The sequence below is a fragment of the Pelobates fuscus genome, chromosome 6 (genome assembly GCF_036172605.1).
Source record: "Pelobates fuscus isolate aPelFus1 chromosome 6, aPelFus1.pri, whole genome shotgun sequence".
NCBI classification, from domain to species: Eukaryota; Metazoa; Chordata; class Amphibia; order Anura; family Pelobatidae; genus Pelobates; species Pelobates fuscus.
Window position 1 is genome coordinate 24,973,007 of NC_086322.1, and position 144,179 is coordinate 25,117,185.

A 144,179-nucleotide genomic window follows, 5' to 3' on the forward strand; every position below is an offset into this window, starting at 1 on the left:
CTATAGTACACATCAGCCAAAATACATATAGGAAAAACCAAAGGAAAAAAGTTATCTGCGCTCTTTCCACATCCCTATGTATATTTACCAAATGGAGGTTTTTAGTTGCCTCCAAAGGCCATTAGAGGGTATGCCCACCTGCCACGTCAAGGCAGACCTCATAGGTGGGTCCTAACTCTAACCATTTGCCTTGCTTCCTTGAGCTTCTGGCATGGATATCTCCAATGAGACAGAGAGGGGTATTTTTTATATACATCCCTACATGCTTATTAACCCTTAATAGGGAACACATGGGATGGGCAGCAGCATTGCAACCTAGCTGTGTGATACAAAAGTGAATACAATTACAAAGAAACTAGTCCCACATAGTGAGTGGAATTAACGCTATGTATAACAGAGTGAATGCAACATGGAGATTAGCACTAGAGCATTTGAAAGACCGGGAGCATCGAGTGCTGGGACCTGGGAGATATATATATATATGTGTGTGTGTACATATGATATATAGAAAGAAGTAGTTAATTTTATGTGAAATTACATGATAGCCTTTGACTTTGTTTCTTTGATGAAAGTATAGATGTGCTCTTGCTTAATATAGTCTATAGGCATGCAAAATACCAAGCTAAACATCTTGATAGTTTGACAGAACAAAACGAATGACGTCCTGGTTGAGAAGCCAAATACCCTGATCCAAAAACATCTTCCTCGCCCTAAAATATAAACAATCTTTGAGAAGCCCTAATAACAGTGAGCCCGGTATAATTATTACTTTCACCTTGATCCTAAAGGTATAATGTATGCATTTATTGAGAGAAGACAATAATTCAGCCAGTGCTTTTGTACAGAATATCATTTAGATGAAGAAATACAAGTGGTATTGACCATATTTGACCTAGACGAATTACAAACCATGACTTGATTTTCCTTCTGGGATCAAAAGAGTTAAGTAAAATTGATACAGTTGCTGATGTTTCCAAATATTAGATCACTTCCTAAACTCCTTCCCCATTTACAGGTTCTGTTTCCAAGTAACTAATCCAATGTAATGAAATTGGATTCATCACATCCATTGGATGGTGTGCGGTTACTTTTTGGGTGTAAAACATTCATCCTTCTCACAATGTGGTCCTTTATTTTGGATGTTCAGAATTCGTACCTCTGAGTACCTTACCCATTTGTATGATTGTATGATTCTCTGACAAACGTCTGTTGCACAAAAACTGTAAGAACATATTCTAGAAGGTAGTCGTAATAGGCTAGTAACACCGAATAACTAATAATCAGTGAGAAAAAGTACTTATTAGATTATATCTTTGGTGGGTGGTTTAGATCTTCAAAACCATGCCCTTTAATTATAGCCTCATTTTACAGCCCACCACATCTGTACTCCTTGATGTGGACTGGTTTAAATCTGATTTTATATTTTAGCAGGCCTTTTTTTTATTTCAGCATGGGTTGCTTCAAACAGTTGAGAGGGGTTTGAGGCAGATATCTTTTAGTCTTACAAATCAAGCTGAAATATTCTTAGTTCATCAAACCAATTTAAAGTTTCTGCGATTGTATATGGGGAAGGATGGAGCAAAATCAAGTGATATCCACCTAAAGTTTCAAGCCTTAGCAAAGAAAATAGGGCAATTGGTGTCAAGGCAGGTGAGGAGGTATCTTAGGGTATAAGAACTTTAAGGGAAATGAGATCACGAGTCATGATCATGTTCTTTCTTGGTTCTAATTCTATCTCATTCTCTTCTCAATATTCATTTAGTGTCTCTTTTTCTAATAACACCTCCTCCCCTCATCCTTTCTGGGTTGGAGTCCCCCAATGCTCTGTTCTTTGTCCACTTTTGTTTTCTCTACATATTGACTCTTTGGCAAACTATTTAATTCCTTTGGATTTTGCTACCATCTGAATGCTGATGACACCCAGACACCCTGACTCTCCTCCTCTGAACTCTCCCATGCTGCCTTGCTGCCCTAGAACATGTCACCTGTTGCCTTTCTTCAATCGCTGATTGGATGTTTTCTGAAATTCAAGTTCTCTAAACCTAGCTTTTTTTTTTTTCCTTCTTATAATACTAATCATCCTCTTTCTCTCTCTCTCTCTCTCTCTCTCTGCAAGTTGATGATATCTGGAATGGCCCATACTTGCAAGCTTGCTGTATTGATGTGATCTTTAATTCTAGTCTCCCCATTCACCCCATGTACAGTTTGTTGCAAAATTTAGCCGATTTCACCTCGAAAACATTGCCCGCATCCTTTCCTTACACAAGATGCTGCTAAGGAGTTTGTTCATGCTCTAGTAATTTCTCACATCAATTACTGCCATTTTCTCCTAATTGGTCTCCCGAGAAAACGTACTGCCTCTCTAGAGTATAAAATGAATGCTGCCACCAGGTTGATTTTATTCTCCTGTAGCTACTCTCATACCCACCCCCCCCGTCGATGCTTACATTTGCTTTCTGTATCCTATAGGTGTCAATTCAAAATACTCACCCTTACCTATAAAGCTCTAAACAACTCTAGCCCTAGTTATATTTCTATTTTAACTCACAAGTATGCCGCTTCTCAGTCTCTCTGCTCTGCCGGTGACGTTCTTTTTGTACCCTTACTACAAACTCACATTAACTGGACTTCACGTAGGCAATTCCTTTCCTCTGGAAAAGTCTAGACTCACATTACAAGCCTGCAGGGTTCCTGAAAAAAGTTACTGTGGCCTTACATACCAAATCTAACCATATTGGTCTATTTGTCCGTTTTGAAATTGTTCAGGATACAGAAGTACAGTGACCTCATCCACATGCCAGCAGATACCACAATATTCCTCAAAACTTTCTAAGTACTGGACCTCTTCATCCTGTATTGAATATTTTTCTCTATATTGGAAACTGGATAGAAGTCTTCTATCACACACACATCTTCCATCAGTGTAGAGGATCCACAAGTGGCCTAGAGCACATATCTCTTCCTATACATCACTTACCTATAGTAGGAGAGAAGGGACCTGGCTGATGTTGAGCGTATCTTGGCCTCACTCTAACCTTATATTCTTACAAAACACAAATGTTCTTCTTATTCGACACTAAATAGAACAGTCAGATTACTGCGCTTTACATATGATAGGCTGTAGAAATGTTACATACCTTTATTTATCCTTCATTAAAAACATATAAATTGTCTGTTTTATAGGACTATACCGAGTCTCTTCCAAGCTATGGGAGAGGTAAACCTTTTCCTTTTTAAATATATTTTTGATATCTGGTGCAATGAACGCTGCTATTTCGTATGCCCGTTCATTTGGTTCCTCCTGAACTGCTTGGTACTTAGTGATTATAGCTTACAGTTCGGGCACTGATTCGTATGTTCTCCAAGAACCCAAGTGTAGCATATAAGTAAATCCCGCTGTTTCAGCAATCACATCCCCAAACATCAGTCAAGACAAGATGAAGGGTACAACGCTTTACTATGTCACACACGGCTTTTATGCATAACCCTGTGCAAGGGGTCTTCCACCCAACTAACCAGGGGTTTCTACCCAGGATCCTCTGTACCTGCGCGTAGAAAAGGGGATATAGTCTCTTTGTCTCCCAGGTACAGAAAGCCCGCCCCACATACCAAGGAGGCCTCCCACACCCAACGACAGGGGTCTTCATCCCAGGATCTTCTGTATCTGTGAGCCCGTGCACGGGAAAGAGGACTAGTCTTTTTGTCTCCAAAGTACAGAAAGCCAGCCCCACATACAAAGAAGGTCTCCCACACCCAACAACAATCCCAGGATCCTCCTGGCCTGTGAGCCCAGGCTTGTGAAAAGGGACCCAGACACAGAAAGCCCGCCAAACTGGTCTGTGACCCAAAAGTGTCCCCACTAACCTCCAGAACCCCCCCTCTGTTCGTGCGGCTCACCCCGGGCGAGGGAAGTGTCTCCTTTCAGGATACGAATGCTCCCCCCTGGATGGCGTTTGTCGACACGAAATGGCGGCCACCCAGGGGGAGCACTCATTAATTACTTCCCTTGCGGTTTTACCCTTGTGTTGCAGAGGCGAATGTTTCTGATTAATTGGTATGAACATTCTAATTTTCAATAAGCTTATTAATATTTAATAAGCTTTATGATTCAATACTTTCCACATGATTTATCTACACAAATTCCTATAAATCATTTGAAAAGTTTTTCTAACAATATTGAACCATTTGGAATATTGAATCCGATTGGAATAATTTGAAACAATCATTAAATTGAGACCTCTGTTTCGAGGAGCAAGCAGCTGGTTAATCTGGCATAATATTATTGTGGTTTTTCAATAGCTTAAATATCAATAATGTTCGGTCACCCGTGGTGGACTGATCTATGTTTTGTCTGATACAGGACAAATGCCCTATGTATTACCAATAGCAGATTATCATTGGATTTGTTGTTGGTTTTTTTTCCAATGCGACCATTTAACTCCTTAAGGACGAGTGACGGACGAGGTCCGTCACTCAGGGGAAACCCTTAATGACGAGTGACGGACCTTGTCCGTCACGAGGTAAAATTAACCCCAGATCGACGCAATCGCGGCGATCGTGGGGTTGATGGTGCTCCGGTCTGCCTCTGTATTAGAGGCAGACCGGGAGCACCGGATCGGGCTGTCCCAGCACATGTGCCCTCTCTGACAGCATGTCAGAGCGAGCACATGTGCAGTGGATACTTACCTTCCGCCTCCCTGTACTTCCGGGTTCAGTGTGAAGTGCAGGGAGACAGATCAGTGCTGATCCTGCCCCCTGGTGAAAAAAAAATAAAGTACAATTAAAATCCCACCCCCCTTTACCCATTTTAATAAAAAAAATAACCCCTTCCCTGACAATTGATCACTGACTACAGTGATCAATTGGCAGGGATTACATTTTACTATGATCTGATTTTTTTTTTTTTTAACCGCTGAGGGTTAATTCTTTTTTTTTTAACCCTCAGGGGTTACATTTATTTTATTAGTGGGGAATTGGGGGATTTGGTGTTAGGCTAACTAGGGGTTAACATTAAAAAAAGTTTTAAAATAAGCTTTAAAAAGTTAAAAATTAAGTTTAAAAAAGTTTTAATAACGTTTAAGTAAAAAAAAAAAAAAAACACCCCCCTTTACCCAGTCCAAATAAAAATTAACCCCTTCCCTGCCACTCGATCACTGCCTACAGTGATCAAAACACAGATCACAGTATTATACTGTGATCTAATTTTTTTAACCCCTGACGATTAACTTTTATTTATTTTTTAATCCTCAGGGGTCAATTTATTTAATTAACTAATTTAAATATTGTATAATTAAAAAAAAATTCTAGGTGGGGTGGGGGGAGTTATGGGAAAATGGGGAATTTACGGTTAGTGCTGCTTACTGCTAGTTAGGGGTTAACGGTAAAAAAAAAGCTTAGAAAAATGTTAAATCTGTAAAAAAAAAAAAGTTTTAAGAAAGTTTAGGAAAGTTTAAAAAAATGAATAAGCAAAACAAAAGTTAAAAAAATTGTTTTAAAAAGTAAAAAAAGTTAAAAAAGTTAAAATATACATTTAAAAACGCTCATTACCCCTACACCTAGAACAAACTAGAGAAAAAATGATCCCACGCTAAGGTTCAAAATATGCCTTTTGAATTACCCCAGGGTGTATTCTTTAATAAATAGTATGTGTTTGTGGGGAAGTTTCAATAACCAACCATCTAAACTACTCTAAATTGGAACATGGACACAGCGTAAAACTTCAAAGTTAGAAAAAAACGGAATGGCTGCGTCTCAAATGTGCCCCTTCAACATCCACATATACCTGGCAAAGGTACATACGGGGGTATTGCTGTACTCAGCCCACATAGCTGAGCAACATATAAGGTATTATACAGTCGTAGCACACATAAGGTTTGCAAAATATACTGTGCAAACTCACTTTGTGTGACAAAAAGGCAGAAAAAACGCTTATTACCACTACACTTGGTACAAGCTAGCGGAAAAATGATTCCACGCTAAGGTTCAAAATATGCCTTTTGAAATACCCTGTGATGTCTTCTTTAAGAAATGGTATGGCTTTATGGGGTATTTGGATCATATAGCCTGGTAAAATACTCTAAAATGGGACATGGGCACAGCGTAAAAAAATTTAAAGTTTGAAAAAAAACTGGAATGGCTGTGTCCCAAATGTGCCCCTCCGATGTCCACATATACCTGGCAAAGGTACATACGGGGGTATTTTTGTACTCAGCCGACATAGCTGAGCAACATATAAAGTATTATAGAGTGGTGGCACACATAAGGTTTGCAAAATATACTGTGCAAACTCACTTTGTGTGTCAAAAAGGCAGAAAACGCTTATTACCACTACACCTGGTACAAGCTAGCGGAAAAATGATCCCACGTTAAGGTTCAAAATATGCCTTTTGAAACACCGTGGGGTGTCTACTTTAAAAAATGGTAGGCCATTGTGGGGTAGTTTGAATTTAAAACCTGCGAAGATGCTTGGAAATTGCACATAGGCCCAGCGTCAAAATTCAAAGTTCTGTAAAAACTGATATGGCTTGGTCTCCTATATGGCACTGTAGCTTCACAAAATAGTGCCAAAGACATTCATTGGGAATGTCTTTCTACTCATAAGACTTAGCTGAGCATAATTTCGGGGTTTTGAACTTAGTGGCACATATGAAATATACAAAATGCCCAGCAAAATTGCAATCAGTATGTAAAAAAATGCCCCAAATTATTTTTTACCACATACTTTGGCATATATTGGTGAAAAAATGGGGGCATGCTAAGGCACAATATGCAACTTATGATATACCCTGGAGTGTCTACTTTTACAAATGGTAGGCCTTTGTGGGGTTTTTTGAACAGTCAAATTGTTATAATACCCCAAATGGAAGCATGGGCTCATTAAATCCGTCTCTCAAAACTCTACTGTGAGTACTGAAAAGGACAGGTCTCCTGTATGGCACTGTAGCTTCACGAAATAGTGTTATAGACATACAATGGGGTGTCCTTTTACTCAGAAGACTTAGCTGAGCATAATTTGGGGGTTTGAACTTAGTGGCACATATGAAATATACAAAATGCCCAGCAAAAATGCAATCTGTATGTAAAAGATGCACAAAGTTATTTTTTACCACATACTTTGGCATGTAATGGTAAAAAAATGGGGGCATGTTAAGGCACAATATGCACCTTATGAGATACCCTGGAGTGTCTACTTTTACAAATTGTAGGCTTTTGTGGGGGTTTTATGAACAGTCAAACTGTTATAATACCCCAAATGGAAGCATAGGCTAATTAAATCCGTCTCTCAAAATTCTACTGTGAATACTGAAAAGGACAGGTCTCCTATATGGCACTGTAGCTTCACAAAATAGTGCCAAAGACATACAATGGGGGTGTCATTTTACTCAGCAGATGTAACTGAACACAAAATAAAACTCTGTACAGGAATAGCACACACCAACTTTACAAAATACACATGAGAAGTTCTTTGTTATAAGTTTGTGTGCCAAAACCCAAAAAAACACAATTTGACTCCAATATTTAGCAGAGGTTGGCGGTGAAATGGCTACGTAGAAAGTGTCAAAACAACCTTAGGTAAATAGCCTGTGGTGTCTACTTTATATAAATATATACTTTTGTGTGGCAATTTTGTTTTCTTTTATGGCTATTAAGCTTACAAGACAAACATACCAAATTCTAAATTTGCTCCACATTAAAAGTTTATTTTACTCCTTGTGCTTTGTGACCTGTAACTACCAAAAAAAACTTAAAATCCCAGACACATTATATATTCTGTAAATCAGAACAACTAAATTAATTTATTTTTAATTGCTTTCTTTAACCTGTACTAATTGTGCACACATTATTATTGCAAAAACAGTAAAAAAAACACAAAATTTTTCATTTTTTTTGCATTTTTCTGTATTTTTTAATAATAAATAAGCATTTATGTATATAAATGTTACATCAAATTAAAGCCCTTTCTGTCCTTTAAAAAACGGTATATACTATGCGTCGGTGCAATAAATTAGTCAAATGCAAATCGCAGTTGAACGCAAACAGCAAAAAATACAAAAAATGCATTTGTCATTAAGTGAAAGACAAGCTTCCGAAGCTCTGTCCTTAAGGGGTTAATAAGCTGTACATGAGAAAACATTGAAGGGAAACTTTGGCAGAGTACGCGTCCAAGTAGGATTAATACTAATTAGAACATGCATAGAAAAATTGCATTCCGTCATCTCTTGTCAGACACCAATTGCTACCAGTCTCATCAAGCCAATGAATGAGAGTTTGAGAATAAGTAGATTACAAAATAGATAATTTGCCCCAAAAAAGGGCATAAGAGTCCAAAAACAGAGATCCCTCCAATAGATAAACTAATGTTAGAACAATTTTATTAGAATATGCAACAATTAGAAAAATGTGAATAAGTGTTGGACTTATATGCCCTTTTTGGGGCCCATTTGTCTATTTGATAATCAAATTGAATTGTTGTGGGTTACCCGCACTTGGAGCCTCTCGGGTAAGGTTATTTGGTTTCCTAGTGGTACTTTTCAGAGTTTTGAGAACAGCATTGTGATAAGTACAGTACAAAATATCTGAGAAAGAATTGCAGATATAACATAAAGTTTAAAAAAAATACTAAATCAAAAATCACACACACACACACTACAGCAAGGATCTTACAAGCCTTTTTTGTGTTCACCGGTACTCCACGAGGGTAACCAGGCAAATCTACAAGTACAAATCGTCTTTGCATTTTTACCATGTAGACTGACTGCACTGAACAAACACCAAAACTTTTATGAAGTTTCCACAATCTACAGTCTTGTTTTTTTTTGACATTTGTAGCTAGTTTTAGAGTGTCCAGAGTTAATTTCCTCATTACAGAGAAGCAAGCAATGTATATTGCCAACATATCGATGTCACATCTCATCGGGGAGTGCAGTAAGTCTTTAAACAATGCATTGAACACAGTAGGTCTTAACCAGTAGCCTCCAGCATGTTGATCTAACAGCCCCGAACCTCACAATTACAGTTGCCCTACAACCTGCAATTATCTGAAGTCCAAGGCCTGTGAGACAATAAATTTAAGGTAAGAAACTGCTGAAGGTTCATTCCCTTTCTTGACACTCCAGCACTTCAGGAAGCCAGCTAATTGCTTCTTGAATTACCCCACTGTTACAGACCTAGTCAATGTAGTTACAAGGCCTTTATACACATTTATGGTTCTCTGTGCTTCCTGCCATCTGGTTCCAATTTGCCTTCATTTCAATTCCCCTGCATGTCCCTGTGACCTCTTACCTGGTTGGAGGTGAAAATAATAATAAACTTTGACACATCTCTGTGTCCCACCGGTGTTACTTGTTGCTACCAATCAATCTTTTTAGTTTCCATATTGAATTATCTTTGACACCGTTTTCTTTGATGCCCAACACAGATGATAGAACTGTAACATTGTCTACTAGTTACCGTAACAAAGTAATCTGATTTGGAAGAAATATTCAGGTCCATCAAGTTCAATCTTTCACACATCCTCAATGCAACTGTTGATCCATACAATGCTCAAAACCACCTTAGCTGGTGTGCTTTACCATTGTTCCCCCAAATTTTAGACTCAGCTGTGAAATAGATTTTTTTGTTAATCTCTTAACCTGTGGGTGCATTAGTAAATGATTAGCCCTAAAAATTAGTAGCAGTTGCTGAGTGTGATAGACGTGTCCCCTGCTTAATGGTCTTTCACATACAGATTAAAGGAACACTATAGTCACCTAAATTACTTTAGCTAAATAAAGCAGTTTTAGTGTATAGATCATTCCCCTGCAATTTCACTGCTCAATTCACTGTCATTTAGGAGTTAAATCACTTTGTTTCTGTTTATGCAGCCCTAGCCACACCTCCCCTGGCTATGATTGACAGAGCCTGCATGGAAAAAAAACTGGTTTTACTTTCAAACAGATATAATTTACCTTAAATAATTGTATCTCAATCTCTAAATTGAACTTTAATCACATACAGGAGGCTCTTGCAGGGTCTAGCAAGCTATTAACATAGCAGGGGATAAGAAAATCTTAATTAAACAGAACTTGCAATAAAGAAAGCCTAAATAGAGCTCTCTTTACAGGAAGTGTTTATAGAAGGCTGTGCAAGTCACATGCAGGGAGGTGTAACTAGGGTTCATAAACAAAGGGATTTAACTCCTAAATGGCAGAGGATTGAGCAGCGAGGCTGCAGGGGCATGTTCTATACACCAAAACTGCTTCATTAAGCTAAAATTGTTCAGGTGACTATAGTGTCCCTTTAATGCATAAGAGAGTATATCAAAATGACACAAACAGTGTAAACCAAAATCAGAAACTATTAGTGGACAAATCCCACCCAACACAGAAAAAAAATCTAAATGGACTTTATCAGAAAAATAAAAAATGTACTGGGGTCCCTGTGACCCACTATTCAGTAAGCATGTCTTCTTTCATCACCCTGTGTGTGGGAGAGATAAAGGGTTATTGTATTGGAAACAGGCCAACAACTGCGTAAGTGAAAAATCTTTGTGTTTTCAAGTGACTAGGAGTGTAAGGCAGATTAGCACGGACACGCGCAAAGGACAGAATTGTATGTAGCACTTAGCAACACTAGAGCATTTTATCTCGTATTTGAGAAAAAAACATGAAGTATAATTTTTGCCACAAGATTTATAAGTGAAACCACGAAGAGCTGGCAGGTATTTTTACCAGGCGTTTTGGTAACTTAATTGATATCTTACCATTTACTCCACCAGAAGACCCTGCACCATAACCACTGCAACATGTTTCAGTGGTTATGGTGTTTACTTTTAAACTGATGTATAAGTCTTTAACTGATTTAACCCATTCTAAGCATTTGCCTGCTGATTCTTCTGTTGCGTGATATGTTTGAGTTCATTGTTGAAAATGCATCATAATAATAATAATTAAATAAAACAGACACTTAAAATTAAAAAGAACTCAATGCTAATGTGAACCTAATGTCTTCAAAATAACATGTGGACCTTGAAGTGGTTAAGCAATATAATTAGTATTGCTCGGCAGAAAATTTGCCTGTAAACCCTTGACATCCATCATTTTAAAAAAAGTGGCATTTTCTGTGTTTCTTAGAGAACAAAAAAATTTTTTAGAATACTTTCATTTGCCCAAAATTAAAACAAATCTAAACAAATAAATGCAGTGCTGGGGTCACAAATTACATAGGGTATGACCCATACAGTCTGTATTTTAAGCAAACACTGCATTTAAGAGAAACACAGGACCCACAGCTGCGTTTTAAAATATAGAAGTTAAAGTTCACGACCTAGAGCGAGGTTTTAAAACTAGAGGCATTTCTTAGCGAGCACCGGAATCATGAAAGCGACTAGCGCTGTGTCTGTGGCTGCTTTATGTGGGCTTGCAAGGAGCAAGATTCCTTTAATCCTGAGACAAATAGCTAAGTGAGGATTAGCATTAACTGCAAGAGATTTATAATCCAATATGTGTTTTTTGAGTGTGTGTGTGTGTGCGCGTGTTTTTGTGTGTGTTTTTTTTTTTCATTGATGAGGCCTGTCAGTTACTTTTGATTTGAGTTCCAATGCGGATTTTAATAATTCTCTTTAATGTTATTATTTTGACACTTCAGGTCACGGTCTTATTTCATCTCTCCATTAAATCTAATAGGGGGCTTCTATGTCAAGTTCAGATTTAGCCACTTCATGTTTGGCAAGTAAGGCAAGTATGACGATGAAATAGGAAAGTGGGGCGAGTGTTAAGGGATGCCAGTGATATAAATCGGAAAAACAAGGCATGTTTAACGTGTATTTTTGCAGCAAATTGTAATTATGCATCACAGCGATCATTGTCTTAGCTTTTTCTCAAGTCTTGAGAAAGGCTAATGAGGCTTACGTTAAGCCGAAACGTTGCTTGTGTTTATGACACATAAATACTATTCCACCTACAAAACACAAGTATCTAGTCTTTTTGTATAGGCAGCAGTGCTACATTGGCAGCCCAGAACGTGTGGCACTGCAGGGCATTATAAGGGGGCAGACCTAGGCTCGAACCCTGAAGGGGCTTCTGAAAAGTCCTTGGTCCAATTGTTTTACCCTTAATTGTAAGCTATGAATCTCCTGATGCTTTTCAAAACTATTTAAAACTCTTCCTCTTGTAAATCATTATATGATTATATAATTTGTGATAGTACCACTTTAATGTACCATATGTGGAGTTATTCTCATAAGAGCAGGCATTAGGTGCTAGAGTAAGACCTTACAAAAATTAGGACATTGACATTGTGGCAGGCTTATGCAGTTTCTGATCATACACTGTAACTAAACCTCAATTTTTTTCCGTATGTGAGGTGTTTTAAAAAGAAAAAAAGAGTGTTACATGTTGTGAGCTTTGAAGTTGGAGTTTAGTGAGTAGTGTGTTGGATCCTGTATGGTGCGTAGAGTTAATACAGCACACTAGGGGTATTGGTGTGGGTGAATTGTAATGCAGTTGGTGCTGATTAATTATTGCTGCGAGTACAATATTGCCGTATAATGTGTTCATTTTATGGCATGAAGTCCCTGGTCTTTATGCTAGACCGTGCCCCAGCTTGTTCATTACAGCAATCGTCATCTCTTTTCTATACGTCCACTTTGTGTCACAAGAAACTTCCACAGCCATTACAAGTGTTTGTCATTCCTGTAGCAATGAATCAACAAGTGCACCTACAAGCACTTTTGATCATAGATTGTCACAGCATTTCTTTCTGGTGTTCAAAATCAAGATCCCAGCAAAAACAGACAGGGTCCCAAATGAAAGACAGCCATGCAGGACTAACTTAATAATAGTAAATAGTACATAATGGTAGACGTAGCTTTAAAAATACCAGAAAGTTGGCAAAAATGGAAGTCTAGTCCCATCTCCAGTATTACAGCGCAGGATCAAGATTTTTCCGATATGGACCCAATGAGACACTCTGCTTCTTTATCACATGGTTACGTACAATGTAATTATATTGTTAATAATTTAGTAAATGACTACAATCACTGTCAGCCAGTAACTGACTGGCTGACTATGATAGGAGTTGAAGTTGGGCAGCAACTGCGGGATGGACAGGTTTCTCTTGAACAATGCAAGATTTGTACTCAGAGTTAAAAGTAAAATAAAGTTGCAACATGCATTGATCTGACAAGGGTAATTGGGTGTCTTGTTAAAGGGACACTATAGTCATCAGAACAACCACAGCTTATTGTATTTGTTCCGGTGAGTATAATGATTGCCTTCAGGCAATTTGCAGTAAACACTGTATTTTCAGAGAAAAGGCAGTGTTTACATTACAGCCTAGGAATACCTCCACTGACCACTCCTCAAATGGCTGCTAGAGGTACTTCATGGGGCAGTACTGCATGCATTGTTTGAATGCAAGCATGCATCTATGTGTAGTTTTTTTTTTTTGCTTGTTTTTTTAAATGCTGGGGTGTGTTTATATATATTTTTGGTGTTTATGTATTGTTGACGTTTCAATGCAGGAGTGTGTTTGTATGTAGTGTTGAAGGATGAATGCAGGGGTGCACTTGTGTGTAGTGTTGGCGATTTGAATGATGAGATTTATGCACATGTACACAGAGATTGTCACACACTGAAACACATGCAGATACACAGACATAAACACTGATACTCACACTAACACACATGCAGATACAGACTGACACAGATACACACACTAACACATACAGACACACAGACACACAACCTGACACACATACATAGACATATATACAAACACTGACACATATGGATACTCAGACACACTGATGCATATACTGACACACATGCATACACAGATAAAAACACTGACTATATACAGATGCACACACAGATATACACACGCAGGTACATACACTGACAACATACAAATACATACAATGATAACGTAAAGATACACACACTGACACACATACAGACATGCAGATACACACAGACCACATAGAGAAACATAGATATACTAAATACAGATACACCGATATACATGTGTATAAGGGGAATTAACCCTAAACGTACCAGGAGATCTTCTAACTATAAAGAGAAAAACAGCAGTACTAGCCCAGAATGAATCCAATACGTAAAAAACACACTGGTAAATATAAAATATCTAAACGTCTCCCAATTTAAAAATTGTAGTCTCTGTAATTAGTAGATAGGTCCAAAAAAAAAAATAGCTAAAAATCCTTAAAATATAAAGGTGAAGTTTATATAGATAGATGTAATAGGTACAGACTGCCCGTATCCAAATGGACAAAAAATCCTTTGAAAGGTGAGATAAAATCGGTATAAATAAATGTAACAGTAGATACAGACTGCCAGTAACGAAATATAAATACGTCCCAGCTACACTGTATCACTATCTGTAATAATATATCTGTATGATAACAGACAAACACAAAAATGCAATCATATGTCATGCAGCAAGGGCTTCTGATCACACACTAGGTCACTGGCATAGATCTAGAATGATAAAAAATGAATGTCCTCTACACCCGAGATCAACCTTCTATCCTCAACAAGTGAAGAACGACTATATTAAGGTGTTTGAAAAACAGATGGTTAAAGATCTGAGAGCTCTAAAAGAGAAACCGAACATTAAAGATAACTTGACAAAAAAAAGAGAGAAAAGTTATGAAGATCCTCATGGAGGATGATCTAATAATAATTACACCAGCGGACAAAGGCGGGGGCCTAGTAGTCATGAATTTATGTGACTATAAAACTGAGAGTGAAAGACTACTGAGCGATTCCACTACCTATTCAATCTTACCAGAGGATCTCTGAGAGGATTACAAGAAGGAATTATTTATCTTGTTAGAAGATGGTAGATCTAGGGGTATTCTGGATAAAAAAGAATTTGAATACGTCAAATGTGAACATCCGAGGTTGGCTGTATATTACCACCTCCCAAAAATCCACAAGAGGCTAGACAACCCTCCGGGAAGACCCATCATTTCGGGTATAGGGTCTTTGACATCTAACCTCTCCGAGTATGTCGATCAATTCCTTCACAAGCCGGTAACCATGTTGAAGTCATATCTAAGAGACATCACACAAATTATCAACATTCTTTCGCAGACAATATGGCAGGATGGATATACCCTCGTCACAGCGGATGTGACATCACTATACACTGTGATTGAGCATCTACAGGGCTGTGAGGCAATCCAATATTCCTTAGCAACTTACACCGAATTACAAAATGATCAGATTGACTTCCTGGTTAGATGTGTGGCCTTCATTCTTAGCCATAACTTCTTTTGGGCAAACGACAAATTCTACCTTCAAATTGAAGGTACAGCTATGGGGACCAGATTTGCGCCAAGCTATGCCAACCTATTCATGGGAAAATGGGAGGACGAATTCATCTGGTCCTCATCCCAGTTTGGCGCAAGTCTGGTCCTCTGGCAAAGGTATATAGATGACGTCATCTTTATATGGAAGGGGGATACAGCCTCCTTGAATTCATTCAAGACATATCTGAATCACAATCCGTACCATCTCCAATTTACTTTCAATCAGTCCCAAGATCACGTCGAATTTCTTGACCTTGACATTTACATAAAAGAGAATACGATTCACACTAAAACCTTCAAAAAAACAGTCGACTGTAATATCTTTATTCCGGCTAACAGCTATCACAAAAAAACATGGCTGGATAACATACCCTTCAATCAATATAGAAGAATCAGACGAAACTGTTCAGAACAAAATATAGCTAAGATACAGATGGAAGATATGACAAAAAGATTTTTAGCCAAGGGGTATTCACTGGACTTACTCGACAAAGCATCCCAACAAGCTCTTGATCTACCAAGAGAAGTTATCCTGGAAACTAAGAAAAAAGACTCAGCAGACTCCTTCACACAACCTGCATTCATCACGAATTATAGCAACCAAGCATCTCAAATCAAAAATATCTTTAACAAGAATTGGACCATTTTGAAAGGTGACCCAAGTCTGGAGAAGATTCTAGGAGAGAAACCAAGAATGATATATTCCAAGGCTCCTAACCTCAGGACTTTGTTAGCCCCTACAGTTAAGAGTAAGAAGAAGAGCTTTAAAGGCCCAGAATGTGGATTCACTTACTGCGGCAAATGTATAGGCTGCAAACTTAACACTAACACAAGACAAACTACAAAGGAATTCCAACATAAAGAAACAAAAGAGACGTTCAAGATAAAGACAATGCTTAATTGTGACTCTGTAGGGGTTATCTACCTGCTCAGTTGTCCATGTAATAAACAATATGTGGGCAGGACAAAAAGAAAATGTAAGATCCGTCTAAACGAACATATTAGAAATATCAAAAGAGGATTCCAGAACCACAATCTATCACGGCATTTCAGTGAACACCACCACAGCAATCCTATCGGCCTTAAATTCCTAGCAATTGAGAAAGTCGAGGTACATTGGAGAGGAGGCAACTTAGAAAAAGAACTGGACAAAGTAGAAGCTAAATGGATATTTAACTTAGATACACTAGAACCGAAAGGCCTAAACAAAGATTTCGAGCTCAATGCTTTTCTATAAGTAACCCCTATGAGTCCACTGTCTTTCCCATTTACAAATCACCCTACTATATACCTGAATATGAACTACCTATCTTTAGGTGCCATTAAGATTGATTATCTCTCAGATTTTATCTATTCATCTATTCATCTATTTATTTATTTTTTATTATTTTTTATTTATGTATTTATTATTTTCTTTATTTATTAATTTATTTTTATTTATTTTTATTTTTTATTTATTTTTATTTTATATTTATTTTTATTTTTATTTTATTTTTAATTTTAATTTTATTGATTTTTTTCATTTATTTTTACTCCACTTTATTTATTGTTATTTTTATTTTTATATTTACATTTATATTTAGTTATATTTATTTAATTTCACCACTATTCATCCCAACGAAATCACATTTCATCCCTATCTGTCTACCCTATCTATATTTTTTTACATTCTTTTTTCTGTATTGCTGTCTCCATGTTCGTCTGTTTCAATGATGTTTTATCTGTTATCTATTGTCATGTCTTACCACTAAAATTATAGTATTATATTATGTTGGGATCAATTTTAAGTGTTTCAATCTGTACAAATGCATTATGGACTGATACTCAAAACTTACTTCGCGATATTTTTGATCTCTAGATTAAGGTTTGTTTCTCATCTTGGTCGCATTTTGATAGCAACCCAGCAACTTGTAATGTCTCTATATGAATCTGTAATCTTACAAAAGAGATTTTCTCTGCGCAATGTTCTGTGCCTACATGAACATTTAGACAAAGTTCAAGTTACATCTATTTATTTATTTATTTATTTATTCATGTAGACTTAAAATCATATAAATTAACCTCATGTAACTAGTAGATGCAGCCGTTTTTATGAATGAATATATGCTATATCCTGATTCACCCTGTTTTTTAAACAATGTTGTTTTCATTATCACAGCTTCAAAGTTATACATTTGCACACAAATTGATATTCTGGAAAGTGCATTGTAGATGTGTGTTTCTTACTTGTGTATTTTTCGTTTTTTTTTCACTTTTGTTTATTATCCTAAAATTATAAGATCACGGATAAGGTGACTAACTGGATTAGTACTGTCCGCAGCTGTCCGGGATATTCTTGATAATGTGAGCTATAAAAGTACACTGATTGCTCCCTTAGGATTACGAGCCTCTGAAGAAGTGACACCATTCAGTCACGAAACGCGTAAGGCAATTTACGGCAGGAGCCGCAATTTCACCGAGATCCAGTGGAACGCAGATCGAGACTAAGTGAGACGCACGCGAAGACTTTGACAACTAACTTCCCGGCTTTTCTTTTAACTGCTACCTCTTGACCGGCCAGAGGTTTAGTGAGTAACCGCTTAACCTGGACTCTGCTTATTCCAAAGGACTTTGTAAATATATCCACTTGACTTTTTGATTTTTCATACTATTTATTACGTTTTCATTTTTTATTATTGATGATGCTGTGCAAATAAATTTAATATATATTTTTTATTCAAAAGATGGGTGTTTGCTGTTTTTACCAAGTACTAGAGGACATTCATTTTTTATCACTCTAGATCTATGCCAGTGACCTAGTGTGTGATCAGAAGCCCTTGCTGCATGACATATGATTGCATTTTTGTGTTTGTCTGTTATCATACAGATATATTATTACAGATAGTGATACAGTGTAGCTGGGACGTATTTATATTTCGTTACTGGCAGTCTGTATCCACTGTTACATTTATTTATACCGATTTTATCTCACCTTTCAAAGGATTTTTTATCCATTTGGATACGGGCAGTCTGTACCTATGACATCTATCTATATAAACTTCACCTTTATATTTTAAGGATTTTTAGCTATTTTTTTTTTTTGGACCTATCTACTAATTACAGAGACTACAATTTTTAAATTGGGAGACGTTTAGATATTTTATATTTACCAGTGTGTTTTTTACGTATTGGATTCATTCTGGGCTAGTACTGCTGTTTTTCTCTTTATAGTTAGAAGATCTCCTGGTACGTTTAGGGTTAATTCCCCTTATACACAGTTTCATTGTTCCAGAGCTTTAATGGGAAGCTCTTTTACCAGTTGAGAACTTCTTCCTACTATATATTATTTTTATTTATTCTGTCTTTTAAGACACCAATTCACTTTACCATTTTCTCCACTCATCCAGGGTAGATTTTTCCACCCATATATACACCGATATACATACTGACAACAGAGATACACACTGACAGACATCCTGACACACACAGAGACATACTGACACACACAAATGCCCTGACAGACATACTGACACACGCACAGACATACTGACACACGCACAGACATAGTGACACACAGACATAGTGACACACACACAGACACCCTGACAGACATACTGACACACATAGACATACTAAGACACACATACTGACACATACAGACACCCTGACAGACATACTCACACACATACTAAGACACACACAGATATACTGACACACACAGACAGACATACTAAGACACACACACACACCGAAATGGTGACACACACACACAGACACCCTGACAGACATACTCACAAACATACACACATACTAAGACACACAGACATACTGACAAACACAGACACCCTAACACACTGAAAGACATACTGACAGACATACTGACACACTGACAGACATACTGACACACACAGAAATGGTGACACACACACAGACACCCTGACAGACATACTCACAAACATACACACATAGTAAGACACACACACACACATGCAACATTTACATTTATAAAGCCACCCTCCAGCCTACCTTATGGGTTCCCTGGGGTCCAGTGGCAGGCTGAGGTTGTTGGGAGTGTGAGACTCCTGCACTCCAGCTCCCTCCTGACGGCCTCCTCCTCCTCCATCCCGCGAGGCTTCGTTCTATCTGGGAGGAAGTGACTCACAGCAGTCACTTCCTCCCAGCCTGCTGCGGTAAAACAAGGGGGCCCGGTCGCGCTGTTAAAGGGCCACAGCGCACGACCGGGCCCTTTTAGTGTGTGGGCTCCCGGTGCCGCCGCAGCACCGCCGGGCCCAGGGGGCAAATAAAAAAATAAAAATTGGCGGACAGCGGGGCCCACGGGGTAGCTGCTTTGGGCCCCCCAGGAGTGAGTGGGCCCGGGGCAGCTGCCCCGTTTGCCCCGCTTTAAAGACGGCCGTGGAGATGCATTGATTCAATACATCTCTATGAGGAGATGCTGATTGGCCAAGACTGTGTTTTGCTTGTGCTGGCTCTGTCCCTGATCTGCCTCCTTGATAGTCTCAGCCAATCCTAAGGGGAAGTCTTGTGATTGTTTGAGAGAATCACTTCTGATGATGTCAGACAAGCAGGCAGAACAGGGGCAGAGCCAGCAGCTGCATACTTGAATAAAAGTAAGATTGTGCTATATAAAGGAGGTAAAGGGAGATCGGGGAGGGGGGACTTGATTGTGTTTTTAACACTATAGGGTCAGGAATACGTGTTTGTATTAAATGAACTATAGTGTTCCTTTAATGTTTTGAGGTGACACATTTTCAGCTAGCATATCAGAGTTTCTGAATAGATTCACTAGACTCTTAGTGTCTATGGATGAATGGGCAGATTTTCATGGTGCACTATAGCCTCTGGTTCATTGGCTATCCAGTCTCATATAGGGCTATATAATAAGATACACATTTGCAAGTACCTTGCAAAATTCTGGTAAAATAGTCAGATTTGATTAAAAAATATATATTTTCCAACACAGGTGTTTGCATGCAAATGTAGCTTGCGTCCCAGAATTAGCCAATTAACTGTGTGTCTGTTTGGGAAATGTAAGACCTCTGTACCTGTAAGAGAATCTCAAACCAAGAGTGCTCAAAAACAGTCAACAGTAGGCTCTGCAAATAGTTCTTCCTCAAACACACAAAATATTCGATGAATTGTGGTAACGGGACTCCTTAATTAAACACGCAGTGTTTACAGAAGAAACTGGACAGAACCACGATAACTGGAGGTGGGTACTGTAGCAGATGGTACCAGGACTGTCCTAAAAGACTGTATTAATATTGCAATTCGTGTGTTGTTTCTGTTTTTATGGTTAAAATGTATGTGGGATTCGTGTGATTGTTCGGTAGTTTCCATCCGTACTCGATACGAATGTAAACTACCGAACCAATAGACCACCCCAGAGAGAAGTATGTACCTTATTAAGTGTTTACACTTCTCTAACCGCAGGTTAATCGGTACTTTAGTGCTGTATCTTGGTGGCCGCCGTTCGGTATACGAACACGTGGCGGCGGCCATCTTACGCACGAAAATCTCAGCGGTGTTTGGTCGTCGAGTGTCTGGAACTCAAATCGGACACTCGATTACCCGAACACCGCTGAGACCTCCATGGCTCCGTAACTCACGAATGGGAAGGCTAAACAGCCTCTCGTTCGGTAGGTTCAAAGTACCGAACAAGGGGATTCATACGAATCCAAGATTAATCGTGGATGGCAGTATTTGATGTGTGTTTTACCTCCTGAACGAAGACCGACCGCAGGGCCAAAACCCATGGAACTCTTTTCGGATACCACCTCGTGTGCGGTCGGTCAAATTGCACCCTCCACCTAACTCCTGAACCCCTGGTCTGATCTGGGTGATTTTTGGATATGTTAGTCACCCAGATCAGGGCTACCAGGGGGTACCCCCAGGATTATTGTAACTGCTTGTTTTGGGGTACATTCAGAACTCGGGGAAAACTACAGTATGTATAATGGGATTAAGTGTCATACTGAGGGGAGGAGATGTGTGGGAGGTAACGGTTACACTATTGGATACTGTACTGATTAAGGTGAATCCCTCCTTTGCATGGGAGAATGCTTTATAAGGAGACTGTGTGGATTAAAAGTCAGTTCTTCTCCTGATGCTGTGTGTCGTCCAGTCATTGGGATCTGTATGGGGATATTCGTGGATTATTTTATTTGCTGGAATTACTGCTTCATGGTGTTTTTACTACTTGTTCCTGAGCCTCACTGGGATCTATAGTGGAGTTAACCTGTGGAATATCAGGCCTCCGCTACAGGTACTCTGAGATGTCTTCTCACATTCATAAACCTTGCATGTAATGAGATGGAACCATTACAAATAAGTGGCAGATATTCTCAGAATACTGTAAAATACTGTGATTCCCTTCTTTTCCAGTGTTCCGTAGGCTGTAGATGTTACTTTGCAGATTACACATTATCCTTGATTTAAAAATACTATATTATCCAGTAATCATCTCTGCAATGTCTAAGGAGTCTGGGATAGCTAGAGTTAACTGGCTTAATAGTTGTCTTCAGAACCTATCGAAGACCTAGATCCCAGGCTCAATATAGAACCCATTAACCCAAATAGACTATAACCTTTAGCCTACCTTGCGTGAGAAAGTTGATGCAGACCCAGCAGTTCCTGTGTCTATAGCCTGAGGCCGGAGTGAATCTTCCTATTAGCAATTACAGTGAGCAGGTTTGCACTTTATTCCCTTTCGTGTTACCTCTGAATGCCCTGTCTGATTCTGTATACACAGATATATATATTAAGAAAACAGGTAGAATGGCCATTTCGAGTACTTTCGGGTAGCCTGTGAAATCTATGAAAACGCAAGCTTTGTTTTGTTCTTGCCCTAAAGAGCTTGATTATACCCTACCAAGTCACGCCATCGCATTGCAGTCATTGGTGGGCTGAGATCACTCAACTGATGCCTATCACTGCCCGCTATTGCTGATATAATTTGGTATGGCGTAAATTGTACTTGGCAGAACCACATGAACTGAAGTGGTTGGTGTGCCTGGAATGTCCCTTTAAGGGTTTCCAAGGGTTGTTTTAAGTTTAATTTTGACTACGCCAAGGGTAGGCTCCAGTGGGTGAACAGCTCCCGCAGATCCTCTCCTAGTTATAAAACATCACGCTCTGCCAAGGAAAGAAAAATATTCCATCTCCCAAAGATTCTCAGAGGGAATTGTGTTCTTTACAATTCAGACAATTCTCGCGCAACTCTGCAACGTGTTGATATGCTTTCCAAATAAATGAGCTTAAAATAACAGAGGCTGTTATGTTAATAACCCCCAATGTCATCTTTATTCTTTGTGCTTGGGATCTGGAATAGACCTGACACTTAATGATATTTTGAGTTAGGAGTATTTGCAGATAAATTTACAGCAACCTGCCCTATTTCATTACAAAGGATACATTAATGACAGATAATGGTGTGCTTTACGGGAGCCTGGAAATCCCCGAGCTTTACATAATGCTCTGTTACTGCTCTTTAATGCAAAATGCTAGCTAGGCAGCTGCTACATTGTATCACAAAGTCATTTTAGAAGAATACATGGAACGGACAAGATTGATGGCTGTATAGAACCATGACCAGGAAGATCCACCCAGATTCCCAGAATAAATAACAACAAACAACGTCCAACTCCGCAAAGCGCGTAGGTCGCAAATTTATTACCCATTACTCTTAATCTGCCAGCATGCGGGAAACATGTAACCACTGACTGCTCTGATTTGGCAGCAGGATGATACCCCTGTTAGTAAACTAAGAGGTATCTTCCCAGTTTCTATTTTCCCGACCTGGAAGTTTCCCCCCAGTTCCTGCTTCATGAGTAGCTTGCTTCTCTACACCTACACTAAAAAGGCACCTTACGGAGCTGTGACAACAAACAGACCAAAAGAAAAACATGACTGTGTCATATCATTTAACAATATTACACTATATGTACTGTATTTATATATATACATATATGTTCATTGGTATGAACAAAGCAATAGGATGATGTCTGGATGTTGGCCATAAGAGCCAGCCATTGCTTCATGAGATATGGTAAAGCTGAATAGCCAATCCAATGATCCTCATAGATAAGCTTTGGAATCTGATATCTCATGTACAGTGAGGAAGACTTAACCCTGCAATATGTACAATGTCCCTAAAACTACAATGTATTACCTTGCAGGATTAAAACAACAGGACCACTGCCCCCAGACAACATCATTCAGATAAAGTGGTTTGGGTGACTTTATTAATCCTTTAAACTCTGTATGTGCCGTATTGCGAAGTGCGGTGGTCATGGTGCTTGAAGTAATCCTTTAATTTAGATATAAATCAATGTCCCTTTTGCTACATGTATATATCGGAATTTCTGTTGAAACATGCGACATAGTTTTATAGAGCATAATTTATAAATAGATTTTGGCATTTGTATTGTTGATGGTTCTGTATTGTATCCTAGATACTGCTTAGTCTTATACAGTCCCTGTGCGTCAGAATGCTGACCCTTTTGTTCTCAATATTAAACCTCTCGTAGTCCAATCACATCAACTAATATATCCCAGGGGTGCAAAAAAATGAGATCATATATTCAGTGCGATTTCTCATTGGAAATAACGTCTCAAGGTATTTCCTGACAACAACAAAAATTAAAAGCGTTATCAAAATAATAGCAAATTATTCAGCTTAATTTTTGTTTTAGAAAGAGGATATTTAAGAGTTGGATGGAAGCTTAGGTGCAGCTAAGTGCATCTAACATCTAACAGGCTGTGCATCCAGTATATCTGTGATGTTCCTCGATGGTGGCTGCAGTGATGGGAATGAATGGGTCCAATGGCATAACCCATGGCACTCGTGGACTTAGAGCAGGTTAGCTCTGTAGAGCTAGCTGGATTCTCCTGAGGAAGAAGAATTGAAACAAGGGCTGTGGTTGCAGGTACTTTGTTAGACCCAGTTAAGTTGTCATACTGCACTAAAACAGCCTGATTACTTATCATAGGCCAGCGTCAATGCAGTCCTGTCACCATAATCCTTACAGTGGGTTGTAAGGGCTATGGCACTTGGAGTGTTCCTTTAGTGTGGCCACCTACAGTCCAAGGGTTTGACAGGGCTTCGCACCATGAAAATACTTGACTTACCATGGTCCCATAAACCCCATTTACCGTTCCTATGCAAAGAGGATCTAAACTGGTAACCTGTCTGTGGCTAATTGTGCTTAGCAAACTGTTGCTTTTAATAGGTATTACATCATCGGTTGTGACCTCTTCCACTATGTAGGATCTTAATCCTTCTCTGAATTCAATAGGCAAAATAATCTATGCACTCTCTTAAACTGGAAATATGATCAAAAATATGTCATATATCATGGTGTATGAGATCTGTCCAGAAAGTATCCAGCCATGTAATATGTAAAATAGAGACATTTTTTCGAAGAAGATACAAGATGCAAGATATTGTACATAAGACAATGACGCCTCAGTCCCCTTCACAGTAGGGACCTTGGGACCTCACACAGTTCCCAAATGTGTGATACAGTTATAAAATGACCTATAACTTGTGTTATTTTTTTTGTATTATGCTCTGTGCCCTTTTAAATCTACATCCTAGTTTAATGAATTATTCTTTGATCACAGAGATGCTCTGTATCTTCTGAAATCTACCACTTTTACATGGCGGAGCCTGATGGGTCAGCAATCTGGGTAAATAATATAAAAATTTGGAAAACACACCATTGGATAAAACATTAGAAATTACCTCTAACAATGCATGTGTTTCTTCATAAAGGTAATTAACTCACACAAAACTAACAAAAGAAAAAGAGAAAAAAATGAGAGACACTATAGAGATAGAGAGAGGGAGGGTATTGTTCACGAACGTGCAGGGGATCCCACTTCCATTACACTATATTTTAGTTAATTCACCAATGGTGTTTAGGAAAATAGAGAACTGTTCTGTACTCGATGGGAAACTCTACACTAGATTTGTGCAATATTCGTTTTGGTCGACTCGTCTGAATCAAAATCCTTTTAATCCACACTTTAATTAATCGATTCATCCCAGGTTTACCTGTGGAGTCTTATTCATTAAAATGGTGTGAAGAGTATTTAGGTGAAACATTCACATTTTATAACTAGCAGGTACAGTGACCAGAGTTTAGGTGTCATATAAGCTTCCTTTTTTTTGTCAATCTAATAAAGGGTTTAACAAAAGGTAAGCTGCCCCCAAATCTCATTTCACTATAACCCTTTGACAATCCATTCTATTTAAATTTTATGTTAAAGATTTAGCATATAATGTCACAATCCAATTTAATGTGCACATAGCAAATGGAAGATAAATAGAAATTATTGGCAAGATTTATCCTTGGTTTCTGCTTGAAAAAGTAGTGCACGAACGTAAAACAATAGTTTATCCCAATGGAATGCACCTACGGGTTCCATTGGTGTTTGCCCCCATTTTAGTACATCGTTACTGTTAGAACAGAGCACTTTGTTCAATCTCGTCCATTATTTAATTTATTCTCTTCTCGTTATGCTTCCACTTCTCTTTATATGTCAATCGAATCATTCAATCTATTCATTTCCTTTCTTGGTTTTGTTTCCTGCTCGGAAGTGCAGTATGTCTATCTGAAGTGTTAGGTGCATTCACCAAAGCTGCAGGCAATAACCAAAACAAAAAGTACTGTATTACTGTATTGTAGGAAGTCGAAAAAAATACTGGTGTATGAAGAAACTTTATTGAGACACGTACAGTGAACACAAACAGCAGTCCTAGCTTGAATCACCCTAATAATAGGAGGTCCCCTCCAGATCTTTATAGTTCTTTCTTTGTAAGTATAATGCAGTGTATTTGCTTAACGTATTCAAGCCTGGAACACGACACACTCCATTCTAGACCACAAGGCTACACCCAACAAGAAATCCATTGATAATAAGGAAATTCCTTCAGTAATATTCATGTTTTTTTTTAACTACTTTTAGAAGTGAAACCTCGATTTGTCAGTGGGAGCAGTTGAGCACTCCCGATGAATCAGGGATAAGTAGTGCAAAAACTTGGCATCAGTATAGGTATATTTGTGTCTGGGCGGCAAACGGCAAGAAAACTCGATATTAAAACAGAATGTGTTTTTCTTCCTGTCTGTTTTACATTTCATTGAATTTAGGTACCTTACTGGAGATCTGGCTTCATTTCTCAGTCACCTTAACAAATGAGTTTACGTTTTTTTTCACTATTTAGAGATAATTGGTGACGCACGTCCCAGTGACCCACTGTGCCTCGTAGTTGTGTTATTTTTGGAAATAATTGCAAACTGGAGGAAAACTGTATTTTGTTTTTCAAGGTTTACAGATTAAGTATTCTGTTTTCTTAGATTATTTTGGTACCATGAAATATACCTAGAACACCAAAATATGATACTTACTGTGTTGGGTTTCTGCAGGAAAAGGTGTAATTCTAATTTCGATTGAAAATCATCAAGGTTAACAAAAGTCCAAGAATAGCATGCAAAGGAGAACACCTGCTGGGTTTTCTGTTTCTCCTGGACTGCACCCCAGACATGGCTTCTTTTCAGTATCTGTTCAACTTGAAAAATGTGAAGTGGATTCGTAGTCTGCGGTCAGGCAACAGAGAGCTTCTACTCAACAGTTCCTCCGCCTGCTGTGTCAGCCAGGGCAATATCTACAACAACAGTCACTTTGTGTTCTCTCCATCAGAAATCATTGGAAAATTGCTGTTGCAGTAATTAAAATGCAAGATGTAAGAGGGTAAATAGCAGTCTGTTTGCACAAGGATTGAAAAGGAGGTTTGGGCAAGGTTCAAATTGCACTTTCTGTCTTTGAGATTAAGGGGTGAGAGGTAGAACACATGAGAGAGAGGTTTGGAAACCTTCTAAAGTAGAACTCAAAGGATTGTCTAATAAGCTGCCATTGACAATATCTTTTCTATTTCAGTATTTATATTTAATCTAATGAATGCAAATATACTTTAACTTATAGGTATGAAGGCATATTAAAACTGAGTAATAATAACCAGCTAAATATGGACATAGACAGTGACTTTTGGCTTCATAGTTCACCAGTGTAATGATACAAATGGCTAATAAAAGGACATGAGAGAAAGTTTGCATATATATATATTTTTTTTAAATGACACATATTTGATCCATGATTAAGAAAAGTAACCTCACTGGTATCTGTATTGGACATGTTAGAATATGGTTTGTAAGCCCCGTAAAATTATGGTACAAGTAATTTAATGTTGGAGGCCAAGTTCTTAAAATGGGAATTTGACTTTGTCAAATTGGTGAATCACTACTCCAGACACTCTCTGTTCAGGACACAGGGATCACTGATCATAGGTAAAATCCATACCCCTGAATCTCCTTTCTATGGGGTTGACCTGTCGTGCTTGTTTTTTATACTGTCTAATGGTTTCACCCTAGTGCACTCTAATATACTTGAGTCCTTCTCTTAGATTCTGGATCACACTAGATACTAAACCTATATAGTAAGGATTCAAACATCTAGAATCAAGCCATAAAGCATGGAATCTTCTCCAGAAGCTGTTGCTATGATTATATTTTGTTGTATTCATGTACCTCTAGATGGAGATACTCATAGAGTAATTTGCCTTTTGGTTGAGGCAAACCTCAAGTGTTGAGGAGGCCAGTTCTTAACTAGATGGCCATTTCACCATGCCAGGTCCTGAATCCTGCCAAATATTTATGCACTTGCACAAGTCCCTAAAACACCTTCACCTCCAATCTACATAATTCCATTAACATGCGGGCTACCCATGAGACAGTTCCCCGAAGAACTGACTCTTAAACAGTAACTACAACATGAAAGCCACTTTATCAAGAGCACCTAGGCCTCACATTAGCACAAAACAGGCTGAATGTTGCACACAGAATATTATACCTTTCTTTTTTCATGTTGGAGCACTGACAGGCACTTGTGACAGCAGTTCCTGCCACTGACATGAGGAGTAATGAATTGCACAAAACTGACATTGATATAAATGGGTAATACAATTAAAGATTTATTGGAAACCCGACATAGACATGGTAAAATGAAAAGGGTGGTATGTGAACATGGGATAAGAAAGGGTAAACAGGAGATTGAATGAAGAAAGTTCAAATTGATGGTAGAATGAGCAAAACTGGAGGAATTCTTCTTTTTAGGGAGGTGAATTAAGAGGGGATGAGGAATGAGGAGATAAATGAACAAATAAAAAAGGGAAAAAGCATGCATGGGAAATATGTTTTGGAGATGAAATAATTAAAAGAGGTAATGGTATAAGGAAGGGGAAGAAAGAGAGAGATAATTAATAGAGGAAGAATAAAATAAAAAAGAAATGGAATGAGAAGGGAATGGCAGAATACGATTAGATGAATAGAGATTACATTAAAATAGAATGAATGAAAATGACAGATGAGGAAATAAAATTGGCAGGTGATACTACGAAGTGAAGGAAATGGAGACATGGAATGAGAACATGGTGATACTGAATTAAATGGGGAGATTAGTGGTTGAGAGAGATGGATTTGAGAAGACACTGCATAGTTGTTAACCTTTGGAAAAAAAATCTATAGGAACACTTTCAGTGAGATATATCTAAGGGTGAATATATGTCAGTTTTTTTGTATCTATTTCTTTTGTGGCCTAACCATCATTTTTGAATGTACACAATTTTTTTTTCAGCCGCACATCATTCTTTATGACACTTTTTAACCCCAGTACATATCTCCCCACAGCCACACTATATACCTAATACATCCCTCACCATAGCCACACTATCACCCCAATACATCCCCCCACAGCCACATTATATCCCTAACACATCCCTCACACTATCACCCAGTAGTGATGTCGCGAACATAAAATTTTCCATTCGCGAACGGCGAACGCGAACTTCCGCAAATGTTCGCGAACAGGTGAACCGGGCGAACCGCCATAAACTTCAATAGGCAGGCGAATTTTAAAACCCACAGGGACTCTTTCTGGCCACAATAGTGATGGAAAAGTTGTTTCAAGGGGAATAACATCTGGACTGTTGCATGCCTGAGGGGGATCTATGGCAAAACTCCCATGGAAAATTACATAGTTGATGCAGAGTCTGGTTTTAATCCATAAAGGGCATAAATCACCTAACATTCTTAAATTGTTTGGAATAACGTGCTTTAAAACATCAGGTATGATGTTGTATCGATCAGGTAGTGTAAGGGTTACGCCTGCTTCACAGTGACAGACCAAACTCCCCGTTTAAGGCACCGCAAACAACCGCAAACAGTCCCTTTGCACAACCGCAAACTCCCCATTTGCACAAGATTGGATACCAAGCTAGCCATGTCCCGTTCCTTGTCCTCACTGATGTCATTGATGGTCTCTTCCTCCACCCAGCCACGTACAACACCAAGGGTCCCCGAAAGGTGACAACAAGCCCCCTGTATTTTTTTTTTTTTAAATGTACACTACTGTTACACCAGATATGAGTTGCACTGATGTGACACTGTGCCCTGGCAGGTCCTGAAACGCACACGTATGAAGGAAACTGACTGCTATTATTTCACAGTCAAATTTCTAGTTTTTTTTTTATGTACACTACTGTTACACCAGTGATTAGCACACGTCATGCCTACGCCCCCAAAAAGTTTGTGTGTGGGGGTGCTGGAATGACGTGGGCCAATGGGAGCCTGAATCAACTTTTGGCTCCCACTGCCCCTTTAAGAGCGAGCTCGTGACTCGAGCCGTGCTCCTAGTGCCAGGCGGGCCACGTGACCGATCACTGCGGTCAGTGCACGCGGCTAAGTCAGAAGAGGAGATCAAGCCGCATGCGGCTCGTGTGGAGGCAGGAGTGATCCAGCCACGCGCGGCTCAAGCTTAGGAGCTAGGTCGGTCCCAGGATAAGGTAAATACAGCCACAACCACTTATCCCAATCACACACCTTTCCTAACATCCTATCCCATTAAAAGCATATTACCGCGTATTCAATAAAACAGATAGACCCCCTACTTCATCCAGGTTACCGATCGATGGTTCGATATTCTGAGCCCTCTCTGATTTACTGTACACGACTATTCAATATTCCCACAAATTTTATATAGCATTTTATGTTTGTTTAAGACCACCTTAAAAATATTGGATATCGCTAAAAATCATGATCACTATATACTTTCTCTACAAACCTCTAAAACGAACCAAACTACTCATCCATCCGCTATACCACTTTATCCCACCTAGAACTAGTGCCCAGTTAAAATACTTGACTCTTACTTACCCACACTCAGTCATGCCACACACATTTCACCACTACTCTCACTGAATCCCTCTGACTACGGCTAAATTCATCTTCTACATCAGAACACTACTCCTAAGATTGGGTTGTATCCATGTCTCGGGTCTTTCATTTAGAATATGGGCAGCTTTGGTCTCCTTCAACACTGACACTCCAGTGCATATTATTAAAAGATTGGGCAGATGGAAATCCTCAGTCTACAACCGATATATTCCTCATCCCGAGAAAGAAATGATGCAATAAGTGTGTATTTCTTTAATACCTTTTCACCCTCTTTGCATGAACCCGATTTACATATATTACTAATATGTTTCTGAACATATATATTATATTATTCACTCACTCACTCATTCACTCTCTGGGCCGGCCTAAGACATCATGCTGCCTAGGTCCAACGATAAATGACTATGGGGGATAATGTATAATAAACACAGGTTACTGGCTATGGGGGGATAATGTATAATAAACACAGGTTACTGGCTATGGGGGGGGGATGTATAATAAACACAGGTTACTGGCTATGGGGAGGATAATGTATAATAAACACAGGTTACTGGCTATGGGGGGATAATGTATAATAAACACAGGTTACTGGCTATGGGGGGATAATGTATAATAAACACAGGCTACTGGCTATGGGAGGATAATGTATAATAAACACAGGTTACTGGCTATGGGAGGGATAATGTATAATAAACACAGGTTACTGGCTAAGGGAGGGATAATGTATAATAAACACAGGTTACTGGCTATGGGAGGGATAATGTATAATAAACACAGATTACTGGCTATGGGGGATAATGTATAATAAACACAGGTTACTGGCTATGGGGAGGATAATGTATAATAAACACAGGTTACTGACTATGGAGGGGATAATGTATAATAAACACAGGTTACTGGCTATGGAGGGATAATGTATAATAAACACAGGTTACTGGCTATGGGAGGCTAATGTATAATAAACACAGGTTACTGGCTATGGGGCGGATAATGTATAATAAACACAGGTTACTGGCTATGGAGAGGATAATGTATAATAAAAAACGGTTACTGGCTATGGGGGGATAATGTATAATAAACACAGGTTACTGGTTGTGGGGGGATAATGTATAATAAACACAGGTTACTGGCTATGGGGGAGATAATGTATAATAAGCACTGGTTACTGGCTATTGGGGGATAATGTATAATAAACACAGGTTACTGGCTATGGGAGGATAAAGTATAATAAACACAGGTTACTGGCTATGGGGGATAATGTATAATAAACACAGGTTACTGGCTATGGGGGGATAATGTATAATAAACACAGGTTCCTGGCTATGGGGGATAATGTATAATAAACACAGGTTAATGGCTATGGAGGATAATGTATAGTAAACACAAACACACCAAAAAAAATAATACAAAAAAAAAATAATAATGCAGCTTCAGAATTAATTTAAATTGTATGCTGTCTAGGAGGTGGGAGGGTCTGGGAGGGAGGGTCTGCTGCTGATTGGCTGTAATGTGTCTGCTGACTGTGAGGTACAGGGTCAAAGTTTACTCAATGATGACGAATAGGGGCGGACCGAACATCGCATATGTTCGCCATCCGTGGCGAACGCGAACAAGCTATGTTCGCCGGGAACTATTCGCCGGCGAACCTTTCGGGACATCACTATCACCCAGTACATCCCCACCACAGCCACATTATATCCCTAATACATCCCTCACCATAGCCACACTATCACCAAGTACATCCCCACCACAGCCACACTATATGCCTAATACATCCCTCACCATAGCCACACTATCACCCAGTACATCCCCACCACAGCCACATTATATCCCTAATACATCTCTTACCATAGCCACACTATCACCCCAATACATCCCCCCACAGCCACATTATATCCCTAATACATCCCTCACCATAGCCACACTATCACCCCAATACATCCCCCCACAGCCACATTATATCCCTAATACATCTCTCACCATGGCCACACTATCACCCAGTTCATCCCCCCACAGCCACATTATATACCTAATACATCCCTCACCATAGCCACATTATATCCCTAATACATCCCTCACCATAGCCACACTATCACTCAGTACAGCCCCCACCACAGCCACATTATATCCCTAATACATCCCTCACCATAGCCACACTATAACCCAGTACATCCCCACCACAGCCCCATTATATCTCTAATAAATCCCTCACCATAGCCACATTATCACCCAGTACACACCCCCCCACAGCCACATTATATCCCTAATACATCCCTCACCATAGCCACATTATATCCCTAATACATCCCTCACCATAGCCACACTATCACCCAGTACATCCCCACCAAAGCCCCATTATATCTCTAATAAATCCCTCACCATAGCCACATTATCACCCAGTACACACACCCCGACAGCCACATTATATCACTAATACATCCCTCACCATAGCCACACTATCACCCACACGTCCCCACCACAGCCACATTATACCCCTAATACATCTCTTACCATAGCCACACTATCACCCCAGTACATCCCCACCACAGCCCCATTATATCCCTAATGCATCCCTCCCAATAGCCACATTATATCCCTAATACATCCCTCCCAAAAGCCACACTATCACCCCAATACATCCCCCCACAGCCACACTATCACCCCAGTACATCCCCCCACAGTCACACTATTATCCAGTACATCCCCCCCACAGCCACACTATCACCCCAGTACATCCCCCCACAGCCACACTATCACCCCAGTACAACCCCCCACAGTCACATTATTCTCCAGTACATCCCGCCCACAGCCACACTATCACCCCAGTACATCCCCCCACAGTCACACTATCCCCCCAGTACATCCCCCCCACAGCCACACTATCACCCCAGTACATCCCCCCCACAGCCACACTATCACCCCAGTACATCCCCCCACAGTCACATTATTCTCCAGTACATCCCCCCCACAGCCACACTATCACCCCAGTACATCCCCCCACAGTCACATTATTCTCCAGTACATCCCCCCCACAGCCACACTATCACCCCAGTACATCCCCCCCACAGCCACATTATTCTCCAGTACATCCCCCAAGAACATCCCTCCTGATAGCCACATTCTTCTATTTGTGTGGTTTGCAGGAGACAGAGACGGATTGTTACTGTAATTATCTATAGGCACTTCTATTCATTGGAAGAACTAATGAAGAGTGGGTGCTAGCGGATTATGGGGACCCATAGAGCAGGAGTAGCCACAAGGTAGATTTTGTGGGTTGGACATGTCCCATAATGCCTTTCAAGCTGGGGGTCAAACATTTGCCCATCTGTGTAGAGTTGCATCTGTGTGTAGTGAATGTGTCTTTGGAAATAAGAGGGGTTTCATATAGGTGTATATTTTTGTAGTGTTGCTGTATGGATGTAGGCGTGTATTCACTGTGGACACACAGATGCCCACTGACACACATACTCTCTCAACCACACACACACACACCCACACACACACACACACACGCACACACACACACACACACACACACACACACACACTCAGTGACACAGATAAATAAATGGAACATATAAAAACACATACTTATACCCACCTTCCTGTTTCCATAACATTTGGGAGAAGGAGGCTTGCTTCCCTGGAGCCAATGTTAAGTAAGTCAAATTAAGAGAACCTTGTTCAATGTACAATATTAAGGAGTTTGTTCTATTAACATCCAGACTGAATACAGTATAAAATACAAGCAAACCCTGCACTGTGCATCATGTGCAAAAACAATGTGTTTAATGAAGAACTTCCGGTTTCATTAGCAATCTTGATGCGCATGTGGATATCTGTATATTTAACAATGCAAAGTTACTGGAATATCTAAAAGAGACGGGTAGGACTTGCTATCTCTCTCTCTTACATCAGCAAGTTCCAAGGTTCTCTTTAGTTCTGAAGACTCATTCCTTAAAGCGGCACTCCCGCAAAATGACTATTTTATAAAGATAAAATCTTTATGAAGAACTCACATTGACTGTTTTAGAATTCCACTGAAATTCCAACCCAGTCAAGAGGTGTGCTGAGACAAAGAAGAGACTACTTTGTCTCTGTAAATTTCTACGCCTGACACTTCTAGACACAAGGCAGAGCTACTGCTGTTTAGAAATGTCGATCTCCAAGCCGTCACTGGTAGACATATTTACATATGGAGTATCTATGGAGTATCTCATGGGATCTCACAGGATCCTCCGTAGTCTTCAATGCTGTACTCTTGAGAACAGCAGTAATGTTGGCATGCGTCAGACAGAAGAGGACCGGCCGTAAGAAGATGGTGGTGCTCATGAGTAACAGTTTCAGGCAAGTAAATCTTACCTTTTCTTTCCCCACGCCGGCCACTGGACTACCAGAGGAGATGTCACTATCGCAAACTCCCCAGGTGGTGACAGTGCCGCTTTAAGATGTTGATATTAGCAGGAATTGTAAAAATTGGTAAAAAATAAATAAAAGTATCCTTATCTCAGACAACTAATTCATAGCTCTGACAAAAGGATATACTGATGAAAAAAAGAGGGTCAGCCTAACCATGCTCATCACCAAAGGCCAATGATCACTCTGTGCTCCGCTGTGACAAAGTATACTTATACATTTTATGTAAGAGATGTGGCTGGGGCGATGCAGCTAGATATTATAGAATTTATCAACACAATGGCAGCATTTCTAAAATACAGGGCTTTGGTGTTACAGTACCATTCTTTGTAGGTCTATTCTGGTTTAACCAAAAAGGGCATAAGGTCATTGTGATTTGTGAAATATATTTGTCTTCTACATTCAAGAATTGCAGAGAAAAAGTGACTGTTCCTATAGGAGAGATATAAAGCAGCTCTAGTGAAGCTGATTTGGACTGTCTAATATCCACAACCTTGATTGGCATTCTCAGCCACTTCAGTTTTATAGACTGTTTGATTATGTTTTTTATGCATTTTTTACATAATGCAGCAAAAAATTGTAATTTAAAAATCAGGGGTAACCAACAGCGTGTAGGCACTAGAAGCTTAGCTAACTTAGAGATTTTTTTTAAGTTTGAGTATGGTGGCCTTGAATTTTAAATTCACTTAGAATTCACTTAGAATTCTTTCTTTAGTGAGCAACTTTGATAGCTGACTCCAATAATTGTTTTAGGCATTGTGGCCGAAAATTAGAAAATCCCTTGGAATTCACTCTTTAGTTCACATTTTAGGGATTAAAGGGTTATTCTAACTACCGTGGTCACTTCTGCCTTTTGAAGTGGTCATGGTGGCAGGAGCCTGTTTAGCAGTTTTTCTGCTTCAAACAATCCACGTGCAAAGTTATTTTTAATGATGTTCTTTTACCGGCTGCCAGTGTCAAATCTGTGAACATTTTACATCCGTGTAAAAATCTTTCCCTTGCAGCCAGAGCTTAGAAGGGGAAGATCCCACCGTGTAGGCAGTCCCTCCTGCCTCCCTTTATTACTTAAATAGGGTATGTTTGTTTGTTTAATTGTAATTAAAATAGCTCTCCGCACACACCCCATCACCTTCTCCCCTCGCCGGCACAGAGCGCACGCATGCGCTTTAAACCTGCTAAATGGTCCCATCGTGGCGTTTTCAATAAGAAGCCCGTGATTAGACTGTGGGAGTCCCGGGATGAGCGGACATGGAAAAGCTTATCCCGGTACCGGATTAAGGCAAGCAAAACTTTTCACAGGTTTAATGGGGGTGGGGACACCTAATAGTAATGCTCTAATATGGCATTGTTAATGAAAGAACTTTGTTTTTTGTAAAGATTTGGAGTAACCCTTTTATCCTGTAAGTCATTCTGTAAGTCATTCACAGTCTGTCCTAAAAGTAAAACCTTGATAATTGAGGATGCTTCATCAGTCACCTGTCCAATGACCAACATTAGAGTTTCATAATCAGAAAGCCAAATATAGTCTAAATAATATTTACCAACCAGACACAAAGTTAAAATAACACAGTCCATTTTTTGTAACACTTTTTTTTTATTATTGAAGTCTATAAAATTGCTGTACTGATTATTTTTAAGATCACAAAATACACAACATTTATTTTAATATATGACACAATATTATATACATCATAAAACCACATTACTGGAAAAAAAAAAAAGAAAGAAAAAAAAAATACGCTGCACCAGTTCATGAAAATAAAATAAAAATACAAGTGCTTCTCTTAATATTAAAAATGACGGCGATATAAACATATTATTTGAACAAAGTTTACAAATAGAGGGCAATTCATAGTTTACTAAATAACAAAATATTTAACAGCAAAGAAAAAAAAAACTTTATACTAAATATCTATTTGAAATATAACAAAAATAGCACTTCTAATAGTTTATAAAGTCAGACGAAAAAAAATAACAAAATTAATTTCAGCCACTGTGTATAAAATATAGTGAATTAGTCCATACTGGGACTGTGATCGAAGTTCTGACATTCAAAAGTGCATATTCTGCAAATCCACTGCAGGATATATTTATTTTATTTTTTTTCTTATTTCTATTTGTTGTCAAGGGTTAACACATGCATTGCCCCTCCGATGGCACTGAAAGCCTTAAGGAATGGTAATTGAAGAAGCATCATGATTGTAATAGACACTTAAACACTGTGCTTTAGACAGCTCCCCCCAATATGTAACTCTTCACAGAAGCAAGTATACCACTGCTCAGTGTGATACGGGATTGAACTGTACGAAGGATGTAAAGGAATGCTAATTTGTAACCACCTTTCCTACAATAAACACGTGACACATCATTACAGTCAGAGGATGGGTGTTTAAATATGCAGACGTTGACCAGCTGGCTGGGTAACAAGACGGTGACTTCAAATTTGGGAGACTGATGAAGATGCATCCCATAGGGCAGTATATAACTATAGTAATTAGAGCCAAAATAATGCATAAAGATGTGATGGCTGATCTTAGCTTAGCATCATGGGCAATATCTTTCACCGAATCGGAGAATTTCTTCCCAATACAATTGCTTTATGATCAGACATGGGCATTAAACGCAAAGTCTTAGCCAGAATTGTATGCAAATGTCTTCATAAATCATGTATAAAATATAATGTATGTATAATGTCAAAGTCAAATGTTTGTTTTAGATTATAGCAGGTTTGGTCAGAAATCTAAGCCGAATTAAGTACGGGAGAAACTGCTTATAATATGTTTGCATAGGCTCTGAGGTTGTTTTCACTTGTAAACATGATTTTGCATAATTCTCCCTTGCCTCAGTGTAGATTGTGCACACCAGTCGGGTAAGTAATTGCATTATATAAATAGTTATAAAATATACACAGGACGCAGCCTACAACTTGTATCCAAGGGCCATACACTTTACTGATATCTATACACACTTGTATGTGTGTCTATAAATATACACATTTAAATATTTATGTTTGACCCTGTCTGGGCACAGTATATACCATTTATTGTCCTTAAACCCCTTTCTAAAGAAAAACACCAACATTTTGCATGGTATACCCCCACCCACCCCTTGCTTTGCCATCCAACTCATAAATAAATTGTAAAGTTGATATAGCTATTTACCATTTTTAAGTCTAGCGGGGAATCACTATGTAGTTGTTTTGTAGCTGAGAAAATAATTAAATCTCTCACCTCTTATTTAAGCTTTTTTCCCTCTATTGTGTAAATAAATAGAATATAAATAATGTAATGGATACACAAACCTCACATTCCAGTGACTACTTGCTTTATCAAATACTGTTTTAGCTTACATATTGTTGTGTATGGTTAGCTAAAAAAATATACACAAGTTAGGGCATCTGAGCCAATTCCAACCATAAGTGACAAGAGAATTATTTTAAGTGAATCATTGTCATAATGAATTTAAGAAAGGAATGCAACAGGTAATTTGACAATATATATGGTAAATTGTATAGGGGCAACTAGTGCGATTCTGGATTATATAAACCAATTCAATGTAGCCTATCAGGTCTGGATGCATTAAAGTCAATAGTAAGAATTGTTTGGCAGTTTGTAAACGCAAAAAGAAACAGTACAAAGTGGACTAATACAATATACTGACAGTTACGTGTTAATCTATGGTACAGTCTTACCTCTTGTACACATCCTTTAAGGAGTTTGGGTGTACCAAGGAGCTTGGTTACCCCAAGCACTAAGAAAACTTGCGTGACTTGAAGTTGTTATGGTGCTAGAATCATCATCAGTCATTGGCTGAATGAATGGCAACAACTGCAGCTTCTGGCTTCTGCAGCATTGTAGGAGGTGGAAGAGAGTCACCGGACCACGAGGGAGCCTCAAAGTCTGGCAAGGTCAGAGCTAACGGGGCAATCCACTTATTAATAGTTAGCATCATTACTGTGGAACTGAGCCAGGGTTCTTCTGGCATCATAACCATTATTGTGCCGCAGTGGTTGTGATAACTGGAGTAACCTTTTCAATTCCTTGTGGTACTTAGAAGCCTTACTATGAGTGTCAGGAGAACTCCACGTAAGTGTAATGTTTGCCAAGACGAACTTGCCTACCTTAGTCATTGGGTAAGGGATTAACTAGGCACTTTCAACAAGATGAACTAAATTCCAGCTTAATCTAGCTTCCGTGCAACAACGTTATCTGCACAAAAGTATAACTGAAGACTGAGCTTAAAATTGTGGTTAGGACAGGGAATCCTAACTGCTGCTTAGTCAACGACAAAATATGACAAACTAAATAACTGTAGGTTGCGCCTATGACATTTTCTAAAAGGGTCTGGTGTCAAGCCATTGTTGTTGCAATGCTCGAATGAATCTATACTGTCTGGTCTCAATATCACATGATGTTGATGTTCAGACCAATGTGTAAAAAGAAGAGGATTTACAAACGAGCATAAACAAATGCAATGAAATGGTCTTTCCCTTACATAAGAACAGATGACACCATGTGATATCTGTGATGGAGCAGTATATGAATACACAGACCAAAAAAAAAAATCGTACTGGTGGCTCTATACTGCCTTGTAATGTTTCAGCATAGAAGGAGTAAATAAAAAGTGTTGTAACCATGCCATAAAGATTATCAGCTGTATCAAGTTTTTACTCACTAAGATCCATTACAGAGCAGCTCACAAGATTTAAGGCACTTGGTTACTCACAATGTTACGCAGATGAGCAAACCAAAACTTTGTTAATGGAAAGCGTCTACTGACATCCCTTACTTGTCACAATGCACACTTCCTCGCCCATGGATCTTCCAATCAAAGCAATTAGAAAACAGTGTAAATAGAAAACTGTTGTACAGTGTGGAGCATGGAGATACCAAGAGCAAACTTGGGGTCTTGGACCCACCTTGCTTGTATTTTAAGTAGGTAAGGAAACCCTTAAGTGGTGTCCACCTTTAGCTTCATCTGGGATAAAAATTTAATTATTCTTCACCTCCAGTGATTTTGCTGGGCCTTTTTTTTCCCTCGATCAACCTGTGTGATCTGTAGCATATATAATGTTTTTTGAACTATAGAAGGTTAGCATTGTGTGAAACCAAGCTTACCTCGGATGGTATATGCTATGATCATATCTTACCAAACTTCTGCACCTAAAAATACGCTCAACATATTGACCCGTTATTATTAGCTTCCGTCAAAATGCTTCATTTTTTTTTTCTTTTGTAAATATATATTTATATTTTTAGACAGTAAAATAAGGCAGATCTAGAAACAACAGAACAAAAACCCTGTTATCCCTGATGTATGTAACACTGTGAAACAACTTTTGGAGTAAATAAGAAAGAGCATCAGTGGGGAAGGTCTTGTAAACTGCTGGAGAGACCAGAATGATCCACAACCAGCTCTAAAAAAAATCCATGTCTTAAGTCCTTCCCCAACAAAAGTTCTGATATGTCCTTTCTGCAGCAGGATTCATAAATACGGGACCTGGATCCATTTTCACTTAGTGTAAATATGCAATCATTTTAATTTAAGCATTCCACAGAGATAATATGTTCATGGTTTGGTGGCTCGGTATATTTAAGTTAGTACTGTAGATATATTTATCTTTGCTATAGATTGGCTTTGTTTTTAACTGTGTGCTTATTTCCCACATTGTTTTCTCTTAGGTGGAAATGTTTAAGATTTAAGAAGAGCAAGATGAGTTGACGGTTACACTGTTGCACCCAGCATTGCTTCTGTCTCTGTCAAGATCTCATTTTGGTTGGAATCTAGTCCAAAGAACCGGACCTTCAGTTCATCAGCTGGATGGACCACAGGGACTGGCATGATTTTTGGGAAAGTCCTGGTGGCCAGTTCAAACCGGCTCATACTGGCCAGTTCAATTGCCAAGGTCTTCAAAAACAGCTTTGCCAGCTGTTTCCCCAAACAGTTCCGTACACCACCCCCGAATGGCAAATAATGGAACCTGCCATCTTTATCTTCTGTGCGTTCTCGGCCAAAGCGATCTGGATCAAAGACATCAATATCCTTGAAGACTGGAGCTGTGTCATGAGTGTCCCGGATGCTGTACAAAACACTCCATCCTTTCGGGATCTGAAAACCCTATAAAATTGAGATAAAGATTTTCATTAAGAGAGCTACAACAAAAGCTCAAAACACATGGCAAACAATTGGTGGTTACTCATTGTACTGTGAATTGCAGTAAATAAGGAAGAAATTTGAAAAAATAGGCACCAATAAAGATATTAATTGAACGTTTCTCCTATGTAAATTCATTGTTCTTATTCTTGGAATGTCTTTGTATGGCATTTGGATCAAACTAATTTGTAAAGAATGGCACATGCATCTCAGATGGATCTAAAACATTCCTTATGAGACCAAAAACAGAAGTCAGTCTTTGTATCTACTGTTTTTTAGTGAGATTTCTAACAAAGACAAAAATATATTATGTAAATATTTATATATATATTCTAATGCAAAGTTCTAGTAGAGCAATAAGGACAATTGCTTTAGTTACAATAGTGACTACTCCACTTTTAGAACTTTCTCCAGAATAGTGCAAGTCCAAGAAAGATCTTCAAGATTTCTGACCGTAGACAGCAATCTTTGGCCATTAATTCACAAAGAGAAGAGCCAAGGCCAGCAGTTAGTTGTATGGATCACTCTTTGGAGGATTGCTGTATTACTCTGCATTATTTTTATACTCACATCAAGCTCAAAGGTTTGCAGAACTGTCCTGTAGCCCCCTGAGATAGGACTGAAGAGGCGCAGGAGCTCCTTAATCACACAGTCCAAATAATGAAGACTGGTTATTGTGTCCACCCGCAGGGCACCTTCGCACACACAGCCATTATGCAGGATGCCGTTTCCTCGCAGCTCTTCTCGCAGTTTCTCAAGGACGTGCGGATGCTTCAGGAGCTGCATGATGAGAGAAGTACTGGCACTTGCTGTTGTGGCATAGGCTGCAAATATTAGTTCCAGGGTCCCATCCTAAGGAGGACATAGAGATGAAGATATAGATCAAATTTCAATACTAACAAAACCTTTGTATCAAGATTTTAAAATTGTCCCCAACACACAAAAATAAGCATTTGGAATCCCAAAAATGAAGATTAAAGACAAATACATCATTTTTTTTAAATAAGGAGTATGACCTGGGATGTATTCTTTGACCTATGATATAGCTGTTGAGTTAGAAATCCTTGAGGGGACACTGTGTGCACCATAATCACTTATGGTCTTCCCATTGCATATATTGCATGGGTTAGGGTGCAAAAGTTCCAATTTATTTTCCTTCCATGCACACTGTAGTGTAGCAGTGATATCCTAATCCACCTGAATTATTTACAGGTACACAACTTTACAAGATCTTAATCTCCATGTGTACAATGGACATACTCTCTTATGAATTTTCATGATGGCACTTGTAGAGTAGTTGCAGCCACTAGCAACTTCTTTCATGAAAACAAAAACTGAATACTTGTAGTCAGCAATGAAAGAATCAACACACCCGGAGGCTACCATTAATTTGAGAGTGATCTCATTCATGTTTTTCATGAACAAAGAGAACATGACAGCAGAACAGCGTATCCTAAATATCCTCGAACTACATAGCCTATAAACCCCATGCATGTATTCTTAGAATCTAGATGAAAACTGACTTCTGTTGCAATAAACCTCAACCTTACAATCCACAATGCCTTTAAAGCACATTACAACTGCAAGCCAAGAACGGTACCCTTTATTTATTCAGTGGGGAAATTTCTGACTGATATTTTATTGTAAACATTTAGCGCAGGCTTTGACTGATTAGGAGTATCGGATGTGCAGCGTGTGTTTCACGTAAATAAATAATCCCTCTTCCTACTATAAAAAGAGCCATCTGCTGTACAGGCATGCCGTAATAGCTTCATTTCAACAGACAGTCTGGGTACTTGGCATAAGCTATCGGTTAACATGTAAGCTGGGCCAATGCCAAACTGCCTGGGCATGAACACTCAATATGTCAATGATGCCATTTACCACCATATGATGTAAGTGGATCTGGGTCCAATACTGTAAACAAACAATCCTTGTGGCCACGCATGGGTAACTGGTGACTTAGCCATTGTTCTGTACAAGAACAAGCATGATCTCTTGGTCCTGCTAACGTGTGGGCCTCACAGGGAGGTGAGACACAGGGAAGCTTGTAAGGATTACGTTAATAATCCTGGGCTTAAAATAACTTTCACTGAGTGCGTTTGATGATTTGGCCGGCATGCTGGGTATTAGCTGCACTTTACTGACTTCATTCATTCATTCATTTAATGGCTTTAAAACCCGCAGCCAATAGATGGGACTTGATTCATGCAACACAATCCTACGGATATCCACCCACTTAATGTGTTTAACCCTTTATGCACCTGGGGGATTCAGTAACTCCAGCTATTGAAGGGTTAATGCAGTGCTTCATCTCAGTAATAACAATCAAAGGGACACTCCAGGAGGCAGTGACCTCCAATTTGCAATATACATAGAAATAATGTAATAATATATGGACAAAAAAATATTCCCCTTCGTAGTGGCAGAAGCAGCGGCCAGACACTTCCCAGACCCATGAGAGGCTCTACCAATCAGGAGCTTCTCATTCTAACCTATGAGGTAATTTCATATCCTTTAAACCCCTGTTCAACAGGGACTTTTTGGAATAAGGTGTTCTCAGCTCCCACTCGACGATGACTTGAGCCACCTAATTAACAGCAGAACCGTGGCCGTCATCAGTTAATGCTCTGCGTGGCTTACAGTTTTGTGCACTCAGCCACAACTCGGAATATGGTAAATAATGCGGTATGTATGGTGGGTTACACCACACTCACAGGTTTGTGCGAAGCAGTTCACCGCTCCCATCCTCGATATTTGAGGGCTGTAAATAACTTGATGGTGATTTTATCCTGTGTGTGAGTTTTAGTTGTTGCCAATTACTACATCTACACTGTGGAAATATTTGTATTTCTGTATTTCGATTATTACAGCATTTCAGAAGAGATTTGACAAATTATTCCAGACAGAAGTATTCAATGTGTTTATATGAGCACTTGGTGTTCTGGATCCTATTACACGGGTCTTTGGAAACACTACCAAGCCATATGGTGATGGAAATATTACTTTATGAAGTCAAACTGTGCAAGAAGACTAGTACAAGAGAAGTTTCCACACCATAACATCACCATTGGTTGTTATGGAGCTTAGAAAGAAAAAACAATTAATATGTAGTGCCCTATGCACCCAACGGTCATAAAATTTACTTTTTTGATACAAAAAGCATACAAAGTCCTCTAAATCCAAAACAAACACAAATTCACGTCTATAATTCTTATCACAAATCTAGTCACACGTCCTCAACTTTCTGCGTATAGTACCAACATTGGCCATAATAAAGGGATAGTCCATAGTGAAGACAATCCCTGATCTGGTGTACTTTCACAGTGTCATAATGGTCTAATAATGGCTCGCATCCAGCCACACCTGTTCTGGTTCTTATTTATTATACATCCAGAGTTATTACATATAGTATATACAAGAAAACAACATTTCCATTGTGTACTTTTATGCACAATGATTGACATCTTGAGATAAGTGATCTTGACCTTTAAGGAATATTATAATCTAAAACAGGAGTAGGCAACCTTTGGTACTCCAGATGTTGTGACTACATTTCCCTTGATGCTTTGCCAGCATCGTGAATGTAAGTGCAGAGTGCCGAAGGTTGCCTATTCCTGTTTTAAATAATACTGCTCCTTATAACTCTGGGAGTAGCTGTGCTTGAAAAATTCAGAACATCTGTCTGGAGAACTCTTGAAACATTGAGCTAAAGTATCCAGACTCCCTGATGGCTTTAGAGATGTCACTCCAGCCCCGGAGTCAGAAGGAAGTATCTCCACTGCTGATTGTATTATAAGTTCTGAAGTAAAACGGCTTCCCTTTTTATTTTCCATTCACTTATAGAAACAGCTTATTTGCTTGTTTCTATCCTTAAAAATGTTAGAAAAAATGAATATTCTTCCAAGTTCTTGACCTCTTCCCTAAAATCCCCATGTATTTTTAAAGACTAACCAGAATATGGAAGGGACACTTTTATTTTATGTATTTATTTATATGAGAGATTTTTTTCTTGGTAATTTTAAAGGTCTTTCACAGCTCACATATTACAACTCAACTGATGTATGGGTTTTACTGAATAGTTAGTAGTACCTTGAGTTCTTGCATGGTGAGCTCCTTGCCATGTTCCTTCCCACTTTCAATTAGGACATCCAAAGCGTCGGCATAGTCTTTGCCCTGGGTATTCTGGAGTTTTTCCTGTATGGCTTTCTCCAAGCTCCTTAAAAGAGTCTCCCGTGCTCGAATGCCCTGTTTCATCAAAAGAGAAAAAGAGACAAGCTTGTGAAGCTCCATAATGTTTAAACGTTCAGATTATCTTCTACATGGGCTTCCCCTCCTGATCAACATTATCATGTTTGAACTGAATTCCAATTCTAAATATCTAGATTATGGCTGAGGTCAACGTGATACCAACCTACACTCAAATTACACATAATGAAGCAGAGAAAATGGGGGAGGGCTCAAAGCGCTAGAAAATAGCTAACATTTAGATATCACTACTGATTCTCACCAGTATGGCAAACCTATAAGATAAAATTATCAAATATAAAAAAAATAAACGATTTGTGTATGTATATACAAACAGTCACTATATTGTCAAACTGGAAAAGTAACTTAATGAATGAAGAAACAAAAACAGATCTGTTTAATTACTGCATTAACGTTTAGAAAGTCTTAAGAAATTTAAGAATGTATAGGGAGTTGAAAAATCTCTGGTTTATGATGTCGGGAAACCATGTAATATTTTTATTAACAAAGCGTGAGAAAACACTGTAATATTAACAGGCAAATAATCTTTTTATCCTAATTTATTCCTTAGGAGACAGTCTGGGACTATATACAAGTCCTGCTTGACTTGTGTCTATTGGCATCTGAGAGAAGAATAGCGGACTCTCTCAGTAATTTATTTACGAGGCATCAGAAATTAAGTAAAATAAATTTGAGAGCTTACATGGCCTTAAGGACGCATTATAATAACCAGTATTACGAAGGTGAGGATAAAACCAAACAGAAGGCTTTTAAGTTTCATGATTTAAATGGTATTTGCCGTAATCCTAAATTAAAAATAAATTGGTTCCACCCATGAGTCATCAGTCAGGAATGTCACCGAAAAATTAATCAAATCTACCTCTCTCGTAAAGCATTATATTTCCTCTTCCAGTTCACGTGCTACGCAGAAAAAACAGGATTTCTACATATTTAAAGGATCAGATTTTAAGTAGCTCTTGCCTATGATAGTGAAATGCCACCGTCAAGCCTTGGAAGATATTGTCTATTCCAGGACAAGATATATTTTAAGTAGATGGAGAAAAATGGAAGTTATGGCTCTAAAAATAAACCCCTAACAAAGATTCATTCACGCCTGAATAAACAAAATAGAGCACTAACTGCATAAACAGGAAAACAGTCATTTTAAAATTGACCCATTTTCCATAACTCAATAAAAGACAATGTACTGATCTTTTAAACTCGGTAAATTAAAAGGACAGGAAACGTAAACTTGCGAAGAGTAACAGGTTTGCTACGGGTAGGTTACTCGTTACAGGTAGGTGCCTTTTAAGTCACTACTTGACCAACAAAATGATAAACATGCACCCTAGTTATAAATGGCCAGCATGTATTTTACATTAGACAGCATTTTCCAGTCTTACATGAATTAAGAATTAAAAGCAAAAGTATTAACCTATGTTTTTTAGTGCACTGTCTGAGCGTAAATCTGTCAAAAAAAAAAAAAATTAAAAATGAAACTTGCTAATGAAATACTTCCCTCGTCTGTTAAGAAACTGAGACGTAATTCTAAACATTCCTTCAAGCTTCAGAATATATCACAATGTGATTTACTCTAGGAGAAACCTCTGCATTGGGTATAGTTATCTTTAAATGTAACAAATAAAGTGTTGGATAGAACAGATGTGCTTTTTTGTCAACTTACAAAATGTGAAATGCTTAGAGGTCTATACATTTCCAGAAATAGCTCCAGTAAAAAGCACTAAATGGATATTTTTGCATCTCATGGAAACTTAAAGTAACACAGACTACATCTGCAAATTATTACATAGTCGGGCATTCAATCTGTAAAACAAAGCCTGTCAGACGAAATTATGATGTCAGGAATATATTTGGTAGAATAGGTGAAGGGAACCATAGTAATTTGCCTCAAATCATAGGAAAATAGTTTCTTGGTCTAATCAAGTCTCCTGAGAGATGGAAGTCGAGGTAAAAGGGTTCCTTTTCTACATGTGCCAAAAGGTGAATCCACTGTTCTGTCTCCTGCAGTCATCGAACGTTCCAACAAATTACAGTTACTTGAGAGAAATATGATGTTACATCATTCTAAACATTAGAGGAACTGAAGGTAGCACAAATCTGCGCACACCAAGAGAATTTAACTCCTTGAGTGTCTAGCTCCAGATAGTGCTCCATTTTTGGGTCACTTGTTTCTGCTGGCATGGCGTTCTGGCCAACCCTCACCTCAGTCACCCGGTTCCAAATATGACAATAACAGTGATGTTATTAGGGATTATTTACATGGGTGCATCGATAGCCACAGCTTGTGTATTAACATATTTGTGAATTAAAGCATTGTTTGATGTCAATACTGAAAATGTCCTTAAAGGGTGTATTCACTAAATCAAGAGGCAAACCCAAGTCAAGATATTTCTCAATTGCCGGATTGTCTTTGATTTTTAAAAAAATACTAGTTAAAATAATAGCTGAATAAATGTTACATTTTAAAGACAGTCTGAATTTTTTTTTTTTAAAGTGATAATTGAAATTTACGGACTTACCCTTCTGTATCCACTGAAGGGCAGGTCTACCGGTAAGGAGAAAACATTCTCCACAAACTTCTGAAACACTTGGAAGAGATGATTGAGCTCCTCATCAGACAGTCGAAATCCTAGGAGAACACGGAGGGCCATGCGGAACGTCAACTTCTGGGCCTCAAAGTAAACATTGATGGGCTCGGGATTACTGCTCCAAACTCTCAAAGTGTCCTGAATCACTAACTGTATTTTTGGAAGATAGGTTTCCAAAGCCTCTTGGCTGAAGATTTTTGAAAACACCTGTTTGGAGAACACAAGCAATTGAGATATTAAGAGCATTGTAAAAACAAACCCATTTTTTACATTCAGCATTTAAATCACAGTATGGCAGATTCCTAAAGCCTGACTGCAAACACAATTGTAAATCCTTCAGGCTGTGCGTGATGTTACGGAGAAACTATGATACCAACGTACAACATAACAAAAACACAGCTCGAAGTTACCCCGTTCCCCAAAAATGGTCAACTTCTTGCTGCATGAAGAACTGGCTAAAGAAATCTAAAATAAAAGAGGAAATGCATTGGTCTATACAAGAATTTTTCTTTAAAAAAAACCCCAGCAAATAACAAAATCAAATGTTTTAATTAATGTGAGAATTTCCCAGCAGTCAGCATAAGTCAGAAAATCTAAGATTTTCCTGGCTGAAAACCCAATTTAACAATGCTTCTGTTTCACTGGGTCTTGTTTATAAAGATAACAGTTCGTTTAACCCTCTAAAATATTCTTCAAAAAACCTCAACTGCCAAACTAAATTTTGTCCAGAGCAGCTTAGTTTAAATATAAAATCTGCTCAATAAACCCCACAAAGTCTTAGAAAAAGGGCTGCCTTTACCTCTTCCTCTAACAAAAACTCCCATCACTCTCAGGCATCTGTAAGTTTATCCCCGCAAATGAACACTTCGCTTAACTTTTTATATTCCTCATTCGTTTTTATTGCGTAAACATTTTCAGGAAGCAGAAATAAAACCATCTTGCAATATTATTATTTTTTTCTTTGGATGTGCATTTATAAAACTGGATACATTTTGCATTGAAAAGTATTGGATGCTAAGATGTACAAAAATATAAGCACTGCTCCCTCTAGTGACCATTTTACGAACAACTATCCATGAATATCCACAGATCAGCTTTAAAAATAAAATCTTTACTTTATGTTATCCATATCAGCTAGAGCTTGTTACGTTTAAAATACAATTATGGCAAGTCTGGTTTATTAAAAAATAGACAGTTAGGTTCAAGTATCAAGTGTCAAGTTTAATAAACTCCCCCTTGATTTAGGATTAAAATGATACAAAAACTATGACCTACTCTATCTACCACTGGAGACAGATTTGGGACTATTGGTGCCCCGTTGCAACAGAACAGTTATTGGCATATTACCCATATTCCCCCTAGGGATGATAAACACAGCATTGGTAATTTGTATAAAATGTTTGTTAATTATCCAGCTTATCTCTTAAAACCCCCACAATGTAGGGCCTGAAGGTACACACCCAGGTCTTCAAAAATAGAAAACATAAAACTATTTTCATTAATACTATAGTTTTCTAGGCATACCACCACGTGTGATTGATCAAGATTTTGCAATTCTGCCTGGATCAATTCTGGATGCTACACAAGAGCTAATCATTGAAAGGCCACTAGCACACAACTATAAGTATATTATTTTATTTTATTTATTTTTTAAATCGATGTTTTATCGATCAGCAGTTTTGCTCTTTCCATTGTAGATGTCTTCCTGTGTTGGTTGCCGGTGGAGTTACAGCGTCACACGTTTTGTTACCTGTTACTAATGAGCAGTGCACATGTTGTGCCTCTAAGGCACAGGATTAATGAACGATCCATGTTCTTGCTGTAACTAGGCCGTTTCCTCCTTGGCCCCGGCGTTCATCAGATTCTGTCACCTTACTTTTATTGTCTGTACATACAGGCCCTTCAGGGCAGGCTGGGGCAGGTTCCGTTATATGTTTTACAGCAAGAAAATAGAGTGAGAGACTTCATAATTATGCTAGCCAAAATCAGACAATTTCTGCGTCTGATGTCTACTGACAACAGGATAATGCCCAGATCATGTCCTGGATGAAGGAGCTCTGGTTGTCATACCCCTGACATATCAATAGCCATTGAGTTATCACTTCCTCAGTCTAAAGTCCTGGACACCCATGGGACATTCTATATAGATCCAGCATTTCTTAGGCTGGTTTGATTATCATATAAACCCTTCCATAAGAGAGAAGTCTAGGGTATAATCTGACACTTGGCCAATCAAGGACCAGACCAAACATTTTAAATAAGAGAAGAATCAGGGAAACATGAGGGAGATCTTAAAAATACACCGATAGGACAAATCTTAAAGAGACATCCATCCTCTAAATTCTTAAATTAGGGAATGAATACGAGCAGAAAGTCCCCAACGACGCTGAAGAATACTTGCTATGGAAAGGTAAATGGGCTCCAGAAAACAACTGCACCCTATGCCAGTGGGCATCGTGATTGAGGAAAGGTTAGACACATCCGCCTTCTGTGTGGGTGTATGTTACGTGTGCTTGCCGGTGTCAAGGAAGGTTCAGTGTAGTTCACCGGTGTGAGCCTGTCTGTGCAGAGCTGCTCCCCCTGCAGCGTTTGGGTGTAACCTTCCAGTCCGGCTGCAGAATGATTTACAAGAGACGTACAGATGAGTCCTTGACATATCCCTCACTATCTGTCGTGGCTTCCAGGAGACGGAGAGTCTTAGGCTGGCCGCTCAACACATAATGTGAGACAAACCAGTTCTACGGAGAATGCTTGCTTCCAGTGTTGCATAATTGTGTTCGGGAGGTAAATTCTACCCGTGCAGACTGCTGTAACACTGTGCAAACATGCAGAGTAGGACAGGCATCTCCTAGGGGCAGGGAATCCCATCTCATAATTTCACAACCTTTCTATAGAAACATGGCGGAGGCTAAAAGGTTCTATTCTGTAACCTGGAGTGACAGCGCAGGAGACAGGACAAAACATAATACATGAACACAGGATATTACAGACAAAGAATAAAAAGAACAAGGTGATTATTGCTAAAGGGGTTAACACAATGTGTGTGTGTATAAACAGACATTTATTAGAGAGTTTAATATGCAGCTGAGATTTCTTAAGAGAGACACGTTTCCTACCTTCAGTCACGTACAGACAGACCTTTGAAACCTGAGCTGTCACAGAGTAGAATGAACAAGCAGTGCTAGATTTGCTAAGCATTGCCACTTTAAGAGAGCAGTCTAGACTAATAAAAGTGGGGTCCGCTCCCAGGTTACTGCAGTTCACATTGCACGCGCCACAGCAAGCACACACACACACACACACACACACAGGAGATGCAGCCGGTATTCTAAGAGGAAGATGATGGGAATTTATACTCCTATTAAAACAGGAGAATGTAGCCCAGAAAGCATGGGATACTTAGCTACCTACCTCAACGAAAGCTTCTTAACCAATTCACTGCCACCACTACGCCAATAGAACAGCATTTATTACCAGCCGTCCTATAATGTGACTATTTGCAATCATTGTATAAAGTGATCCCCAGGTAATCAATTCACCTTTACTTAAGCAGGAATATTTTAACCCTATACTTACCCAACCAGATTCTGCAATTATGTAATCTACCATCACAATGAAAATATTCACTGAAAGGGAACTGTGGAGAACTGACTAAGACCGTCAGAGTTTGGGCCAAAACAGCCAAGCTGCAAAACTAGTCAAATTCAAGATTTTGGTCGAAACTGTCCAAGTATGCCTTGGCTCTCGAAATGCTACGAATATAAGGCATTTCTTTCTGTTAATACAATTAATTTGCTGATCAGTAAGGATTGTCCGCCTGTGATGAAACAAGGCATTATGACGGTAAGACCATTATTAACAACTTATTGTAATAGTGCTTTCTGAGTGGCTAGCTAAGCCAACAGATATTGAATAAACTTGCCGGTAACCAGCAGAACAAAATGTAAATCTTTATTTATACAGAATGCCTTCTGTCTTCTACAAACTGAGCCACTGGGAACAGGCAGACGTGTATTACAATTCTAAATAGGAGGAACATTTTCCACATTTGTTTCACAGTTAATTCTGGATTTTTTTATTTGTTTGTTAGGGTCACTTCATGTTTATCGTACCCTATCGTAATAGTGACCAACACTGGTTATTTTTTATTATTTTTTGTACATTGATGAGATTATGCGGTTACAAAATAAATGTGGCACCATTTGAGATCGATATCCACGGTTACTGGTGGAGTGGACAGAATCTGTGGATAGTTACAGAGAAATAATTCATTCATTAATAAATTATCTAACTTTACTTTTTTTTTGCCCATATATAAAAATATCTTTCTATTTAGTAGAATGTGGACAGTGGTAAATTAACTGTAACCCATTGGACAAAGACGCAGAATATGACAAAGCTTTAATGCTTTGCAGAGAACGTTTCTTATACAGTAATCTGCTGAAATGCAACAAGTCGCATTACATAAAAAAATATATCAGTCAATGTTCACAGCGGAGACCACTAATAATATTTAGGATCTCCTTACATGACCAGAGGTGAATCACATATGTTCACAGATCTACCCACTGTGAAGTTGGGGTACTCTGGAGACTGTTGACTTAGATTATAGGAGGCCAAGATGAACCTTTGGTAACTTAAGGACATATTTTTTTCCACGTGCTTCAAGAAGAGATTTTTCCTTGCTATCTGGGATGTCCATCCCACCAAATGAAAGACCATATGCTCAGCCCTATAACTATGCTGTGCTACCAGAGAGTTCCTCCCTTCTCTATGTACCTGTCAGTGAGGCAAGGGTTAGAGCGATGTGTCACTGGGATCAATGTACAAGGGACAAGATAAGATATTCCAATCTTAATTATCATAACATCTTGTTATCACATGCTTAAGTCATAACAGCAGAAAGATCTTACGACAGGAAGAATGATGTCCAAAACATGCATGTTTGTCTGATGTGGATACATACGTTCATACACACGTACATACTTCCATACACACACATCCAAACACCTACACAAATGGATATTGAGATACCAAGACCCCGGTATTTTATTATTAGATGGAAACTACATTATTAGACCCATTATTTTATTGAAATAGACCATACAGAGCATGCAGCCTTCTCAGATATTCTGTTTAGAGAATTCAATTGTTATAAACTTCCTGCCAGTAACATTCTTAGCTAGTAAAATGGGGTTAAAGAACATGCTCAGGGATGTCTGCTTGTGTGTCTAACAAATAACATTAAACTGTCATGTTCATTTTGTTCCTTTATAGAAACTTACAATCTGTGCTATTTATTTTTCAAGTTACTGTCTATGAGCCAGTTTGATCTCATTGCTCCTGAAGTGAGTGAAGCTAGTTGTCACATGATGTAGATGCAAGGAATTTAGAGCCCCCTCTGTGTATTACAAGTGAACATACACGTTCCTCACTGCGTATTAACCCTGTGCCTCCTTGTTCTTCAGATTAAAGACATGATGCAGACGAAACATGGTAGGGATATTAAAAAAAAAAAAAAAAAAATGTCAGCTTCTCATTAATAAAGGTACTAAAATTAAAGACCAAAGAAATAAAATAAAATGATTTGTCTATAAAGGAAGCAGAAAGTTATGTTTAAAGTTTGGTGTCACTTTAATGTCACTGCTGAGAGACAGAACTGATGAGCATGGGCGTAGCTGGGAGTACCTGCTCCTCCGCCCAATTTTTACAGACGATCATAATGGCAAGTTAAAATCTCAGAGTCGCCCTTTACAATCTAAATAGATTTTATGGAAAACCTCCTGAACAATTTAAACTTGTAAAAACCCAGCTAATTTGGGAAGTTTCTGAACAAAGCAGGGCTGGAGAAAGTCACAACCCATAACAGCATTGTTCCTATTATGCCGGCCAATGTTTTGCTAATTCTTTAGAATTGGAAAAGGGAAAGGGACCTTTGACAGCCCTCCTACCCGATAAAGGTTAAAAGAGCAAATATGGAAACATCTAAATATCTATTTCAGAAAATTCTAAAGGCTTTCACGGAAGGTAAATTTGTCTATTTGTCTATTGAGCTACAGTTGAAGGAAACCTATAGTCTTTAGTCCTGAAAATAACAATCGTTATTTCGAGCCTGTAGGTTCCCTTCTGTACACCCCCCTGTCCATCCTTCTTTGCCAGTAAAAATGTAAATATAAAAGAGATTACTGAGACTCTGCTGCAGCCTCCAGCTCCGCCTCCACTGATGTCAGCACCCAAGCTGACATCACCCATGATATCCTCCAATCCATTGCTTCTCACAGAGAAGCAGCGCTGCCAAACATTATGCTCCTCCAATTAAATACTACTATCAGACCAAGTTTTACTCAACTCTAGTGATTGTCGGGAAGACAGACACTCGAGGTTGATTTAACCCTGCAATGCAAACATTTTGATATCTAAAAAAACTGCTAATTTTTCACAGGGTTAAAAATAAAGGACCTCTGCACCTAGATCACTTCATTGAAATGATCTGGGTGACTACAGGGTTCCTTTAAATGCCAGTTGCACTGCAGTGTGGCCTACTACTCTCACTCAGCTCGGGCAGCTGAAGGGCTAGCTGTGCACTACAGGAGTTACTGTCCACGTTAGTAACTACCAGAGTGGATTTAATGTCAATCAGGGATTCCTACTGTAGAGTTAGGTCATATGTGCAGCTTGTGAATTCTACTCCAAATTTCAATTAATGCAAAGCCTTTGGCAAGCTATTCTCACAGAATATTTACACCAACGATTCACTCAGTGTTATGAACAGTTTTAAGCACATAGCTTTCCTGTTTTTACTTGTGGTTGGGTACTCCCAAGAGAACCTCTATCCATCCCAAACTGTTTATTTGAAGCAGATTTTTTTTTTTTTTTTTAATGCTGAAAAGCGGTAAGGAATGGCTTGTATTCTGAATGCCTTAAAGTCCTAACTGCGACCTGTAGAGACTCAAACAACACTGCATCTTACTGCTTAAGTATGTATTCTCATTGCTTAACACACTGTCTCGTTTGTGAGGCCAAACTGCAGAAGAAGAGACCACGTATTAAAGGTTATATCTATTTAAAGCAGAGGTTCTCAACCCAGCCCTCAAGGACCCCGATCTGTCCAGGATTTAGGGATTACCCTGCTGTGTCTAATGTGTTTTTAGGGGGGGAAACAAACACTTTAGACAAAACAGGGTAATCCCCAAATCTTGGACTGGTAGGGAGTCCTTGAGGACTGGGTTGAGAACCCCTGATTAGAAGTCTCAATAATAAAGACAAGTCATTGGTCGAAAGATCTATCTTGATTGGACTAGAGGTAAGTAGGGAGTAAAGTATGTTTAGGAATACAGTACCTTCCGTTTGTGTCTGTGGATGTCTCCAATAGAGTTGGCCAAACTGTTGGGTCCAAGCAACATACGCGTGCTCCTTGGCCACTCCGTGCTGACCAAGTGATGTTCCCCCATCAGGATCTTCCTGACATTCTCAGCTCCTGTCACCCTGATTAGGGGACGACCCAACAAGTGGGTCTTAAACACGTTGCCATATTTCTCTCTCCGAGAGGACTGGAAACCCGATCCCTGCAGAAGAAAACAGAGCAGCAATTCATTCATTTGTAGAAAGAAAAAAAAAATAGTGAGAGAGAAAAGAAAACAAATAAAATCTCCAAACGAGTGCAGCTACGCTGCCAGAGTATTTTGTGACCCACATTTCTATCGGGGAGGGGAATTTGTTGTTTATCTGAATAACTGGCCAGGAACTCTACTCAAGACTTCACACCCTGAAGGTGAAAATGCACCATAAACCAGAGGTGGAGATTGATAGATGTCGCATGAGTCTGCCCCCTGTTTATTGGTGAAAAGTAACATATTATAGTCTAATTATCAAACCAAGGGCGGCCTTGCTATAAAAAAAAAGAGGACTATATATGATCTACAATAAGGCTCATGTGTCAAACCTTATCAATGAGGGCACAGATTAAAGCTCACTTCCTTTCTGGTAAGACCTGTAGGTTAGACATTCATATTAAACCCATATCTACCAATATCCTGCTTTCAAATAATCCAAAAGAAGTCTAGGTATGTGTCAACCCTTAAAAGTAAACTGACATGAATTTTACTGACATTAAAAGAACTCAGTATAATCCTTTAAATTCTCAGAATGCCTGTATACAGCACTTTGCAAACTCGCTGTCTACAGGACGTCGATACGCTGCACACAGAGAGTTGTATTGGAATGTTTGCTTGAGATTCGCCAAACTGCCCTAAGGGCAGCGATTTTAACTGTCACCGGCACAAGATGACGTGTGTTTGTGACGACTGAAAAACGTATGGCATCTTTTATTGAATAAACCCATCCCTAGGGATGGAGCTTGTATGTACGTTATTGGCTGATTGATAAATTATAACAAATCATAGTTTGTACAGCCATAGCTATGGAATACATATTAGAATTTGCTCTTAAACTCACATTTATCAAATAGACACCATAAGGGGGTGAGCGTAGAGAGGTGGGAAGGAGAATACTAAACAATTCTAGCATGTATCTAATTTGCAGGCAATCACAAAATTCACGTGGTGAGTGGTATTCACTAAATGATGCATTTCACGGACTTCAGAACCAAATTTGAAAATATAGAGCGAAACAGAATAATTCAAGAAACAAAAACTGATTTCGACAAAAATTTAAATTTTCCCAACTTGTGTATTTTAGCAAGTCACTTTGCAAATCAGCGATCCAACTAGCTGTGTAGTGAACACTCCAACATACATATAAAATATAAATATATATTATTAAATATTTGACTGATTTACACTGTTAGTTCCCACTACCTCTTGTTTCTGTAAATCAAACTTGTCTTGTCTCCCTTACCTGTGTCTCATCAACCCATGGTGCACTATGTTGGCTCTTTATAAATTATACTACTAATAATTATTAAAATAATTTACAGTTGATACTCCCCTGTTATTATAAATTTGTATTTTTTTAATTAATTACTTAGGGGTTCCCTATTAGTTTTTAAAATCATAGATCCCTCAGTTCAAGACATTAAGGCAATGCTCCTGCAAACCATAGATCCCACCAGACATGCTCCGAGGTGACTTTTCTGTAGCCAAGGACCAGCCAGGACTGACTAGCCAAGAGTTGTGGTTCACATGACCAAAGAAACAAACATCTTAATGACATATATATGTTCATTGCGGGTTCCATTGTCAAGCTTAGCCTTGGAAGTGGATACCTGCTCGCCCTTTATGACCCATCAGCAGTCTGTAGGCCCGCAGCAAGTTTCCAAGAATGTCACCTGTGAAAGGTCCTTGTAAAGAAAAATACTACTGCCACAAACCATCCCTTAACTTGTCACCAGAGTTCTGCACATGTTAAAAAAAATAGAAAGAGTTCTCAGATCGGCCTCTAGAGGGAACTAGGGAGCTAATGAGAATTTGTTGAATTCTATCTTCTGTCTAATTCACAGGCACCAGTACACTTTGTTCCCAAATTATAGTTTACCAGTAGAGATGTCAATCTGATGATTTCATCTACTGGGTAAATACAAGCAATCTGAGCTCATCATGTGAAGTGCAATCACTATTCATTGTGCATTGGTGTTTGCTGTTACTAACTCTAAATGTATTTCACACCTATGCATGTTTTTGCATCTTGACAACTGTCCACTTTATACAGGATCAGCCAGAAGGTGGATCATAAAGCAAACTAACTCTTTACTTATCAGCTACATCGGGGGTGCTTTTACTCAGCCAACTGACAATTGTTGGGCTACAACTCCCAGCCAGCAGCCAGCAGTTCAGACACTGTGAAGCGAGTTTGTTTGTTTATAGGCCATGTTCTCAAACCCTGTTCTTTCATTGTTTTCTGTAGCAATTTGTTCCAAGTTCCAAGGAGATGTTCCTGCTGACTGCTGGGCTTGTAGAACTTTGGCCCTGGCTTGTTTTTTTATAGAGAAAACCATGATTCCTTATTATTAACAAGAGGTTTCCTAATAGGAGGACTAAAGGCGTCCAAAGGTTAGATATCCATCTGTTATAGAATTACAGCTCCCATGATGCTTTGCCAGATTTAAAAGCATCTACTTTTTGGATTCCTACCCCAACCACCTCACCAAAACAGAATGACCAAGGTTCAATTGTACAAATTAGGATACAACATCCCCGTTTTCTAGTAAACATATTGCTACATCTTCATATTTTGCAACCTGCAATTTCAAAATGCTGTACTGGGGGTGAATGAGTTAAAATGACACTGTGGTACCCAGAGGTGACGACTGGTCCCATGCAACCTGCCAGCTGGCTCTGAGCGGCGAGCGCGCGGATACTGTAATCATTCCTGTAGGTGTTTGACTATGCAGGCTCTGGGCACGGAGAAACAGATGTGTCTGGGCCAGCAGACTCAAGGCAGAACTGTGAAAGGTGCATTGTCTGGGGTCACAGACAGAGCTAAAGTCAGGGTGTGAAAGGTCACTGAGGAGCAATAGCGATGATTACAAGGTTTTACTCTGAAGCAGGCGCAGGTTACCCTTTCATTAACTTCCCTGACACTTTACAGCAGCAGCAAACATGGTTTACGTTACGCCTTGCATTCTATGTACTACCAAGCGGCCTGGGATTCCAAAGAAGTCATTCAAAAATTCAAGTGCACAATTTCAAAAGGGTTTCATTTTGGACAGAATGCAATATCTCCCTCTGAATGAAAAGTATCCTTTAGAAATGTGGAATTCTACCCTAGAGCAGGCCATATTGTTTGCATTAATAACCGTGCCAGCGGCCATGTTTCACTAAGAATGACTGAGCCTAATATTAACCCACCTGCGCTATGGCAGGGAAATGTGAATTTCTGACCTGTTGGTGGGTCCCAAGGTCAACATTAAAAAAACAATTAGCATAGAAGGTAAAAGCTGAAATATTTCGTCCATACTTGTTTTGTTCTGGGAATCATTGCTTAGTTCGGACGCAAGCTTTATATTGGCTGGAGTCCGGACCTGAGACTAAATTTCGTCAAGATTTGAAATAGTATAACTTCTCAAAGCTGCTAGTCTTGGCTTATAACTACAAAACGATTCTTCCAGTTTAAGAACATTCGCCAGTGAGACTTGCTTATCGTTAAAGTAATTGTCGTTCACAAACACCTAGGGTGCGCAGATTAGCCAGCGCCGCATTAAATGCAATTTAAATTTAATTTCAAGTTGCTGCTTGGTGTATAAATCATTTGGTCTCTAAACCACGTGGCTTTCCAGGGTGGTTTCATTAAAACTCCCATCATTCACAGCCTTTAGAAAAATGTATATCATCTGATATTATTGAATGACGCAACAGCTAAAAACGACTCAACCACTGGGTACCTCTGCTTCCAAGTTGATTGTCGATTTAGACTTTACAACATCGCAGCTAAATGTTCAATGCCTATTTGAACGTGCAAGGAATGTATCTATGTTCTAGAGGTAAACACAGCTCAGAGGCAGCATGCCAGGTATGTATTTATCAACCTTCAAGAACATAAAGGGTTAAATCTAAGCTACAGGGAACCAGTTAAAAGATAAACTGTAAGCTCTTCAGGATAGCAATGGCTTACTTTCTCCTAGTACTCAAAATACAGCAGACACCAGTAAAAACAACAAATAACAGTTAATATAATAAATACATACGTAATCTAAACATCTCTGTGGCATGCAAAGAGAGAAAAAAAAAATGCCAACGTCCTGCACAAACAGAACCGTGGTTGTGAATTCTTAACGTTCAGGTGACCCTGTTTCTGATCTGCGTAAATATAATTAGAGTGCTTTTTGTGCCATTAATAAAGAGATATTTGTACAACATTTCCACTGCTGTACAAAGGCAACCTTTATGTGGTAGCAGTTTCGACTGGAGTCCAATTTATACAAAATTTAGTATTTTTAGCCGTGGACTGTTTTTGGATGAAGCCTGTGGAAAAAAAAAAAAAGGAATACCCTTTTTTGTACCCCAGTAAAAAAAATAAAAATCTGATTAAAAAAAAAGGTTTTGTTTATTTTTGGCCTCGTTTTATGCATGTTTATCGTTGGAACTGATGAAATCTTATGACTATTTATTTTTACGTGGGCAAAAGAACACAGCTACTGATTGCACAATCAAAGACCATGACCTCCATTTGGGAAATCCTTAAAACAGGCTGAATCTCTGAAAAGCAAATGGTAACCTTGGCACCCCTGATATTTCCCATGATGCTTCACCAGCATGAAGCCTGGGTAAGCATCATGGTTAATGTGGTCCATCAATAACTAGGGTACCAAAAGGTCACCCTCACTGAGCTAAGCGTCTTCCAACATATCAACTACACACAAACAGGTATAACTAAAATCTCTGTTGAAATGTCTTTTACCAAGCTTTAGTTATATGAAACTAAAATTCAAATAAATAAATAAAAATCACTAGGGGGCAGTACTTCCTGATGTGATTGTCAGTATGGGGGTACAGCAGGAAGCAGGACGTATCAGGGAAATCTGAAAAAAATCACAATGTTTCTACAGATGTTGACATTTACATATTTGTTTTGGGTTTTGTTTTTTTTCCCCCAGAAAGATAAATACTTTATATCTTTCCATCTTCACTCTAACAACAAAATTTCAACAGTTAATACTAATTGCTGTCCACTGTCCAAATCCGGAGAAATCCATGTGATCTATCCTAAAGGCTGTAATTCTAGGGCGATAGACATGTTCTCTCTGACTAACATGTATAACAAGATACAGCAGTAGATAAACTGCTCCATGCCAACATAATCCAGTTTTGGAAGCAGCCCTTCGATTTTTGTTTTTGTTTTTTACGGTTTTCTCTCCTCTCCCACCTGTATCTTAACGAGTATACTCTAACATTGCCACTTGTTTTTATCTCTATTTATTACCTTTTCTTCCTTGCACCAGATCTCAATACCTGTGTGCCGCCATTTTGTTCTCCTCTATCAATGTCTGCAGTTTGGCCTTCAGTGGGATGTGTTTCATGGAATGTGGATAATTTAGCTTAGCTACTGGAATGGAATGGCATGCTCCTCGTAAGAAAGAGTAGCCCCTACTTATTCAGAAGTATAACTAAAACAATAAGGTGACATTAATAAATACAATGAGAAATGGACGAACCTCGGCACTGTTCAAAGCAAGTAGCTTTTAACAGACAAAAAAATTGCCTATAATCAAACAACGAACACACAACTGAATAACAATATGTCTAAGTTTTGCAAACATCTGTCTATATTTCCCAGAATCCTCTGCCACCATGTCAGAAAGGTTTACCAAAATCATCTCGGGTCATTTTTAAACAGATCTGCACATACCCATTGACACGTCTCACAGATAAACAGCAAAAAAATGCTGTAAAACGGAATCCTAGCTAAATATAAATGTGTCAGTTGACATAACTCTGCCAGTGATTGGCTTAACAGTAGCAAGGCAACAATAGCCTTATACTGCAGGAATGCGCAATCCGGTTTAGATTACACTGCACCCACAACTTGATAGACAGTTATAAAGGTAAGCGGTCACAGACCCCAGACATATGACTGTAATACTGCTCTGCAGTCCATAAATGGCATGCATCCTCCAATCCAGAAAGAGACTTTGTCTGTATTTACCAAGGTGGTGCAGGAGCAATTCTGGGAGAAAGTGCTAACTTTGGAGTAGGTTGCTTTAGGATCTAGGACAATGGTCCTGTTGATTGCTTAGCATTTAGCGATGCTCCAGATAAACCACAATGTGGCCATTTATTGCTTGTACCACTGATATACAGTTCATTGTGAATGCAGTATGGTTGGCGTTGGGCGATACCTGCCAAAAACAGCTATGACATCAAGGCATGCTGAGTAGCTGGAACCTCTTTCAATTTCAGATGGGTTGAGCAGGACTTCAGTGCTGATGTCAACTTGGTGTGAAAAATCTCCCTAAACTCAGTTACAGGTTATGGATAAGTTCAAAACAGAGCCAATGGCTTACACGGAATGCTTGCATTGAACTCAGCAATGACCCACAGGCCAAATATAGATGTGATGTTTGGGCCTTTATCCAAAAAAGTCAAACCTCTAGGAGGAACTGGACCCATTAAGGTGTGCAAGAACTTTATGTTTGTCCTTTCTTGGGAAAATGTAGACAATTCTGAAGCCAATATAGATTGTTTTCGTCAGTGTTACTTAAGCTATTTCGGTGGGATTAGCGGCCACATGCACTTATTCGTGGTTGTGAAGGCTGAGGACCACAACTCTGCTCTCCCATGGTCCTCCATCTCCAGTGCCCACATAGAGTTCTGCTTGGTGGTCGAGGTGGCTTCTAGGATGCCTTGGCTGGTTTATCACAGCAGGCCTGTCACTGATAAGCAGAATTAACCCTTGGAGCCCCAATATGATGTGTACATACTTCCTTGTATTCAAAGAGTTAGATTAAGAGTTCAATGTTAATAACTCTGGGAGTTTAGGCCTCAATATTTTACAGTCACTTCACTATCCACTCAAAATATTAAGAAATATAATTCTAATATTTCTTAATAACGTCGATAAATAATGTTTGCCTTGCTTCAGATTTTCACGTGGTATTTAATCTGCATATAAGGGATCTGAAGTAAAACAGATAAAATGTTTATTAATATATTTCCTTTAGCAAGATACCCATCTATACCAAAACATAGAACAATGGCATTTAAAGAGTTAACCCATTAAGTGGTAGCCAGTCAGTAATATACAGAATGGCCTTTAACCATTTAGGGCTCCAGTTAAACGATTTGGCATTTCTCCTGCAGAGAGGGATCTGGGGTTAAGGATGGGTCGCAATGGGCAGAAGCTCAAGTAAGACAGTATATTCTGTGCTAATGACATCATGTCCAGCCACAATCCAGGATAGGATTACCAGCCGACAATGAACTCACACACAACAGGCACAAAAACCTTTTCCGAAATATTCGATAGGATGTTTTTAACCCTTGAGAGCAATAACTATTCACTTTGCTAAGCTTACAAACATGAACATCTGACTTACAAATGGGAGACCCTCATATCAAATGATTAACCTCCCAAGTGCCAGGGGTGTTGTTTAAAATACTACTCTAAATTCGATCATTTTAAAATAATGGAATTCCATAAGGGTTAAAATGAAAGCTGCTGTGTATGTATACTCGGGTAGAATGTCTAATCATTACCGACTACCCCCTCCCTCCACCTTTTTTTGCTAACCTTAGTTCACTGTATCACCTTTACCACCTCTGCTGGGGTTTCAGTCTAAGTATTCACTATGCCTGTAGCAGCAGTTCCTGGATTACTTTGATCTCCCACCCTCCTGTGTCACAGTAATCTTAGCAAGTATTAACCATTTCAGTGCCAGAGACATGCTGTGCGCTTTCTATATATTTAACTAATACAGCTCAAACTTGGCTCCAGCTTAACTAAACTCATGTGTTCCTCTATGCCACCTTGATCGAGAGAGGAAGGCTGATAGGCACTTCCGATGTCTGTGTACTACGATCCCCATGATGCCCAGCCAACCAAACTAACCATTACTTGATTCTTAGACTTTCCATTTTCTTCTGTAACCTGCTTTAAGTGAATTTTAGTAAAAATTCATTTTAGGAGCTAATCACCTCACCAGGACATAGAACCAATGGAATATTACAAGTAGAAATTAACCCTTACACACCTTTGCAGATCAAGCATTAACCCTTCTGGAGCTGCCAGGGTTGGATAAACTCTTTGGGAACTCACATTAACCCTTTGGTACCAGAATGGCCGAAGAAAGCTCTGACTAAACTAACACAGCCTTTGGCCCCAACAGATGACATAATTGCTTCCCAGGCAGAAAACAAAGAAAAAAGGAAGTTGTATTAACCCTTTGTGATTCCTTTGGCAATGCATGAGTCAATGCCTTTCTTTTGGGTAACATAAGCAAGCAGCCAGTTAAACAGGGGGTCTGTGGGTTTATAACCCAACGTGTCTTTGGTCAAGAAGTGGTTAATTTACTACTTTTGCATTGTAAGGAGAACTGTTTTTACTGCACTACAGATTATGTTGGTGCCTTATAAATGTTAAACCATAAATAAATGAATCAAGCAATCACTGCAGTGGGGTCATAGGAGAATAGAAAACGCATTTGTTACAGCTTAGCTCACCATCGGTGCATTAAGAAGGATGATTAACCCTTTTACTCCAGAGAATAAGGGAAAGGTTTAAACTGACCTAGGGAGCAATAGTTCAAGATCACACGCAGGGTGCGTTGTTTCTAAATTCTCCAGGTGTCACAAACTAGGATATGTAAGAGCCCAAGGGGTAACAATGCATGGAGGAATGTGAGCAAGATTCCCCAAATCTTCCTACAGCCATTAAATAAAAAATGATGGTAAATGGAGATTTATTCTATAAAATGAAGCAGATAATTGGTCACAAGCTCTTTTGAGCAGGGCACTATCCGCCTTCTGTATCTGGCATTGTCAATGATTTATAAATTTAAAGCGCTGTGGTATAGGTTGGTGCTATAGATATATTTTAACTACAGATGGTATTAATATTAATAAATGTAAAATTTAATTTTGTAGGGAACCCATAACCTTAAATCATGCATCCCTCCATACAGATCGCTAAACAGAATTGTTTTACTTTTAAAGTGATGCAAAAATACAAATACCAACACTGACACAATATAGACAGCACTGACAAAATATACACAGCACTGACAAAAAATACACAGCACTGACGCAATATAGACAGCACTGACACAATATACACAGCACTAACAAAAAATACACAGCACTGACGCAATATAGACAGCACTGACACAATATAGACAGCACTGACACAATATACACAGCACTGACAAAATATACACAGCACTGACACAATATAGACAGCACTGACACAATATCGACAGCACTGACACAATATAAATACCAGCACTGACACAATATAGACAGCACTGAGACAATATAGACAGCACTGACACAATACCAATACCAGCATTGACACAATATAGACAGCACTGACACAATATAGACAGCACTGACACAATATAGACAGCACTGCCACAATATAGACAGCACTGACACAATATAGACAGCACTGGCACAATATAGACAGCACTGACACAATATAGACAGCACTGACACAATACTAATACCAGCACTGACACAATATAGACAGCACTGATACAATACCAATACCAGCATTGACACAATAAAGACAGCACTGGCACAATATAGACAGCACTGACACAATACTAATACCAGCACTGACACAATATAGACAGCACTGACACAATACTAATACCAGCACTGACACAATATAGACAGCACTGATACAATACCAATACCAGCATTGACACAATATAGACAGCACTGACACAATACCAATATCAGCATTGACACAATATAGACAGCACTGACACAATACCAATATCAGCATTGACACAATATAGACAGCACTGACACAATGTAAACAGCACTGACAAAGTATACACAGCACTGACACAATACTAATACCAGCACTGACACAATACAGACATCACTGACAATATATAGACAGCACTGACACAATATAGACAGCACTGACACAATATAGACAGCACTGACACAATACAGACATCACTGATATAATACTAATACCAGCACTGACACAATACAGACAGCACTGACACAATATAGACAGCACTGACACAATATAGACAGCACTGACACAATATAGACAGCACTGACACAATATAGACAGCACCAATATAAATATAACGATCTGCGTCCCCAGAAGAAAACATTTCACAAACTTTATACACAGGAATCTGAACCCAGATTTTCACAAAGTTGTTTCTAAGATGATGTTCCACCCCACTCAAAAAATAAATACAAATAAATAAATAAATGAAGATTCCATCAAGTGGTGCTTTGGTGCTGGCAAGTTTGATCAAGTACTTGTATAGCATGTTACCTTCCTGTACTGAAATGGTTAACTTTAAATCTTTAAATCTTTACATTGAAAGGCAGCAGCCCCCTCACCCCCTCAAACAGCTTTATTCTGTCCCAGTGTGGACACACAGTGTATATACAGCTACTCCGCATGTCTAGACACCAGTCTGCCCCTACATGTAAATGTGTGTGTGTGTGTGTGTGTGTCCGTGTGTGTGTCCGTGTGTGTGTCTGTGTGTGTGTGTGTCTGTGTGTTTACATGTGTTATACCAGTAACAGATTCGCCTTAAAACCAATTTCTCTTTAGCTTATCCAAGCGATCATATTGCACCAGGTCCTCTGTGCCACTTAGGAAGGTTAATTGTAGGTTAATCCCCCTATTACTGAGTACAGTGTGACCCCCCCCCCCCCCCCCCCCGCCACCCAAACTCCCATCTGAATGAGAGCGCATGTGAATACTGGAGCTCACATTGAACCCTTCCAATCAGGGCTAGTCAACCTGGGCACCCCAAATGTTTGTGGACTGCATTTACCATGATGCTCAGACAGCCTAAAATGTTTAAGTCAGCAATGCCTAGCTCTGGCACCCCAAATATGTATTAACTACATGTTCCATGATGCAAAGCTAGCCTCTGGAATATAAAGCTCCAAAAACATATTTGGTGCCAAATTTACCCATCACTGCTATATGTGGTACCCACCTGTCTTATTGACTGATAAAAAAAAAAAAAAAAATCAATTAAATAATACTTATCTGGACAAGCATGGGATTCACCCAAAATATTAGCCGGTATGTGGCCACTGACACAAGTTCATTGGCATTAAAGGGGCAGTGCCCAGTTGTGGGTCTGGCTGCCTTCCAGTGGATGCTAAACACATTCATTGAGCTCTGGAGGGACCCACCACGCAGGCTAACCATCCTAATATTACACTCTGTTCCTAGCTAATAATCAATAATGTGACAAAATATGAAAAAACAAAACATTAACCCTTTCTGTGCAGCAGAACTGAACAGGAATTCTGGGCCATTTTCTTTTTAATTCTGGATCAACACATTCTTGTAATTAGAATTCTAAAATGAAATAGACTATGCAGTTCCCATACAAAACTTTGTAGAATGTGTAAAGCGCAACAGACATGCCTGGCAGTTAAAGTGTTAAATACTAATAATCTAGTTGTAGATGTAAACTAGATAAATAATTATTAGTGCTCATAACTCTATCATAGCAAGTCCACAATATCCCAAGATGGTTAGCATTCTTCCAAACAAGGACCTAGACCAAAGAACTTGCAATCCATAGCGTTATTTTGCTCTGTTATATTTTGTAATTGTAACAGCTTAGAAGGAGCACAGTTAATAAACTTCCCCTATGCACATACAGTGCTTCCAACACAAAGACAATGAATGATAGAAACACAAACAGCCAGATTGACACAATTAATAATAATAATAATAATAATAATAATAATAATAATATTAATTGGGCTGTATAACAGTATTGACATGTACATACAATTCATTTCCTAATGATTTCCAATACAGGGAATTGTAACACAGGTTTATATAGGTAAATGTGAAATAGTAGCCAGGGACGGTATAAGAGATCCCCCAGGTATTAGTAGAATACCCAGCTAGACAGACACACAGACACACAGACACACAGGGCTGCACTTACCTGCAGGATCCAGTGGAAGGTCTCCCCCACCAGAGGGAATCCCATGGAGCCCTTAGGGATGGGAAGCTTGCAGGTCTTGTCTCGGGTAGCAGCCCATCTCAGTTGCCACAGTTGTTGGGACACAGCCAGCAGGAGAACTACTGAGACCAGGCAAGCTGCCAGGGTGACCAGAGCAGACACCAGGTCAAAGCTCTCAAACAGCATGGTGAGGAGGGTGGGCACAGTCTGCTGGGACCAAGAGCCAGATCAGCCCTGCATGGGGGCAGCACCTAGGAGACAAACAGGGACTGTCAGCACCCTGACAGGACTGGCAGCAGGATCAATCACTGGCTGCAGGAGCAATGAGGACTCATTCAGCCACTTCCAGTGGGACAGTCCCAACTCACAGAGATACAAAGTAGCAGTAAGTATCCAGGTCCAGCAGGGCTCAGTGTGTGAGTGTGAGTGGCAGCTTCAGGTAGTCTGAGATGAGCTCCCAGTGTGAGTGTTTATATAGAGGCGGGGAGGCTGAGCTCGGGCAGGCGGCCAGGTACTGGCAGCTCCCCCCCACCCCCCCACCCCTTCACTGACTGGGAGGCGGGGAGACGGAGGAGAGCGGCCGCTGGAGCGTGCGAGCCCTGGCTGGAGGTGCTGCCAGGCAGTGTGTGACAGGGTGACTGAGGGTGCCAGGCTGCCAGGCAGTGTGTGACAGGGTGACTGAGGCTGCCAGGCTGCCAGGCAGTGTGTGACAGGGTGACTGAGGGTGCCAGGCTGCCAGGCACTGTGTGACAGGGTGACTGAGGGTGCCAGGCTGCCAGGCAGTGTGTGACAGGGTGACTGAGGGTGCCAGGCTGCCAACCAGTGTGTGACAGGGTGACTGAAGGTGCCAGGCTGCCAGGCAGTGTGTGACAGGGTGACTGAGGGTGCCAGGCTGCCAACCAGTGTGTGACAGGGTGACTGAGGGTGCCAGGCTGCCAGGCAGTGTGTGACACGGTGACTGAGGGTGCCAGGCTGCCAGGCAGTGTGTGACAGGGTGACTGAGGGTGCCAGGCTGCCAGGCAGTGTGTGACAGGGTGACTGAGTGTGCCAGGCTGCCAAACAGTGTGTGACAGGGTGACTGAGGGTGCCAGGGTGCCAGGCTGCCAGGCAGTGTGTGACAGGGTGATTGAGGGTGCCAGGCTGCCAACCAGTGTGTGACAGGGTGACTGAGGGTGCCAGGCTGCCAGGCAGTGTGTGACAGGGTGACTGAGGGTGCCAGGCTGCCAGGCAGTATGTGACAGGGTGACTGAGGGTGCCAGGCTGCCAGGCAGTGTGTGACAGGATGACTGAGGGTGCCAGGCTGCCAGGCAGTGTGTGACAGGGTGACTGAGGGTGCCAGGCTGCCAACCAGTGTGTGACAGGGTGACTGAGGGTGTCAGGCTACCAGGCAGTGTGTGACAGGGTGACTGAGGGTGCCAGGCTGCCAGGCAGTGTGTGACAGGGTGACTGAGGGTGCCAGGCTGCCAACCAGTGTATGACAGGGTTACTGAGGGTGCCAGGCTGCCAACCAGTGTGTGACAGGGTGACTGAGGGTGCCAGGCTGCCAACCAGTGTGTGACAGGTTGACTGAGGGTGCCAGGCTGCCAACCAGTGTGTGACAGGGTGACTGAGGGTGCCAGGCTGCCAACCAGTGTGTGACAGGGTGACTGAGGGTGCCAGGCTGCCAACCAGTGTGTGACAGGGTGACTGAGGGTGCCAGGCTGCCAACCAGTGTGAGGCAGGGTGACTGAGGGTGCCAAGCTGCCAACCAGTGTGTGACAGGGTGACTGAGGGTGTCAGGCTGCCAGGCAGTGTGTGACAGGGTGACTGAGGGTGCCAGGCTGCCAGGCAGTGTGTGACAAGGTGACTGAGGGTGCCAGGCTGCCAACCAGTGTGTGACAGGGTGTCTGAGGGTGCCAGGCTGCCAACCAGTGTGTGGCAGGGTGACTGAGGGTGTCAGGCTGCCAGGCAGTGTGTGACAGGGTGACTGAGGGTGCCAGGCTGCCAGGCAGTGTGTGACAGGGTGACTGAGGGTGCCAGACTGCCAGGCAGAGTGTGACAGGGTGACTGTGGGTGCCAGGCTGCCAACCAGTGTGTGACAGGGTGACTGAGGGTGCCAGGCTGCCAACCAGTGTGTGACAGGGTGACTGAGGGTGCCAGGCTGCCAACCAGTGTGTGACAGGGTGACTGAGGGTGCCAGGCTGCCAGGCAGTGTGTGACAGGGTGACTGAGGGTGCCAGGCTGCCAACCAGTGTGTGACAGGGTGACTGAGGGTGCCAGGCTGCCAACCAGTGTGTGACAGGGTGACTGAGGGTGCCAGGCTGCCAGGCAGTGTGTGACACGGTGACTGAGGGTGCCAGGCTGCCAACCAGTGTGTGAAAGGGTGACTGAGTGTACAAGGCTACCAGGCAGTGTGTGACAGGGTGACTGAGGGTGCCAGGCTGCCAGGCAGAGTGTGACAGGGTGACTGAGGGTGCCAGGCTACCAGGCAGTGTGTGACAGTGTGACTGAGGGTGCCAGGCTGCCAACCAGTGTGTGACAGGGTGACTGAGGGTGCCAGTCTGCCAGGCAGTGTGTGACAAGGTGACTGAGGGTGCCAGGCTGCCAACCAGTATGTGACAGGGTGCCAGGAAGTGTGTAACAGGGTGACTAAGAATGCCAGGCTGTCAGGCAGTGTGTGACAGGGTGACTGAGGGTGCCATGCTGCCAGGCAGTGTGTGACAGGGTGACTGAGGGTGCCAGGCTGCCAACCAGTGTGTGACAGGGTGACTGAGGGAGCCAGGCTGCCAACCAGTATGTGACAGGGTGCCAGGAAGTGTGTAACAGGGTGACTAAGAATGCCAGGCTGTCAGGCAGTGTGTGACAGGGTGACTGAGGGTGCCATGCTGCCAGGCAGTGTGTGACAGGGTGACTGAGGGTGCCAGGCTGCCAACCAGTGTGTGACAGGGTGACTGAGGGAGCCAGGCTGCCAGGCAATGTGGGACAGAGTGACTGAGGGTGCCAATCTGCCAGGCAGTGTGTGACAGGGTGGCTGTGTGTGCCAGGCTTCCAACCACTATGTGACAGAGAAACTGAGGGTGCCAGGCTACCAGGCACTATGTGACAGGGTGGTTGAATGTTTTCCAACCAGTGTGTGGCAGGGTGAATGAGGGTGCCAGGCTGCCAACCAGTGTGTGACAGGGTGACTGAGGGAAAGTTAGTGTGTGACAGGGTGTGTGACCGAGTGTGCCAGGCAATCCGAGCCAGAATGTGTCATTCAGTGTGAGAGAGGGTATCAGTGAATGTGTCAGTGTGTAAGGAACACTTATATCGTTGACACACGCGTGTATTGTACATATATAATCAGTCATAATTGACTCACTCATATACACTGTATATACGCTCCTGTAATCATGTGCACAGTATATATGGGAGTACACATTGTTACAGCAGAACATGTTGCATATACTCTGCTATAATAATGTGTGCATTCATACATAACCAGTATGCTAAGGTCTGTAATAATGTGCACACACAAACATACTGTACATACACTTGTGTAAAATGTGCATCAGTATTTATAATGGATATACTCGCCTATCATAATGTACACTCACATGTACACTGTGCTTGTTCTCCTAGAAGTGTGCTAATGTGCACACCGTATATTTAGTATAAGCACTTCTCTATTAACTTGCAAAAAATTAAAGGCACACTTATAATAAAGTATACACATATAAAAACATGTATTAAAATGTGCATATATATTTATTTTTATAATAATGTGCACACAGATATATTGTACATTTCTCCTATAATATCACACGTATGTAGAATGCACACCCCTGTAATAATGTACATACACCTACTCTGTTTACACATCCTTTGTAAAGTGTACTCTCATATATATTTAGTGTACACACCCATGCAAAATGTACACACGCATGCACTGTATAATGTGCACATACGTGTATTTCTATTATGATTCCAATACCTGATGGCTATATAGAGCTGTGTTAGCATATAAATTATCTGTGTACATTGTATCCCTGGATGTGTGCCTGATATTCCTGGGATTTCTCAAATAATCCAGATAGCAATGTTTGCATTAAACACAGTGGGGGCTGTGATTGGAACACTGACAGTCTGTGTACCACTAATAGAATATTCACATTATTCAGAATAACTAGAATTAGACAGATATAATGTATTCGGGGATTTTCTAGAGACTGTGTACTATTTACATCACAATTGCATTGTATATATATCTAACATTTGTATCAAATCCATTTGGTTACTGGAAGCATACAGCTCATTTAGGCGATTGCATTACACATTGTACTGATTGTTACACTTAGGATCTGTGTTGAAATCTTTATACATTGTAGCTCTGTTCCATATGTCTGTGTATAGCAGAGACTGTGAGGTTACAGGATTCCTATATAGTTTGTGTGTAGCCCCTATATGGGAGCTGCATTGGTACTATATATGCTGACTCTTAGTAAACTCTCCTGTCTGTGTGAAATAGATCAATGTAATGGTTATTGGTGTGTTTATTAACTGCATTAACTGGGGGCAGTGGAAGTGAGTTTGGAAGAAGTCAGTATCTGAGTGTACCCTTAATCATATGTGTGATAAGAAATTGCATTTGTGAATTGTGTATGGATGCACTATCTTTGGGCATTGATACAGTGCTGTGAATATGTATGCAGTGAGAGATTATTTTATATTACATATAGGTCTGTGTGTGTGTATAGTGTGATCTGTGTATGTTTAGTGTGGTAGTATATTTACTATGTTTGTGTATTTGCTTTCAGTATAAGTCTTTGTGTTGTACATTAGTATATTTTAAGGCTACCTTAGTAAAAAAAAAAGTAATTAAAGGGAAAATGATTATATTTTAAGTAATTTGTGAACTAAACATTGACATTTTAGGTTCCAGAATCAGTGGAGTCACTAGGGGGATGCAGGTTGCACTCAGCCAACAACACTCACAGCACACTCAGCCAACCACATATACATCCCAACCACATCACACTCATTAACCCTACAGCCAAACACACACATGTCATAATATCACACTGAAAACACAGATTAGGTCTGTGATACACAGGTGTACTTAGCACATCATTACACATAAAAAAACAGGACATTACTGAGGGTTTGGGGAGTCACCATGAGTTACCGCACTGGGTGACACCAACCCTAGTGACGCCGCTAGCCTGAACGAAGAAATCTATAACTAGACATATTAATTTAGGGAAATATTTATAAGTGTTTTCCATGTTTAGATAGATAGATAGATAGATGATCCCATTGTACAGCGCTATGGAATTTGCTGGTGCTATATAAATAATAAAATAATAATAATCGACAAACACAGACACACAGATTAAAGTATTAAAGTTTAAGTGTATACCTGTGCGTGTGTACATATGTATATTTTTTCAACTATGTCTGACTGTGTGTTACTGAAGTTATATAGATATTTAGTGCAGGTGTGTGTGCGTCCGTGTCCATACATATATACATGTTCAGTGCAGTTCAATGTGTTTCTAACTGTAAGTGAGTGTCTGTGTAAATGTTTAGAGTACGAGTCGAGCGTGCAAGCCTTGCAATCATTTATCCTTCATCTAAGTATTTTATAGAAATGAATGCAGGTGTGATTAATTTAAGGCAAGCATGAGTGAGGCATTGTTAACTGTAGGTGTATATGTAAAGTGAAAATGAGTGTATGCGCATAGGTATATTGTGATTGACGTAATGTGTGTGTAGTGATGGTGCGTGTCTGTGTTTGTTCGGGATTTGTGTAAATGTGTATCGTAGATCTTTTCTTAGTATATGTTTGCATGGGGGATGTAGGCATGTTTAATGAGTGTATAATACAGGTGTGTAAGTAATTCTTTATTACCGGTATATATTTGTGATTATTCTGTAGAGTTAATGTAATTAAAGTGCTATTATCGTGATATGATTTATCTTTTAATAGATATATTGTGTTAACCAAACTGCTTGCAAGTGTGTATATGAAAAGTCGCGTTTATCTTTTCAAACACGTAAAGACTACAAACATGGAGCACACAGATAAAAGCAACCAACACAATCGTGTACAAGTAGCAGTGAGTATATCGTGAGACAATAACCCCCAATAATCCAAAACGTTTCAGGTCCTGGAGTCCCTAACCTTGGTTCAATATTGTAAAATCATAGGGACCATAATGCAATGTTCGGCCTGAAGGAAGCGATGTGCAGGTAAGTACGCCTTTTGCTGTTAATCTCAGCAGCACAATGTATAGATTGAAGTTAAACCTACCTGATGGCGAGCATGCCACCAATACAATTTGCACACCACATGTGCTCTTTACTGTGGGAGCATTGGTTCAGTATAGGTGTGTGCAGAGTATATATGTATGTATATTCTTGTATTGTAGGTATTTTTTGTTTATTCATCGTATATACAAGTGTTTTATGGTAAGTATACATGTGTACATGTTTATTAGAGACATGTCCATGATTATTTAATGTTGGTGTACACGTGATTATTTTGTATAGGTGTATACGTGACTGTTTAGTCAATATATCATTTTTAGGATAGTTATTGAGTAACATAATAACAGCAGATGTGCGTCTGAGTGTTTGGTGGTCTCAGTAAGGTCTTTTTTTTTTATTTTAAAGAAAACTATTTCAGTGGGAAGCACAAATCATTTAGCGCTGATGTTGACATAAGTGATGCTTTCAATGTATGAGTGTGTGTTTTACGAGTATTTGTTATTATGCAGAGTATGTGTAATTGTGTAAAATTGTGACTCTTCAGGATGATGTGTAAGGGTATGTGAAGACCTGTGTTGTATCCTGTAGTTTGCTAAGATGTTTGTAAATGTCCAGGACTGCGAGAACTTTCATCAATTTATAATATGAGTTAGTAATGTGTTTTTTTTTATTGTTTGTAATTGATGACATGGTGTTTAGTGTATGTGTGACAAAATGCATCATTATAGTGTGTGTAGCTCTGTGTTTGTGTAAGGGGTGATGTGTTTTGATGTTGGTGGCACTGGCTAGATATGTATGAGTGTTTAGTCCAGCTGTTTAGGTTTGCTTAGTTATTTTATATAGGATAATTTGCACATGAGTGTTTGAGTATTTTCCGTAGGTCAGTAACTAGGCATTTAATGGAGGTTTATATACATTTAAAGGTGTCTGAGTTTAGCACAAGACTGTTTATGTATTTAGGTCAGTTTAGAGGAGACTTATCTAAGTGTACAGGTGCATATGTGGATTTAGTGTTAGCGTATGTTGGTGTTCAGGTGACCGTGTGAATTTAGTGACGGTCTACTTAAGTGTTCAGCTGCCGATGAGAGTTATGTGTATAGCCTAGAAGACTGCGCTAGCTTAGCCGATGTGTATATAAGAGTTCAGTTGCCTGTGTGAATGTAGTGGTGCTGTGTATGCTAACATGATGTATGTAGGTGTTTAGGTGCCTGTGAGAGATTAAAGGTAATGCATGTAGGTGTTGTAGGTGTCTGTGTGGGTTTACTGATAATGTATTAGGTGACTATCTACCTGTGTGAGTTTAGTGGTTGTGATGGTGTATAGATGCCTATGTGAGTTTAGTGGTTGTGATGGTGTATAGATGATTGTGTGAGTTTAATGGTGGTGTACATATGTGGTTAGCTCCCTGTCTGAGTTTATTGGTGATATGTATGTATGTGTTTAGCAAACTGTGGGTTAGTGGATATGTACATAGGTGTATAGATGACTGTGTGGGTTAGTGGTGACGTACGTAGGTGTGTAGATGACTGTGTGGGTTTAGTGGTGATGTATGTGGGTGTATAGATGACTGTGTGGGTTATTGGTGATGTATGTAGGTGTGTAGATGACTGTGTGGGTTAGTGGTGATATATGTATGTGTATGGATGACCGTGTGGGTTAGTAGTGATGTATGTGGATGTATAGATGATTGTGTGGGTTAGTGGTGACGTATGTAGGTGTGAAGATGACTGTGTGGGTTTAGTGGTGATGTATGTGGGTGTATAGCTGACTGTGTGGGTTATTGGTGACGTACGTAGGTGTGTAGATGACTGTGTGGGTTAGTGGTGATATATGTAGGTGTATGGATGACTGTTTGCTTTAGTTGTGATATATGTATGTGTATGGATGACTATGTGGGTTATTGGTGATATATGTGGGTGTATAGATGACTGTGTGGGTTATTGGTGATATATGTATGTGTATGGATGACTGTTTGGGTTAGTTGTGATGTATGTAGGTATTTAGCTCCCTTTGTGAGTTCAGTAGTGCTGAACTCACACAGGGATGACATAGATGACAATGCAAGTTTAGTAGAGGTATATGTACGTGTGCAGATACCTATGCTGTACTGTCTATTTTCCTTGATTGTACAGCACCGCAGAATATGTTGACACTTTATAAATATCAGTAATAATACAATAATAAGTGAGATTACTGGGGGTATATGTAGGTGTTTCATGGTATATGCAGTGTTACTGTTTTGGGGGATTTATTATAATAATTGATTAGGTGTGCAGAAGTATTTTGTGCTAACATTTAACCTCTTCACTAATTATGTTATATAATTATCATAATTGAAAAACACAATGGGAACAATCATTCATTTACATGCACAGATTGTTGTACAAGCAAAAAAAAAAATTACGATTTGCAGATAATGGTTGTACATCATGCCTTTTGTTGGAATATTTCATAGCGGTTCCAAAAAAACATTATATTTGTCATACAATAGATATAGCAAAACCATAAAATATTCAGATATGGATAAATCCGCTAGCATTGTGGTGATGCACACTCTCCAATTACCAGGAGCAGAATCCAGATATTCTGTCTGTGGGCTTTAATTGCAGCTGTCGACATATAACCGAGCATGTGTATATCAATGGTCAATACAGCCCGCTACTGCACCGAGCACATATGACTTTGAATGTTTGTCCAGAATTGTGCTCACCAACTCATCCACCTGTTTGCTGTTTAGGAGCCCCGTAAACATTGATCTTTGGAGGCTCCTATACAATCTAGCAGAGAGTGAAGTCCCTCACAGTCCCACTATGTACAGGTTAGCCACTGACCATATCTTCAGCCGTCTAATTTGTTTTTCAAAATTTAAGCCAACAATGTGTTTGATTACTGTTGTCAATGAAAAGGTTAAACCAGTGGTTCCAGTCCTCAGGGCACCCCTACCAGCCCAGAATTTAGGGATTTCCCAATAGAGTCTAAGGTGTTTTTAGAAGAAAAGAAAAAACTTTGACACAACTGGGTAATTCCTAAATCCTGGAGTGGTAGGGGTACATTGAGGGCTGGTTTGGGAACCCCTGGGATAAGCTAATATGATTTACTTTTGAATATGATTTTTGAATATCTGGTGTTGATGTCATGGGGCGTGTGTGTTTGTGTGTGTTTATTATAAATTTTGATGGAACTAATTAGTGTAGAGATGTAGGTGTATTTGTTTACTATAGTTCAATGTAATTATTTGCTCAGATTTATCATAAGATTGTATATAGTTTGTTAAAACGAAGTGAACTTATTGAAAATTAAGAACATGTCTCTCAGTGTACAAAACAAACACAGAGCAATTAACCACACAATATCCAGAAAATATCTGGTGAAGGAGGAAAGTGAATGACAACCCAATTTAATGACCTGAGCAGTGTCCAGATCCTAAAGCCACAGGACCTGTGTTGAAGTTTCAGAGACAATATCTAATGGTCTATAGGTATATGTGTGTTCAGTGTAGTTAGTTGTGTGTGTGTGTGTTTTCACTGCAGTTATTTAGTTGTGTGTGTTTGTTTGTGTGTGTGTGTGTGTGTTCAGTGCTGTTACTTAGGTATGTGTGTGTTTAGTGTAGTTATTTAGTTGTGTGTCTGTGTTCAGTGTAATTATTTAGGTATATGTGTGTTCAGTGTAGTTAGTTGTGTGTATGTTTGTGTGTGATTAGTGCAGTTACTTAGTCTTGTGTGTGTGTGTGTGTGTGTTCAGTGTCGTTATTTAGTTGTGTGTGTGTTTTCAGTGTAATTATTTAGGTATATGTGTGTTCAGTGTAGTTAGTTGTGTGTGTTTTTGTGTGTTTAGTGCAGTTAATTAGTCGTGTGTGTGTGTGTGTGTGTGTTCAGTGTCGTTATTTAGTTGTGTGTTCACTTTATGTATTTTGATGTGTGTGCTCAGTATGTAACATCACATGTTCACAGTGGAATACATGCTCGGTGAATTAACTTTGCTCAGGAAGTCTATTAACCCATCAATGAAGGGTGATATGCTAGGCATGTCGTGATATAAATAGGTTTAATGTAATACATCTCCCGTGCTGCCCTATGGCATATCTACACTATTCATAGGTATGGGCAAGCGGTGTGCTAGGTGTGCCCATTAGCTGTTTAGATCTCATTGGACATTTCTGCGTGAGTTTAGGTTCTTTGTTATGACGATCTCTATGTTTACCTGGTAAGAGCATAATGCATGTTTTTAAAAGGAATTCTTTTTTTCGGGGACGTTTAGATGGTATTTTCCTCTTGGTGCATTCCCTAACACAATACACTGTGCTTGCCAGTGACTGTCTGTGTGGCTTGTGACAATAAGACTCTAGATAACATTTGGCATCAATCTTAACCCCTTGAGTACCACACAGCCGGCTCCTTTGGCAGGCCAAGGTTCAATAAAGAGCGTGACCGTATGGAGTGACATCTCCGAGGAAAGCAAGTTCTCCCTACAGTGCTGCGATTCAGAATGCGCATTCGCTTTACGTTACAGCAAAACAAAAGTTCATTGATTTGACATTAACCTCTCCAGCTGTTTTAAGTCTTTGGGGCAAAGTGTTTTGGACACAACTAGGAAATGTGTATCTCCCCTGCCTGTCACATTGTTCCCAGGCTTTTCCAGTGTATATGTGAGCAGCCTGTGTATGAAGTATGTGTTTTTGTGAACTGGATCTAATTTCCCTGCCTAAAACCACTTATATCTAAAAGCAGGGAGTGAGAATAGAGCTCTGTGTGTGTTTCCTTCCCCCCTTCTCCGCGTCCCTCTATACTTGCAGAGTTGAAGTGCAGGTCTTGGCTCCTATAGGCAGTGATGGAGAAGCGCCCCTTTCTCCTCACTCTCTGCCCTGTATCTCCACCTAGTGGACAGCTGGGGTACTGTGACTCCACTAACTGTTACAGGTGCTGCCCATTGTGAAAGCCTCTGAGCCGCTGTCTGTATTTATAATTATATACGGCATTAAACATGCCGTATAAGCTCAACCTTGCACTTCACACACATGTCAACAGACAGAGTCATTCCCTTATAGTAAGGACGTATTGTTTACACCAGCAAACGATTTGCTAATATCTATTGGTTTATCGCAGGGGTAGGCAACTTTGGAAACATAGAAACATAGAATGTGACGGCAGATAGGAACCATCCGGCCCATCTAGTCTGCCCAATTCTCAAAAAAAATTTATTAGTCCCTGGCCTTATCTTATATCTAGGATAGCCTTCTGCCTATCCCACGCATGCTTAAACTCCTTTACTGTGTTAACCTCTACCACTTCAGCTGGAAGGCTATTCCATGCATCCACTACCCTCTCAGTAAAGTAATACTTCCTGATATTATTTTGAAACCTTTGCCCCTCTAATTTAAAATGACGTCCTCTTGTTGTCATACTCCAGATGTTATGGACTACATGTCCCATAATGCGCTTACAGTCATAATGCTGGCAAAGCATCGGGGGAAATGTAGTCATCTGCAGTGCTGACGGTTACTTAATAGGTTAATGCCTATAATTACTATGAGGGGAAACATTCATAACGGAAGAATAATATGCTGCTTAAAGAGTGATTAGACTGATCAGTCAGTCAGGACGGTTGTCGTTACTTAGTTCAAATTTCATGTTTGTCTTTAGAGAACCAGTTTCCATTATGTCAGAGAATTAACAGGAAAATACATTCATTTGCATGAAAGTGTGTCTGAGGGCTTAAGTATGTGTGAAAATTACTATAGGTCTTGAGTTGATCTAAACATCTTTGTTTAGTTGAGGTTTTGTTTTTACTTAATGTGATCAAATTCTTTTAATTGTTTTTTTTTTTTTTTTTTACTTAATGTCATCAAATTCTAACCTTCTCATAAATTTCACTAAGAACAGTGATGGGATACCCCTGAAATAATTTACATATGGATAGGTGGATGGATGGAAATATGGATAGGTGGATGGATGGATGGATAGGTGGATGGATGGATGGATAGGTGGATGGATGGAAATATGGATAGGTGGATGGAAATATGGATAGGTGGATGGATGGAAATATGGATAGGTGGATGGATGAATGGATGGATAGGTGGATGGATGGATGAATGGATAGGTGGATGGATGGATGGATAGGTGGATGGATGGAAATATGGATAGGTGGATGGATGAATGGATGGGTGGTTGGATGGATGGATGAATGAATGAGTGGATGGCTGGATGGGTGGGTGTGTGGATGGATGGATGGGTGATTGGTTGGATGAATGATTGGATGGCTGGATGGGTAGGTGTGTAGATGGATGGATGGATGGATGGATGGATAAATGAATGGGTGATTGAATGAATGAGTGGATGGGTGGATGAACAGAACAGTGGGTGGGTGAGTGGACGGATGTGTGGTTGGATAAATGGTTGGATAGATGAATGAATGAGTGGATGGGTGAACGGAACAGTGGGTGGGTTGATGGATTGGTGGATAGACGGATGGATGGATGGACAGATGGAAGGATTGATGGATGAATGGGTGGATGTCTGGGTGGGTGGGTGGGTGGATGGCTACATGGGTGGGTGGACTGATGGCTGATTGGATGGACTGAGTGATGGATATTCTCTTTATTAAAGCAGCTTGACAGCCCATTCATCAGAACCTTCACTTGGGCTCCGTCTGATCTTGTGTTTGGTGTGTCATTCCTGGATATTGTGAGTCAGGGAGTTCTCTTACATCTTATTACAATGACAAGCCTGTGGGGCTCGGCCTATATAACATCTATTATAAAGGAAACAGAAAGTCAGGGCTTGCCTGTACTCAGCATATCTTGATGCAATTGCTAAGCTTCACTTTCACAGAAATGATGTAACCCAAGCTGCAATGAAATATCTCTAAATAAAATACTTGCTGTTATATGCAAACAATAGAGAACGTCTGGACCTTCAATGTATTATTAGTAAAGCGGAACTGACAGAGTTATACATATAAACAGATATTTGGATTCAATAGCCGATCCACGGAGAATACTCAGTGACAGAAAGATTATTCCCCTTTTTATGAAATTTGGAGTTATTTTGTCCGTTTGCAAAAACAGGATTTGTAGAAAACTGAATTTGAGAAATGACGTGCAGTTTTAACCAAATTATTATTTGTAAGGATTGTCAGTAAGATAGAGAGAAAGATACGTGCTCACTCACCCTTCATCAGTTTCTTTTTATTTTATGTGTAGTTAAAATATGAATACTTTGGCTTTCCATGGTAAAATACTAATATTGTTTATAGTTTTTCTATATATAAAGTGCATTTGATGTCGAACATGGGGTGCTGGTAGAATTGCACATTCTCTCTGGCTGAGATCATCAACTTTGATAATCTCAGCCAATCTGATGCTTCCCCATAGGAGAGCATTGGGAGGTTTGTGCACATGCACAGCAATTCACTGCTCTGCACCAACCAAAAGTTCTCTAGGGGCAGCATTTGATTAAAAACCAAGTCTGACTCGGTTATCACAGGGAAGTGCCTCTAGTGGCTGTCAGGAAGACTGCAACTTAAGGTGTGTTTAATAGATACGGCAATGTTATGACTTCATGGTTAAACAGCAATACTCCAAGAGGGCTATTCATGAAATATGTGAATTGTTAAGATTATTTTCACTTTGTGCATTCTCTGTAATTCAAAGTGAATTTCCAAATGGATCAACACAAAAACACAACCGACTTGGAGAATTCTGACAGTTCGGTTATTTAAGTCTACACGGTGAATTTACTCTTTAGTAAATAAGCGTGACTCACTAATCAAACTCACTGTTTGTTTAATAAATTGCTGCTATTGTGAAATGAGAAAGGGTGAGAATTATCTAATATATTTATTTCTTACTTTTATTTTTAAACAATTTACTAAGACATACCTCACATCGTACAGAGCTTGGATTCCATCTGAAGCCAAGACATTACCTCCAGAGTGTGATTATATTTTGGTACCGAGGTTCTAGTAGGTGGATTAAAAGAATTACATTTTCAAAACAAGATTGTCTCCTTTTTAAGCCATTCTTTAGCAGGCTTTAGCTAAATCTTCCTACAACACGGGACATGTATCAAAACTACTAAGAGCACTGTAGACATGATGTCAGAGTGTCTTACAAACCTTCCCCTTACATACTGTCACTCACAGCTTCAACTACAAACAGGTTCTCTTCATCCCAAAGGCTGTGATTAATTCCTCAGTCCTAATTACGGACTTATAATTATGCTCTGCTGGTTTTAACAAGTTGCCATTCACAATATGACAATATTGGTATGTCTGTAACTTCATATGATCAAAGGGAATGGGATTACATTGCTGGCTCAAAAAGTATCACTTTTAAATTGCTCTGTGCAAGGAGTGTGGCAGTAAGCAAATTAGCAATAAACTATTGGCCCTTATTGAGTGAATGGTGGGGGATTTTAAATAAATCGCAACATTTTGTCACTGTAACTGATGCTATTTTATCTTGCATTTTACCATTTGGATCTCAGTTCAACACCATTCACTATTTAATCGATAAATTATAGAGTTCTAATAAAATATTGTGTTTGTACTTCGAGTTTGGCTCTATTTATTAAAAGAACACTACAGCGTTAGGAATACAAACTTGTATTCAGTTTTTAACTACCTATTTTAGTGTCTCCCACCACCACCCCTGTGCGAAGGACTAAGAGGTGCAATTTACTCAACTTTGAGCCCTTGCCAGTCCAGTCTCCGTCCTGCTACTCTGACTCTTTGGTTTAGATCATCAGTGTAAATTATCTCAGTCAATCCAATTATTCATCATAGGAAAACATTGGGAGGCTATTATTATAAAACATTTTGCGCTGCAAAAGGCTTCTCTGCACCAATCAAATGGTCTTTACGAGGCCATCTGATTAACTAGCCAATTATAAATTGGTTACTGTGGTGGAAATGCCTCTAGTGGCTGTCGGGGAGACTGCTATTAGAGGCATGTTAACTCCTGCAGAACAGCAATATTTTCAGTTGCAAGGTTAAAACTATAGGGACATAGCACCCAGACCACTTCATTGAGATGAAGTGGTCTAGATGCCGGTAGAATGCCTTCAAACCAGGAATTTTGAATTTAAATTGTTAGGTTATAGCAGCTGACTGAATAAATCTCCAATATGATTTTTCCTTAAAATTTTACATTTAGAAGGGAATTTTAACATTCTAGCTAAACAGCTGTGAATTTTTCCAATCCAATTTTTGTGACCTAAAATGTGTCAAATTCCCATATTTTCCTATTTAGTAAAAGTCATCTGCTTTTTAATCACAAACTCTATTAGCTAGTCTTAAGAGCCTTATCCACTACAATGAAAACATTTGAGGCCAAACGTAGTATGTTGGTCATATTGCTAAAATTGAATTTATTTCTAATTGTGCTTTGAACATTCAGTTTCCAAAACACTTTTTTATGTAAATATCTTTTTTATTTGGAACATCACTCTTGGTTCAGTTATTCAGTCTTATTGAAGCTCAGATTATAATTGATAATTGATCTACAGGCTGGATTGGGATTTGGGTTAAATTTACAAACTCTTTATTTTTATTATTTTTAATTATTCTCTCCATTACCTCCAGCTCTAGATACTGCTAATACATTTTGATACTAAAGGAAGGGTGTCACTTAAAATATATATTTTTTTTTTATTTATAGGTTCAACATATTTATTTATTTGAACCTAAAATTTCAGATCTCTACATATTGCATTCAATTTGCTCAACTCAGCCTCATGTTGCCTGGGGTGACTTTGGGTGAAACATCTGTCCTAAACAATTGTTCCCTTGTGAAAATTAATTAATGAAACATTCATCAAAAGGACATCTAGGTCTGTGCTGTAGAAGTATCCTGGACTTTTCATTGTAGAAATGAGACCAAGTAACATACATGTAATTCCACATTTGGCCACCGAAAAGCCAGACACTATTTAGAATCGGACTGTTGTCTATCCTCCGTCTATTGCTTTTGAATGCTGCGACCATTTACCAATTTTATCAGAAATGTGCAACATTACATTTTATCTTTCAGGATCTGCTGTGGTTTGAGCTCCCTGATGTTATATTTCAGGGCACTCCGGTTATTATTTTATCATATTTTGCTTGTTATATTTTGGGTTTCCCTGCTGGTAATATATTGTGGTTTCATGCCTGCTATATTTTGGGGTCCTTGCTTGCTATATTCTAACTTTCAGTATATTATATTTAGGGGGACCTCCTGTTTTGGCATCCCAGACTTGCTTCATTTTGAAGTTTCTTCTTCAATTCCATTGGTTCTTAACTAGACTACAGGATCTAACAAAGCTTTGTGGAGACGTGGATTGGGACCAGTACACCACGATCAACACTCTCAGATGCTGGGTAACTCACTAAGTGTCAGCCACAATCATAATATTATACTTTATATCACAGCGAAGATAAACCTGTTGAGCTCTAAATATTAGATGAGCTTTTGAGGGTCATTAGAAATCATCATCATCAATTTTAACCACCACTGCTGATATTGACGATTTTACCATATTCTTTTTGAATTTTAAGTACGAGCCCCAATGGAATATGGAATTTCTCTGCAGATCAAAACCAGCCCCATGCAAGAAGGCAACGGCATTAAATTTAGCAGCAAGTTGTCAGTAACAAGTTAATCTAAGTTATATTGTTACAAAGTGAGTGTGGACTCTTAGCCACATAATCAGCAGTTACCAATGGCACTATACTGAGTTCTAGATTCCAATGAATGTACAGAGATCCAATGATCAACACACCAACAGAGAATTGACACCAAGATTTCTGTCTTGTCTACTGCTATACATGAAACCTGTGTGAGACATTAAAATTAGAGGCTTAGAATAATAAGAATTCTAACAAAGGAAAGTCTGTCCTAGTCATCGTACTTCCTCTATAAAACTTGTGCATATGATTTCAAACAAATTGCAATTCATCCAACTTTTGGGTGATCAGTGGGTCATTGGAATTCCCAACTCCGAAGCTCAATATAGAGGTGAATAAATTACAAGTTCAATGGACAAGAAGAAAAGTTCTAAAAGTGGAGGAATCAGCAGGAACATTCCATTGGTTCCCACTCTACTTTTAGAACTTTTCTCCACCATCACTGTGTGTGAATAACCCCCATCTTCTAGTGTGAACACTGACACATAGATATTAACAATCAACCACATTCCTTGTACTAAACATCTATAATATCTCATCACGAGATCATATTTTATCAACCATTGTAATGATCTAAATTTCTGGCACTCAAGAACCTCTGTAGGAACATTAACAGTAATTCACTAAATTGAGCAATCAAAGCGATTTTTCAATTTTAGGTAATTTTAAGGTTCAAAGTCAGCTGTGCTTCCAGTCTGGCTACTTTGGCCTTAAAATTGAAATTCACTTAGAATTCTCACATTAGTAAATAACCCAGTCAGTTTTTTCATGGAAAGAAGCACAGTGGTGTTGAGCTGTTTATCATTGATTACCTACAGAAGAGACACCGGATTTTACGTATCCAAGGGACTGAGCACTAACATGTCTAGTGAGTTTGTGGTATCCCATCCCTATGGTCATCTCTTCTACTCGGATATAAGTGGCCACCTATGACATCAATTTATAAACAGCTTTTCTGGGATACAGTTCTAATAGTGGAGAAGTCTCCTCGGAAACCAACTGAATTTTTAAACTGACTGTTCCACATACACAGCTTTGCCCCGGAGCAAACAAGTGATTGGAACCCTTGTGGCACAGGACAAGCAACAACGTAGATAGGTGGGGCGCCGTGCGGCCGCACAGCCGGCCGGGATTAAAAAAAAAAAAAAAAAAAATATATATTTTTTTTTTACATTTGCAGCGGGGGCGGAGCTTACCGTGCAGCGGGGGCGGAGCTAAAAGCGCCGGAAAAGGAGTCCCTGCTTCCCCACCAAACAGTTACCAGGAGCTGCACTGCCTCCACAATGAACTCCACAGGTAACTGTGTGATTGTCAGGTGAGTGTGACTCTCTGCCTGTGTGTATTACTGTCTGTGTGTGTATGACTGTCTGCCTCTGTGTGTCTGTGTGTATTACTGTCTGTGTGTGTGTGTGTGTGTGTGTGTGTGTATGACTCTCTGCCTGTGTGTATTACTGTCTGTGTGTGTATGACTGTCTGCCTCTGTGTGTCTGTGTGTATTACTGTCTGTGTGTGTGTGTGTGTGTATGACTCTCTGCCTGTGTGTATTACTGTCTGTGTGTATGACTGTCTGCCTGTGTGTGTGTATTACTGTCTGTGTGTGTGTGTGTGTGTGTGTGTGTGTGTGTGTGTGACTGTCTGCCTCTGTGTGTCTGTGTGTATGACTGTCTGCCTCTGTGTGTATGACTGTCTGCCTGTGTGTGTGTATTACTGTCTGTGTGTGTGTATGACTGTCTGCCTGTGTGTGTATTACTGTCTGTGTGTGTGTGTATGACTGTCTGCCTCTGTGTGTCTGTGTGTATGACTGTCTGCCTGTGTGTATTACTGCCTCTGTGTGTCTGTGTGTATGACTGTCTGCCTCTGTGTGTCTGTGTGTATGACTGTCTGCCTCTGTGTGTGTATTACTGCCTCTGTGTGTGTGTATGACTGTCTGCCTCTGTGTGTGTCTGTGTGTATGACTGTGCGTGTCTGTGTGTATTACTGTCTGCCTCTGTGTGTGTCTGTGTGTATTACTGTCTGTGTCTGTGTGTATGACTGACTGTCTGCCTGTGTGTGTGTGTGTGTGTGTGTGTGTGTGTGTCTGTGTGTGTGTGAGACTGTCTGCCTGTGTGTGTGTGTGTGTGTGTGTGTGTGTGTGTATGACTGTCTGCCACTGTGTGTATTACTGTCTGCCTCTGTGTGTGTGTCTGTGTGTATGACTGTCTGCCTCTGTGTGTGTGTATGACTGTCTGACTCTGTGTGTCTGTGTGTATGACTATCTGCATGTGTGTGTCTGTGTGTGTGTGTATGACTGTCTGCCACTGTGTGTGTGTGTATGACTGTCTGCCACTGTGTGTCTGTGTGTATTACTGTCTGCCTCTGTGTGTGTGTCTGTGTGTATTACTGTCTGCCTCTGTGTGTGTGATTGTGTGTATGACTGCTTCTGTGTGTATGACTGCCTGTGTGTATGGCTGTCTGCCTCTGTGTGTATGGCTGTCTGCCTCTGTGTGTATGACTGTCTGCGTGTGTGTGTGTGTATGACTGTCTGCCTCTGTGTGTGTCTGTGTGTATTACTGTCTGTGTCTGTGTGTATGACTGACTGTCTGCCTGTGTGTGTGAGACTGTCTGCCTTTGTGTGTCTGTGTGTGTGTGTATGACTGTCTGCCTGTGTGTGTGTGTGGATGTCTTCCTGTGTGTGTGTGTATGGCCGTCTGACTCTGTGTGTGTGTGTGTGTGTGTGTGTCACATACAACCAATACACGCATATCACACACTGTTACATAGTAGTTACATAGTTACATAGTTACATAGCTGAAAAGAGACTTGCGTCCATCAAGTTCAGCCTTCCTCACATATGCTTTTGCTGTTGATCCAAAAGAAGGCAAAAAAAACAGTCTGAAGCGCTTCCAATTTTGCAACAAACTAGGAAAAAATTCCTTCTTGACCCCAAAATAGCAGTCAGATGTCTCCTTGGATCAAGCAGCTATTACCCCACTAATTAGAAATTGTATCCCTGTATGTTATGTTTTTGCAAGTATTTATCCAATTGCAATTTAAACATCTGTATAGACTCTGACAAAACCACCTCTTCCGGCAATGAATTCCATATTCTTATTGTTCTTACAGTAAAAAAAACTTTCCTTTGCCTTAGATGAAATCTTCTTTCTTCCAGTCTAAACGCATGGCCTCGTGTCCTATGTAAAGTCCGGTTTGTGAATAGATTTCCACACAATGGTTTGTATTGGCCCCGAATATATTTGTATAATGTTATCATATCCCCTCTCAGGCAACGTTTTTCTAAACTAAATAGGTTTAAATTTGTTAACCTTTCTTCATAGCTGATATGTTCCATTCCTTTTATTAATTTTGTAGCCCGCCTCTGCACTTTTTCTAGTGCCATGATATCCTTCTTTAGAACAGGTGCCCAAAATTGCACAGCATATTCAATATGTGGTCTTACCAGTGATTTATAGAGAGGCAAAATGATATTCTCGTCCCGAGAATGAATGCCCTTTTTCATGCATGACAATACCTTACTGGCCTTGGCCACTGCTGATTGACATTGCACATTGTTGCATAGTTTGTTGTCTATAACAATTCCCAAGTCCTTTTCGTGTGTTGTTATCCATAATTCACTTCCATTAAGGGTATACGTTGCTTGTGTATTCTTTACGCCGAAGTGCATAACTTTGCATTTTTCAACATTAAATTTCATCTGCCATTTGAGTGCCCAGTCCTCCAGTCTATCTAAATCCTTCTGCAGCAAAGTAATATCTTGCTCACATTGTATTATTTTACAAAGTTTTGTGTCATCTGCAAACACTGAAACATGACTTTCAATGCTGTCTTCAAGATCATTTATACAAATGTTAAATAGAAGGGGTCCCAGAACAGACCCCTGAGGGACACCTCACTGTTAATACACCCATTACAAATATCACACATAGCATACATATCACACACAGTCATCACACCTACTATCACATACACAGACAACACAAACATTACAGCATACATGGATGACGGGGGGGGGCGCTGTGAAGATTTTTCGCACAGGGCGTCTAAATGCGTCTAAATGCCTAAGGCCGGCCCTGGGTGGGGGAGCAATGGCTTTATTGTAGAAATTAAAGAGTACATTGAAGCACCTGGCCAGAGGTACATTCAGATTCATCTTACCAATTATTCCCATTGTGCTTTAATGGATTACAATGTTACCTTCAAGAGAAGAAATCGCTTTGATATCTCCATGGAGAGCCACGCACTAAGTGTTTGTGTCTCTGCAATTTGGTACACGTCGGTACATACAGTTGGAATGAGTTACTTTAAAGACCTATTTAATGCAGAATGCTTATGAGAAATGCTTTGCTGCAGGTGGCTCCAATCACTTGTTTTTGTAATTATTTTTTGTAAGCCTCCTGCAGATAAAGGGTTTGTTGCCACATTGATCTTCTCTTATTGGTGCCACACGTCCTCATATTGGGTAAAATAAAATGACTATAGTAACGTTTAACTCCCACAGTTATACCTGGAATCACTTTCAGTGTTCTGCAATAGGCAATTCAAATAATTATGTATTAATATGATTTTGCTGTGTATTTTATATAGCAAAGAACTGTTCAAAGAGCAGAGCTTAACTTGTACCAGCACCTCAGCCAACGGTATTATTAACCAAGGACTCAATGGAGCAATGCAATGCACAAAGCAGTCAAAGCGTGGTGTGGATTCACGCATAGACTGATGGGTCCTCCATACTGTGCAGCTGAATCTGCTGATGCTGTTCTAATGTCTGTGTGCTATTTGTTATTATATATATTAATTACTGTTATGCATCACCTGCCTATCTCAAGTTGGACAATGGGCACAGAATTACAAGTTCCCAACTTGACATCAAATGAGCACAAATAGACATTGTGTTTCAGACTTTACATTGTATTTCTGCAGACACCCTTAGCAATGGACCCTGTTTTAAACACAGATATTACTAAAGCACGGGCTATGATCCAAAAGAACCAGTGAGCAGAAACCACCCGTGGATGGACAGCAGTTTGGACCTTATGCATCTCAGCAGCATGGCGCCAGTTCTGGTCTGGAAACTGATTGATATATATATATATATATATATATATATATATATAAAATAACATTTTATCATTCTTTTTTACAAAAATAAAATATATTGAGCTATCTGTTGGTATATCTATGTGTTGTAATGTAAGCATGGATGTATATCTGTGTGTTGTGATATCTGTGAGTTACAATCGTTATGTGATGTAAAGTCTCTGTGTTGTAACATGTACAAGGTGTGATAGTCCATGAGTTGCAATGTCAGTGGGATATCTTGGTTGTGTGATATCTATGAGTTGTAATGTTTATTTTAAATGCTTTGATACCTGCATGATATACTGTATATTTTTCTTGCTTATCAACGTGCTGAGATATTTAAGTTCAGTAAAATCTTCATGTTTAACATGTTTTATCTACGTGTTGTTACGTGTGTTATGATATCAAGGACGTGCAATATTATAATATTATTGTAATATCTACGTGTTGGGGTACGTTTTTGTCATGTTATCTCTGTTTTGGGATATCTACGCTGTACAGTGTTGGAAATAATGAGAGAATGTTATTGGGCCAAAAGGTAGCTCCCCATCTGTCATACAAATCCCACATGCTTTTCGTGCTGGGGATCTACCGTGTGCCCATCTTCGCAGAGCTGTATTTGTCAGCAGTGTTTGTGTTTAAATGTAAGCATGTTTTGTGTGTTTGAATTGTGTGTAGTTACACTAGAATGCAGTTGTATGTTTGTATGTACTGTTGCTATTTGAAAGCAGTGGTGTACTTGTATTTAGTGTTTGAATATGTTTGCATGTAGAGTTTGTATTTTATTGCTGGGATGTATGCACATATGCACATGCGCACATACACTACCCCACACATACACACTAAATCACACACAGATACAAATACACATTGAGACACAGATGCACACATGTACACACACTGACACACATACACACACAGATAACACATACACACATTTGCACACAGTTAACACATCCACATACAGATAACACATCCACAAACAGTTAACACACATACACACACAGATAACACATACACACGCACACACAGAGATAAAACAAAAATCATCATTTACATATTTATAGCCAACCCCATGCTTCTATACCTTTTGGTTCAGGAGGGGATATTCCCTGGGGTCCAGTGGCATCTGGTTGAGACTGAGGGGGGTCTAGTCCATGCCCCTGTAATCAGTCTCCCTCACGGTTCACTGGTAAGCTGGGAGGAAGGGACTTGTACTCACTTCCTCCCAGCACCATGGTATTACAATGCTGGCATGACTGGGCCCCTGATAAAAGATGGCCATTGGGTGGCTCTAAGTGCGTTAGCCACCTAATGGCCCTCTGAGCTTGTGGACCCGGTGCTATCGCACCACCTGCACTAGCGGTAGTCCCGCCATTGATCGCTGTGTACATCTATAGTGAAATCCATCGTTAGGCATGCTTACATGCTGTGATATCTCTACATGGCTATTTATCTTTCTTTAATACAGTCACTGAGGTTTAATTTATATGTTATGATATTTTATGTTCTTTTTGTATTAATGACTTAATTTAGGGTGTGCACATTGTCTGCTTATACTGAAAGCAGTCTACAGTCCTCAATTGGCTATACAATGTAGCGGATCCCGGGTAACCTGACTGGTTACCTACGCTAATTCCCTTCCTTCAGCCAGTCAGGAACCATTTAGGATATAAAGAGACCCATTCCCCTGAGTAACTGGACGACACACAGTCCTGGAGGTATAACAATGCTCTATTGGCATTGCTTTTATGCATAACCCCGTGCAAGGGGTTCCAATGGGGCACCGGGGAGGTCCTCGTTCGGGAGACGAATGAGTCAAGAAACAATCCACGAATGCTCCCCCTGGTGGTGTTCATCTGTACGAATGGCAGCCACCCAGGGGATTGCTCATTAATTGTTTCCCTTTGCGGTTTGAAACCTATGTTGCGAGGTGTGAACGTTCTAACCTAACATTCTAAATGAGGTATCAGGGGGGTCCCCGTTCGGGAGTTGAATGAATTCCCGTCATGGAAGCACTCCCAAATGGGGAGCAGGCACAATACATGAATGGATGGGGAAACACGCAAAATATGACAGAGGGTAACGGACAGGCAGTGGTTCAGCCACAATCAATACATCAACCACACTCAACAATCTGGCCAATCAAGAAGACTGAAACAAATGCCACTTCTCCCACAAACACACAAGTGGGTAAGGGTAATGGGAGTTATGAGAACATCTGGTGAGTATCATCCTCTAGGGCAGGCATAGGCAACCTTCGCCACTCCAGATGTTGTGGACTACATCCCCCATAATGCTCTTACACTCATAATGCTGACAAAGCATCATGGGAGGTGTAGTCCAAAATATCTGGAGTGCCGAAGGTTGCCTATGCCTGCTCTAGGGCATGGGTTCTCAAAAGGTAGATCCCAGATGTTGTAGAACTACAACTCCCATGATGCTTTGCATGCCTTTACAATGTCTTAGAATGACAAAGCATCATAGTAGCTGTCTTTTCAAAACATCTTTGGCTTCCCTGCTCCAGAAGGGTTTTAATAGAAACTACCAGCACTTAATAAGGTTAGTGTAGTATGTGTAAGGGACAATATTACTCCACGACATCATGAGTGACCCACTCAATTAACAATCTAACGTGGCTTCTGGTTCCACTGGTTTCCATGGTGACTGACCCATTTTTTGTTTTACTTTTGCCCAGTTTTCAGAACAAAACACATTTTATACAAATAGGCAGAATTAAAACAACAGATGTCAACACAGCATCAAACTGATACCTGGAAATCAAAGTCATTGAGCTTGCTGGAGGCGAGTGATCTGTAGTGGGTTATTTACTAAACAGTGCAATGTGCGGTGGAATTAAACACAAACTGCAAAAGAAACAGCGACTTCAGACCATTCGTAACATTTCAGATACTATCGCCCAAATTGTGGGGGGACATATGGTATTATTATATAAATCGAAATCAAATGTTGTAACTAGGGAACGGTACGTACACATTTAATTACAGTAAATAGAAAACCTAATAGCAAAAATTAGGATAAAATAGCGTAGAGAGTTGTGACTACAGTTGATTTGAAGAATTCTTCTAAATCCACTATTTTTACCTAAATGTTTTATTTTGCTTTTTATTTAACTTTGTTTTGTTTTATTTAACTGTTTTATTTAACAGTGTATTGATCCCATACATTTGAATGGTTTCCGTGTGAATCTTTGTGTCTCTGTGTGATTATATCATAACCTGGCATTACAGCGAAGGTTGCTAAACTACGAATTGCTACGAATTAAAATGATAAATTCAGGCTAAGATATCCAAGCTGTGACTATAGTTGCAGAATTTCGGAGAATCACCTTTTTTACCTACATTTTTCTATTTGGATTTAATTATGCTCCAATATGTTCAGTGCTGTGCCCTGCATGACTACCTGCTCTATAACAGTTTATGGATTGATTGTGTGTTTGAAATGACTGGGTAAATATCCGATCTCTGCTTCTTACAGGACAATTAACCCTTTGTGTGCCAGTGTGAAACAAAAACAGCACGTTTCTGTAATACTTTCATCAATGCCTGAAATTCAATTCTATACCGTTCATTAAAATCAGAGGGTTATTTATAGTCAATAAAACTGGATTATGGGGGACAGACAAAGGAATTATACATTTTAAGACTACATTGAGAAGGTAATGCCTCCAGTTTTGGGTGATTGTCCATTTTCTATGATTCATGGTATAATGGAAAAAAAGTAAACTCTTGTAAAATCACAGTTTGATATTTTTGCCTAAATTCCATAATTTGGTTGTCAATTAAATTCTCAATTTGCTGATTAAAGTCCATTCGTTCACAAACATTTAACCCATTACCCATTTGTTCACAATAACATGTCACTTGACTCTTCTGTAAACACAGACATGATTATTTACTGAAGACAGAATTCAAAGTGAATTTCAGATTTAAGACCAAAGTAGTCACACTGAGAGCACAGTTTACTTAGATCATTTTTACAGTTTGGCTACTTTGAACTTAAATTTAAAAATTAACTTGAACTGTTAATGGGAAAATGCACCCAGATTATCGCAGGATTTCATTCAAATTTTAAAAATATATTCTTACAACTCTAATTCTGCACAGCCAAAGTTTTCCTAAGACGTCCCCAGACAGCACCTTGTGACAAAGTAGGGTTAAACCTGACAAATTGCATCAAACATTCTAAAACAAACATCTGTTTTCATCACCAATTCTCTGTTTTCGAGCCAAGAATTTCCTGATGCTGTGCATTAATTTCTACAATGGAGCTATTTAAATATAGTTGTTTATTTTTTTTTATGCTACGGGGCTTATTTATCAACTTAGAACTTTAGCAATTGCTATAAATAATCTCTCTCTAGTAAACAGGACAAAGTCAATCTGTTTGGACTGAATCAAAATTGACTGGTGTGTGCCCATTGTTCTATTTGCAGTTGGGTTTTTTGTGTGTTTTTTTTTCTTTTTGTAAATAGACTTTTTATATAAATAAATTGAATGTTGGTACAAAATGCTGAATTTAGATGAATCCACTGAATGCCAATGTACAGTGCTACGGAATGTGATGGCGCTATATAAATAATATAATAATAATAATAATAATGATTGCATACATTTATCATAGACTAATGGGATCAGATTTGGAGCTGACTGACTGTAGGGATCTGTATGACAGACAGAGACTTATATTGAGGTGATGACTGACTTTAAAACCGAATCCAAAATAGTTGAGATAGAAAGATTCAAACCTAGCAAGGCTGGAAAATGTTTACAATTTGGCATTTATATCCAAAATTTAGCAAATTCCTGCTTCAATGTAACTTGTTGCTTAGTGAATAAAATTTTCAGATATCTATTACATGTTTAGTATTAGTATTTATAAAGCGACAACAAATTCCGATTGACGTCCTCTACTGGAAACCTATTCTATGTATCCACTACCCCTTATGTGTCACTTTTAGCCTTTACTGTGCTACTGGAGGGTGATTTATTGAATCAGCTGCCCTTCCTATGTAAGTGTGTTGGCCTTTGCTTCTCCAACTGGGTAGCTATTCAAAGTATGTACTACTCTTTTGGTAATATTATCACGCTGTACCCCTAAAAGCGGTACCTTCCAGACGTCCACGATAATGAATGCCATTAAGTTCCAAAATGGCAATTTTTACAGAAAATGCTGTAATAGACTTTATTCAACCTCTTGGTATGTAGGAATGGGTTTTTAATGTATTCTTTAAAGCAATACAATGGGATACCAGGACAAAGGAGATGACATATGGATATTAAGATTCTATGTGATTACTAGGCAGACATTAATACCGGGGGAATGGGTTAAATAGGTTATATTATCTTTGGAGTATCATTATTTCCTGTCATTACATTTCATGGGCTGACTATTCAATCAATGAACTATTTAAATGCTCTGATGAATGAGCTCTAAAGAATAACACAAGAACAACCGATTGTATCGAATTTAAGGGATTACCTTGTTCTGGGACTATCTCCAAACACTGCCAACATCACCGATCTACAGGGATAAAGCCTGGCCTTGGCTAACTACGCTACTGAAATCCATGGGGCTTATTGCGGACAATCCTAAGACATTAATAGCCGGATTGGATAATATTTTTTTTTCTGTTTTAATATATTGGCCTAAAATGTGTCTTTCCTTTTTCAATTTTCCACATTTCTCAATGTTGAGATATTCTGTTTCTATTAAATTGTCTAATAGGAGTTTAACCCCTTAAGGACACATGACATGTGTGACATGTCATGATTCCCTTTTATTCCAGAAGTTTGGTCCTTAAGGGGTTAAGGCATTCCTTTACACTTTGTTGAGAAGAGGTTTCTACACAAGTCTAGCACTATATCTGTCCTGCAAGCTTTGTGTGGCTTCCCTCTGTACAATACCATCACACCTCCTGATATGATGGGATTGCAGTAGTCAGTAGCAAAGAGTGTCTGGAAGCAGTTAGACATTCTGACAACTATGAGTATTTGAGCAATGTGCCCAGTAATCCCTGGACCTTAAACACGATGGGCGATTATCGTACAAAAAACAGAATGGTAACGGGAAGTAAGGAAGGACTTTTTAGATAAACCACATACCATAAAACTGTATTCATCCCTTTAATGACAGAATAATGGAGTCTTAACAAGCCAGCCTTTGCAGATTCTACAGAGTCAGCACTATACAGAGATGCAATGCTTAATAAGCAGGTCATTGTATACTGTATAGAGTATTTAGGACCAGATTGACAGGTTGTTATGATTGGTATGAAAACATTAATAGCGAATGTCTCCCGTTCTTTACCCTGACATGCTGCTTATATTTTAATATAAACATGACAACACATTTTTTGTGTTGTTTTATTTTTTTATTTTATAAAACACAAGCCTGCTAAAATTCTGAATTTTATAATTGCGTTTTGTAGGATTTTCCACATTTTAGTTTTTCGGTAATGACAAGAAAGAATGTCACATTGAGAGTTTCAGAGATGGGCTCAGTCCATACAATACCCAGGGGTGTATTTACTAAATTGGGACAAGTGGGGAATTATTATTATTATTATAATTATTGCCATTTATATAGCGCCAACAGATTCCGTAGCGCTTTACAATATTATGAGAGGGGGGGATTTGACTATAAATAGGACAATTACAAAAAACTTATGGGAACAATAGGTTGAAGAGGACCCTGCTCAATCGAGTTTACATTCTATAGGAAATTAACATGAGCATTTTAAAAAAATAGCTATAGCTTTTTAGGGGCCAACAATTCCAATGTCCACAATTCCTAATTAAGTGTTTAAACCTAATGCATTGTATATTTTGTTTGCACTCGATTGGGTATAACAGGTTGAGGTTAATAAAAAAGGGATAAGATTAAAATTATGGGAACATATATATTAACAAATACAGTGGGCTTGTTCTAGGGGGAAATTGCTGCACAGTGCACAGTTGCCATGGCAACCAATGGTTTGTTATTGGGGATGCTTCATATTTTGGAGTTTTGACCTGGTATCAAACGTTATGCCCAAGATTCGAAATGGCAATACACACCCCAGGGGATGGCGGTATGGCATGGATAAATAATTCTAACACAGAAACGCAAGGATCTCACCATCAAGGGTTAAAAGCTACCCACATACCCATCACAGGGACTTACGTTAGTAGGAATGTGAATTGGGTATATAATACAACTAATTATTATGAAGGAGCTGACTCATGTTTCATTGGCTTTCTCTACGTCTGCCTCTGTGTCCCCATGCCTTGATGTAATTACAATGTATTCCAAAACACATTGCTCACACGGCCACGACTACAATATAAAACAATTAATAAAAAAAAAAAAAAAAACATATTCATCGAAATGTATTTATTTTATAAATTATAAACTGTTCTGCAAATGTATGGCCAATATTTTTTCTTTGATTAATTAATTATATTTCTATAAAACGTGGTTCACCTAGAATGAATTACCCAATTTCTACTTTATGTATGCAACTGTTAACAACTGTAAAACTTTCTTAAAAGTTTAAAAAATATTTAAAAATGTAAAATGTTTGTATTTGTTTTAATTCGCTAGTTACTTTGTGACATTGGTGTTGTGTGCAGTGTATCTGCATGTGTTTTGTGTGTTTGTTTGTCTTTAATAATAATTATAAACAAATAAAAACTGAAGTATCGTAGATGCAGCAATTAAAAAAAAAATAAGCCATCTTACTTCCTATACATTTTATGAAAAGCACAACATATTTATCCAGCGTAATAAACAGTAAATAATCAAAGCCATTGTTGTTGATTTAAAAAGTTAAACAAAAAACATTGTAAACCAATTTCTAAGCAGCCATGATACCTTTATCCTGTGACAGAATTATATACACATAACATATTGATTATAAAATATTATTTAGATTTAACAGCTGTGCAGATGGCATGAATTTGAAGAAATGGATGATGTTCACCCAGTTAAATAGAAAATAAAACACAGTTCTGATTAAATTGTACCTGCTGAGTGTGTCTTAATAGATTAGTATTACTCACCAATATTAGGATGGCACAATTGTCTTCCAGAGGGCAATCTGTCATTTAGCAATGGATACCTTCTCAATGCATATACCATCCCTCTGCATTTTATAGAATAAATTTGGCTTGGTAAACACCCACAGTGAGCTGTATCTAATGAATATTCAGAAGTATTTAAAAGATGTGATCACTTAGGGGATCACTTGAATAACCAATACCCTCCCCCTCTAAGTTCCAGTGAGTGTGCACATTTTTACAGAATCTGCGGGACTCTACTGTTATCACTTTGACATTGTCTGTGTTGTATACAGAGAGATGTTAAAAGAAGTCTCCAATTTGGGATCTCAAATGTCTCCTTCTCCCCCTCCTCCCCCCTTTCTCTCTCTTAATCTGCCCCCCTATCCTTTTCTTGTAGCAAGGTTTGAAAGGGACTGGAAGTCAGTGTTTTTGAAGAAGGAGGGAGGGTTAAAAAGGAGTTTGATCAAGTTACATTCTGCTACAAAGACGCTTAAGTGCATTTTTTTTTTCCAGTGACAATTAGGGGATCTATCCAGGAATAGAAATAGGGACTGGGGGGGCTTTGGAGAGGGGTACAGTGGGAACAGGAGATTTTAGGCTGATTTTGATTTGCTGTCTCTTTTTGTTTGTTTGTTTGTTTGTGTTTAATATTGCTTCTCATGCCTCACTGTGGAATGTATTTAAGATACAATGTTTGCTGAGCCCTCACGTGGTTAATATGATGCTAATTAGGAATTGTAGGTAAGTTGTCTGTACAGACTGATTAAACATGTCCCCTGGGACCTCTGCTGAGATTTTCACCCAATTCAGGCTCTCACTGAACATCTTAGCTGGTTCCCCCCACTAGCAGCTACACAGAGCATAGATAGCACAGTCACCCATCCTGGGGTCTGCCTTAGAAGGTCCCAAATTAAGGCTTTTATTACTGGATCGAATCACATGTCCAGGTGAAGGAAATCACAGACCAAATATCAATGGATTGACCTTTTCTAATTTCTAATGATAAACTATTCAGCCCCCCTATAAATGCTGCTGAAATCCCCCTATATAGCAGTACATGCAGATAAGGAATTTATCATTGTAATTATTGGGATTAATTATAACATATATCAGAGATGGCAGTAACACATTAATCTAGATTGTACTGATCTATCCTCTAGCTGTGTGTATCTCTTTATATACCTAGCTACATGAAGCATGGCCAATGAATATAGCATAGTCACTTCTTCTTTAACCCCTGAAATGCCTGGGTCTTGCAAATAAATGTGTTTTTAAAAAGACTTACTATGTCATTAGTGCTTAGGGGGTTCATTCAATACTAAATGGCTTTGTGTTCTTTTGTTTTGTTTTTCCTGAACGATAACCTTGTAAAATATGATACATAGTTGCAGTCGATGAGCTTTGTTATTCGCTGTGTTATGTGCTGCTGTAACGAATGAACGGTGTTACTTAGCGCAGGTGCAGCGATAGATGCAGGTTCAGCCATGGGAATGATTCTATTTACTAATAACACTTTCTAATTACACCTGAAACGGGTCATTATTATAAACCCTGACACTTTGTTACAAATCCTGCAAATATAGTCACAAATAAACCTCACCCTCACACTATATATATAAACATTGTGATTTTTGTGTTGTCTGTGTTTGGTTTATATGTGTTTGTGTTGGCTGACAATTAACTGTTTGCCTGCAAGTGCATGCCATTTTTCTTGTAAATAAATGCTTATATAGGAAATCACTATTTTTAAAATTAGTTTTAACACATTAAACGTGTTTTTATCTTTTATTTCATTGTATTTGTTTGTTTGTTTGTCTGATCTGTTGGTTATTGTTTTAACGTCCTTTAACCGTTAGATCAAACACAATCCGTGTTAAATGTATGCATAGAAGTATTTTTTTTATTTTTTTTTAAATAATTAAGAGAAAATAGATCACAGTAATATGTAAATAATCAACATTGCTGTCTCGCTAGACGTTGTTTATTTAAAAAAAAACAAAAGAAGCTGTTAAGGAATAATTGTTTGGGAAAGATTAAAAAATAATAAATAAAATCCGTGCAATAAAACAGGATTTAGAGGATTAAACTGTGTTAAAATATTTCTAAATTAATCAATTAACCCTGCTGATCTGTTTGTATTTTTTTTTCGTCTTTATAATTCGCTTTTTTCTCGTTTATTACAAAATTATATTTCAATGCAAATACGTTTTCTTTCAATCAGTTAATTTATACATATAAATGTAATACTATTTATTAGAAAATATTGATGTGTTAAAAATAAATAGAAGAAAAAATATTTTGTATCTTAAATTTGAATTTTTTTTTTTTTAATCAGCAGGCACAGACAAATGACTAAATATTTGTATAATTAGTTTATATAAATATCTGCCTTTTTTATTGTATTTTATTTTAACACATTGAGTTTTTTTATTGTACATCATTATAAACTAAATGTTCACGTTATGACTGAAATGCCATTATATATTCCAATTGCAATTCGAATTAAAAAGTCAAATTACTACCCCGGACAGAAATAGAATGTCATTTTATTGTCATATAATTATTTATGTGAAATTTTATGTCTGATTTTACAACTGGTGCAAAAAAACAAGTTTGCATTTTTCAGATTTTATTTTGTTAATTTCTGTTTTTAGTTGAAATGATGTTTAGTTTCCAGAGAGTAATTTGATCTTGTTTGTTTATTTTCTTGTTAGCAGTAAATATTATTGGATACATATTAACATGAAGGTTGACTGGAGACCTTAACTCTCCTACCTCCAATTTAAATAAAGTATTATCGTTATTATTATTAGAGGAATACAGTGACTGTCGGTGTAACTGGCTGACAGAGAATGAAGGTTTATTTTGGTATTTATATTGTGTCTATACACAGCAGTCTATCTTGGCAGCAAATAATCTGGTAGATCCTCAGCCAGGAATAGAGGTGAGTGCAGGTCATGATGCCGTTTAGTGTACCCGCTTGCACAGAAGGTTTTGATTCGATCTCACAAGAGGCTGACTGCAAATTCTGTTCATGTGATGGCAAATGCACAGCATTGTATATCTTGCCAGCTGAGTGCAGTGATAGAGTAATATGCAGTGCTTGTAACACTGCGACTGCATGGCTCCCTGACACATACCATTTATTACCACCTGTATTTATTGTCCAACGATGGAATAATCCGAGTATACCCAAACTAGAATACACTGCGAGCTACCTCTTCATAATAAAATTGTATTTTACAAACATCAAGTAAAGACACAAACTGTACATCACATACATACACACAATAGACAAGTAAAGACAAACTGTACATAACACACACAAACACAACAGACAAGTGCATACACAAACTGTACATAACACACATACACACAATAGACAAGTAAAGACACATACTGTACATAACACACATACACACAATAGACATCAAGTGTAGACACAAACTGTACATAACACACATACACACACACAATAGACAGCAAGTGTAGACACAAACTGTACATAACACACATACACACACACAATAGACAGCAAGTGTACACACAAACTGTACATAACACACATATACACAATAGACAGCAAGTGTAGACACAAACTGTACATAACACACATACAATCAATAGACATCAAGTGTAGACATAAACTGTACATAACACACATACACACAATAGACAGAAAGTTTAGACACAAATTGTACATGACACACATAAATACAATAGACATCAAGGGTAGACATAAACTGTACATAACACACATACATACAATAGACAGCAAGTGCAGACATATACTGTACATAACACACATACACACAATAGACAGCAAGTGCAAACACAAACTGTACATAACACACATACACACAATAGACATCAAGTGCATACACAAACTGTACATAACACACATACACACAATAGACAGCAAGTTTAGACACAAATTGTACATAACACACATACATACAATAGACAGCAAGTACAGACACATACTGTACATAACACACATACACACAATAGACAGCAAGAGCATACACAAACTGTACATAATACACATACACACAATAGACAGCATGTGCATATACAAACTGTACATAACACAAACACAATAGACATCAAGTGCATACACAAACTGTACATAACACACATACACACAATAGACAGCAAGTGCAGACACAAACTGTACATAATACACATACACACAATAGACAGCAAGTTTAGACACAAACTGTACATAACACACATACACACACACAATAGAAAGCAAGTGTAGACACAAACTGTACATAACACACATATACACAATAGACAGCAAGTGTAGACACAAACTGTACATGACACACATAAATACAATAGACATCAAGGGTAGACATAAACTGTACATAACACACATACATACAATAGACAGCAAGTGCAGACATATACTGTACATAACACACATACACACAATAGACATCAAGTGCATACACAAACTGTACATAACACACATACACACAATAGACAGCAAGTTTAGACACAAATTGTACATAACACACATACATACAACAGACAGCAAGTACAGACACATACTGTACATAACACACATACACACAATAGACAGCAAGAGCATACACAAACTGTACATAATACACATACACACAATAGACAGCAAGTTTAGACACAAACTGTACATAACACACATACACACAATAGACAGCATGTGCATACACAAACTGTACATAACACAAACACAATAGACATCAAGTGCATACACAAACTGTACATAACACACATACACACAATAGACAGCAAGTGCAGACACAAACTGTACATGACACACATACACACAATAGACACCAAGCGCATGCACAAACTGTACATAACACATATACATACAATAGACAGCAAGTTTAGACACAAATTGTACATAACACACATACATACAATAGACAGCAAGTACAGAAACAAACTGTACATAACACACATACACACAATAGACAGCAAGTACAGAAACAAACTGTACATAACACACATACACACAAACACAATAGACAGCAAGTTTAGACACAAACTGTACATAACACACATACACACAAACACAATAGACAGCAAGTTTAGACACAAACTGTACATAACACACATACACACAATAGATAGCAAGTGCAGACACAAACTGTACATAACAAATAGTCATGTACCTGTTGTTTGGAATAAACATATTCTACTGGTAATGATGCATTGCAGATAATTGTAGAAGTTTTCTAATTTAACTAATTATTGTCTTTTAGAGCTATGAGCTCTCCTTTTATAATATGTAATATGAAATGATGATATATACATACACATGAAAGTTGGAACCCATGAATCAATGCACCCTATTAGTTTAATTAAAGCGTAAAATTTATTCGACCATGCTAAATATATTCTCCCACAATCCTTACTGTTATATCAATATTGTTTACTGGAAGAAAACATGCAAAAAGGAGCTTAAATGCCTTGTTTAGGTAACAGGTTGCACTTTGTGTGGCCGGAAATACTTCAACCCATATGGTTCCTGCATTGGTCGATCAATCTCACCATCAGCTGATGGGTGTTTGGTTTTTGGAGAGCAGAGTTGGTAATCACTAGTTGGACATGCTTGTTAAGTGTTATTTTATGGTGAACTAATGGACACCAGGGGAGGACTGGCACCATATAGCCTGGTGCTCAAGTGCAAACAAATGGCTTTTTTTGTGCACAAAACTAACAGATCTAAGAGTGGATGGATGGCCCTTCTCCAGGATAATACAATGCTGGAGTTATAATGTGTAACATCATAATTTTCACCAGTTATAAGGTGTGACATCATACCCTCCACCAGTGACATCATACATACTCTTCATAACTTGGTAAACTGGTCAACTCCACATACTGCAGTGCAGTGCAGTGCAACTCCAGTGGGCCAGTCCAGGCCTGGACAACAGTACGATTGGGAGTCACCAGCTGACAGATTAGAAGTCACTAGATATCCCAATGCACCACCCATGTCCTCCATGTACCTCCAAAGTCTTTGCCAATTTTCTCAGTCTTAATGAGCATCAGCGGCCGTTATGGTATCTCAAATTGGATTTGATGATAATTCAATAAATAGACCCAAATTGCGAATAACAGATTCTAATGATAAAAGAAAAATGTTGTTTGTATTATAGAGACAGGTTCCTCAAGGCTTCACCTTATAGTCATCTCAATGAATCACATCCTCTAATTACCCCTTATTACAGCTCATTATCTGATAAAGACAGTGACTCTTTTCCATATTTATTATTTCTATGATCCTTTTTATTTATTTTTATTATTATTATTATTCTGAAGATCCCAATTATATCAAATGAATAAAAGACTGCAGATATTTCAGAATGTTTCCCAAACATGCTCCAGTCCTGCCATGTCACACAGTCTCTTTGGCTGACACACGTTCTTGCCTCACTCCTCCTTATCGCTAGACAGACCAGCACTCTCACCTAATGTCTGGAGGACTGGAGGAAAGAACATTACAGGCACCTGTTTGGAGTTAAATTCAGGGCCTTTGTAGCTAAAAACGAGACCCGTAGCAACCATTTCGTGTACGGGTATCCATGACTGTCATCCTATCTGATTATTATTAATATCGTTAATATTTATACAGAGTCAACAAATTACACAGCGCTGATAACCTGTTAATGTAGTGCGCATGCCCTGCGTCTGCCCACACCCTCTTTACAAAATTTTAAGACACGCCAAAATTGGCACGTATGTAAATTCTACCAATATGCTAATACAATGTAGGTATTGAACTATGGCCAAGTGCCCAATATGTGCGTATAGGAATATAAGCAAACCATTTAAAGCTAGATTTTATGAAATGAGGCAAACATAATTGGTAGCTGAATATCCCTTCTTCCTTTAATACCTATAGGGGAATTGTTATTAAATGTTAAATATTACTTACAATACATCCTATCTGTTATAATAGATTAATTAGCTAAATTAAAAGTAAAATCAAAATGATAGGAACCAATATACAACCATGATTTAACATGTTCTATTTATCCTGAAAATGTAACCCTTTATAAACATCCAACATCCATCCTTTCATCCACTGACCCATCTATTAATCCAATCAACCCATCCATCCGTCCATCCATCCATACATCCACCCACCCACTCAGACATCCACCCAGCCACCCACCAACCACCCATTCATCCATCCATCCATCCATCCACACATCCATCTAGCCATCCATCTAGCCGTCCATCTAGCCGTCTGTCCATCCATCCATACATACATACATACACCCATCCATCCATAAATCCACTCACCCACCTGTCCATCCATCCATCCATCCATCCATAAATCCACTCACCCATCTGTCCATCCATCCACCCACCCATTCACCCATCCATCCATCCATCCATCCACACATCCATCTAGCCATCCATCTAGCCGTCCATCTAGCCGTCTGTCCATCCATCCATACATATATACATACATACACCCATCCATCCATAAATCCACTCACCCATCTGTCCATCCATCCACCCATCTACCCATCTACCCATCTACCCATCTACCCATCCGTCCGTCCATCCATCCGTCCATCCATCCACTCACCCATCTGTCAGTGTGTATATTTTGTTATCAAACAATGCAGACATATCTTTTAAAAGCTGTGACAAAAACATGTTAATTAAGATAGTCGAATACACTGCCAGGTATTAGGTATCAGGCAAGGCTTGTAAGATTTCCTAGTGGGCTAATATAGACTGAGGCTAGCTACTGCCAGGGAATACTTTATTTATAAAGAAAATTGAAAGGCTGTGGACCAGCTATAGGGAGGTGTGTAGAGCAGAGGCAGCCTGCTATATATTCCTGAACAAATATAATCAGTCAGATGTTATAATCAGCCAGTGAGTGTGTGTGTGTCTGTGTGTGTATGGGTCAGTGATAGCGAGTGTGTGTGTGTGTATGTCAATGATTGTATGAGTAGTAAGTGTGTGTGTGTGTATGTCAATGATTGTTTGAGTAGTAAGTGTGTGTGTGTATGTCAATGATTGTATGAGTAGTAAGTGTGTGTGTGTATGTCAATGATTGTATGAGTAGTAAGTGTGTGTGTGTATGTCAATGATTGTATGAGTAGTGTGTGTGTGTATGTCAATGATTGTACGGGTAGTAAGTGAGTGTGTGTATGTGTGTTTGTGTGTGTATGGGTCAGTGATAGCGAGTGTGTGTGTGTGTGTATGTCAATGATTGTATGAGTAGTAAGTGTGTGTGTGTATGTCAATGATTGTATGAGTAGTAAGTGTGTGTGTGTATGTCAATGATTGTATGAGTAGTAAGTGTGTGTGTGTATGTCAATGATTGTATGAGTAGTAAGTGTGTGTGTGTATGTCAATGATTGTATGAGTAGTAAGTGTGTGTGTGTATGTCAGTGATTGTATGGGTAGTAAGTGAGTGTGTGTATGTGTGTTTGTGTTAATGGGTCGGTGATTGTAAGGGTGCAGGTCAGTGTGTTTGTGTGTATGGGTTATTCAGTGTGCACAATAGGAAGTTGTGATTTTAATTCCTGATTTCTGATGTTTTTTCTGCACATTCTTGCATTTTTCTACAAGTGTAATGTCGTTATCAAATGTATATTCCAAGGCCATTTAGATATTTTATCATAATGTGTTTAGTAAATACCCTTATTAAAATTTGGACAAACCATATTAATTTCATTACTATTTGAGTTTGAGAACATGCAAGAGTGAATAGATCTGATTTGTGTTGATCCAAGTAAAATAATATACTGACTGCATGCATGGGACATCTTAAACATTTACCTTCATTTAAGAATCTTTCCAAACGGTTCAATACTGTTAGAAACACGTTACAAACAATGTATGTACAGGAATTCCCATAGACTGTAATGGTGACTTCTATAGCTAAACCATTTGGAATGTGTCTCTAACAGTATTGAATCAATGGAGACAGTTATTAAATTGAAGCCCATGGTTGGTTTCATCTGATTTAAAAAGAAGTGAGAGGGAGGACCCGGAGGTCAGGCTGCAGCTCCTCCGGGTCCTCCTCTCGCGAGATTTGGAGCATTGCCGCGGTTACCACGGCAACGCTCCAAATCTCGCGAGAGTGAACTCTAGCCCGGGAGCGTGGGCTAGAGTTCACTCTCCCCACTGGGACCACCAATGAATCGCCCACCGGACCACCAGGGAAATGTCCCCCCCTCCCCCCAGTAAAGGTAAGAAGGGAGGGGGGACATAGAATATTTATTTAAATAAAAAATATATATATTAAAAAAAAAAGCCCCCATACCCTTATATCACACACACACACTTCCCCCATACACACACACTGCCCCCATACACACACACTGCCCCCATACACCCATACTGCCCCCCATACACCCATACTGCCCCCCATACCCACACACACACTGCTTTTTGGAGCAAGTCTGGGTGGATTCTGGGATTATTTCTGGACTCTTTGTTGCGTTGATTTGAGTACAGCTGAGTTCCTTGTCAGACCAGCTAGTGATATTCACAGAATTTGACAGTCAAAAGTAGAATCTGTCTGAGTTAGTAACCATACTTTCAAATGATGTTAACATCATGCTAAACCACTTATTCCCAAACAATATGAATACACCGCTAACATCTGTTTTTCTTTTAATGCGAAATGAAAATAGGGTAAAGCTCATTGTGAAGTCCTAGCCGGGAGCAACCAGCGCATGCACAGCCGGGGGACATAACACCAGGCTCGCTCTAGTCTAGCGCACCTGCTACTTCTGATAGCTCTGCGAAGCCAATAAAAGCCGAATAAACCTCCCTGGTAGAGTGATTGACAGTAAAGGAGGTGATGAGGTGCAGGCTTCTAAAGTTGCCAATTTCTATTGTAAGAGGCACTTATATAAGGCTTAAGAGCTTGTTTTTGTTTGAAACGTTCCTTTGACATCTGTTGCATTGTTCGTTATTAACTAGTGGAACATGAAAATGTTGGATTATTTTTTTTTGTTAATTCCATCTTTGTTGGAAGTTGCCGAAAGTAAGAGTGCTTTTTAGGAATAAATTGCTACTTATTACAACAATGGAACAGCCAGTTCCCTACTGAAGTAACAAGTGGAGTGATTCATGAAATCATAGAGTGTGTTACATGTCTCTAGAAACTGGTTAAACAGTAAATTCAACAGACACACAAAATGTGATGCAACAAAAAAAGAAAACACAAAAATCAATAGTGTAGTGCTGACACCAATAGGGATTATTTCTCAAGTCTAGATTGCAATTTTGTTTGAGCACGGCCCATCTAACCCTTCATTTCTAACATTAGAAGATAACATGTTTTTGTTTTATCCCCTTTGCAGAACGTTACAGCGCCATGGACTATGTGGACGCTATATAAATGCTTAGAATAATAAAATTGAACAATAAACTTTGTCGAGCAAGGACCTTTCACTTCTTGTTTTGATTCTATAACGGTTGCGTGCTATTATACATCCTCAAAGTGACTACAAAGCACTGCGGAACAAGTTGGTTCTCTAAAATGCTAATAATTAGAATGCTAATGATATAAAAATAAAACATAAATCATAATAATAATAATAATGCAGTACTGTCCAATGCAACAAATACCAGATGTGAGCAAAAATTGCAGAAAGATTTTGGTAGCTTTCTGACTTTCTTAAGGGATGAAAATTTTTAATGCGCTATGTGCTATGCTTTAATTTTCTCTGTAGTTCGCTGTTCTTGCAATACATCGAGAAAAGGACGATGGCAATAGTGTAATATAAGATAATCAGCCACGCAATAAAATAAGGTTTCTGATAACCCAAATGGAACAGGACAATTTGTTTGGATCAGAGTAAATCAGAAGGGCTACTAGTCTTCCAGTTTGAGACATGTTTTGAGATGTGGATCTGGGAAGACAAGACGTGCGACAGAATTGTTTTTCTATATGTCTGTCTGAAAAACACACACAGGTCCCGTAATGATGAGAATCATGATGCAATTCTGCAGAACTCTCAGACACTATTCCCCAGATAATGGAGGTATAATGGGAAATATAATGTAAAATGTTGGCAGGGAATTATGGGAGTTGTAGTACAAAACCAGTTGGGGAGCAGATTATGACCTCCCTGCAGTAAATTGTACATTTTGTATGAAATATACCAGCATAAATCATCATAAAAACAAAAATCAATACAAATGTTATATCGGCCATCATTAACCATTTTATAAGAATCTGATCAGATTTACAATATGACCTGGTGATGTCGTCTGGTTTTCTTTTTTTGGTGCACTTGGATCCATTCATGAATAAAATAACAATAGCTGAAGATCTTCAAAGCCAATTTTTCTTGCATTCATATTTATTTTCCACATTTTATTGTGGAATTTTCTTTAAATTGCTCTTTAAAGTTTATTGAAATATTATTATTTTTTTATACATGTTTAAACTATGCGCAATGAATGAAATAAAATAAAAAGATCAATCTGTGTAATTTCTAAACTTGGAAAATCTGTGCATTATTCGCAAATCATCTGTTTTCAACATGTAAAAAGCCTACAAAATGCTCTGTGTCCATATGTATCAGAAACTCCATTGAAAAAATCAACCTATTCCTTCACATGTTGAGTTAGAACATTGTTCCATTTCTTTTGCATTGTTGAAGGTCAAATTGTAACATTACCAAATAATTATAAATAAAATAATATTTTATTATAACCCCTTTTATATTCCACACCAATCACGTCATAAGAAGGAATTTGTTGGGTTCCAGATTAAGGGAACAATATCAGATTTTTTAAATTAATGAAAATAAAAGATCATGTGTGTTCAGTGTTAATTATGGCTGCGATTTTCAATACGTTTTAGTTTTAGTCATATTGTAGTCATCTGAATAGTTTTAGTCTAGTTTTAGTCGACACAACTAAATCTAAGGGGTTTAGTTTTGCCTCTTCCCCAGTCCCTCTCTTTCTCTATGTGTGTCCCAAGCCCTTCTGGGTGACTCCACCTCAAGTCCTTGTCTGTCTCTTAGGCCCCCTCACCAGCCCCTCTGTGACTCTTTGCTCCCCCCCCCACCAGCCCCTCTGTGTGTCTCTTTCTCCCAGCACCTTGTTTCTTACTTCCCCAGCCCCTCTAAGTTGCTTTGCATCCCCCCCAGATCCCCCATGCATCTTTTCTCCCCCCTTGTCTCATTCATCCAACCGCCCATGCATCTCAATTCCTTCCCCAGACCCTCCACATGTCTCATTCCCCCCAAGCCCTTCGACGGGTCTCCTTCTCCTAGTCCACCCAGGTGTCTCATTTCCCTCATGTGTCTCATTCCCCCAGCCCCTTCATGTGTCTCATACCCCCAGTTCCCCCATTGTCTCATTTTCCCAGCCCCCCTCATGTTTCATTCCCCCAGCCTCCCATGTGTTCCAATCGCTGATCCTCCCATGTGTCTTATTCCCTTAGCCCCCATGTATCTCATTTCCTCTTCTCCCTCCTCCATGTGTCTTTCTCGCCAGTGTTAAATTCAATTTAGTTTTAGTCATAGTCTTTTGTTGTAGTCTAGTTTTAGTCTACTAAATCTCAAAAATCTGACTAAAGTTGATATTCATCAAAATTAACACTGCATGTTCATAGCCTCTTTTTCATTTTGTAATATGTACATATAACTTAACACCCCGTCAATTTACTTCAATCAGTTGCCGTACTTATTACTGTATATGCACAAATACATTATTTAAGTTAATATAACTCCAAGGGCATTTATCATCTCAATCCTTGTTACTTGTTAATTAATTATAGATCTATCCATGTTAATGATTTAAAATTAGTAAATTTTCCTGTCCGTCATGGCAGCATAATATTAATAAACAACTTGTTAGTTGTCAAGAATTGTTTCCGAGTGTTCTCCAACTGAAATTTACCGTTATCCCTGTAATTTGTGTGAAACATTAGACATGGAAGTTCACAAGCACAAGTCGTTATGGGTATTAAAAATGAATTTTGTGTGGGTATCTCCAATGTTCATAATGGTGCCAGCGGGTCTTTGAGTTGATGAGTTGTCCACCTATAGTTTTCATCTATTGTGAGTTTAAAATATTCCAAACGGACGATGCTTACCTCTGAATGCCCTTCTTTTGTAGGTTTTTTCCCACAGGGATCTACTCTAAATCTGGTCGATTAATATCATCGAGCTGGCTGTGTTATCCAAGCCAAACCGTTTCTTCACGTGCATGGGAGAAGCTTGCATGTGTGAAATATCATGTGCATGCCTGGTCAGTGACATCTAATGCTCGACCAGGAGTAGGCAACCTTCGGCACTCCAGATGTTGTGGACTACGTATTTTCTGATGCTTTGCCAGCAATATGGTAGTAAGAGCATTATGGGACATATAGTCCACAACATCTGGAGTGCCAAAGATCACCTACCCATGTGCTACACTATAAAGGTGTGTGCATGTGCAATGCACCATTGTGAGCGCTTTTCCATTAACCTGTAAAAGTGAATTGATTAATGCTTGTTATGGTGGTTAAAGTTGTCTAAATGTCTTTGTTGTGCACATGCACAATTCTTCAGTCCAATATGAGAAATGTTGTGTTGCCAGGATATGGAAAGACACACGTGCATATTTCATTTACAGTTTGTATCTTTCTACGTCTTGGATGAAGGAAACATGGGAGTTGGTACAAGGGCTCCCAAATATGCCCACTCCCAAGGGCCCTTGCCCTGTTAGAACCATTAATAGCCAGGCTTGGTGAAGGTTCTCATAAGACCTTTCTGGGCAAAGAGCTTAGATTTGTACAATCTGGATTCCATTTCTTGGTTTTAAATTTAATTCCATTGATGGTTTTGACTTATTGTCTGTTTTCAGTGTCTAATTAAGACACAAAAAGATTCCTTCTGTTCTGTTTATCCTTCAATATTCTTTGTTCTATTTTTTTTCCCTCTCTGTCTTTGGAAATTGTGTGATTCATTTGGTTGTTCCATTCTGTGGTTTGCCTTTGCCCTTTAAAATGGGTGTTGTTTAATTTTTAATAAACACAAATAAACTTATTCAATTTACTGAAATATATCAAAGAAGATGTGCTTTGCTTTAAAAAAAATAAATGCTGAATAAATCATTACATTTAAAAAAAAAAAAAGGCAAAACTGTTCGGAGTAGCAAAATTTGAAAGGGTCATTGAATGGAGTACAGCCCACATATTCCGCGTTCTGTGTGCCGTTGCAGCCGAACGCAGTAAGTGAATCGTTACCTTGTCATCCTACACCTGTGTCAAATTAGCACCTATTATCTTTAGAAACATTGAAAGCGATGACAGATGCAGACCATTTGGGGCTTTGGCCTTCCCATTTTCAGAATTTCAACATTGAAATGTATTCAGTACTTTAACTCTCGGATCACCTGCAAGGATAACACAGGTGAATGGAGAGATAAACAGTAGACTTGTGCATTCAGTTTGAAATAAATTGCAATTCCTATAAATATTGACCCATTGTCATGGTCATCTAAATTCCATAACTTTTAAAATTAATTTTACATTTTAATGGGAAAATGGAATACTATTCCTTTGGAATTTCTTCAGAATTGAGTCGAGCGAATTCGGAGCGGAGTTAGCATTATTATAGAAAATATTGTATTTACATTTGCTGTACATTGACAGACCCATTTTCCGTGCCCTTTCAGTTTCTCCGAATAGGTTTTCCTGAATTGTTTGCATGGAAGATATTCGAATGAGCTAAACCGCTGTGTTAATTTTTTTCATCGTGCACAAGTCTAATAAACAGTCAGAACGACAGACAGAGACAGACTAAATGAAGGACAGACAGACAAGATGATAGAAAGATGGGAAATGGATAGATGGATGGACATGTAATAGACAGATGGACAGTCATAGACAGATATAATTACCAATATGGATACCTTACTCTACTGGACCCACGGGTGCAACCGGGCCAATCCTCACAATGTGATTTGCAAAAAAGTAATTATGGTCCAGGCAGGGATGTATTTACCACAAGGCAAACAAGGCATTTGCCTAGGGCGGCACTTTCAGGGGGGGCGCCAAAAAATACAACCCCAAGCTCCCAGACAAATGCCTTGCTTGCCTTGTGTTCTGGGGCTGTCCACGTTACTGTGAGTGAGTGAGTGAGTGAGTGAAGCTGTCAGTGTGTGTCTGTGAGTGAGTGAAAGTGTGTGTGTCTTTCAATGAGAATGGGTGTGCCTGTGAGTGTGTGTTAGTGTGTGTATGTCATTTTATGTGTATCTGAGAGTGTGTGCCTGTCAGTGAGTGGGTGTGTCAGTGTGTGTCTGTCAGTGAAAGTGTGTGTTGGTTAAACAGTGTGTGCTTATGACTGTATGTGTGTGCCAATGACTGTGTATCTGTCAGTGAGTGTATATCAGTGTATATCCTTTTGCACAATCGAGTACAGATTGGGGATTGCCTTTTGTGCAAAGAAATTTCGGCCGGGTACCTTCCACTGCGGTGTCCCAATAGCTAAAAATGTTTTGAACGCCTCAGACTCCACCAGCTTGTATGGTAAAAGCTGGCGGGCTAAGAGTTCAGTCAAGCCAGCTGTCAGACGCCGGGCAAGGGGGTGACTTTGTGACATTGGCTTCTTACGCTCAAACATGTCCTTGACAGACACCTGACTGTGGGCAGATGAGAAGGAACTGCTCAAGGCAAGAGACAGAGTGGCGGATGGTTGAGAGGGGGCAAGGAGGACAGCAGTGGTTGACATGGCTGAAGATGCTGGACCAGGAGGAGGATGGCAGCTTTGAGTTTGTGTGCTGCTTGTACTCATGTGTTGATTCCATAGGCGTTTGTGATGTGCGATCATGTGCCTTCGCAAAGCCTAGGCAAAACAAAAGTTTAGTTTTTTTTAAATGCAAGCTTTTGTGACACCAGTGAGTGCGTGGTGGCATTGGGCAGGCCCTGAAACGCACACGTGTGAAGGAAATTGACTGCTATTATATTACAGTCCAAAAAGTGTTGTTTTTTTAAAATGCAAGCTATTGTGACACCAGTGAGTGAGTGGTGGCACTGGGCAGGCCCTGAAACGCACACGTGTGAAGGAAACTGACTGCTATTATATTACAGTCAAAACGTTTTTTGTTTTTTTTAAATGCAAGCTATTGTGACACCAGTGAGTGCGTGGTGGCACTGGGCAGGCCCTGAAACGCACACGTGTGAAGGAAACTGACTGCTATTATATTACAGTCAAAAAAGTTTTGGTTTTTTTAAATGCAAGCTATTGTGACACCAGTGAGTGAGTGGTGGCACTGGGCAGGCCCTGAAACGCACACGTGTGAAGGAAACTGACTTCTATTATATTACAGTCAAAAAAGTTTTGGTTTTTTTAAATGCAAGATATTGTGACACCTAGTGAGTGAGTGGTGGCACTGGACAGGCCCTGAAATGCACACGTGTGAAGGAAACTGACTGCTATTATATTACAGTCAAAAAAGTTTTTGTTTTTTTTAAATGCAAGCTATTGTGACACCAGTGAGTGAGTGGTGGCACTGGGCAGGCCCTGAAATGCACACGTGTGAAGTAAACTGACTGCTATTATATTACAGTCAAAAAAGTTTTTTTTTTTTTAAATGCAAGCTATTGTGACACCAGTGAGTGAGTGGTGGCACTGGGCAGGCCCTGAAACGCACACGTGTGAAGGAAACTGACTGCTATTATATTACAGTCAAAAAAGTTTTGTTTTTTTTAAATGCAAGCTATTGTGACACCAGTGAGTGAGTGGTGGCACTGGGCAGGCCTTGAAACGCACACGTGTGAAGGAAACTGACTGCTATTATATTACAGTCAAAAACGTTTTGTTATTTTTAAATGCAAGCTATTGTGACACCAGTGAGTGAGTGGTGGCACTGGGCAGGTGGGCACAGTATACGCTGTGAGCCTGACACACACGCTGGCAGGCAGGCAACTGCAATTAGATTACACAGGAAAAAAAAAAGCAGACTGATGTTCTAGCCCTAAAAAGGGCTTTTTGGGGTGCTGTCCTTACAGCAGAGATCAGATGAGTCCTGCAGGACTGTAGTGGACACTGAATACACTAGCCTAGCTATCAATTTCCCTATTAAATAAGCAGCAGCACACTGTCCCTCCTCTCACTAAGAATGCAGCTTCAGAATGAATCTAAAATGGATGCTGTCCAGGAGGTGGGAGGGTCTGGGAGGGAGGGTCTGCTGCTGATTTGCTGGAATGTGTCTGCTGACTGTGAGGTACAGGGCCAAAGTTTCCTCAATGATGACGAATAGGGGGCGGACCAACCATCGCATATGTTCGCCATCAGTGGCGAACGCGAACAAGCTATGTTCGCCAGGAACTATTGGCCAGCGAACCGTTCGGGACATCACTATTGAGAGATGATACATTTCTTAATCCACAACATATAAACACCCAGTACACATGTATTGATTATTCCATATGGGACTGCTACAACTAACACATATTTCGTATTTGCATGTTTGTATGTATGTTTTCTGTTTTCAATACTCAGATCTGTACAATGTGTAGATGTTTTTGCAGGAATTCATCATCAATTTTCAGATCTCTGCGTGATGTTAAAATTAGTCTGCAGGAATAAAATCCTTGATGCCTTTATAATGAGGAAATATGAAACCACGGCTTTGGAAATAAGCTAAAGACACTTCTTCTCGCATAGCTCAGCTCTGTTAATAACCTGAAATGAAGCCAGGAGAGAGCTGGCTACACCTTGAACAAGCACTGCACCACATTGACCTATTTCCAAAGTAATTCTACATATGTCCTACACGGCCTGTCTTTCTTTGTGATATCTCACAGCCAGATGCAATCCATAACATTTATGAAAACTACCATCTTGTAACCAGCTGGGCTGTAAAACCCTGTCACATGCCTAAAAATAAAGTTGTATTTCTTAGAAGATCAGAGTAAAAGATCCCAGCTGGGCCATTGGGGATATTGACCTGGATGTTGCTGTTAAGGATATTGAGATAAACTCTGCCCCATACAATTGTAATAGCGATTACTCAACGGGCCAATCATGGACTTGGGGCTTGTTATTTTAGAAAAATTGTAACAAATGTCAGCTTTCTCTAAGCCATTCATACAAACCTGATTTTCCTTTAGTGCATATATATTAAATCCCCAATACGAGACCGAGAAATATTCTGTGATGGGATTCCAGTATGGGGCATGTTACTTGTTCATGTTGATTAACTATTTATTATTTGTTACTTAGGAATTTCCATCCCGTGGAAAGTACAAAAGGCTGACAGTATTTGTGGTTTATAATGAAAAAAATTCAATAAAAAAATTCAAATACCAACAAATATTTTATGGACACGAATTTGAGAACTGGGATTTGTCCCAGGGACTTCCACGCACCCCTACAATGACAAAAACAAAAGAGTTAAGCATGTGTTATTGACAAATAATGGTTTAATGGGTTCGGGATCCTTGTTAAAATCATTAGTTACAGACATAGAATGCAGACAGAAATGCCAAAATCATAATTTGCACGTATTGTGTAAAAAATGGAGTTTCTTTTTTTCTTTTTGTTTTTTTTGTTGTTCTTTGTTTTATATTATTCCAATTTTTCATTAAACCACTGCAGCGTCCAGATTGAACAATGTTGTAGTTAATTTAAATATTTACAATTTATTTGTTTCACCTGATACGTTGTAGTCTTCCAAGTAAACCCTTTGTTAGACTCTTCTGTACCCAAAGTCCGAAGAAATATCTACCACAAGTCCGGCATTGGAAAAGTTAACTTGTAAACGTGTATACTTTAATTTTGCATTGAAATACATTAAAATACAAATTTTAGCACAAAAGCAAAATTCTAATAATTGTCTCGTACAGATGATGTGATGAAAAAGATCAAAACATTTTCAAATACCCTGCTTGTGGCTATTGGTAAGAACGTTATGGAATTCATTTCAGACAATCTCATGAAGATGTCTAAACAATGTCCACATATAGTATGTGCAGATACTATTTAAAGGATCACTATAGGATGAGGAACACAAACATGTATTCCTGACCCTATAGTGCAAAATACACCATTTAGGTGGCTTGCCCCCCCTTAGCGCCCTTAAAAGTTAAGAAAACTCACCTTATTTCCAGCGTGGCACGGGTCCAACGGCACAGGCCCCGCCCCCTTGATGACATCATCAGAATGGTGACATCATCATCCCATGGGCAAAGCATTGGATTGGCTAAAATCTGAAAGGGGGCCAATCAGCACCTCCTCATAGAGATGTATTGAATCATTGCATCTCCATGAGGAAAATTCAGCGTCCCCACATAGAGCGTGGAGATGCTGAACGGTAGTGCTGCCTACTGTGCAGCACTGCCCCAGGAAGCACCTCCAGTGACCATCTAAGGAGTGGCCACTTGGAGGTTTCCCTAGGGGCAATGTAAACACTGAGTTTTCTCTGAAAAGGCAGTGTTTGCATGAAAATGCCTGAAGGCAAAGTATGTAGTTGTTCTGGTTATTATAGTGTCCCTTTAACATTTTAACAATCTGGCCATCTTGAGATTTACTTTTATGACATTTTCATGGTAGTATCTCATAACCCCTATTGTGTCCCTCTAATAATGGAATGCCAATCATCTCATTTGATAACGAGCTCCATCCAGTATAAGAGTCCTTGTTTGATGAAGAGAAGGATCTTAAGATAAGAATAAGGAACTTTCTGACATTTTCACCAGCACTTTGTACAGACTGAATATTTGCTCCCTGCCTGAATGTGGATTTGTCATACACATGATTTGGGGCAAACAAATACTCAGAACTTGCCACCATTTGTCAATAAGCATTTCTTCCAGAACGAAGACTCCTCTACATATTCTGAAATCACAAGTTTGGGTATCGCTCTAATAGTCCATTTCTGGACAGGAGAATCCTGAACACTTATTCCATTCTCATCACTCAGCATACCCCTCGAACACAGATATTTAAATACTGAGACATCGAATAGCGTAGATACGTAGTTAGTGTCATACAAGGAACTGACACATTGCATAGCTTCTATGACCCCTATCCCACGTAACCCTTCTCTTTGACGCTTGGCTGATACATACTTATTAAATTATTTAATTAGTTAATCTATTGGTTATACAACTTCACAAAGTGTAGGGATTTGAAAATGGAGTGTTCTCTGCTAATGAAGGATAATCCTTAATACATTTAAAGTAATATAAAGGGACATTCCAGGCACCAATACGACTTTCATTTGATATGTTTTGGACTCAATTATATGCTTTATAGTTTGCTTGCTCAAATCTTTATAGTTTTTATATTGAAAAAAATAAATAAAATAATTTTGCAGAATGCTGCACCATAAACCTGCCTCTTTAGCCACACTCCCCCACACCAAAAAAAGACTTCCTTATTAAAGGTACATACGCAGCTCAGCACTGACAGCACTAAGTGATCTGAACAACAAAACAACCTGCATTACACTATGTCCTGTCAAGTCCACAAGCAATATACTACACATTCAGAAGATGACCTGTGTTGTGGTTCATGCTAACATGTATACCTGTTGACTGATACATTTTCTTCACACAATGTACCACAATGTTTATGCTTACCCTAACAAAAGAAAAAACAAAAAAAACCTGCATTAGAAGAAGAATACACAGAGGGGTACATATAGTAAAGATATCCGACCTACTTGTAGTTTCTCTGACTATCTGCAGCCAGGTAAAAAAATAAATAAAAAGAGCTCAATCTGTGCACAGACTGTGCACATACACTGATAAGGAAGTCTTTCTGGCATGAGTGGGTGTGGCTAAAGGGGCAGGCTTATGCAGGGCCGCCACCAGAAATTTTGGGGCCCCTAACTCAGCTCAGGGTCTGGGCCCCCTGGGGCCCGCCTCCAAATACCGCCCACTGGGTCCACACACAGACACAAACGCACACACTGATACAAAAGGACACAGATACATACTAACAGACACACATACTGAAACAGACATACACGCATGCAGGCATACATACTGACACACACATACTGAGACATACACACAGGCATACATAGTGACAGACAGACACATAATAACATACATACAGACACACATACATACAGACACCGACATACATACATACATACACACACATTCATACATACAGACACTGACATCCATACACACATACATTCATAATGGCATACAGACATACAGACTGACATACATGCATATATACAGACATACTGACAGACATACATGCATACAGACATCCATACACACATACACACAGACCTACGTTCATAATAATATGCAGACATACATTCATACTGACATACAGACATACATATATAATGACATACAGACATACATATATACATACATAGACATACATACATACAGACATACATGCATACAGACATACATGTGTGCATACAGACATACACAAACATACATAGACAGACATACATGCATGCAGTCAGACAGACATAGACATACACACAGACATGCATCCAGACATACATACATACATACATACAGACATACGGACGGACATACATGCATGCAGACAGACATACATACACAGACAGACATACATACACATACATGCATCCAGACACACAGACATACATGCATACAGACAGACATACACGCAGACAGAGACATACAGACAGACATGCATGCATCCAGACAGACATACATACATAGACATACATGCATACAGACATACACACATACATACATGCAGACAGACATACATCCACAGACAGACATACATACACATACATGCATCCAGACACACAGACATACACGCATACAGACAGACATAGACATCCAGACAGACATACATACATAGACATACATGCATACAGACATACACATACAGACAGGCAGACAGACATGCATACAGACAGAGAGAGATGCATACAGACAGACAGACATACATACACATACATGCATACAGACATACAGACACACAGACATACATACAGACAGACATACACATACATGCATACAGACATACACATACATGCATACAGACACACAGACATACACGCATACAGACAGACATAGACATACAGACAGACATGCATGCATACAGACATACACATACAGACAGACAGACAGACATACATACATACACAGACATGCATACAGACACACACATACATGCATACAGACATACATACATACATACATACATGCATGCACACACACAGCTCATTTTCCAGCCACCCTCCTGTCTCTTACCTTTTCTTTGCAGGAGGGTGGCTGGGGATGATGGGAGTCGGCGCTGCTCCCTCTTCATTGCCTGGCTCTCCCTCTTCACGGCTGGGCGGGCGCGCTCCTCCCGCGCGGAGTGAGCTGGGAGGAAGTGAGCACTTCCTCCCAGCAGCACTTGCGGCTGCTTTTTTTTTTTTTAAAGGGGCCCGGTCACGCTATACAACGGCCACAGCGCTGACCGGGCCCCTGAAGGAGGGGGCTCATTGGGTGGCCCTAAGTGTGTGGGCCACCCGATGGGCCCCACACGTGGGGCCCGGGCGGCCGGGCCCCCCAGGGCCGCCGGGCCCGTGACAACTGTAATGGTTGTCACCCCCTGATGGCGGCCATGGGCTTATGGCACAGAACTCTGGAAAATATTTATTTATTTTGTGCAAAAACTATAAAGATGTGAGCATGTAAAAATAAATGTTAAAATTACAGCATATTAATAAGGTGAAAAACCTTTGAAATACATTAAAGTTGACTGGGTACTTGGAATGTCCCTTTAACGTTAATTAGAAAAGGTACAGAAACCAAGACAAAGAAAGAAGGAGGAAGGCTAAACACAAGAAAAGCAAAGCAAAAACCGTGGAGCAAGACAATACTGAGAACAGGCAGCAGCTGAAATAGCCTGCCCTTCGGTGGGTCTCCTCTCAGTTCTCAAGCTGGATTTTTCTCATCTTGTGCCATTACAGTGAGAACATCTCTGAAACATATCAGACTGGTCCCACCCATATGGATAGTCCAGATCCGAAATGCCAGCAAGTTCCCTCTGCACAAGAGACACAGCAACCCCAGACAATCGTTTCAGCCTTGTTAGGCATCATCAGTGAGGCATAGCTGATATCTCTCTAGGCACCGTGAGCAAGGGGTCCACGTCTGGATTACCCTTTAAACTTATGGAAAGCAAAAAACAGGGCGCAAGAGAATACTGAAAATAGGCAGTGGCTGATATATCCTGCCCTTCGGTGGGTCCCTACTCAGTTCTCAAACTGGTTTTAGCTCATCTTGTGGCATTACAGAGAGAACATTTCTGAAACATATCAGAATGGTGCCACCCATACGGGCAGTCTGGATCTGGACATCTTGCTCACGGTGCCTAGAGAAACATCAGCTATGACTCACTGATGATGCCTAACAAGGCTGAAACGATCGTCTGGGGTTGCTGTGTCTCTCGTGCAGAGGGAACTTGCTGGCATTTTGGATCTGGACTGCCCGTATGGGTGGGACCAGTCTGATATGTTTCAGAGATGTTCTCTTTGTAATGGCACTAGATTAGCTAAAACCAGCATGAGATCTGAGCAGAGACCCACCGAAGGGTTGGCTGTTTCAGCTGCTGCCCGTTCTCAGTATACTCTTGCGTCCTATTTTTTTGCTCTCCACAAGAAAAGCAAATAATCATCCCACCCATTAGCCCTGTTTGAATTAATGTATTTATATGTTTAGATGGGAACAGACCACAAGAATATTTGGAATATACTGTGTAACAATTTACTGGTGTAAGGTGCCACTTACTAACACATCATCTTGGTCAGTTTATATAAATATCAGCCTATTGAGGAAATCCTCGGATTTCCCGTTTGATGTTTAATGTCACGACCCCAGTTGTCTTTGAACATGCCCCACCTGTAGAGGGATGATAAATACATTATGCCTGCCTAACTGGAATTGAAAACACATGCTTTGGGATACACTGTCTATGTCAGGATATGAAACACAGCAGCTTCCTGGCCAGACACAAACCATTATCCTGTGTTCGTTGTTATTATTCATATTTATAAAGCGCCAACAAATTCCGCAGCGCTGTACAATTGGTCATCCCCGTTTCTACATGGTGCTCAGGAATGGACGATAGGACAAGCAGGGCAAAACGTGTTTGGAAACAAAATAAATGCATGTATTTAGGGGAATGGAAAAGAAGACAGCACTGCCATGCATTATTCTACAATTAGTAAAAGAATAGTCATTAAAAGCAAATACCAAAACAAACCATCCAAATGTCCCACTTTATTCACTGGCCATTGTGGCAATGTGGCTACCATCATACAGGAACTCCCATTGTAAGGTCCATGTGAAAAACGGGTTAAATCTGAATAAAGTAGCCGAGTAAAAATAAATAGAAACAGTGAGGCGGAAAAACAAATTACTTTTGAGAATAAATGATGCCATTGATTATGGTTTCTATCCAAATGCAATTAAATATGGAGATATGAAAGAAAAGTAAGGTACGTATGTCATTCTGCTTCACATTCATTAAAAATGATTAGCTGATTAACATACATTAAAGTGTAATTAATTCCATACAGCAATGACAAAACAATCAGTAAAACAGGTAGAACGTACTGGTATATCAGTTAATAAGACTTTACATTCTTATTACTTCTCTGGTTAGTACGATTCTGTCCAAGTGATGTGAAAGGGTTTCCGTCAGATATTGGATTCATCATTAGGAATTCGAACATTCAATTCTAAGGTATTGCTCGACAAATAAATAAATCAGTTCAAATACAAAGCTACGGCAATCTTCTCAGAAATTCTAAAACAACATACGGTCATCATAGTCATTAAAGCACATTCATCCATCAAGTTCAACCTTTCATAAGCCACATAGCTGCCATGGTCCAAACAGAGACCTAATCATTAGAGGGTTATTCCGAGCACCATGACCACTGCATTGATTTGAAGTGGTCATGATGACTGGAGTCTGTATTCACAGTATTTGACTATTGCCTCCGGCAGCATTATTTGGGCATCATCAGTCAGTCTTGAACTAGAGTTCCGAGTGGCTAATGTGAATTCTGTTCATGTTGAACGTCTGACGACAGTACACACAAGATGCTTGCGACAGGTGTGCAGTGGTTGCATAGACTCCATGGTGACCATGTCCTCTCCTCCGGGGGATTGGCAACAGGCAGAACTTAACTTTATAACTGGAACAGAGATCAGTTCCAGCTTCCTTTTATTTTATTTTTTTTTATTTTGAGGCTGGACCAACTCAGCAAGGGTTACTCTAATCAAAAATAGTGTTTTATGAAACCCGGTTGTGGATTTAGCCCATATGGTACCGGGGGGATTTCATCATCTGCTGTCACTGGGATTGCTTGCTAGGAGAGTTAGAATCCTGATATGACTGTACTTATTCAGAACTCTAAGTGTTCATGTGTTTACGCAACAAAGTATATTTTTTTAACAATAAGCATTATGTTTTGTTGTCCTCCCTTACAGATCTAATTGTGTGCTATAAGCTAGTGGAGCACGATTTATAAGAGCATTGTCTTTGGACTTTTATTGGACATTTTTATAGTTTATTGCTTAGAGCTCTGGTTTTATAGCCCTCAGCAAATGTGTTGCTTAACTGTAAGCCAGACAGAGAACGAATGGAAAGGTCACAGTCACCCCGGGTACCTTCAATATGTTCCAAAATAACCAAAAATGGATTCACACAGAACTGAGAGGCAGCTCGAAGAGCATGCTGGCACCATGACCACTGTAGCATCACTAGTTTCCATGCCTTGTCTGTCATCACTCAGCCTTTCGAGATCCAATCAAATGTTTCTCATAGAGAACCATTTTATAGGACCGTTCTCCTAGGCTCCGAGCACATGCTTGCGATCTGAGCCACGGAGAGGAGGGCGGAAGTGGGGGGGGAGGCAGAAAAGAGGCTTTAAATACATATATGTTTAAAAACGTCCTGAAAGTGCAGGAGGTGGGGAAAAAAGTTTAGCTTGCTCTGTATATGCAGCGGGTCAAGCAGAAACACTGCACATTTACATTTCTACCACCATGAAAAGAAGTGGTCATGGACGTTGCAGTAACTCTTTAATATTAAGATATTCTTATTATCTGCTTCCTTTTTGCTTTTTCATCCTAGTCAAGGAGATTGAAAGAAACCATACACTTGTCAAAGTTGGTCCTTTGAAATTCAGTATTTCAGCGTGGCCTATATTAATTCTCATTTTTTTATTTCAACTGGACATTGTCATATTTATTTTGATATTCATTTTTGTAAACAACTTTGTCATTTCAGTTAAAATACCAACATGTAAATAAAGTGTGTAGAGGTTTTAGGTCAGGTTATAATATCGAACCAAACATTTATTTTAACCCCTTAAGGACCAAACTTCTGGAATAAAAGGGAATCATGACATGTCAGACACGTCATGTGTCCTTAAGGGGTTAATATATTTCTTAATTATTGAGATATTTTCACACAACACATTCTTTTTTCACAACCAAATAGATTAAAATATTAAAAATTAAAAAAGATACTTTAAAAATAAATATTTCAGTTTGTGATTTTGGACTAATGTTTACAAATCAGTTATCAGCTCACCAGTATTTTGTGAATCCAATTTGCAAAATTAAGGCAAAAACAGCTGCTTTCAAAAACTCCTCCCACTCAATAAGTTACAGCTTGACTGTTTAGCCTCAGTTTTACAATTTGATTTCAGTTCACTAAAATTTGGAGTTTAGTTTATAACTTTGCCTTTCTTCCACTTTGAATTACCAACGCATTTCACACATTATTGAATATCTACTTAAATTCCAGTAGCATACTTCATTTTTGTTTTTATGCACCAGGTGTGAGCTAATTCTTTTTAAAGATTTCTTTAGCTTCTACAGGCATGCAAACAAAGGAGGTAAACTGCTGGCCCAAATGCTAAGAGGCCCACAAAATCGAGCCCAGGTCCACTCTCTGCGCACCAGACAAGGAGTACTGACGCAATTCCCCGAGGCTATCGCAAAGGAATTTGAGATCTTCTATACAAACCTCTATAACTTGGACAACTCACCCGAGGGCCCCGCTGCCTCCAGCAAACTAAGGACTACCATAGAATACCTGAAGGACTTCAACCCTGATGCACTCACCCCCGAGGAAGCTGAATCACTCGACGCACCGGTCACCGAAGAAGAGGTCAAACTCGCCCTCAAGGTGGCCAAGAATGGTAAAGCGCCAGGCCCGGATGGCTTTCCAGTGGAATATTATAAGAAATTCGGGGAGGAATTGGTCCCGAAGCTGGTCGACGCCTTGAACAGCCTCCGGGAGGGCGCATCCTTTCACAAGGAGTCCCTGGCAGCAACGATAACGGTGATCCCGAAACCGGGAAAAAACCCGGAACAGGTCGGCAACTATCGCCCGATCTCGCTTATCAATGCTGACATCAAACTCTTCTCTAAAGTCCTATCCTCTCGACTACGACAGTACGTGCCGCGACTGGTCCACCCGGACCAAACGGGATTCATCCCAGGCCGGGAAGCCAGGGATAGCACCCTCCGGCTCTTCGTGGTCCAACATGCGGCGAAACTCTATCGGAAGAAGCTACTTCTGCTATCTACAGATGCAGAGAAAGCGTTCGATAGAGTAGACTGGAGTTTCATGATGGAGACACTAAGGAGAACAGGCATTGGTGACCAAATGAGACACTGGATCGGGACGCTATACCACCGGCCGAACGCTAAAGTTCGAGTGAATGGGGCACTCACGGAGAGCTTTCACATAAGAAACGGGACCAGACAAGGCTGCCCACTCTCACCGCTTCTCTTTGCCCTCACCTTGGAACCGCTCTTGGACAAAATACGTAAAAACCCCAGAATTCTTGGCCTTAGATGTGGGACGCAGGAACACAAGGTCGCTGCGTATGCAGACGACATGATGTTTTTCCTGGCTGAACCCCTTGAATCAATCCCTCACCTTCTGGAGGAATTTCAGACGTACGGAGCTATATCAGGGCTCAAACTTAATATGCCCAAGTGCGAGATCCTAAATGTGACGGTGCCGGAGGAGGAATGTGGGCAACTAAAACAACAATTCCCGTTCCACTGGTGCGCAGATAGTATGCAATACCTGGGACTTCAGGTTACCCCCGCAGCGAAAGATCTATACGCACGCAACTACACGCCCCTCCTGTCCACTATATTGAAGGACCTTGGGAGATGGAACTACAACCACATCTCCTGGCAGGGGCGAATCGCAGTGGTGAAGATGAATATCCTCCCCAGGATACTCTACATCTTCCACACGCTCCCATGCCCCGTACCCCAAACCTTCTTTAAAACGCTCCGGTCAGCGATACTCAAATACATATGGAAAGGGGATAGAGCCAGGATAGCTCACAGTAGGCTGAGCCTTCCCAAGTCGTGGGGGGGACTCGCCCTGCCCGACTTCAACACATACCACCAAGCAACGGTGCTGCAACGTATTAGGGAACTCCATGTAGCCACCCCTCAGAAACGATGGACCACACTATGTAGAGACCTCACCCATAACAGGCTGCCTCAATACATCTGGCACGACGGACGCGATGCCACAACACCGAAGGACGATGAATCCCCCATCACCCATATGCTCCAACCATGGAACAGACTGAGGAGGACACCCTACATCTCCCCCACCCCCAGCCCACTGATCCCCATTACCCATAACTCACATATAGGAGATAACCTCCCGCCATCAGCGTGGCCGTTGGAGGCCCATAACGGCTACATCCCGCTGCAACTGGCGCTAACAGAGTCTGGCTTGCGAACCATGCGAGATCTATCGACCGAACGGGACACCACTCCACTACACCAATTCCATTATGCGCAACTCAGGCACTTCTACCATAATCTCCCGAACAGAATCAAACTACACAGAGACCTAACCTGGTTTGAAAACCTCTGCCTCCTGACGCCTGAAACGAACGGCTCGGTCTCGGTTATATACCAAAAACTGATCACGGGAGGAAAAGACATAAACGATCTGTTCAAAAGGCAATGGGAGGATCTGCTGGACACTTCATTCTCGGAAGATCAATGGGCACAGATCCTACTGCGGCAGCACAAGAGCTCATCCAACACAGCCTACCAAGAAATGAACTATAAGTTACTATCCCATTGGTACCGTACGCCATCCCTCCTCCATCGAATTAACCCAAACATACCGGACACCTGCTGGAGATGCGAATCAGGAGTGGGAACCATAAAACATATCTGGTGGGACTGTACTGAGATCAGGCCGTTCTGGAACGAACTCGAAATGGAGATACGTGAAATTCTGGGAGAACCTGCAACCCTAACGGCGTGTCTAACACTATTACACCACACGGAAAGCTCACTGTCGACTTATAAGAGATCGATCCTCAGACACCTGCTGAATGCGGCTAAAGCCCTGATACCGCTGCTGTGGAAAACACGGACCCGTCCGACCATCGGACAATGGAGACTCAAGGTAGAGGATATCCACAGAGCTGAATCTACAATAGCCTGCCTGATGGGGAGACAGGAGAAACACGCAGAACAATGGGCGCCATGGTATCAATACTGCTCATAGGCCCTGACTATCACATGGCTGGGGGACCGATCTGCCGATGGGGGGGTACAGATACGCCCAGAATCGCCGGATACAGCCCCCCGGGTCGCATCCAGAACCCCTGACACCTACTGCTGAAGTCGCACTGGGGGCCTAGGGGGGTTCACGCCCAACATACCTTTCACAGGGGTAACTAAATAAAACCCCAACACTGACAGCAGGGACATATCAGGGCCCCTGGGCGGAGACCGGGAGACGAAGTTCCTAGCCACCAAAGCGAACACCACTCAGGCGCACTCCCACTCCCACGATCCCATCCCTGCTCCTGAGACCTTTATAATGAAGGGCCCCACTAGCTTGCGAAACATACATCCTGCCTCACCAGGCATAACATCAGCCCCATGATTACTCACATACCTACATAGCTGTATGTCACAGGTGTGCACTAGAGATCAGGAAGAGGACTAGACACCCGAGACAGACCCAAACCTACCCACCCCCCCCTTCCTTTCCCACCCCCCCCCCCACTTGTGGGGGCTAGGATGCCCGCCTACCCTGATAATTGAACGAAGAGGGGATACCTAGTGGAGGGTGAAGACGCCCCACAAGACTTACCGCTCCTCAGACACGACACCACACACACTGACTATCATAACTGGCGACAACGCCATACAAGACACCAAGCTCATCATATCACCTATGCTGACACCGACAAGCATACACGTTTAAACTAATGCTTAGACATTGAATTTGCTATTGAAATATTCTTTCCCAATGCCACGATTCTCATACTGTAGCTATGTTGACCCATACTCGTGGGGACCCATGGGTCCCGTAGTCTACTGAAAATTATGTTGTTCTTAACTGTTAATGTATATGTATTAGGATTGACTGGTTCTTATGCACACCAGGAACAAACGAAGCAAAATGGACATTCTCACGTTCTATTCACTCATAAGCCTTTCTGACGTGGATCTGCGTATCCTTCATCCCTATTGCTGATATGACGTACTTGGAGACCTGCGAGTCCCACCGCTACAATGTTTGATAAACATGCATGTTCCTTTATTTTGTCAACTGAACACAATAAAAAGTAACTTTACAAAAAAAATAAAGATTTCTTTAGGGAAAAGCGATTACATTTTGAAATCAAGAAAGGATTATAGATTAAGGCTTTCCTAGATATAAGATAAGGCCCGGGAGTCGGGACTAATGAAAGTATTTAGAAAATTGGGCAGACTAGATGGGCCGAATGGTTCTTATCTGCCGTCACATTCTATGTTTCTATGTTACATAGTATACTTAACCCTTTGGTTTCCAGAGATTTGACCAGCCCATGATTTGACCATCTCTCTGGCATCCAAGGAGTTAAGCAACGTATCCTCACGTTGTATACATCAATGTACAGGTATATTCAATTCTCTCCAAGAAAAAAACATTCCCAATAGGAAGTTATTTATTTATCCATGAAATGCATATGTATGATAAAAACAACAAGTAGTTAATATTTTTTTTTCTCATCAGGATTTATTTGGCATCTTCTTGTTGAAATGTCATTGGTTTGAAAGACATGCAAATAAGGTGACTAATTTCTTTATAATATGTTGTTTTTTTCAGCTTGTTTAAAGCACATGGTCTTAACTATTATGACTGAGGGAGTCATGTGTCTCCCATTCCCCCCCAAAATACTCTGGAGGGAGTCCCTGTTCTCTTTGCTCCCCCCCCCCCCACACACACACACACACATATGAACTTTGAATATATCATTCACCTGATTTCAGTATAGCATTCACCTGATCCATATATAGGCATTGACTGGTCTCCACTCACCTAGAAATACAAAGACATGTATTCTCCTGTCCGTCTTACGAACATTGCTCCCTCCCTGCACAACACGCTCAGCTTTGTCAGTCTAGCTGGGTGAACAAGAGACATTCTGTGTCTGAATAAAGAACAATGAGCTTTCTCCAAAACAGAAACAACACTGTCTGCTGGAAGGCAGATCCTTTGCTCCGTCCACCGAGGCAATTGTCATAATGAAGCTGATTACTGGGATCTGATTGCTATCAATATCACCATTAAATGCCATGTTATGTAAACATCAAGCCTTGTGAGTTTCAGCTGACCCCCTTAGTCCTAGTTTCTGCCCGGAGTCATGTTCTCCGACTTCAGTCTTCGTCTTCTTTTTCAGGCTTTCCTTTCTACCTTGACATTTCCCTCATGCAGAAACCTCTTCAGTACTCAATTCAGACAGCTCCTTATCTCTCTTTGCTGTCTGAATGCAAAGTAGAAAGAAGGTTCATGCTTTATTCTCCTGTCACTTGGGAAATCCCATCCCTTTTTCAGGCCCAAGATGTTACATTTTGTATGGCAATGGGATTCGAGGCTTTGTCTCCCAGGCCTGTTCGTGATATAGGCTTCTATGGACGAAGGGGAGATGTGTGTCTGGTGGCCCTCTTGCTTTTATTTCATTCCCGTCTAGTATAAAAGGAAGGATATTAGTAAATACAATCCAAAATGGGTTTTCATGGAGAAAGCAATCTCTAAGAGCATGTTATGGATATGAAATGGCAAGACGCAGCTCTTTAAGACAAATAGGGTTCTCGGTTTTCAGAGCTCTTACAATGGAGCAGATTTGAATGCCTCTCCTCCCTGGACTCGAGTGAAAGTTTGACTATCATGGAGATATGGAAACACCTTAGACTCACAGTCAATGATTCAGTTGTTGTTTAAATTCCAAAACCTGTTTAGGGATTGGACCCCCCAGTGTGAAGGAAGTTTGCTAAAAACATAGAACTTTTTACGTGAGCCAGAAAATTTACAGGTGTGACTTTCACTAATGCAGAGAGAGTCCTGGCTCAGAGATTCCATCATGTTGCAGACTTTTTATTGGGATAAGTGCTACGTGACGACGCTTTGGCTGATATGGACGGCCCTTCTCAAATCATGGTGGCACTTTGAATGATGTCTGGATGTTCTTCAGGTGCCATCATGAAAGTCACCGCCACAATTCACTGTTAACAGACACAAATATATATGAATTTTTGGAGAAGTCATAAATTGAAGAAACACTCAAGGCAACATAACCACATCCTAATATATTGAAGTGTAAATGGTGCCTGGCATTAGATCGGCTGAAATAGGCAAGGAGGCGGGATGGGGCGGATCCAAACGCTGTTTGGATTGAATCAATGCAAGTCTAAGAAACGGCAGTGTTTGCCTGAAAATGGCTGCAGGTAATGATTATATTTACCAGAACAACTACATTTAGCTGTAGTTGTTCTGGAGACTGTAGTGTCTCTTTAAGGGATAGATAGATAGATAGATAGATAACAAGATGTATTTTTTAAAATTAAATTGTCCCCTGCCACAGTGCACAGAAAAACACACACCATTTATAACACGTATTTTCTTTGTGTATATAATATTTCACTTTTACACTGTTTCACCTTATTACCTTTATTCAGAGTGATCTGCTGATCGAAGGTCTAAGTGGCTCAGCGCAGGTGGGATCAGGCACTCTTTCTGCATTCATCTTGTCTTAATATGTTTCATTCAAAGCTTCCTTCTTTGTTTTGGTCTTTTTAGCTGGGTGGTTCTTTTGTTCCACCTATTTCCACTTTGCCCAATTTGAAATGGATTAGGAATTCAGGTGAGTTTTTTTTTAACTATAGAATGATTTCAGAGTTGGAAGAAGGAGAGGCTGAACACAAGACAGAAAGCCTTCTCCATTACATGGACTTGAATCGGTGCACAGAGCATTTTAAGTAGAAAGTTAGCCATTTGTGCAGCCTCCGGGGAATGGATAGCTGTAAAATAAATTGTTTATGCCCTTGTTTAACAAGCGCTATTGTCTAAGAGCAAGATAGGGTACTACAATATTTCACTTTCTCTTACACAAGCCCTTTGTAAAGGTGCATAATGTCCACATTTTCTGTTTGTTTGAGAGAGGGATGGGGTCAATATTCTCTATACAATCTAGTAGCTAAACTACTTAGTAGACTTGCACACAGCAAAATATTTTGTTTTGGATGAAACTCTTCATTTGAAAATAAACAATCTCTTCAGGGTGCCAGAATTCCGGCCATAAGGTCATTCACCTCCTCATTTAATTAACGAAAAATTATTTTGGAAAACAGTTCAGATGAAACCAAAGGGTGGGAAAATGGGACGATCAGTGTACAGTGTACGGCTAAATATATATTACAAATATTATGTGTATATTTTCCAGTACACTGATTGGTGTATTTTCTTGCCATTTTATCAAGCGAGAAGTGGTCAAAAGAGGGAAAAAGAGGTAGAGCAGCAAAAAAAAATCTATATTTACATATTTATACCTTATATATTGATTAATAAATATTTAATATATACTCTTCATTTTTTTCTCTCTGTTGGTCACTTCTCACTTAAACTATAAATAAAAAAAATCAATATTTAGTGGCTGTCCCATAGCCATAAATCATTGTTATTTCCCATCAATCATCTCTCTTTTTGGTCAACAAGTGGAACTCTGATTTCTGTGTCAATTCGTTTGGTTTGTGATTCAGCTACGATCCTTGAATTAGTCCAAATTCAGTTGTATTGCAGTTTGGAACAAAAAAAAATCTCGAAGTCTACTGCACAACTTCCAGGACCTTCTCACCTTATAGGTTCATCTGTACAGCTCAAGACCTTCTTTCTTCTTTAGCTTCTCACTATTAATGCAGCATTCACTTGGCTCAACCATCAGAACAAAAAGAAGAAGATTGTCTAATTGGCTTTTTTTAACATTGTTTATTTAGGAAATATAAATACTGTTAGTGTAACAACAATATCCAAAACTACAACTAGTTAACAGTGGATGGTCTACGTACAAGTTTGGAAACCCTGAATGAGAATTGTGAAGAGGTCCATTCAGTACAAATTCATGCCATAGATTTTCCACATGGGGACACCCAGTTAAAGCCCAATGAGGAAAAAATGGGACTGAGAGAAAGGAACCAGAATGCATTAGAAACTATGTATAACATGACAGTGAATATATAATTCCTATCACAAATGTATTGGGTTATTGTCATGTGAAGTGCTAAAGGTTTAAGAGAGGAGGATGGAGTAAATAATAAATAGCTAAATAAATAAGTAGAAATAGCTTATGAGAGTGCATAACTGAGATCAGCCAAGAGATAAGTTTGCTGCCCAAGTAGAGATGGTCCTCATTTAGCGCCCTACCTGTTTTACGACAGCTCGCACTTATGGGGACTCCCTGCTCTGGTGCCCATGTCTATGTTCGGGGAAAATTCCTGAGCAGGGAAGTCCTTAACTCCTCACTTACCGACCAATTCGTTCTACGACCGGGTCGTAGGAACGGAACCCAGTCAGTAAGTAAGGGTCTGTATTGAAAAATGTTGTAAAAGTATTGAAATGTATTGTGAACCATAGCTGTGAGTTTATCCATTTCTCTGGCCCCACTGGTTTCACGAAGATACCTTAGCGATCCACCAATCACATGGCCATTGAATCCGGTGAACCGTCTTCTGCGTGAGGCCATCTGCTGCTCCCCCACCTCCTTTTACGATGCGGCGCTCGCATTCATCATGACATCATAGACATGGAAATGCTTCTATTTCATAGCCCTCTTAGGCTGCTACTGCAAAAAAGCCCCCAACATATAAAACCCTTGATGTGGTCCCAAAACATCCCAATAGTGAGTTTATTCTGTATTCATGGATTATTTGGTTTCTCGATCCTGACAATTCTGATAGGGGGGAATGAGACAAATAGAGGGGCTGAGGGGGAAAATACACATTGAGAGGCTGAGGAGCAGGTGAATGAGACACATGGAGGGTGTGAGGGCATGAAACACATGGAGGGGCTGGGGAGGGGGAAAATTAGCCAAATGGATAAGCTGGGAGGAAAGAGACACATGGAGAGGCTGTGGAGAGATAGAATGAGACACATGGAGTGGCTGGGGAAATGAGACACATGGATGGGCTAGGGGGAATGAAACACATAGAGTGGCTGAGGGGATGAGACACGTGGATGGGCTGAGGGGGGAATGAAACACATGGAGGGGCTGGGGGGAATGAAACACATGGAGTGACTGAGAGGATAAAACACATGGAGGGTTGGGGGATCAGAAACATAGAAGGGATGGGGTGATGGAATGAGACTCATGGAGGGGCTGGTGGGTTGAAAAAGCATGGAGGGGTTGGGGGGAGAATGAGACACATGAAGGGGCAGGGGGAGAATTAGACAATTGGAAGGTCTGGGGGGGAATGAAACTCATAGAGGGTCTGGGGGGAATGATACACATGGAGGGGTGGGAGGATAAGATACATGGAGGAACTTGGGGAATGAAACCCATGGAGGGGCTAGCAGTAAAGAGACACATAAAGAGGCTGGGGAGAGGGATAATTTGACACATAGCGGAGATGAGACACCTGTAGTGCCTGTGGGTTGAGACACATGGAGGGATAGGGGATGAGAAACATGGAAGGGTGGGGAATAGAGAGGGGGAATAAAAAATATGGAGGGGTGGAGGAGCTGAGGGGGCTGGAGGAGGGAAAGAGACACTTGGTGGGGCTGGGCAGAATGAGACACATGGAGGGGCTGGGGGAATGAGACACACTAAGTGGCTGTGGGGGAAATGAGACACTTAGAGGGGCTGGGGGGAATAAAACTCATGGAAGAGCTGGGGGTAGGGAATGAGATACATGGACAGGTAGGAGGATGAGATACATGGAGAGGCTAAGAGGAAGGAGACACATGGAGAGGCTCTGGAGGGAGAGAATATGACACAAGGGGTGATGAGACACCTGTAGAGGTTGGGAGGGAAATGAGACGCATTGAGGAGCTAGGGGGACGAGACACATGGAGAGGTGGGGGAAGAGGGAATGGAATGAGACACATTGAGAGATGGGTTGAATGAAATACAGGGAAGGGCTGGGGGATGACACATGGAGGAGCTGGGGGAAAATGAATCACATGGAAAAGCTGGGGGAATGAGTCAGTCACATGGGGAGCTGGGGGAACAAGACACATGGGGGGACCCAGGGCAATTTTCACAACAGGGCCTGATGGTTTCTAGTTACACAAAAAAATATTTTCATTTAAAACAGAAGTAGCTTCACTTAAGGCAGTTTAGTGTCAAAATACATTTAAAGGGCAGGAGATAAATGTGTGCAAAACCTAAAGGGAGGGTGGAGGACAAAAAAATGTAATATGTGAAATTCTTTCATTGACTGTGTTACACCCTAACAAAAAAATGTACGCACATACTGTGTTTTTCCTGTCTAGTCTTTAATGCAACACCTTAGAGTGATCTCAAGGTAACAAGATCTCAGATCTAGAAATAATCCTTAACCCAATGATAGCTAAATGGGTGAGAAAATATCTATGAAAACCTTAATATTATCAATTCTTTACTGAACTGCGATTTATTTTAACCTAAAGGCATTTAATTTTATAGTGTTGCCGTCAGGTAAATATTTATCCTGTTACATGAGAATAACTCTGAAGTGAAAATCATCTAAATTTAAATATATTTAATATCAAGCAGTTCTGGCACAAGGTCAGGGCTGGGTGAATGGAAGAACAATGTCTTTTCAAATCACTACTTCCCAGAGAGACCTGGAATGGGTCCAGACTCTCTGGAAATGTGCGGTGGCCCTATGGCTAACAGGGGATAAAATTAACAAATAAACAAAAAACCTGGGACAGTGCACGGAACACAAGTCAGAGGATTGAAAAAATCTGAAGCAGAATTAAGGTCAGATCTGAACCAGACCCAACAGCCAGGGCAGGTAGGGTAGATTCATAGTGGTAAAAGCAGGTGCAATAACAGAAATCTGATAAACTAGAATATAGATACATCCTAGTCAATGTTTGAATATTTACGGTTTGAAAGGTCACTGACTCATATCCACTACAGCTTACATCTTGGAAGTGGAAGTAAATATATTAACTAAAAGGACACTCTAGGAACATGTCACGTTACCTGGGTCATCGCAGAGCTGCTCAGATCTGTTTCTAGCTCCAGGTTAGCTATACTAAGGACCGGTACAAGCTTCTGCCTTGTCAATACCTAGGTTTACGTTTTAGGGTTAGGCAAGCCTTGACAGCATCTTGGCCATCTCACTGAATTGATGCAGTTGCCTGGTGTTATCCTTCCATTTAGTGGTAAACCAAATGGCCCTTGGTCACCCACAGCCTTCACTAGAGGTGTACCAATTCATACCAGCAGTGAATGGCTGTGATTGGCTGAGAGAGATTAGCACCGCCCATTGCTGCTCCGGCTAATGAGTAAATAGTCCAATCAGAACAGACAGAGCAAGCTGCCTAGGACAGTTGTATAGAATGAAACCATTAAAAAATAGTTTAACACTAAATGGAAGGGCAGTAACTGGGGACTCCAAAACACTATAACCACTTCAATGAAAGGAGGCGGTTACAATTCTTTCAGTGTCACTTTAGTGTGTTTTCATGGAGATTTTATGTTCGCATGTTTACATTTCTATACATTGCACACATGCTGACTTCGCTATTCACATTTCATCTAGATGACAGATTCTCTTTAAATTCAGATACAAAGCAAATAAATTCCAGATGCCTGTGAGAAGACCATCAGATTCTCAAGATGTTTTTGGAAGATCTGTATCAGAAGGATGACTTGGGTCATGCAGGCATTATCAAAGGCAATCTCTCTATCTGTGTTATCAAAGAGAGCAGGAATGAAGACCAGGACATCCCACGATTCTGTTGACCGCTATACTTTGAAAAGTTGACCCAGAATCTCGAGCTGTGATGATCATTTCCTAAACTGGTTTTGGTTTTCTTATTAAGTTATTAAGATTCCAGTCTGTGTCTGTCTCCAAAGCTGTTTCACCATCACTGTATGTTACATAGGGAGTTTATCGAGGTTTTCGAATTTTTTACCTTTCCAGAAATGACTTAGCCAATGCTTGAGGGAACAGGTGACATCATGGTCTGTTCATTGAAGCCAAAACTTCAGGTTGTATCACAGCAAGGTTTCTCAGAGGCTCGCTCTCCTGAAGTAATTATAAAGTGATTATAATTGAGCTCCATTTCAAATTTTTTTTATATGAAAACATATTATGCAACAAATGTAAATGCCAGTCATAAATCAGGGTTGTTTACTAAATTGAAAATGGCCAGGAATTTAGAGTGAATTCAAAGTGAATTTCAAATATAAAGTCCACATAGCCAAACTGAACGGATATGACATTTTTTTTCTAATTAAGCTATTTTAGCCTAAATTTTGAAATTCAAAATTTGAATTTATTTTACATTTTCAGCAACTCTGTCTTTAGTGAATAACTGTGAATGAATTTATAAATCCGTCTGTAGCACAAACCCATAAACTGAACACTCTCTATACTGAATAATCCAGCTATACTATCACCTTATCCATCATTGGGATAATTGAAAAGATCAAAATTTGCTAAAGATTGGATCCAGAGTAAGAAAAATATAAAACCTTTTTTTTTTAAAAAGCGTAACTGAGTTTTCTAGGATTTACACCACTGAACATTGTAACAAATTGAATCACAACCCGGTTCTGTCCTGGCCCAGCCAGAGCATATATTTGAAAAAATGGGGAGGAATAGAGACATTGTGTCATTAATGTCTCTGTGCTGACTGTCAGGTGTAAAAGGACAGAGCGTATAACAATAACTGACAAGGACAAGAGTACGTTTCTACATTTGAAGCGTTACTCCAGCACCATGACCACTTCAGTGACTTGTATTGGTCATGTTGCCTAAAGTCTGTTTGTGCAGAAACTCCATCTCCAGCAGTGTCATTAGGGTGTTATCATCCAGCCCAGAACTAGAGTTCCAGCCTGTCTCATGTCAATTCTCTGCAAATCTCATTGTTCAGTACGTCTGTTATTGGCTAAGTGCAGTCAACTGATGCTCTCAGCCAATGAATGCAGACGGCCCCCGGCTTCTGGAAGTGTGTCACCAGACCACCAGGGAGCTTCAGAACTCGAAGGAACCCAGTTAAGAGAGCAAACCATAGCTAAACAGTTTCCCCCTTTACCGGGGTACCGAGCCAGGATACTCCTGGCATTATAACCCATTGTACAGCGCTACGGAATCTGATGGCACTATATAAATAATAAAATAATAATTATAACCACTACAACAGACTGAAGTGTTTATGGTGCTTAACCCCTTAAGGACCAAACTTCTGGAATAAAAGGGAATCATGACATGTCACACATGTCACGTGTCCTTAAGGGGTTTAAAGGAACTCATGAATTCTATTTTTCACACTTCACAAATACATAATAGTTAACATATAGAAACATTGATATAATATTAAAAACCCTAGATAGTAACAGCTTCCACTAAGGTTTTCAGAAGAATTTATCCAATCCATGAAAACTAGTCAAAAAGTAGGAAAGACCTGTCACAGAATGACAGGAACTCAAACAGGATAACCCTTTCTGAGCCAGGCAGTCTTACCATTATTCAATCTCAATCTTACAAGGACATTCCAGGAAGAAACGGAGCCCTATTTTCATGAAATATGATTATATTGTAAAGGAGATGTAGAAAATAAATGGACAGGAAAGTCTTATTTACAGCTTCTCCAGTAACTAAAAAACAGCTCAGAATTCCCCAAAAAACTCTAGAAATCCAATTATTCTCACTATGGCTGATGGGTATACCCCACACTGCTCATCACCTACTGCAGAAAAGCTAGCAGGATGTATAATTCCATTCCAAACAAATATTGCAAAAGCAGCACATATTAGATTACTGAGCTAATTTAATTATGGGGTGTTTATTTCATAAATTGTGATTAGTGTTGTCGCGAACCCGAAATTTTCGGTTCGCGAACGGTGAACGCGAACTTCCTCAAATGTTCGCGAACCGGCGAACCGCGCGAACCGCCATTGACTTCAACGGGCAGGTGAATTTTAAAACCAACAGGGACTCTTTCTGGCCACAAAAGTGATGGAAAAGTTGTTTCAAGGGGACTAACACCTGGACTGTGGCATGCCGGAGGGGGATCCATGGCAAAACTCCCATGGAAAATTACACAGTTGATGCAGAGTCTGCTTTTAATCCATAAAGGGCAGAAATCACCTAACATTGACACCTGTCCTCAAAGCCCCTGATACACACTGACACAGAGCAGAATAGAGACTGTTCCCCGTCCTCAGAGACCATGATACACACTGACACAGAGCAGAATAGAGACTGTTACCCCTACATAGGGTCACTTGGCAGATATGGCGGGGTCGTGGGAGGGGGAGGATGACTTTCACCTCTTCCCCTGTTAGATTCCCGTTGTGCTGTGACATCACCCTTATACGCTGTGTAAAGCATACTATTTAATTTGATCAGCATGGCCACTTGAGCTTTTATAGTTTTCACGCTAATTGTAGTTTATATATGGTTCACAAAAATCAAACAAACGATAAAGTAAACATGTAAGGATTCAGAATATTCTTTCAAACCCTTACACATTGTGTATACGTATTTTTTGTCTTAAGTTTGTGGCTTAAAGAGGTTCACCTATCCTAATGATCCCTGATACACACTGACACAGAGCAGAATAGAGACTGTTCCCCCTACATAGGGTCACTTGGCAGATATGGATTGACACCTGTCCTCAGAGACCATGATACACACTGACACAGAGCAGAATAGAGACTGTTCCCCGTCCACAGAGACCATGATACACACTGACACAGAGCAGAATAGAGACTGTCCCCCCTACATAGGGTCACTTGGCAGGTATGGATTGACACCTGTCCTCAAAGCCCCTGATACACACTGACACAGAGCAGAATAGAGACTGTTCCCTGTCCACAGAGACCATGATACACACTGACACAGAGCAGAATAGAGACTGTTCACCGTCCACAGAGACCATGATACACACTGACACAGAGCAGAATAGGGACTGTTCCCCCTACATAGGGTCACTTGGCAGGTATGGATTGACACCTGTCCTCAAAGCCCCTGATACACACTGACACAGAGCAGAATAGAGACTGTTCCCTGTCCACAGAGACCATGATACACACTGACACAGAGCAGAATAGAGACTGTTCACCGTCCACAGAGACCATGATACACACTGACACAGAGCAGAATAGGGACTGTTCCCCCTACATAGGGTCACTTGGCAGGTATGGATTGACACCTGTCCTCAAAGCCCCTGATACACACTGACACAGAGCAGAATAGAGACTGTTCCCTGTCCACAGAGTCCATGATACACACTGACACAGAGCAGAATAGAGACTGTTCCCCGTCCACAGAGACCATGATACACACTGACACAGAGCAGAATAGAGACTGTTCCCCGTCCACAGAGACCATGATACACACTGACACAGAGCAGAATAGGGACTGTTACCCCTACATAGGGTCACTTGGCAGGTATGGATTGACACCTGTCCTCAAAGCCCCTGATACACACTGACACAGAGCAGAATAGAGACTGTTCCCTGTCCACAGAGACCATGATACACACTGACACAGAGCAGAATAGAGACTGTTCACCGTCCACAGAGACCATGATACACACTGACACAGAGCAGAATAGAGACTGTTCACTGTCCACAGAGACCATGATACACACTGACACAGAGCAGAATAGAGACTGTTCCCCGTCCACAGAGACCATGATACACACTGACACAGAGCAGAATAGGGACTGTTCCCCCTACATAGGGTCACTTGGCAGGTATGGATTGAAACCTGTCCTCAAAGCCCATGATACACACTGGGGGGAGCTACTGTCCTCCCCAACCACTGCGCGGTGGGTGGGGGCCATAAATCACAATGGGGGGACCTACTGTCCTCCCCCCCTCGTCCCCCACCCCTGCGCGGTGGGTGGGGGCCATAAATCACAATGGGGGGGCCTACTTTCCTCCCCCCCCGGCCCCCATCCCTGCGCGGTGGGTGGGGGGCATAAATCACAATGGGACGGACCTACAGATAGGAGTGGAGTATTGTTCATATCAGTTTAATACCTTCCGCGTCTCCTATCATTGGACGTGTATATGGCAGCCATTTTAGGAACCGCACACCTGGGACCCAAGCAAGGTCACCTCGTTCAAGCTGCTCTGGTTCCTTGATGAGCCAGCTGCCCGTGAGTTAACATGTCCTGTGGAGAAGCACTCTGTCCTCTAAAGCCTCACCACAAAAAAATTTAATAAATAACAGCACTCGGAGTGGTGAGTTTAGTAAATGTTCATATCACTTTAATACCTTCCGCGTCTCCTATCAGTGGACATGTATATGGCAGCCATTTTAGGAACCGCACACCTGGGACCCGAGCAAGGTCACCTCTTTCAACAGGCGACATGATTTGGCCCTGTAAAACTATCCTGGATATTCTCTACAATTTCTATGGATATGGCATTGATTTATGTAACAGGGAGATGGAAGAAGATGCTTGGTCGGTCCTCTTACTTGAAATTTGGGGCACTGCGCGGGCAAGCTAATGTGCCACCAGATAGGAGTGGTGAGTTTAGTATTGTTCATATCAGTTTAATACCTTCTGCGTCTCCTATCAGAGGACATGTATATGGCAGCCATTTTAGGAACCGCACACCTGGGACCCGAGCAAGGTCACCTCTTTCAACAGGCGACATGATTTGGCCCTGTAAAACTATCCTGGATATTCTCTACAATTTCTATGGATATGGCATTGATTTATGTAACAGGGAGATGGAAGAAGATGCTTGGTCGGTCCTCTTACTTGAAATTTGGGGCACTGCGCGGGCAAGCTAATGTGCCACCAGATAGGAGTGGTGAGTTTAGTATTGTTCATATCAGTTTAATACCTTCCGCGTCTCCTATCAGAGGACATGTATATGGCAGCCATTTTAGGAACCGCACACCTGGGACCCGAGCAAGGTCACCTCTTTCAACAGGCGACATGATTTGGCCCTGTAAAACTATCCTGGATATTCTCTACAAGTTCTATGGATATGGCATTGATTTATGTAACAGGGAGATGGAAGAAGATGCTTGGTCGGTCCTCTTACTTGAAATTTGGGGCACTGCGCGGGCAAGCTAATGTGCCACCAGATAGGAGTGGTGAGTTTAGTATTGTTCATATCAGTTTAATACCTTCCGCGTCTCCGTGTGGACGTGTAAATGGCAGAGATTTTTAATTTTTGAATCACCTCCCCTTTTTAGGCCAAGGTGGGAAGATGCTTAGACCACTGGTATATTGGTGCCATCTTGGAGGATTTTTTTTTGGTTTGGTTTTTGAAGCCACAGTGCTGCACCAGTGGGCCTAAAAATTAGGCATGTACACATGCCTGAAAAATTTGGTATTGTTGCAGCCGCTGCTGTAGCAGCGGCCAGAAAAATTGATGTTTGTTTCACAGGCAGAAAGTGCCCTAAAACATGGCGGCTTGAACCCTAGTTGGTGGCGGATAAGTCACGCAAGTCAAACGTCATTCAGAGCTAAAATACAGCAGCGTGTGGACCATTTTTAGCCCAAGGCAGCTCATCTCATCAGGCCTTTTTTAATCGAATGTATCGCCCAGTGTCAGTCCCTTCGGTATCCATCCCTCATTCATCTTAATAAAGGTGAGGTAATCTAGACTTTTTTGACCTAGGCGACTTCTCTTCTCAGTGACAATACCTCCTGCTGCACTGAAGGTCCTTTCTGACAGGACACTTGAAGCGGGGCAGGCCAGAAGTTCTATCGCAAATTGGGATAGCTCAGGCCACAGGTCAAGCCTGCACACCCAGTTCATCGCTCCTCAGAGTGTCGATATCTGCAGTTAAGGCGAGGTAGTCTGCTACCTGTCGGTCGAGTCGCTCTCTGAGGGTGGATCCCGAAGGGCTGTGGCGATGCATAGGACTTAAAAAGGTCCGCGTGTCCTCCATCAACAACACGTCTTTAAAGCGTCCTGTCCTTGCCGGCGTGGTCGTGGGAGGAGGATGACTTCCACCTCTCCCCCTGTTAGATTCCCGTTGTGCTGTGACATAACCCTTATACGCTGTGTAAAGCATACTTTTTAATTTATTTTGCAAATGCTGCATCCTTTCCGACTTGTTGTAATTCGGTAACATTTCCGCCACTTTCTGCTTATACCGGGGGTCTAGAGCGTGGACACCCAGTACAGGTCGTTCTCCTTCAGCCTTTTTATACGAGGGTCCCTCAACAGGCAGGATAGCATGAAAGACCCCATTTGCACAAGGTTGGATGCCGAGCTACTCATTTCCCGTTCCTCCTCACTGATGTAATTGAAGGTATGTTCTTCCCCCCAGCCATGTACAACACCACGGGTACCAGATAGGTGACAACGAGCACCCTGGGATGCCTGTTGTGTTTGGTCTTGCTCCTCCTCCTCCTCCTCAAAGCTACAATCCTCCTCTGACTCCTCTTCCTCACAATCCTCTTCCAGCGTTGCCGCAGGTCCAGCAAGCGATGCTGATAAGGCTGTTTCTGGTGGTGATGGTGACCACAACTCTTCCTCTTCCTCTTCACGCTCATCTACAGCCTGATCCAGCACTCTTCGCAGGGCACGCTCCAGGAAGAAAACAAATGGTATGATGTCGCTGATGGTGCCTTCGTTGCGACTGACTAGGTTTGTCACCTCCTCAAAAGGACGCATGAGCCTACAGGCATTGCGCATGAGCATCCAGTAACGTGGCAAAAAAATTCCCAGCTCCCTAGAGGCTGTCCTAGCACCCCGGTCATACAAATAGTCATTAACAGCTTTTTCTTGTTGGAGCAGGCGGTCGAACATTAGGAGTGTGGAATTCCAACGTGTAGGGCTGTCGCAAATCAAGCGCCTCACTGGCATATTGTTTCGCCGCTGGATATCGGAAAAAGTGAGCCATGGCCGTGTAGGAACGCCTGAAATGGCCACACACCTTCCTGGCCTGCTTCAGGACGTCCTGTAAGCCTGTGTACTTATGCACAAAGCGTTGTACGATCAGATTACACACATGTGCCATGCACGGCACATGTGTCAACTTGCCCAACTTCAATGCCGCTATCAAATTCTTTCCGTTGTCACACACCACTTTGCCGATATCCAGTTGCTGCAGAGTCAGCCACTTTTCCACCTGTGCGTTCAGGGCGGACAGGAGTGCTTGTCCGGTGTGACTCTCTGCTTTCAAGCAAGTCAAACCCAAGACGGCGTGACACTGCCGTATCCGGGATGTGGAATAGTACCTGGGGAGCTGGGGGGGTGCCGTTGATGTGGAGCAAGACGCAGCAGCACAAGAGGACTCAGCCGAGGAGGTTATGGAAGAGGATGGAGTAGGAGGAGTAGAGGAGGTGGCAGCAGGACTGCCTGCAATTCGTGGCGGTGTCACCAACTCCTCTGCAATGCCACGCATTCCTTGCTTGTCAGCCGTCAGCAGGTTTACCCAATGCGCAGTGTAGGTGATATACCTGCCCTGACCATGCTTTGCAGACCAGGTATCAGTGGTCAGATGGACCCTTGCCCCAACACTGTGTGCCAGACATGCCATGACTTCCTTTTGCACAATCGAGTACAAGTTGGGGATTGCCTTTTGTGAAAAGAAATTCCGGCCGGGTACCTTCCACTGCGGTGTCCCAATAGCTACAAATTTTTTGAACGCCTCAGACTCAACCAGATTGTATGGTAAAAGCTGGCGGGCTAATAGTTCGGACAAGCCAGCTGTCAGACGCTGGGCAAGGGGGTGACTTGGTGACATTGGCTTCTTACGCTCAAACATGTCCTTGACAGACACATGACTGTGGGCAGATGAGCGGGAACTGCTCAAGGCGGGAGACGGAGTGGCGGATGGTTGAGAGGGGGCAAGCAGTGGTTGACGTGGCTGAAGATGCTAGACCAGGAGGAGGATGGCGGCTTAGAGTAGGCGTGCTGCTTGTACTCATGTGTTGATCCCATAGGCGTTTGTGATGTGAGATCATGTGCCTACGCAAAGCAGTTGTACCTAGGTGGGTGTTGGACCTCCCACGACTCAGTTTCCTTTGGCACAGGTCGCAAATGGCATCGCTGTTGTCCGAGGCAGACACACAAAAAAAATGCCACACTGCTGAGCTCTGCAATGACGGCATT

The 144,179-nt window shown here is 40.1% G+C and overlaps 1 protein-coding gene across 2 annotated transcripts; it reads right to left on the reverse strand.

Moving 5' to 3' along the window:
- Positions 1 to 38,758: 38,758 nt before the first annotated feature.
- On the reverse strand, positions 38,759 to 97,694 carry LOC134614125 (cytochrome P450 26B1). 2 transcript variants are annotated; one of them, XM_063457578.1, is made up of 7 exons: positions 97,641 to 97,694; positions 67,594 to 67,862; positions 55,367 to 55,591; positions 47,958 to 48,233; positions 45,262 to 45,417; positions 41,740 to 42,021; positions 38,759 to 41,133 (listed from the first exon to the last, which is right to left on the reverse strand). In XM_063457578.1, the coding sequence occupies exons 2-7, from the start codon at positions 67,795 to 67,797 to the stop codon at positions 40,741 to 40,743; spliced, it is 1,536 nt and encodes a 511-aa protein (XP_063313648.1). In that variant the 5' UTR covers positions 67,798 to 67,862; positions 97,641 to 97,694; the 3' UTR covers positions 38,759 to 40,740. The 2 variants fall into 2 exon arrangements, with proteins under 2 accessions (XP_063313648.1, XP_063313647.1); XM_063457577.1 differs by lacking the exon at positions 97,641 to 97,694 and having other exon boundaries at positions 67,594 to 68,040.
- Positions 97,695 to 144,179: the final 46,485 nt, after the last annotated feature.

What these genes read in the sequence shown, in the direction of transcription:
- LOC134614125 (XM_063457578.1), bottom strand. Translation starts at nt 67,797, where the DNA reads ATGCTGTTTGAGAGCTTTGACCTGGTGTCTGCTCTGGTCACCCTGGCA. An exon ending in CCTTCCACTGGATCCTGCAG is followed by an intron (nt 55,592 to 67,593) that starts GTAAGTGCAGCC and finishes TTTCTTCTGCAG; the next exon opens with GGATCGGGTTTCCAGTCCTC. An exon ending in CCTTCAGTGGATACAGAAGG is followed by an intron (nt 45,418 to 47,957) that starts GTAAGTCCGTAA and finishes TTGATGAAACAG; the next exon opens with GGCATTCGAGCACGGGAGAC.